Source organism: Peromyscus eremicus, chromosome 5 (assembly GCF_949786415.1).
Source record: "Peromyscus eremicus chromosome 5, PerEre_H2_v1, whole genome shotgun sequence".
NCBI lineage: Eukaryota > Metazoa > Chordata > Mammalia > Rodentia > Cricetidae > Peromyscus > Peromyscus eremicus.
Window position 1 is genome coordinate 55,374,493 of NC_081420.1, and position 144,179 is coordinate 55,518,671.

General features: G+C 44.2%; 6 protein-coding genes across 8 annotated transcripts in view; 3 read left to right on the forward strand and 3 right to left on the reverse strand.

Annotated features, from left to right (window-relative positions):
* Ucn3 (urocortin 3) overlaps window positions 1-489 on the forward strand; it is a 492-nt gene extending 3 nt beyond the window's left edge. The window contains exon 1 of the mRNA XM_059262418.1: window positions 1-489. This exon is cut by the window's left edge and continues 3 nt beyond it. Within this exon, the coding sequence (XP_059118401.1) occupies window positions 1-489 (489 nt within the window).
* Window positions 490-9,497: 9,008 nt separating this feature from the next.
* Window positions 9,498-14,118, reverse strand: Tubal3 (tubulin alpha like 3). Its single transcript, XM_059262419.1, has 3 exons — window positions 14,016-14,118; window positions 11,998-12,098; window positions 9,498-10,442 (listed from the first exon to the last, which is right to left on the reverse strand). The coding sequence occupies exons 1-3, from the start codon at window positions 14,116-14,118 to the stop codon at window positions 9,498-9,500; spliced, it is 1,149 nt and encodes a 382-aa protein (XP_059118402.1).
* A 10,113-nt stretch (window positions 14,119-24,231) lies between these two features.
* Window positions 24,232-55,739, forward strand: Net1 (neuroepithelial cell transforming 1). Of its 2 annotated transcripts, XM_059263468.1 has the most exons (12): window positions 24,232-24,482; window positions 30,903-30,969; window positions 34,736-34,795; window positions 50,744-50,851; window positions 51,243-51,410; window positions 51,773-51,835; window positions 52,128-52,224; window positions 52,358-52,434; window positions 52,965-53,222; window positions 53,525-53,695; window positions 54,580-54,766; window positions 55,118-55,739. In XM_059263468.1, exons 1-12 carry the CDS (start codon window positions 24,355-24,357, stop codon window positions 55,519-55,521), a joined length of 1,788 nt encoding a protein of 595 aa, XP_059119451.1. In that variant the 5' UTR covers window positions 24,232-24,354; the 3' UTR covers window positions 55,522-55,739. The 2 variants fall into 2 exon arrangements, with proteins under 2 accessions (XP_059119451.1, XP_059119452.1); XM_059263469.1 differs by lacking the exons at window positions 24,232-24,482; window positions 30,903-30,969; window positions 34,736-34,795 and adding an exon at window positions 46,134-46,405.
* LOC131911435 (COMM domain-containing protein 6-like) lies at window positions 37,183-37,564 on the reverse strand. The gene has a single exon (XM_059263470.1). The coding sequence runs from the start codon at window positions 37,554-37,556 to the stop codon at window positions 37,302-37,304; it is 255 nt and encodes an 84-aa protein (XP_059119453.1). The 5' UTR covers window positions 37,557-37,564; the 3' UTR covers window positions 37,183-37,301.
* Window positions 55,740-85,790: 30,051 nt separating the features above from the next.
* Calml5 (calmodulin like 5) lies at window positions 85,791-86,237 on the reverse strand. 2 transcript variants are annotated; one of them, XM_059262422.1, is made up of 2 exons: window positions 86,211-86,237; window positions 85,791-86,171 (listed from the first exon to the last, which is right to left on the reverse strand). In XM_059262422.1, exons 1-2 carry the CDS (start codon window positions 86,235-86,237, stop codon window positions 85,791-85,793), a joined length of 408 nt encoding a protein of 135 aa, XP_059118405.1. The 2 variants fall into 2 exon arrangements, with proteins under 2 accessions (XP_059118405.1, XP_059118404.1); XM_059262421.1 differs by having other exon boundaries at window positions 85,791-86,237.
* Window positions 86,238-114,936: 28,699 nt separating this feature from the next.
* On the forward strand, window positions 114,937-116,469 carry LOC131910504 (calmodulin-like protein 3). The gene has a single exon (XM_059262423.1). It carries the CDS (start codon window positions 115,099-115,101, stop codon window positions 115,546-115,548), a length of 450 nt encoding a protein of 149 aa, XP_059118406.1. The 5' UTR covers window positions 114,937-115,098; the 3' UTR covers window positions 115,549-116,469.
* Window positions 116,470-144,179: the final 27,710 nt, after the last annotated feature.

Sequence of the window (144,179 nt, forward strand, 5' to 3'; positions counted from 1 at the left end):
CTGATGCCCACTTACTTCCCGCTGCTGCTCCTGCTGCTTCTGGGGGCCCCGGGGACCAGCCTCTCCCACAAGTTCTACAACGCTGGACCAGTCTTCAGCTGCCTCAACACAGCCCTGTCTGAGGTCAAGAAGAACAAGCTGGAGGATGTGCCCTTGCTGAGCAAGAAGAGCTTTGACCACCTGCCCCCACAAGACCCTTTGAGAGAAGAAGAGGAAGGAGGAAAGCCTGGCAAGAACAAAAGAACTTTCTCAGGTGCTGCAGGTGGGAGTGGAGCTGGAAGCAGCCGGTACAGATACCAGTCTCAAGCACAGCACAAGGGGAAGCTGTACCAGGACAAGGCCAAAAGCGACCGGGGCACCAAGTTCACTCTGTCCCTTGATGTTCCCACTAACATCATGAACATCCTCTTCAACATCGACAAGGCCAAGCACTTGCGAGCCAAGGCAGCTGCCAATGCGCAGCTGATGGCACAGATTGGGAAGAAGTAAAGCAGAGACCTGGTGGGAGGGCAGCCCATTGAGACAAGAGCCCCAGAATAGAGAGTGGGGGAAACTGAGGGCGTGCCCTTGATCTCAAAGGACTGCTGTGCCCCTCTGATCCTCTCTCGCTTCCATCCTGGTTTTCCCTTCTCCTCTGTACATACACACTTAAGTGCAGTATTGTCCAGCCTGTGCAGATGATGGAGGTTAGCGTCTCTCCTGTATCCTGTGTCTGCTTTCTGGTTCCCTGCAGCAACAGGCTAATTTCACACAGTGCCTCTCCTCTCCAAGCTCCTCCCTGTTGTCCACATGTCTAAGGAGAGACTGTTGAGGCTCCCTCCCTGTTCCACCCGTACCTCGGCAGAGACAAGGAGAGGCACAGCTCACCCTCTTGCCACCAAGTACCTCCCCTTCTATCCCCATCTGGATTAAAACCAGTGGCTTCTTGAACTTCTGTTGTCTCTGCTTTTCTTCTTTCAAACGGATCATAGAACAGGAACTGCTAATGAGGGATGTTGCTGAGGGGATCAGTTCCCCATCCCTCCCAGGGGCGGCGCTGCTAAAGAGTAAAGGAAAGCTTAAGGATCGGTCAGCTGTTGTGGTTCCGTCTCAAGTCATCTTCGTAAACTGGTTCCAAAAAAGCAGCATAATTTGGGATTTGTTTTAGAGTGGTCATCAGGCTGTGGACGAGCGGGGGCGTGTACCATTCCAAATTCCTCCGTAGCTCACTAGAGCATAGAGCCACTAATTTCTTAATTTCTTGTTGGGTTTTATGTGCATGTGTGTGGGTATGCATGCATATGTGTAAGCATGTTAGCATTGCGGGGGCACCTGTGTATTGGTGGAAGTACCTGCATGTGTGTGTGCACGGTGAGGGCAAAGGCTGATGTAGCTGTCTTCCTGGATAACTCCCCACCTTATATACTGAGGCAGAATCTCTCACTTGAACCCAGAGCTCACTGACTCAGATAGTGTAGTTATCCAGCTTGCTCTGGGGATCCTGTCTCTCTCTTGCAGAATTTGGGATTATAAGGAGGCCACCATGCCTACCCAGCATTTTTATAGAGATACTGGGGATCTAAACTCCTGTCTTTAAGCTTGCATGGTATCTTAGTTACTTCCTATTGCTTCCTAGTACTGTAAGACACTATGGCCATGGCAATTTATAAAAGAATGTGTTTACTTAGTGCTTACAGTTTCAGAGGGTTAGAGGTCATAGTGGGGAGCAGGCCAGCAGGCAGGCAGGCATGGGACTAGAGCAGTAGCAGAGAGCACCCATTTTGAGACAGGACAAGGACGCAGAGAAAGAGAGATTGGAAAAATATGTTTTGAAACCTGAAAGCTTGCCCCCAGTGACATACTTTTCCCAATAAGGCCACACCTCCTAATCCTTCCCAATCAGTTCCACTAACTGGGGACCAAGGATTCAAACATATGAGCATATGAGCCATTCTAATTCCAACCACCACACATGGCAAGTACTTTACCCATCTCTCTGACCCCTTCATTGAACTCTCACTGAACCCACATACCTGCCCAGTACTGTGCAGGGCACTGTGGCAGATCCTGGTATTTCTGTGATGCAAGGCAAGGCTCCTGTTGTCTGAAAACCAATAGGCTAATGAAGCAAATTTGGAAAGAGGTCAATGTTACCACAATGCTACAAATGGTGAACTTGAGAGTGAAAGCAGTTGTGTAAAATTACATACATGTTCATAGATTTATATGACAAATTCAAAGATGAGAATATTTAATATCAACAAAAATCTCCTAAAACTGGACAACATTAAAAAACTCTGTGGCCACCTCACAGCAAGACTCAATGGCCAGATTCTCAGAAAAGAGACCATTGTCCTATTGACTTCCACACAGTGACAAGTCATTAATAAATAAAATGAACTTCTGAGTGACAAAACAACACAACACAACACACACACACACACACACACACACACACACACAATGAACATCAGCACACTACCAGAGGTAAAATCAAAATCAAAATGAAGCTGGGGTTGTAGTTCAATGGTAGATGTTTGCCTAGGTATGTACAAGGCCCTTGATTAAATGTCCAATACATGCACAGAGAGAAAGACAAAGACAGAGGCAGGTCAGTCCAGTGGACCCAGGGCTGCAGGATCTCCACCACACAGGGCAGCAATGGAATGTACAGGAGGAGTCCCAGTGAGGGTCCAGCGTCGATGGTGCAGCAGAGACCAGGGGCCTCGAACCAGACCAATGATTCCTTTCGATAAACGTTTACAGGTAAAAATATACAGATAAAGGGGTTTACTGTGTGACTCACTGTGTCACACTGCAGCTTCCATGATGAGATTTTCCCCTTCTTTCTTTTTTTCTTTTTCTTTTTCTCTTTTTCTCTTAAATTTTATTTTGTTTTATTTTGGGTTGGGACAGGAGATGAGTGGGATTGGGAGGCATAATGTGAAAGACACAAAGAATAAATAAAAAAGTAAAAATAAATAAAATAAAAGCTTAGAAATGTGGCTGAACAGTTTAGGCATGGCCCACTGGGCAGTTTCTTGGAGGCCTCAGCACTTAAATGACTTTTATCAAATTTTTAGGCTCTCAAGGTTTCTCGTTCTAATTGTTGAACTGAACTATGATTCCTATTTCCTCTATTGGCATTTTGAATCCTCGATCCCTAGCTCCTCAGTCAGTACAAATGTAATTACTTAAGTTGAGGTCATACTGGAGTAACATAAGCCCTAATTCAATATGACCAGTGTCCTATGAGAGGGAGAGGAGGAATTTTGGCCATAGAGACACACAAGTAGAAAATACTATTTGAAGATTGTAGTTATGTCACAAGCCAAGACATCACCACAAACTAGGAGGGTGGTCTGGAGGAGAGCCCTCCCAAGAACATAGAGAGGGAGTTTGGGCTGCTGGCTCTTTGACTCTGATGTTTAGCTTTCAGAGCTATGATACAACGAATCTCTCTTTCATAAGTCACCCAGTTCATTGCCCTTTGTTACTGTAACACTAGAAAAATTATGTTATTTTAACTGTGGTGGTCAAGGTGGAATTGTATAACCTTGTAATTATGTTTTAACTCTTACGAGAATCTTTCAGTGTAGATAATGATGCCTTATCTGTACAAATTAGTAAACTGAATCTCAGAATAATCAAATGACAAAAAAAAAGACAGGGACAGGAAGACAGAGAGAGACAGAGAGATATGCAGATAGAGTAATAAAAAATTGGAAAATGTTTGCCACTCACGTAAAAGGCACACAGCTTTCTGATCAAATATATAAAGAGCTACTTAAAAAAATAAACTCATTAGGAACTAATCCAAAAGAAAAACAAACAAGGGCATGACAGATCACATAAACACATATACACATGCAAATACAAATGAGCTTAAACTCTATGAAAAGGTGTTCGGCTTCATAACAGCTATACTACTATAATTACCACATATAATTTCTCATCTGTCATATTAGCAAGTGTCTGTAAGTTTCTCAATACACTGCATTGGTGGTGCTAGCATTCACTCTCTTCTGTTACTCACCCTGTCCCTGCAAGTCAGAGAGAGACAATTCGGCAATACTTGGGGAAATTACAAAGTTTTACACTCTTTGATTTAACAATCATCCTCTTGCAAGCATTACTGGAAATTTTTGGTTTTTTGGTTTTGGTTTTGGGTTTGGTTTTTTCAAGACAGGGTTTCTCTGTGTAGTTTTGGTGCCTGTCCTGGAGCACACTCTGTAGACCAGGCTGGCCTTGAACTCACAGAGATCCTCCTGGCTCTGCCTCCTGAGTGCTGGGATTAAAGGTGTGTGCCACCGCCGCCTGGCATTGCTGGAAATTTTTAACTTTAGGTATTTTCAAATTTTAATTATCCTATCTCTTAGATAAATACTCCAAGCACAGGGAAATGAATACTTTTCTGAATACTACATGTTTATGAATAAATCTTATAAGTTCCTTGGTCACTAGTGTTCCTGAAACTGTGATAATATCTCACTTAATTCTTACAAGTATTTTCCAAGGTATATGTATATATACAGTTTTGAAGACAGAGATTACAGATCAGAGAAGTTAGAAAGATAGCCAAGGTCTCCCCTCCGTGAAGTGGCAGCGTCACATCCATTTGTTCATGAACTTTCTCTTCATCGGTATTGTAAGCATTAGAAACACCAGCTATCACTCACAGAGCTATCATGAGACTCAAATAACCTGCAAATGTGGAGGCATCAAAAGAGCCCCATGGAGGTACTGGGGGTCAGCAGTATGTCCCCAACATGTGAGTTTACAGATGATGAAAATGTGCAGATAATTCATGAACGTGGAAGATTGTCCAAATCTGAAACTCATCAGTGAGAGTAGATAAAACACAAGATTCTCTTTTGGCAAGCTCCCATTCCAGAGTTCTGTCTGTGTGCACACTCAAACCCTGAGTTGAAATGAAATAGCACCTCTAAGCAAGCTAGTTGTGATGCCTTCAATGTATGGGAGGTAGAGTTGGCCATATCCACAGACCACCATTACTTTTATCTTGCCAAATTTCACTTTTGTGCTGGGTAAGTGTGGAGGACAGGCATGAATCATTGTTTTAATATGCATAAATCCTCTGGTCCTCCTGCTTTCTCCCGAGTCAGAAGAACAGATGCACAGGTGAGGACGAGCTTCGCCGGCTGCAAGAACATAGCAATCCAGTTCAATGATAAGTTGCTGTGACTAAGGAGCTTTTAACTACTCTAGCAGCCCTGGTAATCAGTAAGTGGCAAAGGGAGCTGTGAGTGCACAAGAAGCAAACACTGATCTTGGAACTTCCATGAGCTCTTGGCAGATAATAATTTGCCATTTTCCTAAGACACAATTTTTGAATTATTCTCCAAGACGGATGTGCATGAAGAATTCAATTATCTGGTGATAACTGAACAAATTCCCCAGTGTCTGTGTCCTCTCAGAGACTGTGTCATCTCTAGTGATGGCCATGTACCCTCTTAAGATGAATGGTTTGAAGGGGGTCACTTAAGTTTTCTTTGATCAAGCAGAAGGAAATTACTAATCAATGTAGAAATCCACAGATTTTCAGGCATCCCCTCTATGAGCAGGTTTTTGGTTGATCATCTTTTAGGGAAATATTAGAGGACCATGTCTGGTTCAAAATCCTGCAGCTGTGACATGGACATGTGAGACAGGGTTAAGAGGAAGCACCCAGTTGGATGCAATTCATTCATGATGCGGTATAACACACTTTTAATTACATTTTATTTATTGCGTGCATACACACACACACACACACACACACACACACACACACACACAGCATGCTATCCACAGCACATATGTGGACATCAGAGAGTAACTTCCAAGAGTCACTCTGTTCTTCCACTATGTAATTCTCATGGAACAAACTCCGGTCATTGGGCTTGGCAGTGAGTACCTTAACCAGCTGAGCCATCTCTCTGGCGTGCTAACAGACTTAAATTCCATGTATTACTTTCACTAGGTCTACTCTCCATGGGAACAAGGGTTACAATGTTGATTCTCAGTGTTGTATCCCCATAAGTGACTGTGTCTCAAAGTTCTTGTGATAAAGAAGTTGTACATACTTTAAAATAAAGTGTTTACAACATTTCAGAGCAGCTGGCTTAGAAGAAGCACATTAAGCCCTTTAATTGCTACTTTAATTATGAACATTTCATAAGTAACTTAAAGCTTATAAGGTTAAGTAATGATTTTTCTAGTTTAAGAACATCTTGAAGCCGGGCGGTGGTGGCGCACGCCTTTAATCCCAGCACTCGGGAGGCAGAGCCAGGCGGATCTCTGTGAGTTCAAGGCCAGCCTGGGCTACCAAGTGAGTCCCAGGAAAGCGCAAAGCTACACAGAGAAACCCTGTCTCGAAAAACCAAAAAAAAAAAAAAAAAAAAAAAAAAAAAAAAAAAAAAAAGAACATCTTGGGACAATAAAGGGTACCCACCATATTTACAGTTTAAATCTTTAAATTTAAAAGGAATTACTAAGGGTTTGTGGAAAAGTTTGTCATACTACAGTCCTTAAAAGGAAATGGCATATATTAAATTTATAGCCAATCTCAATTATTTAACACCATTTATTGAAGTATAAAAATGGTACCAAAAATGTATGTGGATCCTGTTTAAAAGCAGGTGTGTGAGCTTGCCTCACTTAAATGCTGGACATGTGTAGCAGCTGCCTGTACTCAGAAAATAAATCCCAGCAACTGGAAAATAAAGGTGGGATCGCAGAGCAGGCTGAATACTACACTAGCTGAATCAGCAAACTGCGTTCATCTAAGAGACTTGACTCAGAAAATAATGGAGAGGGTGATTAAAGAAGGCATACACAACATCTGTCCTCTGTACGCTTGTGCACACATGGGAACATCACTTGAACACACGCATGCTTTCCCACATATGAATGCACATATGAATATAAGCACACACACCACACACATACACATGAGAAAAGGCAAACCAGACTTAGAAATAGTGGGAGCCACAAAGTTTATTTAAAATCTTAAGAAACAATGTTCATTTGAATATTATTATGTTGTTAAATTCTCAAACAAAATAAAATCTACAAATGTGCTTTCTTGAGGGGAGGAAAGGAGAGAAGGATGGGGAGTGAGAGAGAGAGAGACAGAGAGAGAGAGACAGAGAGAGAGAGACAGAGAGAGAGAGAGAGAGAGAGAGAGAGAGAGAGAGAGAGAGAGAGAGAGAGAGAGAGACAGAGAGAGAGAGAGAGAGAGAGAGAGAGAGAGAGAGAGAGAGAGAGAGAGAGAGAGAAATATGCACTTCACTAGTGCCCTCTAGTGGCTAAAGAAAAAAGCTAACAGGTACATTTGTAACAAAACTGTAAAGCACTGTATAGTATATGCAAAGAGAAGAATCATCACCTATTACTTAATACCATATTTTAATATGGAGAGAAATTCCATAGCATAGCTCAGCTATTCCTAAATCCTGGACGGGAGTGAATGGAGGCTCTAGATTGCTCTGGTTACTCAAAGAGGACACAAGACCGTAAAATTCCAAGGTTTCAGGGGACAAGTAACCTTTGAATTGTATTCTAAAGTAAGAGCTACATCACTGGCCGTAGAACAAGTATATACTAGAAAATGGGGAGAGGCTATGCTGGTTGGAATTTATGAGACCACTGTGACAGATAGGAGTGGAAATGTAGTTGGTACGAGTTGGGAAAGACTACCCACCATGTACAGAAGTTTATACCTTATGTCTAAGAAATGGTGAGTCATTAAATCCTGGGGCAAGGGAGCAAGATCATACAAGCTGTGCTCAGTCATGGAGCAGTGGGAGGAGGGGGTTAGGAAGACAGGACAAAAGTCAGGAAAGCTGTTGCAGGGGGCAATTTAATAACTCAAAAAGGAAGAGGTAGACTCTGAAAATCATTACAGAAGCAGAATCAACAGTAGCTGGTTCTATACCGAATATAAAAAATCAGGGGAGGCAGTAAAAATTAACAGTGTCATTTAGATCTGCACAAACAGACATAGAGACCACTAAAGGAACAACACACTTCAGGAAAATGGTATATTTTTAGGAAGAAAGTGTTTAAGTGTACACAAAGCATCTTGGAGAATGTGTCTAGAAAGTAGAAAGTTCAGTATAAGACTTAACAGAGAAATAAAACTTAGAGATAAGAGAGTGAACAGTCCCATTTCAGATCATGTGTCTGTGGGATAAATAACAAGAGAGAGAGCCGGAAGTGTCTCCACTGGGGAAAGACAGTGTGGAAGAGGAGTCTGATGAAACACTCATTCTAAACAAGACATTTAAACCATCCCCTTTAAGGCACAGGGAGCATCTCAGATGAGTGGGCAGGAAACTAGGGAGAAGAGCTGCCGAATGCCATCTTCTAGTGTGACGCATGAATTGCAATTGCTTTCTCTACTGTGATAGACTTTATCCCTTAAACCAGGGGGCAAAATACACCCCCTCTAAGTTGCTTTTGTCATGTATGTCCTCATAGCAATGAGAAAATGAACTAATAAAGCCTTCTGGGTTTGGAGAGAAGGTTCCATGGATAAAAGGGCTTTCTGAACAAGTGTGAGGAACAGAGTTCAGATCTCCAATATCCACATAAATGCAAAGTGGGCATAGCTGCCCACCTGTAATCCCAGTGCCTGAGAGCAAAGACAGGGCTAGACTAGCTGAATCAGTGAGCTCCCAGTTCATGGAGAGACCCTGCATTAGCAAATAAAGTGGAGAGAAATTGAGAAAGACATGACATCGGCTTCTGGCTGCCACATGAACATGCTCACATACCCATACTCCTTGCAGACATACAAACATGCACACACACATGCACACACCGCACACACATATATGCATGCAAAACAAACACAACCACAATCCTGGACAAGGTAACTGAAGAAAGGATACGTAGTTTTTTGCCTGCAGAATACTCATAACCAAATTCTAAAAATGCCCAACAATATTCTTGTGGTTTGTTTGCTTGCTTGTTTGTTTGCTTGAATACCAAACTAAGGAGTTAAAGCCCATACTTGGAGAAAGGAAAAGAAAAATTCTAAAAGAATTTGTGATTTAATTGATGTATAATACATAGATAACAGAGAAATAACATTCATAATCTTTGTGTTTTCCACCTTAGATATAGGACAGGGAAAGCAGAAACATTAAGGTTCCATACTATATTAGTGTTTTGTTTTGATTTGGTTTGGTTTGTTTTTTAAGGTAGAAGGGCAAAGAATAAAGTCAGGCTTTTACTGTGACATAAGAACTAATACAAAATAACTCTACCTAGAAGAGACCTAGTAGTTCAAATGACTATAATCCTCAGAAGGTTCTCCATTAGCAGAGCTGAATTCTACTGTACACAAGAAAATATGACTGTGTTGTTGATATTGATATATTTAATTCAATGCAGAATTTTGGATCTTGCTGATTTGATTTTTGCTTTCCTTTTATTTATCAGGTATATAAGAGCTTGGAAACAAAGCATAACATTTTAACTCAGCATTCGTTTGCATAGTCATCTTTACATCAGAAACTCAGCCCCACTTCCTCATAATCTTTTTCCAGAGCAGCCAGATCTTCCCTAGCATCTATAAACTCCCCTTGTTCCATGCCTTCTGTGATATACCAGTGCAGAAATGCCTTTTTGGCATACATGAGGTCAAATTTGTGGTCCAGACAGGCCCAGGCTTCCACAATTGCCGTGGTATTGCTCAACATACACACAGCCCGCTGAACCCTGGCTAGATCCCCTCCTGGAATCACTGTAGGTGGCTGATGATTGATGCCCACCTTGAAACCAGTTGGACACCAATCAACAAACTGAACAGAGGTCCTTGATTTCATGGCTGTAATTGCTGCATTCACATCCTTAGGGACCACATCTCCTCTGTACAGTAGGCAGCAAGCCATGTACTTCCCAAGCCGAGGATCACACTTGACCAACTGGTTGGAGAACTCAAAGCAAGCAGCAGTGATGTCAGGCACAGAGAGCTGCTCTTGGTAGGCTTTGTCAGCAGAGACGATGGGGGCAAGCGTTGTGATGGGAAAATGTATCCTGGGATAAGGTACTAGGTTGGTCTGGAATTCGATTAAGTCCACGTTCAAAGGCCCCTCAAAGCGGAGTGAAGCAGTAATGGAAGATAACACCTGGGCCATCAACCTATTGATACTAGCATAGGAAGGACGTTCAACACCAAGTTTGTGACGGCAGATGTCATAGACAGCCTCATTGTCCACCATGAAGGTGCAGTCTGAGTGTTCTATGGTGGAATGAGTGGTGAGGACGGCGTTGTAAGGCTCCACTATAGCAGTGGAGACTCTAGGAGATGGATAGACAGAGAACTCCAATTTTGTCTTCTTGCAATACTCTAGTGAGAGTCGCTCCATCAAGAGAGATGTAAACCCCGACCCTGTGCCTCCTCCAAAGCTTCGGTAAATCAAAAAGCCCTGAAGTCCACTGCATTGTTCTGCCTGTGGAAAGAACATGCAATGTGAAAATTCCACCAGCTATATTCAGAGCTAGTGAACTAGATGGTAATGGCAGCATATGAATTCTCAAGGACAAAAGACTCAGAAAGGAGGCCTGGGAGATGGCCCCATCAGCAAAGTGCTTGCCTTATAAGCATGCAGGTCTGAGTTTGATCCTCAGAAGCTACACTGTAAAAAAGAAGAAAAAAAAAAAAGCTGGTCATGGTGCCATGTAGTTATCACCTCAGCACTAGGGAGGTGGAGGCAGACACATCACCAGGACTTGATGACTATCCATCTTATCCTGGTTGGCCAGGACCAGGTCATATGAGACCCTGTCTCAAACAAACAACAAAGTAGATGGAATCTGCAGAATGACAGACAAGGGGTCCTCTGGTCCCCATATGCACCTGTGTACACAAATACACACAGGAAAACACACTTTAAAATGATTCAGAATGGCCCCTTTTGCCATTGTCAGCTACACAACAAACATAGCTACTTTGAAATGTTCCTGAATGTTCCTTCTGGAGTTGGGAAAGGCTTTAGAATTTCACTACTACTTGAGCAGTTCTAATCCCAAACTTCAAAATCCTCCAAAATCCTCCTTTTTTTTTTTTTTTTTTTTTTTTGAGTACTTACATAATGGCACTAATGGAAAGTCCGTATCTGAGCTCATAACAAAGGGTGGCAGTCAACACACCGGCACACTAAAAGTACTGCACAAAATCGCCTGAAGCCTATGACTAAAAGGGTTATTTGAAATGTAAATGAATTTTACATTTGACTTGTTGGCTCCCCTAAAATTCATGTGTATATTTGCATGTGCATGCAAATATACCAAAACCCGGAGAAAATACCCATCCAAGTACTTCTGGTCCCAGTCATTCAGATAAGGGAAGCTCGGCCTACAGGAGCAATTGACCATCTTTCATTGTTTTCCATGAATTTATCTACATATGAACTGAAGGTTTTGTCAATAATAAATAAAAGAAAATTATCAACATACAGAAGCCAAATAAAGTCCCCTCCACAGGAGACAACGTACCTCTTAAGCTACACACCACATCCAGGATGATATGAAAGGCACTATGTTGCCAGTGGTTACGCCAAACCAAACTTAACAAAGGATCTGCAGATTCAAACCCTTAAAGAACTATGAGAAAGACCAGCAAGTATCCTTCACAAAAGGCCTGCCCCTTTTCATCTTCACAAGTAGTAGTGACTATTGGAAAACAGTACATTTTAGAAAGCTTTGAAGTCTCTGCTAACATCCACATATACCCTGCAATAGTAGAAACAAGGGTAAAGGGAAGCCGCCTGCCAATTGTTAAAGGCTTCCCATGTAGCAGTGTAACCAAAGCCAACATCAGGACACCTAAGTATCTCCAGGAGGCCCAGAGTGAGAGGGCTGGGGAAGGAAGAGGTCAGCAAGTAAGGCTGGTGACTGCTACCACAAGATCATGAGCATCCAGCATGACCCATTCATAGCTGAAGAGGAACCACTTGCCAGCTTTCGGATCCTTTCTAGCACAAGCTCGATGACCTCTGAGCCCACGGAGTAGCGACCTCGTGCATAGTTGTTTGCAGCATCCTCCTTTCCATTCACAAGCTGTTCTGGGTGGAAGAGTGAGTGGTACTTCCCCACACGGATCCCATCTGCAGAGAGGGAGGTGTGGTCAGTGCTTGCATTCACTCTAACAGCTGGCCCCTTTCTAACCCTGACAGGTACTTTTCCCATGTTAGGGTTATGGCAAAGGAATGGAATTTACTCTGCAGAAATGGCTTTTCTTAGTCTAGAAAAACAAAGAAGTCTTCTTGTTGGTGTTGTTAGGCAAAGTACTATGTATTCCAAAAGACCTTGAACTTCTCATCCTCTTGCCTCCACTTTCCCAGGGCTGGAATTACAAGTGCACACCACCATATCTGCTTTAATGTTGAGCTTAGTTACGAACTGATTATGGGATTCCTACCTGTTAGGCAAGCACTGTACCAACTGAGCTACATCCCCAATAGTTTCTTAGTTTTTATTTGTTCATAACACCTAGCAGAGCAATACTGAGCCTGTATATGCACATCTTTGGCCTTACTCTTTTTTACCCAACCCATTTAAATAAAACTTTTAATATTTCCACTATATTAACATTCATTGGCATCAATCCACTTTGTCTCATCAATTTGTTATGTATTCTAACTCTATTCTAATAAGGAAAGCAACTCTACTCTAGTATAGACAGATTGCATTTTTCTAATAAGACAGACTATTTTCCAAAGACGGTCACAAAAACACTTCCTATTATACATTTGCTCTTAGAAACCCGTTATGCTTGCATTAAAAGGTGGAGTGGGATTCATATACCTTTCCTGTGTCTTCATAACTATCTTGACTCATTGAGACTAGGTGAAATGGCACTATGTGACTTACAGGGCTGGATGACAAATGCCATGAACATCTGCCTTGTACCCATGAGATACTTGGTCTTGGCACCTGATCACCATGCTACAATGAGGTCTAAGCATCACATAGACAGTCCATGTGAAGAGGGCTCAAAGCCCCGGCAGCATCCGTAGCTCAGGACTCAGAACACCAACTTGAAAGCTAGGTGAGTGAACCACTATCCGAGTGAGTTCCCTGGCTCCCACCTGAATCTCCAAATCATGTGGAACAGTGAGAATTTGTATCTTCTGAGCCTCACGCAGATTACAAATTCATCAACAAAATAATGGTTGCTACTGCCTTCCACCACTGCATTTGAAGGCAGTTTGTTGTGTAGGACTAGATAACTCATATTCATCAGATCCAAACCTACCCTCCTCTCTAGCTGTTCTCGTAAGACAATGCCTCCTTTCTATCTCCAATATTTCTCTAGCTGCATTTTATAAGCTTTAGGACAGGATATTTCAAAGTCTGCCATTGCTGATTATAAAATAGCATTTGGACTACCAAGATGGCAAAGCGGGTAAAAACTTGTTACCAAGCCTGATAGCCTGAGCTTGATCCCTGGAATCTGTATGGTGGAAGGAGAGAGACTCTTTCAAGCTGCCCTCTGACCTCCACACAAGCACCACCATGGTCCAAGGGGGAGAGAGAGACAGAGACAGAGAGAGAGGAGAGGAGAGTTGCTAGAGGGAGAAAATGAAGGGGAGGGAGAGGGAGGAGAAAGAGAAAATAAATAAGTGTAAATTTAAAAAAAATTAGCTTCCCCCATAATTTTAAGATTTATATGGTACCTTGTTTCTGTGGAATAATTTTCAAATACTCTACTCTTTTGTAAAAGATAATGACAAATTTTCAGGTTGTTTGCCAATAGATTCTAGCTTTGCTCTCAGACCCAGGAAAAAAGCTTCAGTGTTCTGCTGAAGTTTGTGGATGGATAAATTTGGAGCTTTACCTAGTTAGTCCCACAGGAAAGGAGGCTACCGTCCATTTGGGTATGTTTGTAATGGTACAGACTGCGGTTGGGAAAGATCTACATGATCCTGTTCATATAGATTAGCACAATCTCATAATCTCACCTGCCTGGTTTGTTTGAGTTGGGACTTGGTTAAAGCACTAGCAAGTCAAATTTAGATTACCTATAACAGTTGGTTCTAGGTCCATGAAAAGCGCTCTGGGCACATGATTTCCGGTTCTTGTCTCATGAAAGAAAGTGTTTAAAGATGCATTCCTATGTTCCATTTTAGTATTTCCCAAATGATCGTGTTGACTGTCCAGAATGAAGCCATCTGGCTGGATTCCATGTTCCAGGCAATACAGTTCCCAGCAAGCATCCCCGATCTGCACACCAGCTTGACCAATGTGAATGGAGAGACACTCCCTCTGCAATAAGCCACAGTGGATTAGAATAGAGTAGGAGCTTGGACAACATGAGCACTACTGATTATAAATGACAAAGACCAAACTCGCTTAGAAATCACAGGAGACATTCATTGTAATCTAAAGCAGTGGTTCTCAAACCTCCCAAAGCTGTGACCCTTTAATACAATTCGTCATGTTGTAGTGACCCTCCCAACCATAAAATTATTTTTGTTGTTACTTCATAACTGTGATTTTGCTGCTATTATGAATCATAAATATCTGTGTTTTCTGATGGTCTTAGGCAACCCCTGAGAAAGGGTCATTCCCCCCCCCCCGGGGTCATGACCCACAGGTTGAGAACCACTGAGCTAAAGTGTTCTCCAAAGGAGGCCAGCTAGGTAGCTCAGCAGGTAAAAGCAATTGCCAGCCACATAAGCCTGGCACTCTGAATATAATCCCTAGAACACATATACAAGGGGAAGAAGATAACCACCTTCATAAAAGTGTTCCATGGGAGCTGGAGAGGTGGTTCGGTGGTTAAGAGCACTGGCTATTCTTCCAGAGGTCCTGAGTTCAATTCCCAGCAACATGGTGGCTCCCAACCATCTATAATGAGATCCAGTGCCCTATTCTGACATGCAAGTATACATGTAGGCAGAACTCTGCTTGCATAATAGATAGATAGATAGATAGATAGATAGATAGATAGATAGATAGATAAACAGAAGTGTTCCATGAAAAACAAATTCCAAGGAACAGTCACATTTCATGGAAAACTGAACCAAGGACTAAAATAGTGTTTGAATTCTCTCACGCTGGTGAGGCAGTTCAGTGACTAAAATCATTTGCCTTGAAAGCCAGATGACCTGAGTTGGATCCCTTGGACCCAGGTAAAGACAGAAGGAGAGTACAAACTCCACAAAACCATACTTTGACCTCCACACATGGCTGGTGACATGCGCATCCTTGTGTAGTCACATCATACCCACGTGTGCGTGCATACACGCCATCATAATAAACAAGATAAAAAACTGTCTTTAAACTTCTTCTATCCTATAAGTAAAGCATCTACTACTGTGTGCTGGATGAAGAATTGAGTTAGACTCTACATGTATAATCATATATAACCTACACATAACTATAATTAAGGGTAAATTGTGGATGTGGTAAATGGGTGTTTACATCAGGCTAATTTATGCAGAAAAAAGTTACTGGAGAAGAATAGATTTTAAATTGACCGGCTTTGTCAAATAGTAGAACTCATTGCAGACAAATTAAAAATGTTATCTCTTCAAGCCTTGAGGTTTTGTTATTCATATGTGCTCTTAGAAAAATATTCTAAGGTTTAAATTATTAGAAATTTTCACTTATTTTCCAAAACAAACAAGTCATTGTGCATAAAAATTGGAGGCTAAAGAGGTAGCTGAGTGGGTAAAGGTGAGTGTCACCAAGCCTGAAGAGTAGGGTTTGATCCCCAGATCCACACGGTGAAAAGAGAGAATCAGAACTGCTGTGGGGGTTTCTTTCTGTATGCTGTGAATATGTGTGGCTCCCATTGGATAATAAATAAAGCTGTTTGGGCCTATGGCAAGAAAGCTTACAGCCAGGTGGGAAATCCAAGGAGAGCTACAGAGAGAAGAAAGGTGGAGTTGGGAGAGACGCCAGCCGCTGCCAATGGAGCAACAAGATGCCAGCAGACGGGTAACACCATAGCCACATGGCAACATATAGGTTATAGTAATGGGTTAATTTAAAATGAAAGAGTTAGCTAGCAAGAAGCTGAAGCCATAGGCCATACAGTTTGTAATCAATAATGAGTTAATAATAATTAATAATTATTATTAATAATTATTATTTTATAAACAGCTGTGGAACTGTGGGTCCAGGTGGGACCAACAAACTTCCAGCTACACAGAACCAAGTCCTTCAAGTTGCCCTCTGACCCCACACCAATGCTCTGACTGCTCTGCACCCAATAAACAAAATAAATGTAATAATTTAAAGAAAACCCTACCATATGCATAATTATATAAAGGATATTTTTCCAAGTACTTTTTTTAAAGTACTTAGTTTTTTATTATTTTGTGTGTCAATATGTGTGGGAGTAGGCAACTCTCCTATAATTCTAGCCTGGGAAGGCAGAGATAGAAGATCCATAAAACAAGCCATGGAGCAAGAGTAGCCATATCTCTGAACTCTGGGTTTGATTGAGAGAACCTGACTCAGTGAATAAAATAGAAGCACAATTGAAGATGATTCCTAATATCAACCTTGGGCCTCCATCTGCACGTACTACCCCATACACGTGTGTGCGTGCACACACCCACACCCAGAGAGAGAGAGAGAGAGAGAGAGAGAGAGAGAGAGAGAGAGAGAGAGAGAAGATATTCATGATTAAACAAACTCTAGTTATTTCTGAATAATAGAGGGGGTTTTTTTCTTATGTAAAGGTTACTCTTTTCATCTGCTCTAATCAGCATTCATTATTTTTCTTAAAGTAAAACAACTTTTTAAGTAGTTGAGACAGACCATACATCTTAGTTAGGGTTTCTATTGCAGCGACAAAAAAACAAGACCAAAAAGCAAGGTGGGCAGGAAAGGGTTTATTAGCCTTACACTTCAGCATGGCTATTCATCGCTGAAGGAAGTCAGGACAGGATCCCTGAGGCAAGAGCTGATGCAGGGGCCATGGAGGAGAGCTTCTCACTGGCTTGCTTCTCATGGCTTGCTCAGCCTGCTTTCTTGTAAAACCCAGGACCACCAGCCCAGGGATGGCACCATCTACCATGAGCTGGGCCCTCCCCCATGGTCACTAAATGAGAAAATGCCTTACAGCTGGATCTCAAAGAACTATTTCCTCAGACTCCTTCCTGAGGTCCTTCCTCTGATGACTCTAGCTTGTGTCAAGTTGACACACAAAATCATCAGTACACCATATTAACTACTTTTTAACATAGAGAAAGAAAAGTTAAATCCTAGAAATCTAGAGCAATATCTGACGCTAAGCTGCTGCATTTTGATTGCCAGTGGTCCTGGACCAAGTGTGTGCTGGCCTGCACTGCCTTCTACATCCTCAAGTCCTTCAAGCTGCTTGGCCTTATAAGCTGAGGGGCAACCACAAATGCACTGTCTCAAAGTCTAAACTCAACTGCAGACCTCAGACCTCCCACAAATCGCCAGCCAGGCCTATGTGAGCAAGAAGCCAGAGGTCAAGAGCTCTGATCTGCCACACCCCAGCAATCTGATCTGGGCTCTGCCGTGCTCAGCAGCATCAAAAACATGTACTTTGTCTCCATTGACATGGCATAGCATAGGCTTCTTTGTTGCATGAGAATTTCAGGTTCAATACTCAGAACTTCATCTTATCTCTTTGTGTGACTCTCAGTTTCTGGTGACAATGGCTGTGAACTAACTTCAACATCACTTAGAACAAACAAATAGCATGTGAAAATCAAAACAGAACATTCCATTATGAACAAGCTTCGTAAATCCTTATCTGCCAAAGAACAATTTCATTCCTCTCCCCTCCTCTTGGACTTTAAAAGCTGTAAACACATTAACCAAACCAGACCTTTGTCCTCTAAGCTTAAGATCGAGTTCAAAAGGAGGGTTGTTCATCATCTCTGTACCCGAAAGAAACTCTTAAGCTACAAAATTCGCATGCTGACAGCTCCCAGTAACTCCCTTCTCCAGCAGTCAGTAGACACATGAGGAACTCTACTGAGAGGCGTATTCGCTGACAGTAAGTCACAGTAAAAACAATCACCAAGAGGTATCACAAAATAAATTGCTGCCCTTCGTGTACTCAAACAACACAGTAAGTGGTACTACTCTTTCTCAACACAGCGGGCCTCTCAACACAACATAGCTTGGCCTGACAAGCCCTGTTCTTGGCTGCAGAAATGTCTGACTTTACAATATAGCCACATCTGAGGGTATAGAGAACTAGACTGACCTTATTCTTCTCTTAGCCTCTGCCATCTTTCAAAGCTCTCTCTTCGAACATTAGTTGTGGTATTAAATCATCTAAGATTGTAAACTATCCACTAAATGTCAACATTAATAAGCTCCAGCACACTAATAAATGCCATTCCAAAACTGATTTGAGTTATTGAGAAAGGATAATTTTCAGTTAAGCTTTTAATATGAAGATAGCTGTAGATTCATATGCAATTCTAAGAAATAAGCAAAAGACCTCCCATACCCTTTACTCACTTGCTCTCAGGGAAATATCTTGCAAGACAACATCACACCCAGAATGCTGACTGACATTGATCAAGTCAAGACACAGAATGTTCTATTACAAGTATCGTTCATGTTGGAAGCCTTGACTCTTAAGGTAAAAATGACTTAATGCTGAAGAGAAAGTCCACTGGGGCAAGGCAAAGAAGAAAAAGCAGTTTGAAAGGTTGCTTCCATTGAAGAATTCAAAATTCTAAGATACTGAAAACTACTGTGATTTCCACATTGGGGGAAAAATTAAAGGGGAAGTGGTTCTCTAAAGGTAGCCCTAAACAGAACTGCTAGAAGTAACTATATTCCTTCTCACACAGAGCTAAAGAGAGAGCAGAGAAAATGCTGTGTCTTTATCCTACCACACAATTGTGATTTATTAAGGATTTAGGGTGGAGGAAAGTGCCTAAATACAACATACAAAATCTGCCACCATCTCAAATCAACACTATTGATTGTATACTGTGCCCACTTACCATGCTGGTCTGAAGGTGCCCCTATAGCCCTGTGGTGACGATTGAGGATAAGTCATTTCTAACACAGCCTTATCAACTGGGCCCGGAAATGACTCCACCTGAGGGCTGAAAACATTCTTCACTTAAAGCAACACACCTAATTTTTAATTTTTCAGTTCTCTGATGGCAACGTAGCTGTATTGGGCCTGAACAAGCTGTGCTAAAGTTTGTGCCAACTATAGCTTAGTCTACTAAGCTAGTGACAGCTTCCCCACAACTGTTTCTAAACCATATGCATGTTGACTATAATAAATCACTGTGTGTGTGCACACAGATGTCTGTGTGGGTGTACATTCAGGTGTATGTGCACGTGTGTGGAGGCCAGAAGACAGCCTCAGGTATTGGTCTTCAGGAGACATTCACCTTGGTTTTGTTAGAGGGATTCTCACTGGCCTGGCATTTGCTGATTAAGCTAGACTGGTTGGGTTGTCTAGTGAGCCCTAAAGATCCACTTGCCTCTACATTTACATCACTGGTTGTCTTAATCACTGTTCTATTGCCATGAAGAGACACCATGGCCAAGGCAAGTCTTATAAAAGAAAGCATTTAACTGGGGCTTGCTTACAGTTTCAGAGGTTCAGTCCATTATCACAGTGGGAAGAATGGTGGTACACAGGCAGACATGGTGCTAGAGAAGTAACCAAGAATTCTACATCCAAATCCACAGGCAGCAGGAAGAGAGAAACTCTGGGCTTGGAATGGACTTTTTAAAACCTCAAAGCCCATCCCCAGTGACATACTTCCTCCAACAAGGCCATACCTCCTAATCCTTTCAAATAGTGCCACTCCCTGGTGACCAAGTATTCAAATCTACAAGCCTATGAGGGCCATTCTTATTCAAACTACCACAGTGGTGTAACAAGTTCCAGATGGCTGCGACTCAGGCTCTCAGGCTTGTGCAGCTAGCACTTTCCTTATCATCTTCCCAGCCCTCACAAATGTCTTCCAGAATCTTTCCTCTGATATTAAGAATTGAGTCAACCGGCTGTGGAATCTGCATGGGACTGGACTAGGCCCTCTGCATAAACAAGACAGTTGTGTGGCTTGATCTGTTTGAGGGGACCCTGGCAGTGGGATCAGGATCCATCCCTGGTGCCTGAGCTGGCTTTCTGTATGGTCAGATGCCTTCCTCAGCCATGATGTGTGTGTGTGTGTGTGTGTGTGTGTGTGTGTGTGTGTGTGTGTGTGTGTGTCGCGAGCGCGGGGAGGGGTGGGGGGGAGTTGGTCCTGCCTCAACTGAATGTACCAGGCTTTGCTGACTCCCCATGGGAGCCCTTACCCTTTTGGAGGAGGAGATGGGAGTGGGGGGGTTAGGGGAGGAGGGAGCAGGAGGAGGAATGAGAGGGGTATCTGTGGTTGGTATGTAAAATGAATAAAAAAAGTTTTTTAAATAAAATAAAATGCAAAAAAAGAAGTGAGTCAGCATTAATGGGGAAAATGAAAGCATATGAGTTAACATTTGCTGCAATAGCAAATCAGCCTAAAAGGTGTTGGGAACCAAACTTTGGTCCTCTGCAAGAAAAGCAAAAGCTCTTAACCACTGAGCCATCTATGCGGCCCCAAATCAGCCCTTTCTGGTTCATACACATTTCACAAGTATCTTCTCCTTGAATAAGGTTCAAATCATTTTAAATGCAGACAATACCAGACACATTCAATGTGGTATGGATACAGATCAGTCTCTAATACTTGAGGAAACAAAGAAAATACCATTTTGCTTTGTTCTCTCTCTCTCTCTCTCTCTCTCTCTCTCTCTCTCTCTCTCTCTCTCTCTCTCTCTCTCCAGGATCTTACTATGTAGATCATGTGAAACTCAAATTCACAGTCATCCTACCTTAGCCTCTTAAGTGCTGAGATCAAAGCCATGCATCACCGTGCTTGGCCAGATGCACTTTCTTTTACCACCACCTCCCACACATACACCTCATCCAACACTACTCCCAAACATGAGGAAATTTTCTAGACTTTTGCAAATAATTTTGTTAATATAGTATTGTATTTTTTTATATTTGTTTTCTTTGGGAAGCCAGTTCAAACTCATAAGGCTTCAGGGGAGCATTTCTCATACAAACTACTGCAATCCTCCAAGTGTGCTCTCCTTACACAATTAGTTGCAAGGCCACAAGAGCAAAATTGAGGCTTTCTGGGAGAGGGGGGGACATTTCTGCTGTAGGTGACAACATCAGCATCTGTACCAGCTCCTAGTCTAGAGTTCCAGCCTGCAGGTCACCTAGTCACGGCAGATCTCACAGCCCCAACAATTATGGAAAACAAGACCTTGAAAGAAATCATACCGCCATACAGTACTGGTTTGGACACACTTGGTAGCTATGCTTAGGTCTTGAAAGAATGAAAAAAAATTAAACTGATAAAAGCGTGGTGCTTGCTATTTGAATTCCCTTCCTTTTCCATTCCTTTCTTAAGTAGTTTTCAATAAGTGGGATTTCAGTGGCCAGTTCACTACATACAACAAACCAAAAAAGTGTCATTGAATTTCTGTTGGCTTTGGGTTTTGTTTTTGTTTTTAAGATTTACTCTTATTTTATCTGTGTGGGTGGTTGTGGGCATGTACCTTATGTGTGTGGGGGTACCCATATAGGTAAGAATAAGGCATTGGATTAAGCTGGAGCTGGAGTTACAGGCAGCTGTGAGCTGTGGTCCAATGTGAGTACTGAGATCCAAACTTGTGTCTTCTACAAGATCAACACATACTCTTAACTGGTGAGCCATCTCTCCAGCCCTGGTTTTGTTTTTTTTTTTTTTCAACATAATATTTTTATTATTTGGGAGTTTCACAGTGCACCGTGACCATACTCACTTCCCTGTCTTCCCAGGTCCACACTCACCCCACCTTTGGGGCTTCCCTCAAAGAAAAGAAAGAAAGAAAGAAAGAAAGAAAGAAAGAAAGAAAGAAAGAAAGAAAAATACTATTTTCTCTAAGGGGCTGGTTTTGATTTTTTGAGACAACGTTGATGAGTCACAATTCATCACCAAAGGAAGTCAGGACAGGAACTCAAGCAAGACAGGAACCTGGAGGCAGGAGCTGAACAGAGGCCATGGAGGAGTGCTGCCGCTTACTAGCTTGCTCCTTATGTCTTTCTCAGCCTTCTTTTTTATAAAACCCAGGACTACCAGCCTAGGGATGGCACTACCCAGCATGGGCTGGGCCCTCCCCGATCAATCACTAATTAAGAAAATGCCCTATGGGCTTGCCTACAGCCTGATCAAATAGAGGCATTTTCTCAGTTGAGGTTCCCTTCTCTCTGATCACTCTGGTTGTATCAAGTTGACTTAAAAATATCCAGGACCAGCCTTTTCCTAGGTTTGTATGACCAAATCTCAGTATATAGTTATGAATGTCTGAGTGATAAATGTATCTCATAGGCTCAAGTCTTCAAGCACCTGGTCCCCAGTTGGTGGTACCCCTTGGAGATGTTTATATGGTGGAGCCTTAGGCAGAGAGGAGGTATGCCACTGGGGACTGACTTTGGGAGTTCGTAGTCTCACTCCACTTCCAGTTTGCTTTCTCTGCCTCATATTTGCAGTCAAAGATGTGATCTTTCAATTTTCTGCTCCTGACACCATGGCTGCAGCTCACTGCCATGTCTCACCACCATGATGAACTCTTCTCCCTCTGGAACCATAAGCCCAAATAAACTCTTCCTTCTGTAAGTTGCTTTGGTCATGGTATTGTGTTTTGTTCTATTTTGTTTATCGAAAATAAGGGTTTATTTCATGCTTATAAACAAAACAAAGCAAAAAGAGGTGTGGTAAGCCTAGCACTCAGAAGACAGAGGCAGATATCTGAGTTTGAGGCCAGCTGGGTCTACAGAGCAAGTTGCAGGCCAGCCAGAGCTACACACACACAAAAAAAGCATACCTTTATTTAAATAAAGATTCTTAAATAACACTTTAATAGATCTCTATAGTAATTATTTTTTATGTTTCAAATATGGTGATGGCTATTCTTGGTTGACAATTTGACTACATTGGGAATTAACTAAAACACAAAGGCCTCAGTACAACTGTGAGGAATTTTTTCTTTTTGTTTCTTTTCTTTTCTTTCTTCTTCTCTTTTTGTTTTGTTTTGTTTTCTTTTGTTTTGTTTTTCAAGATGGAGATTCTCTGTGTAGCTTTGGAGCCTGTCCTGGAACTCACTGTGTAGCCCAGGCTGGCCTCGAACTCACAAAGATCTGCCTGCCTCTGTCTCCTGAGTGCTAGGATTAAAGGCGCATGATACCACCACCCAGCATATCTTTTATTTTTAATTATTTCTTTTATTTTTTGAGATGATAATATAATCACATCATTTCCCCCCTTTCCTTCCCTCTCTCCTAATGCTCCCTTATACACTTTCTTGCCCTCTTTCAAATTCGTGGCTTTTTTTTTTTTTTTGCAAATTGTTGTTACATAAATACATAAATACAGCCTGCTCAGTCTGTATGATGTTACTTGTATATATTTTCAGGGCTGACTGATTGGTATTAGATAACCTGTTGGTGTGTTCTTCCTTGGGGAAGACTATTTCATTATAGGCTGAAGACAGCCTTTCCAGTCAGTGAGTTGTATTTAGACATTTCCCAATCATTCATTTGGATTGCCTTCAGTTGTTCTATTATGCACAAAGTCATTAACATCTGCCTGGTGTTATTTTAGAATAACCTTCCACAAAAAGAAGAGACTACATTTAAGGCTGTTAGCAACGTTTAAAATCAAAGAACGTTTCGTTTACCTATCTTCATAAAAAAAACACAAGAAGTCCTTTTGTTTCACAATGCGCATTTATAGTCTTGCAATCAGAGAAAGTACTGGAAGACAAGAGGACATGACTAGATTTCCCTGGTTATCCAGAGACATCCCTGAGAACACAGGTATTGTTTTTGGCAATTGGCCATATATCCCACACGAATAATTTAGTGTTTATATGAGCAACTGAGCCTTTTTTTGGAGTCATTACTTTGAACCTGTCTAATGCTAAGCAACATCAAATGGTAACCGGCTTCCTATCCATTTGCCTGGTCTGCAGCAAAGGTTCTAGTGAATAGAGACTGCCTTTGGGAGATTCAGGAACAGAGTTAGAATAAACCTCCAAACCCTTAACTTTCACTCCGCTACTTTCTCTCCGACTTCCAGAAGTGTGCTGAGAGGTCCTCTAGACTAGGGCGGGACCCCACATATCCTAGCAACCGCTACCCGCTCTCTGATTGGCTGACCGCTGGGCCGCCGCCATTTTCAAATCCCCGGATGATGGCGGTAGCAGCTCCCTGCTAGAAGGCAGCTTACTGCCTCGCAGAAGCTGGCGGGCACCGTGCCCGCCACGGTCGGTCTCCCGGGCACTGGGCCACCGCCCCACCCCCTACCCCCGGACATGGAGCCAGAGCCAGCGGCTCAGAAGCAGCCCCGACCGCGGAGGAGAAGCCGCAGGGCCTCAGTGCTCAGCGAGGACCGAGCCGCAGGGCCTCTGGCCGACACCCCCGGGCCGTCGGCGGACGGGAGGTGAGTGTGGCAGGAGATGGGTAGGGAGAGCCAGGGATGGATGCTGGAGACCCGGGAAGTGGGTGGGTGGGGAGCATCAGGGATGGAGTCCAGAGACTCAGGAAGGGGGTGGACGAGAGAGCCGGGAGGTGACCGCGTACTGGGAATGGAGCAGGGGAGGGAAGGGAAGGCCGGACAGAAATGGGGGAACCCACGGGAGGTGAGTGTGCTCGCCAGGCCGGAGGCACCGAGGGCCTGCCTTCAGCTGAGGCCCCAGACAGCCACTGCTCGGCCCCGCTTAAAAGGGGCGGACTCATTGGACTTGTTGACAATCTCCTTTAACCCCTTCCGGGGAACCATACTTTTCTGCACCAGAGCTGTTTCTTACAGGAATCTAGTTGTGGACTGCAGGTGCTCGGACCAAAACTGTCATGGAAAACCTGTAGTGACGGGAGTAATTGTCACCTGAGCAGGCACCAGCCCTTTAAACCTAAAAGCGGTTGTTGGAATGAAATGTTTTTTTTGCAGACCAGAATAGGCCAAGCTCCCGGAACGAAGAGATCAGAGAAAGACACTCGCTAGCTTTTCGATTATTAGCACATTTCCTAGTCTGTGTTGTGTCTTTATTTCTGTGTGTCTGGAAAAGGTGGACTCTGGATTGATTTCAGAAATGTGTGCCTGGAAGAGAGGTCGTGGAAATCACAATGTTATCAAATAGGGAATTGGAATGGCATTTTCTGTACTGCTGTTAGTCTTTTGACCTGTGAAATATGAAAATTTCGTTATAAAATACTGAATATAGTGGTTCCCATCATAATATCGGACTCTGTTGAAGTTACAGATCGTATAACTTTGAGTTCTGCGTCTGTGCAATGAGTATATGGTAGTGTCTACTTCGTATAAGGCGTTGTGAACTTCGGTGCTTAGCATGGGCTTGTGCAAAGAAGTCTCTGCATAAGCCTTGTCTGTCAGTTTTTAATCTGTAAAAGTAACAATCCTGTATCTGCTCCATCTTTTCAGAAGTCTAGTTTTTTTGTTGTTGTTGGTGGTGGTGGTTTTGTTTCTGAGACAAGTTCTCACTATGTAACTTGGTCATCCTAGAACTCAACTACGTAGAGAGACTGGCCAGAAACTCATACCATACTCTGCACAGAGCTGTTCTCTATTGAAACTAGCAGACTGCAGGTGCTCAGACCAAAACTCATGGAACCAGTGGAGAGGAGAGGAATTGTCACCTGAGCAGGCACCAGACCTTTCTGCCTATAAACTGGTCTTTCTTCTTTGGGCTTCCCAGTGCTAGGATTACAATGTGTACCACCACACCCAGATTACTTGATATGATTTTAAACTAATCTTTTATATAACTTATAGTCCAGTTGTGCTATATGGTTTTGAGGAATAAGCAAGCACCTTACTTTCATTAACAAGGCATGCGTAAACCCAATGTATTAAGTAACTCTGTAAAGAGCTAGATTCTCTCACTTGGTGCTGATTTTTATTAGTTTGAAGTTTAAGGAAATATTTACCCTTCTGAAACTTCCTCTCATCCTGTGTTTACTAAGAAGTCTTACGTGCAAAAGGAAGTCATCTTTGAGACTGAGAATTAGAATCAGGAAAGACTAGTTAAGAGAAAAGAAAAGGAAGGATTCCAAAAGATGGATGGAGGCAGTTCTACACTCATTCAGTAATAAATACTATTGCACCCACCCTAACATCAGACACTGTTATAGATAATGGGGATTCTAGTGAATAAAAATAGCTAGAGCTCTTGCTCTTAGGAAGCTGAAATTCTTTTGGGAAGGATTGGTAACATCAGGAAGTAAATGAAAGCCTGGTGAGGGGCATAGAGATCATTACTATTTTTAAGAGATCATAGGGAAAGTCTCTTGATGATAATGCAATTGGAGGGAAGGGAGGGGTGGAGATGAGGGAATTTGGAAGAAATGTTTCTAAGCATAGAGGAGCAGCAAGTGCGCCTCTGGGAAGAAGAATCCTACTGGGTATGTCCAGGGGGCTTTGAAACAGGTGAGGGGTGAAGTAAAGGCAGTGGGGGATGTGGGAAATGAAGTGACAGAGGTGCTCTTGTAGTAGTTAGCACTTGGTGGACATTCATTGTGAGAACTTCAAATCCAGGCCAGTGAGACAGCTCAGCAGGTAAAGGCATGTGCTGACAAGGCTGACCTGAGTTTGATCTTCAGGACCCACATAATGGAAAGAGAGAGCCCACCTCCAAGTTGGTCTCCCACCTGCACACACATACATACACATATGTACACATACATACATGCATACATCCGTAAATGTAAAAATATTTTTGAAAGAATTTCAAATTTGATTGAGTTAATTAGGAAGTTAGAGGAAATGGTATAGACACACACGCTCGTGTATATGGTATCTGTTGCTAGTGGCTTTGCATATGGGTATTCCATACTCAACACTATGTTAGAGGATTTTTATCCAATTGTATTTCTAAGAGTGTTAAATTAGTTGAGTGTATTAAATTCGTTTACACATTTTTCAGCCTTTTGGGTTTGGTTGTTTGTTCATTCACTTGTTGTGAGACCACATCTCACCAGACTGGCCTGGGACTCAATATGTAGCCGAGGATAACCTTGAACTCCTGATCCTCATGCCTCTACCTCAGGAGTGCTGGGGTTACAATTGTGTACCACCATGACTAGCTACTTTCAGCCCTTTCAAATAAGAACTTATCAGGCTTTAACCCCATCTTACTTTGAATATCGAGCAAAGAATTGTTTTCAGTGGGTTGAAGAAAAATGTGGTGTGATTTATTCAAAAAATAAATGAATGCCAGGTACAAAGAATATAGAGATAGAAAGTAATCTAGTAGGAACGAATAAGCAAGTTGAATAGTGTTTGGTAAGAGCTTCTAGTGATAGACAGAGTAGCATAGATGTAAATAAAAGGAGTACTTCATCCTGGCTAGAGAAGACAGGAGATATCTCCATATTGTAATCCCTGAGTCCAGGAGGATTGTTGGTTTGGGGTGCATAATGAATAGATGACTATAAGGCTGGATATGTAGCCCAGTAAGTAGAGTGCAGTAAGCATACATAGGCCCTGGGTTTGATCTCCAGCACCTCATAGTACTGGGCATGCTGGCACTGCCTGTAATCACAGCACCCTGGAAGTAGAGGCAGGAAGATCAGAGAGGTTCAGGGTCATCTAAGATGAAACCTTGCCACACTAAACAGATTAGTAAGTAAGCAGGTAGACAGATGAATAACTTCTCATGTAAAAAGGCCCTGAAATAAATAGGCATGGTGAATTCTGGGTGTATGTACTCATTCACTGTAGCTGCAGAACCTGAAATAGGGCTATGGAAGAGGAAGTAATGAGAAATTACACTGAGGCAAAAGCTTCATTGTGAAGAAGTCCAGGCCGAGGAGAAAAAGGAGTCAAGGATCCCAAGGCCAAGAAGGGATAAAATACAATGCACCAGTGGGGATGAGGAGCTCTGAAGAGGTGAATCAGCTGTTAAAAGAGTACTTGTTGCTCTTGCAGAGGACCAGGCTTTGATTCCTGATCACATGACAGCTCACAACCATCTGTAACTCCTGTTCCAGGGATCTGATGCCCTCTTCTGACCTCCACAGGCACTGTATGCATGTGATTTACTTACATGCAGACAGGCAAAACACTTTATTTCTGCTAAAACTAATGTAGTATAATGGTACTTTACAGTGCTCCGGAGCACATCATAGGAAAAGAAAGAATATTAGAGGCCCAGTGAAAGTCACCCTGGAGTTAAAGAAAACTCAGCTTAATGAACCAAACTGGCTCCTTAATGTGTTAGTTTATCTTACGCCTTAAATGATTTAATTACTTTGGTATATAAAAGAATAGTATGTCTATATGGATAGAGAGACTGATGCTCTATGGCACTACATTTCAGTCTTTGTCCCTTTGGAAGTGAGTTGTCCAGTGTTCTTCTAGAAAAACCACTTATGATGTTAATGTTTTATGAAAATGATTTTTTTCCACAAGACTTTAAGATAGTGGTTATATTTTGAGTCTAACTCTCATTAAAAATGGAAAAATAAAAGAATATTTTCCAAAATTTTTCAAAGTTGACACTGTTACATGTGTTTTCTATGCACAGTTCTTTATTTTTTTCAATTTAGTTTTTCCATGATGTTTAAAATAAATAGAAACTTGTTATTGAAATGGGGGAGGGGGTTACTACTGTAAACTGATTGTTGATAGTGCATAAAAGAATCTTGCCATCAGACTGGGTGTATTTCCCAGTTAGGTTTTGTTTTTGTTTTAAGATTCTCAAGAGCTAGTTTTTGTTTCCAACTGTCAGACATCAAATTCTAAGGTTAGTATTATCACTATGTAATTAATTTATAGCTTTGGTGTTATAATTCTCCATCATACTTTTCCTAGTTTACTTTGTATTGCTGTGATAAACAGCATGACCAAAAGCAACTTGGAGAGGAAAGGGTTTTTTCATCTTACAGCTTGTTGTCCATCATCCAGGGCTATCAGGGCAGGAACTCAAAGCAGGAACCTGGAGGCAGGAACTGATGCAGAGACCATGGAGGAATATGGCTTATGACTTGTTCTCCAGACTTATTTTCAGCTACCATTTTTATACCACCTAGGACCACCTGGCTAGCTACGTCACCACCCACAGTGAACTGGGCCCTCCCACATCAACTGTTAATCAAGCAAATGTTCCCACAGACTTGCTATGGGCCAGTCTGATGGAGGTATTTTCTCACTTGGGGTTCCTTTTTCCAGATAAGCCAGTCGGTATCAAGTTGGCAGTGGAGGCACTTTGGAGCACTCAGTCCTGAATGAGATGTTGTCACGCCCCTCCCCTTTGGGATTCTATGCAGAAGAGACAGAAAGACTATAGGAGCCAGAGTTGGTGGATGACCCCAAGGAAACAGTATATTCCAGATAGAACAGGACTGATGCACATCTGAACTCACAGAGACTGAAAGCATGCACAAGACCTGCAACAGGTTCAAACCAGACAAAATCCAGCACTGAAAATGGGAAGTGTCACCCAGAACCAAGAAGCTATTTGCAATTGATACCTACTGGGAAAGGGAAAATTGGTTTGTTTGTTTTTTCAATGGAGTGTTACTGATATATCACCCACACTCCAGAGCAAGCCCCATGCCCAAGTGTCTTAGTTACTGACCTTTTGCTGTGGAGAGACACCTTGATGAAGGGAACTCATAAAAGAAAGCATTTAATTGTGTGCTTACTTACAGTTTCAGATGTTAATCCATTATCATCATGATGGGGAGCATGGTGGTATGCAGGCAGACACAGTGCTGGAGAAGTATCTGAGAGTTTTACACCCAGATCTGTAGGCAGAAAGACAGTGTGACTAGGCCTGGCATGGGCTTTTGAAATCCCAAAGCCCATCCCTTTGAGTGACACTGTTTCTCCATCAAGTCTACACCTCTTAATCCTAATACTTTCAAAGAGTTCCACTGGTTGGCTAGCATTCAAATATATAAGCCTAGAGGGGCCATTCTTATCCAAACCACACACCAGGTGTACTTGGCCCACTTAAAACAGATGCCATGGTGGGGTGTGTGTGTGTGTGTGTGTGTTACACATGCACGAGTTTTGTTTCGGTATTTTTATCTTACTGTCTTTTTTTAAGTTTGTTTCGATTTTGTTTTTGTTGTTTTTCCTATTGTTTGTTGTGAGAGAGAATTATGAAGTTGGATTGGTAGGGAGATGGGAGGAATCTGGGAGGAGTTGAGGGAGGGGAAAGAATATGATCAAAGTGTATGCTATGAAAAAAAATTCTGTTTCGTTTTTATTGGTTTGTTTTTGTTGGGGGGGGGCAGTATAGGCACATGTGTGTCTTTCACCGTGTGGGTCCTGGAGATCAAACATAGAGTGGTGTTTTAGAAGGGTAAAGTTAGGTTCTGTAACGGGATTCTCTTGCTTTAATTCAAATTTTTAAAAATCAAAAGAGATTTGCATTAATGTAAATAACATGATTTTGATTTTATTGTGTTAATTTTTTATTTATTTAAAAATATTGGGCATAAGTTTTGAATTGTACCAAATATAGTTATGAGTTCTCTTGCTGTCTTTTATTATTATTAATAAAAATAATTGTTAAAGCTGTTGTTGTATATTAATAGATTTTATATTGTTGAGTTGTGTATAGACTCCCAAGATGAACTCTGTTTGGTTTGGAGGATTGTTTTTGACTAGTAATCTCTCCACTAATTTTATATAGTCTCTTCATCGTAAAGATTCTGGGAATGGCATATGCCCTCCTATATTTCGTGTCTGTTCGGAGGGACGTTGCTCTGTCCAGCTGCTGACATTTGGATCACTATTTTAACTAGTTTTGAGACTGCAAACGTGATAGCTTTTTATCTGTCAAGCACCTTACTGTATTGAAATTACTATATTATCTGATGCTTCTGTCCATAGATGCTCCCTTCGGAGAGGCAGCTCCTTCACATTTTTAACACCCGGTCCTTCGTGGGACTTTACTTTGGTGAGTAGATGCCTGGGTTTTCATTTCAGAACTTGGGATCCATTCCTCGGTTGTCTTTCATTCTGCTGTACAGCTCAGTTGTGCTACTGAATCACTCAGGAAGCAGAACTTCTAACGCCATATTTGGCAACCTGATTTACTCCTTTATTGCCAAAAGCTAAAAGAAAGTTTTATTTCAAGTAAATAAAACATTTTTCAAAGCACTCATATGAATTCATCTTTAATACTGAACCTTTCTATTCCTTTGAGTATACATTCTTTGACAACTTTTTATACTATGTTTAAAATTTATAAATGCTTGACTATGAATTATATGTATTTATAAATGCTTGCTATGAATTATATGTATTTACATGTATATAAGTGAATGATTATCTGCTCTTGGTTACTTCAAGACAGGAACTGCCTCACCATCTTAGGGCAAGGATTATTTTTAAGATTTATTTATTTTTATTGTACGTGTATGGGTGTTTTGCCTGCGTGTACATATGTCTGTGTGCCATGTGCATGCATTGCCTATTGAAGCCGGTATCCCCTGGAACTGGAGTTACATGTGGTTGTTAGTTGCCATGTAGGTGCTGGGAATTGAACTTGTGTTCTTTGGAAGAGCAACCAGTGCTCCTAACCACTGAACCATCTCTCCAGACCTAGGACAAGATTTTACACAAGCATTTAATTTTCTGTGATATGATGAAGAAAATTGATTCTTTTTATACTTAAAACTTAGTACATCATAATACATATATAATAAATAAATCATGATTTTTATGCTTATTTAAGGAAAATGGCAAAAAAAAATGATTCATTTTCTAGTTTGCCAAGTGTTGCTCGTATGTTTGGATGTTCCGATGGATTCAACAAGACATGCTTAATCCGTATTCTGTTCTTCTGTATTTTATTCTTATTTCTGTTGGGCATTCCTATACTTTTTTTTACTAATTACATGTACCATTTATCCATTGTTCATAGAAAGTTCCATGATTGGCACAATCTGCACACTCATTTGAAATATTTTTATTGTAGAAGTAGGATGGAATTTAATAGAAATAAGCCCATGAAAAGATGTGTATAACATTTGTGGGGAAATCTGGAAAGCATTGAAGAACATGGAAGACCTGATTGAGAAGAGAAATACTCTACCTTCATGCAGGAAAAGACTGTTTAAAAAAAAAAGTCAGTTCTCATGGAATGACTCCATATTTTGTATAGTTTTGAAAGAGATCTGATTAGAGTTTACTAGCCCCCAATTCCCATGGAAGGAGATTCAGAACACAAGTGTACAGATTAGGGTGCCTGTAACTGCTGTTAGTTAAGGCACAGCGTGATATGGACACATGTTTGATAAGTAGACCAAGAAACAAAACCAAGAATCCAGAAAATGATCCACTCTGTTCGTCACTTTTTCTTCACTGTGGTAAATACCTGAAAGGAGGGAAACATTCTTTTGGCAGATTCCACGGTTTCAGCCAGTGGTCGGCAACTGTGGTTTCTGGGCCACATTGAGCAAAGAGGCCTGCAGGAGCAAATCTCCTCATCTGTGGATCTGTGGCAGGCAGGAAACAGAGAAAGACAGACAGGAAGGGACCAGACATGGTCTGTCTTTCCAGGCCACACTCCCAGTGGCCCACTTTCTCCAGCTAGGCTCCTCCTCCTGTAGCTCTATGCTCCCAGTTGTCTTGGGTTTTCTCTATCATGGATTAATCACTGATGAAGGTAGGAGCCTCCTGATGCAGTCATTTCCCCAGAAATCCCCTCTAAACGCTGCCTGTTTCAGGACCAAGCCTTCAATTCATGAGTAGTTTGCAGAGAACATTTCGTATCCAAACCACGACACCCATGCATGCTTGAGAACTTACTCCATCCACTGGTATAATAAGTGTGTTAGGGTAGGAGGAGGCATGTATAACCACATGCTGCGTATTAACAAAAGTAACTTCTAGGTAGTTCATAGTCGTCGTCCGTCCCCCCCCCCCCCCCCCCCCCCGCATGTAGGCCTGTCCATCTGCAGCCTCTCCTGACCCATGTCAGCAACTCCACATGTATTGCTCTAGATTCTGTTTGTGTTGTTTGCCTGTTAATATATAGGTTCTCCAGACAGGTAGAAATATTTAGAATTTGGGGTTAGCTGGCTTTGCAAAGTTATGATCACATTGTTCATACTTTCCTATATTTTTTTAACATGACCTTTGAATCAATAAAGATTTCTTAAAAGCTGTCACTTTAGTTTTGAAGTTTTTTCCCCAGTTCTAATTTATAATGTTCCTTCATTTCTTGTATTTTCTCAGTGCCTTTTAAGCTCGGTTGGGAATGGAGTTGCAGTTTTGTTGGCTTGAACATTTCTTTCTGGTGTGCCTTCATTCCCTAGTAGTGTGGCATTCTGCTCCTTTTTCCCCCTGGAGTAATTTTGTATTTGGGGGTTGTTTTAATTTTTTAATTAGATTTATTCATTGTGTTTTCCTCGCATGTATGTATATGTACAACATTCCTGCTTGGTGCCTGTGGAAGTCAGAAGAGGGTATTGGATCCCCTAGAACTGGAGTTATGGATGGTTGTAAAGCATCATGTGGGTGCTGGGAATCAAACCTGGGTCCCCTGCAAAAGCAACAAGTTCTCTTATCAGCTGAGCCATCTCTCCAGCAAGGGGACTTAGATAGCTTTTCTCACTTCGCAGACTTCCTCTTATTTTCATGGTAGCTTGTTTTCTCTGCTTTCTGGCTCTATTATTCCCCCTGCATCTCTCCAGATGTTTTCTTTTCTTTTAACTACTCTGCTCGATTCTAATTGGACTCCAAGCCTTTTCGTCTCATGAGGCCAAGAACTGAAGAGAGCCATGATGGTTAGTTTTAGGTATTTGCAAGAGGTAGTCTGGATGCCAAGGAATGTGTTGTTATTTTGAGATGTGGAATGATAAAAATGCTGCTCAATTGTGTTTGTTCATAATTGATTAAGAACTATAAATGATAGATATATATACAGTTTTGCTACCACTGGCACTAAGCAGAGCTGAATAATTACTCAGATCATTCCAGGATATAATTGTTCCTCTTCCATTTGATAAATCCTGCGTCAGGCAATAAATCTGAGTTTGGACTATAAGAAAAGGATCCCCCCCAAAAAAAGACTTCCCTCACCCCTTGATAAACAATAAGTTCCTTAAAAAACCAAGCAACATAAAACCACTGTGTTTCTATAGTTTTCTTTTCCTGTAGCAGTACAAGTGACTCAGAACTTACATGAGTTCTAGTCTGAAAACACCACATAAGTAAGATTTTTAGTGCTGAAGAATCACTTTAGCAAGGGAGCACTTAGTCAGAGGGTACTGTTTAAACAATGCATATTCCAGAGACAATTTGTGAATCTCCCTAATCAAAATAATGTTCTCCTTTTTGAAGTGATTTTTTTTAAATATTTATTTGTGTGTGTGTGTGTGTGTGTGTGTGTGTGTGTGTGTGTGTGTGTGTGTGTATGAACGCAGATGCCCGCAGAGGTCAGAAGAGGGCATGGGATCTGTGTGTGTGTATGCCTGCCTGCCTGCCTGCCTGTCTGTCTGTCAGTCCATCTGTCCAGTGTGGAGCTGGAGTTAGAGGTGATTGTGAGCTGCTGACGTAGGTGCTGAGGCCAGAACTCCTGTCCAGTGAAAGAGCGGCCAGCATTCTTAACTGCTCCAGCTCCTTGGAGTGATTTTTTTCTAGTTGCATGGAATCTTTGTTTAATGCAGTAACATTTAGTTCTATGTATGAATCAAATCTCTTCTTTTCCCTTATAGAAAAGAAAGCGAAGAGAGAAAGAGGATGATGTTGTAAGCCTTAGCAGCCTCGATCTGAAGGTAAGCCCTGCTGCCATGTTAAAGAGAAGGTGTACAAATAGCACTTTATTCCTATACTTGGAAGAGTGTTGGGTTTGGGAGGGGAATAGGCATTCATTGCATTTTTTTTAATTACAGATACTCTCTGTGGTGGTTTGAATGAGAATGCCCCCATAGGCTCGTGTATATCATTCCTAGTCCTCAGTTGATGAACAGTTTGAAAGGCCTAAATTGAGGTGTGGCCTTGTTAGAGGAGGTGTGTCACCGGGAGTGGGCTTTGAGGTTTCAAAAGCCCACACCAGGCCCAGTAGCTCTCTCTCCCTCCCTGCCTGCTGCCCGCTGATGAGTATGTAAAGCTGTTAGCTAGTTCCCAGTGCCATGCCTGGCTGCATACCACCATGTTGTTTGCCATGATGGCCTAAACCCTCTCAGACTGTAAGCAAGCACCAGTTAAATGCTTTTTATGAGAGTTGCCTTGGTCACTGTGTCTTTTTGCAGCAATAGAACCCTAAGACACCCTCTTTTTGTGGTTCTGCTTCTTGGTTAAGAATGAGAGAAATACCATTCTCAAACAGTAGTCAGCTGTGAGTGAGTAGTAAAGAGCCAGGGCCATGATCTGTGCTTAGAAAGGAGGTAGCAGCGGGCTAGTCATAAGAAGAGCACCATGCCCTTCCCAAAAGAACAAGCAAGCGCTCTGCACACCAGCCCATTGGTATGTGCGAGACTCAGCAGAGCCGAAACTTCCCTGGAACACTTCCCAAATGTTAGATATCGGTAGGTTTTTTTTTTTCTTTAAAACAAAAGCTAAGCAAATCTACAAGTCAGAGGTGCCCCACGGGTTTCAAATATGCAGCCTATAGTAAACTGAAACTCAATATCGTATAAAATACTTGGGTACTCTTTTAATGTAAAACTGTTCTTAGATCCAAAGCCTAGTGTCCTTGGAATAAACCAGCTTTTGTCGGCCAGTGAATGGTAGGATGTGGATAGAGAGTGAGGATGGGTGATGTGGACCTGCTTTTGGAGAGTGAGGTTTGCTTTTTTTTTTTGGTTTTTTTTTTTTGGTTTTTTGAGACAGGGTTTCTCTGTGTAGCTTTGGAGCCTGTCCTGGGACTCACTTGGTAGCCCAGGCTGGCCTCGAACTCACAGAGATCCGCCTGGCTCTGCCTCCCGAGTGCTGGGATGAAAGGCGTGCGCCGCCGCCACCACCCGGCAAGGTTTGCTTTTTTTTGTCTGTCCAAATGATTTTTTCATAAGTGGCCAGAATAGAAAACCACTGGATTAGAATATGGCATTCTCACTAGAAAAAAAAAAAAAATTAAAAATGGTATTCTGCCAGCAGCTCCCTCTTTTTGTTTTTGTTAAATGTAATTAATGTGTATTATTTGATACCTGTCCTGTTGCTGGGGTCTGTTTTACTTTATTTACCTTTATGTTCAGTAACCGAGCCACATAGCCTGATGTGTAGTCAGTGATCAGAAAACACCTGACAGATGAATGTATGAAGTAATGAAGGTCAGATGATCTTAAGTAGGTAGTATGATCATTGGGTTATGTGTTTTGATTTTGGACATCTTGTATTAAGAATTTAATATTGATGGTAGTTGAATTTTCATGTTGGACATTATTATCTATTTTATTCTATAACTGTGATTGTTCATTATGTTTCTTCAGATAAAATTATACCACATATATGTGTGTGTGTGTTACGAAAGAGCCCTACTCATCTATGTTATTTCTAAAGGAGTACATGCTTTGTTGTTGTTTTTGTTTGTTTGTTTTTTTGTTTTGTTTTTATTATATATACAGGGTTCTGCCTGCATGTATGCCTGCAGGCCAGAAGAGGGCACCAGATCTCATCATAGATTGTTGTGAGCCACCATGTGGTTGCTGGGAATTGAACTGAGGACCTCTGGAAGAGCAGCCAGTGCCCTCTACCTCTGAGCCATCTCCCCAGCCCCATGCTTTGTTTATTTATTTTTTTTTTTTAAGTTCCAGACAAGATTTTATTCATAAAGTTAGATCTGTATCAATAAGATTTGAAAATTTTCTCCTGATATACAAAGCTGTGCTGCGTTTAAGAGTATTATTTACTCATCCATTAAGATATAATTATATATACGCACATTAGTATTCAACACAGACACTTTTAGCTCATTGAAAAGGCAAAGCTTTGGTCACCACTAAAATAATTTGAGTTTATCAGATTTTTTAATAATTGGGAAAAAATTAGGGAGTGAAATTCTTTAACTTTTTATTTTATACCATTGGTATAAAAATTATACCTGCATAGATGTCTGTGGGAGGGTGTTGGATCCCCTGGAACTGGAGTTACAGATAGTTGTGAGCTGCCATGTGGGTACGGGAATTAACCCTGGATCCTCTGGAAGAACAACCATTTCTCTTAACCTCTGAGCCATCTCTCCAGCCCCAGAAGTGCAATTTTCGTTGTATAAATATTCTTTGATCCATATGCAGTTCTTTTTTGGAAAGTAGAGTCCATTACTTTAGAATCATAAGTCAGTTCTCACACAGTTTCCATTACAGCAGCAATTTCCTTGAACTGTCTGTAGAAATTCTGAAACTGTGGGATTGTCATTTCGATGGACTTGCTGTTCACTTGGCCAGAATGATCGGCTACTTTCAGCATCACTGCCACGTACGGATACTTGCAGCTGTCAGAGCTCACAGCCATGCCCAGTTTCCACTGAAAATCTATAAGCTGGCAGGTGACCTCTGATTTGGCGTCCAGCACCCGTTCCCTTATCGGAGACTCCTCCATAGCCAGAGCGGAACTCCTGCTTTGTTTTTTTAAAGGCATTTCTCACCTCTATATTGCTACCAGCTGTAAACTCACCTTTTTCTTTTGACTTTATGTCAAAAGTGGCCATTGACTTTGTTACTGAGGAAGGCTCTAGGGTGAGCAATGCTGAACTGCATTTTTATGGAAGTGTTCTTTAAGTAGAAGAGAACATCTTAAGTAGAACATCTTTTTATGATGTTCATATGTAGGGAGCCTGCATCTTTTAAAAGTTTAAAGGTATATCAGGGATTACATCCTGGGTTTAGTATATCTGCCATTTTGGGATTAATCATAATGAATTATATGCTTTAGTCATAATAAAATAATACATAAATGAGAATTATTTTTAAAACATCATGATCATTTTAAATGAAAATAATGTTTTGGCAGCTTTCAACTTAACATCCAAACACCTCTTTTGAAAAATGACTTCTTGGAACCATAGTAAGTAATCTGACGATATTCCTAGTCATACATATGAAGAGTTTGAAGGGAGCTGGCATGTGATGTAATCACTCTCAATTGGTAAATGGCCTGTGCCATCTGCCTTTTGATATAACTCCTCTATCTCTGCCGTCTTGTAAAACAGAGAGTATGACTTCTCTGTGACAAAGTCCATAAAATAAAGCCAGCTGCCGGTGCCAGCGATGAAAGTAAAGAAAAGCTGGGGATAGATACGAGAAAGGGATGGTTCTCAGCAAACAGGAGTTAAATAAAAGACTGATGCTGTTCTGAGAAACGTTGCTGTGCCAGTATTACTAGCAGTTGTATTAAAGCAAAAGCATTGTTACAGCAGCACTATGAGAAGCTAGACAGATAACAGGTGCTTAGAGACATACCAACCCAAACAGCAGTGAGAAGAGCGGGATATGCCTATGACCAGTAAGAAGACTGAGCCGAAACCCCTGAACAAGACAGTTTCACTGATAAATTATGCTCAGTGTTTCAAGAATTATCACAGGTCTGTAGACGAATTTCTAAATGGTCTTAATAAATAAAAAACATGGAGCCACATTATAGGGGTGAAAGCCTTAGAGATCAGGGAAATAGTGATAGCCACCAACCTTACCTCTCCAGCTCTGCAGCTACCCTTAAAAGTGAGTTACTTCCTGTCTGCCCACACCTTTATATGGCTTGCTTTTCTGCCTTCTCATTGGCTCTTAGCCCAGCTACATCACTTCCTTGTCACTGCCTGTCTATACAGACCTCCAGGTCTCTATGGTTGGTACTGGGATTAAAGGCATGTGTCACCACACTTGGCTCTGTTCCCTAGTATGGCCTTGAACACACAGAGACCCTGCCTGCTAAATGATCAGATTAAGGGCATGTGCTGCCTGACACTGTTTACTTAAAATGGCTGGCCTTTTCCCCTGATCTCCAGGCAAGCTTTATTTATCAAAGTACAAATAAAATATCACCACACAAGTCCTTCTCAAACTCCCCAGAAAGAAAGATTGAAAGAGAAAGGCAAGGAATATTCCCTAATTCATTCTGAAGCCATAATCACCCTGATACCAAAGCTAAAGATGGTACAAGAAAAAAATGATAAACCAGTATCTTATGAATATGATCTGTAGCATCTCAGCAACAAGATACTAACAAAGTAGGTTCAGTCACATATTAAAAGGATCACATAGAATAACTATGTGGGTCTCACTCCTAGAGTACAAAGTAGGTTCAATAAATGAAAACCAGTCAGTGAACACACCAAGTTAACAGAATTAAGGGGAGAGGATATATAATCCAGTACCTTCCAATTGCTACACTGTAATGAGGAGTAAAAAGGATAAATAAATGATATATACACACAATAGAACATGATTCGAACTTAAAAATGAGTGGGCCAGCTCTACTATTTTTGCCCAGGTGAGATGCAGGGCCCACTTTCCTGAGCGCTGCAGTTGGTGAGGGCAGGACCAGCTCTCTCATTCTCATGCCCCTGAGGCCAGCTGTCCCACCTGCCTCTGGGGGGGGGGGGGGGGAGCATCTTTCCCTCACCCATGATACCACATGACGTATGAGGGAGGGGTGGGATCAGCTTTCCTGCTGTCCCCTCGGGGCCAGCTCACCTACACCCCCACCAACAGGGTCAGCTCTAGTGTGCTGCCCAGGAGAGGTGTAGGGTTCACTCTGGTGTGCTACAGCTGGTGAGGGGCAGGGCTGGCTCTCCCACCGGCCACAGGTGGCTACTGAGCCTTTTTAATATTGATGCCGTTGGCACAGTAGACTAACAAAATGTGTGGACCGTCAAGGTCATTGCAAAGTCTGTGACAAACAACAGAAGTTAACAACCTAAGAGCATGAAAGAAAATATGGACTGCTGTCCTTCCCTCATAAAAACGAACTGCTTGTGGTTATCCGTACAAGTGGAGGTTACAGGAACACAGACCACACTAACAGTCATAGACCAGATGCCAAAGGATCTGTCTCAGTAAGACTGAGCATTTTGCACAATGGATGAAGTAAGAAATAACACCTAAGTTTACCATGATCTACTGTCATTCACCATAGTCCCACCAGAAGCACTCATAAGCTGAGTGTTTATAGAGGAGACCACCATGCCCAGTTAGTTCCTTAGCTAATGGCTATTCTCTGTCCATTCCTAGTGTGCAGTACTGCTTCAGATCTTAGCCTAAATGGAGAGATTGAAGTGTAAGGTCTCGGGAGTTGGCTATTGCCACCATGATTCTGAAAACATTAGGAAGGATCTGCCACATATTTATTCAGGGCTCTTAAAAATTAATAAAAGCCAGTTCTGCAACTCTTAAAACTATCCCTCTAATCATTTGTCACCACTTTTCATAAGCCGTGGTCTTACCTCTGCATCAGCAGTACCTCGTCTCAATCCAGCCCTATAGTCCTTACCACCACTGTATCCCTCGGTGTCCTGGCCTGAGATCCCCCCATGAAGTGAGCCCTCACTGACAGGTGTCTGTCTTGAGATGTGTTCACCACAGGCAATAGGATGGGGTAATGAGACAGGAGACTGCACATGCAATGTGTGTAATTAAGCTAATGACCACTCTAGGCAGAGTTGTTCTTGCCGGGACACATTGAAGAGCCATGTAAAGTACACCACAGAATTGTTTTCTCAAGGAACTGGAGGGGGCGCTTACTGTCCCCCAGCTCCTGTTGTGCCATGAGTTTGTGCCCTCCGCGTCGTCTGTTCCTTGGAGCCCATGCACACATTGCACACAGCAGCATTTAGGAAGCACAGTGGATGGCAAGCAATACCTAGTGCAGGTGGGACATGATGCTGCGAGGAAGCTGGGGCTGAAACAGGAGCGAGCAGAGTCAAGAGTCTAGGCTGAAGACACAGCAGCCTGGGCCCGCTTGGGGCCCTGGAGCAAGGCCCAGAGAAAATGGGAGGAATCCAGCATCCTGGTGCGTAAGAAGAGATCCTGGGCCAGCAAGAAGACTCAGGAAGTAAAGGCACTTGCCATTCAAGCCAAATAACCAGAGTTTGATCCCCAGAACCCGTGGTGGAAGGGGAGGACTAATCCCTAAAGCTGTCCTCTGACTTCTGCACCCATACTTGGGAGCACACAAGTATCATACATACAAAATTATAAAAGATTTCAAAACGAGTAAGAGAGGACACCCGTTTTACTGGAAATTGTCATTATCCTGTGTATTTGAGACAAAGTCACCACTAATAGCATATGTACCCATTTCATTTGCTGTTTGTGTTGTCACTGCAAAGAGCAGGATACAAACTCTTTATCTTGTGGACTATTTGGTTTAATAGCACTTAGTTGATTTCAACTGAGCTTTTTCCTGAACCAAAGTTCCTACTAAAGCTTGGATATACTCTTTTTTTTGTTTGTTTGTTTTATTTTTTGTTTTTTGGGGGTTTTTATTTTTGTTTTTTGTTTTTTGAGACAGGGTTTCTCTGTGTAGCTTTGAAGCCTTTCCTGGAACTCACTCTGTAGCCCACGCTGGCCTTGAACTCACAGAAATCCACCTGCCTCTGCCTCCCAAGTGCTGGGATTAAAGTTGTCTGCCACCACCACCAGGTTTACACTCAATTTTTGAATCCAGTGATTTTTGAAAACAAATCCACAAATAACTTCATTACTCATTCATAATACATCTGCCCGTTTTTGTTTGTAGCTTATTCATACTTTGGAACGCTGGTTTCTCAAAAGTTCCCATTTTTTAATCGGTGCTTCCTTTTTAAGTAAGGTTTCAAATATTTTTAACTTATCTATATTTAACTTAGTTAGGTTAAATAATAGATGTTCGTGATTTTAACTCTGGAGTTTTAAAATGAAATAGTTCCTTACATTTAAAAAAGGTCCTAAAGTATTTCTTGTGACCTGTGGAATGTGTTTCATATACTATATGATATTTAAATATGTTTAGTAATATAGACACATAAGTCACATGGAGGTAAAAGGTATAAATTTAATTGTCATCCATATTTTTCTTCAGATGAAAAACTTGTTAATGTAATCGTCTGTGTAACAACCCATACATCATTACCAGGTTCAGAAAAGCAGGTTGCCCCTGCATTTCACAATACTTCCTGTAGAGGGAAGCAGAGAACTTAGTTGGTCTTTGGCTGGCCTGTGAGTGTTCACCAACTTGCCAATTGCTTCCTTGAGATAAAAGAAAATGGCAACAGTCTCTACAGCAAAAAGTAGTGGTTACTTTCAAGGTTGAGTTTACTTCTTGACTCTGTTTTTAACATTAAATGTGGGAGGGATGTAAGCACAGCCTAACAGTCCCTTTTCTGTAGAGAGAGGACACAGCATGGCCTTTCTCTTTGCCCTCTCTATCCAGGCAGAACAAAGACTACAACTAAACCAGGGTCTTGGAAACCAGTAATTTTATCAGAAACTTGATCCTGTTTACCAGAATGCGTTATTTTTAGATAACTCACTGTTAAGTTTTAATTTACAAGTCTTATTTCCCATACAAGGAAAGTTCAACTAGCTTGTACCTCTGTGGTGCCGTCAGTAAAGAGCTGTGAAATACTTGCCATCCACAGCCTGATAAGGCGCTAACTAGCATTGGTTGAAATAACACCTCTCCTAAAGTTCAACAACTAGAATTTTCTGTGCCTACCCTGTTATTGTAAGTCACCTAATGTGCTGGCCCTTGCCTATGGTCTCCTTCTCTGTAAGATATTGGCAATTATTAAATGAACCTCAGTATGGAACTGAATTGTAGATGATGCTTTCTGGACACTTTATAGGTACCAGAACATATGCTGAGGGATTTATGTCTGTTCCCTTATCTGAAAGGTACACCATAACAAAGTTAAACCAGTTCAACTCTCCCCAGGCACTAAGTCACCAGACCCCTTTGGACAAATTGCTTAAATTTGAATGCCCGTCTTCCCAGTCTTTAAGATGATGGCAGTGATTGGTGTTTTGTAGCATTGTGGAATACAGTTGCATGCATAGAGCTATAGCACAGGGTAGGACCATAAAGGGCCTCCTGTTCTTCGTCACCCTTTTCAGTTTCCCCTGAGTAAACGGAAGAGTGTGGGTTAGTAGTCTGTGCCAGTTGAACGTGTACATGTGTACATTGTGCCTTTGGGGGTGTTTCCTAGTTGTCTTGCCCACAGACCTGCACATTGAAAATGAGACTAGAGTGAGCCAAGGGGTTTGGTTTGGTTTGGTTTGGTTTTTAAACTGGTCTGTTACTGCTAGGTCCTATTTGCTTTATATAAACGTTCTGTTTGAGGCTTGTGCCTTTACCTCTTGGGTGTCCAGCTGAAAGAGGGAAATGAAAGCTGTCCTCTCCCCTCCTTATCTTGGCCATACTTCAGACAACTAACTAGAAAAACAGTTTCGAGAAGACATTGGGTAAGAGACCCCTGAGAACTCCCTGGCAGTCTCTTTCCTAACTCTTACTGCACTGCACCCTCTAGTCCCTCGGGAGACTGTGTGCCCATAGTATTGGCCTCACTTGCATTGTATTTTAACTGATGAAGCTAACAGGACCAGACTGCTCAGTGGGTCCTGGCCTACACTATTTGTATTAGCTCGAAGAACTTCAGCAGACCTTTGACCTTACGTGAAAGTCCACCATCTCCAGGCACCTCGAGGGGTGCTGTATAAAAAGAAGTATCTTATACAAAAAGCCATCCAGCTTTAAAGCCAAGCACATGACACATGTCACCCAGATGTAACCAAATAACAAAGAGTGCATGACAGAATATAACAGTGTCCACCACTCAAAAGTTTAAAAGTTCAAAACAGCCAGATGCATCATCTTGTGAGAACCTCGTGTTTGCCTGGATATGGTAGCCCAGGTCTGTGATCCAGCACTCAGGAGGCAGAGACAAGCCTGATCTACACACTGTGTTCCAGGCCAGCCATGGCTGCAGGGTGAGACCCAGTCATAAAAACCACATTGGTAGCCTCAGGGCTAGCAGGGGCCCTTCCTGGATGAGGTGGCCCGGGGCTGTCAGTTGGTGAGTCCATTAGAGATTGTCACTGGCAGTCTCTGCTCACAGTTTTCTCCTCACTCTTCATCTCCCAGGGTTTACTTGTCCTACTGACGGATCACTTGAGATCCTCATTAAAGAGCCGTGGGTCTTCTCCTTCCTTCTTTAACGTCTGCTTATGGTTAACACCATGCATTCCCCTGCTTTCTCTCTCTCCTGTGTGCAGATTCTCTTTCCCTTGGTATTCATTCCTCTAAGTCCCAAATACTAAATAGCTTCACTGTGTGTTCTTCTGTTCTAGTGAACACACTGTTCTTGTCAACAGCTTTACTCCTGTGTTCTGTTTTTGTGAACACTTGTGTGTTCTTCAGCTTTTGTGAACATTTGTGTGTTCCCTGTTCTTCAGATGCAGTGTATCAAAATGAACTTTAGGATTTTCATGGGAAATGGCTTTACTTGTGAAACAGTTATTCATGTGTTTAAAATCTTGGACATCTTGCATGTATCCTTTTCTTTCCCGCTGCCCCAACCTTAGGCAAAGTTCTTGGTACTGCCTTGTAAGTCTTGCCTTGTTTTCCCAGTCAACTTTTAGCCACCTTCAACTCCAGACACACAGACGTTAGCAGCCTGGCTCACAGCAAAGGCATCTATCTGTCCTTAGCCTGTGGCCTTGTAAGAGTCTGTCCCTCATCCTTGTACTCTTACTCAAACCTGTGTGATGCAATATGGCATTCAAGGCCCCACAGAAACACTACCCTCAGACTCCCCCCCCCCCGGGAGCTTTCCCACCCATGGTGAGGTCAGAGGGTTGCCCCAAGTGGTACTTGCTAGCAGCACAGCTTTCTTGGAGCCTGCAAAAACTTCCTTTTATCCTCCTCACGTGGCCCGCCTTTACACCATGGGATCTCAGCTACAAAACCTACATTTTATCACCCAAGTATCTAGAATAGTGCCTTTTCCATACAAGACTGACTTTATGCTTGTAAATACTAAGAAAAGGAACTTTGCAAATTACTAGGATTAAGATGAGCCTGCTCAGCAAAACAAATACAGAAGAAAGTCCACTTCATCTTAGGTCCAACCTTGAGAAATAGTGCCCTTCCATAAAGGAAAGTCTTGGCAAAGTCAGAGGCTTGCCTCTCCTGTGTGACTTCACCTCCCTCAGGAGGGGCCCATTTCTTCCCTTGTAAAATGCAAGGCTTTGGCAGCCAGTCTTTTGATGATATTAGTGCCACATCAAGATAAGTTTAGGAAGCCGGGCGGCAGTGGCACACGCCTTTAATCCCAGCACTGGGAGGCAGAGCCAGGCGGATCTCTGTGAGTTCGAGGCCAGCCTGGTCTACAGAGTGAGATCCAGGACAGGCTCCAAAGCTACACAGAGAAACCCTGTCTCAAAAAAACAAAAATAAATAAGTAAGTTTAAGAAAGGTTCCTGTTGTGCGTTTTCATGGCATAAAATGTCTCACACCAAGTTCTTAAATTTTTTAAAACAGAAATGTCTGATGACAGACATTCTGAGCCTGAAAATCTTAACTAGGACCGGGACGTTTCAGCAGGAATAGAGCGAGCTGTGTATATTCCCTTGTCAGTCGGGGGGGGGGGGGGGGGGGGGGCGGGGGGGGGGCGGGGGCAGGAACTACTTTAGTTTTTCACTTGATTTTCATTAGCTCCTCTTCACTGCACAAAGTGACAGATTCACTGTGGCTTTTTCCTACATGCTTCTCCCATTACCCTGTTATCTATCCCCCATGCTCCTTCCCTCTGACCCTCATGGGAACCACGTTCTAAGAGGCGCGTAATTTACAGTCGTGCATGCGCTTGCCCTGCTAGGTAACTAGGCTCTTTACTACGTAGTTTTTAAACCCAGAACTCTTTATTACGTACTTTTTTAACCTGTACTCAGGTCTTTCCAAGGCATTAGTTTTAGAGAAAAGGGTCCCTGTCTGTAACTAAGCGCTAGAGAAGTAACTGAGGTAGGTTGCTCTGGCGTTCCTGCGGCCTCCTGTGGGCTTCAGCGCTTCCTGTACACGTTGCAGGCCTTTTTTGATTCAGAGCAACCTGCCCAGCTCTGGCCGCAGCCTAGGTGCGCCCCTGCCGCTGTTATCTGGAGTCACGTGAGGCCTGGCCCCGCCCCGGAGTCCTGAGGTCTGCGTGCGTGCTTGCTGCCTTTGCAGAAGCACGGAGCTCCAGCGCGGGTAGGAGGCATGGGCGCATGGCTGCCGGGCCAGGCTGAGCACTGGGAAGAAAAGCCGGGGCGCCTCGGCGGCGGTGCTGCCTTGCGGGGCTGACTCGCGGGTGGACTAACCCAAAAGGTTTGAAGGGACACTTGTAAAGCATGGTGGCTCATGATGAGATCGGAGGTCTCCTGCCCATTAAAAGGACGATCCGAGTCTTAGATGTTAATAACCAGCCCTTCAGGGAGCAGGAGGTAAGAGAAACAGACCAAAGGAATGTTTTCCAACTCCGCAGAACTTCTAAGACTTTAAAATTTCACTTTGAAACTTTTAATCGTATTAAATCTTAAAATGCGTAACTTTTTAAGCAAGCCTGAAATGTGTTTAGGAGCTGGTCTAAGCTTAAGCAGTTTTTTTTTTGTATATAACATAGCTAGATTGTGTACAGCTTACATACAAAGAAGATTTTAAATGTATATGCGTCTCTGGGTTAACATATTTCTCATGTTTGATATGGTTGTGCTTTTGTGGGTTGCCTTTAAAAAAAAATTCATTATTAAGTTTTAGGGACTGTTTTAAGGGAGGAAGTAAAAATAAGAATATTTTCCTCTCGATGCCAGTGAGTGAGTGAGTAAAGCCTGACCCACATGTAGTTAAGTTTGCCCGTGCCCTTTTTTCTCCTGAAAGGATTTAAGCCCATGGAACACTGATGCTCAGCCTGCCTTGCTTTGAAATCATTTTGGCTTTTGAAAGTCTTTATGAACATTTATGAAAAAAATATTTTATGTCATTTTATGTAATCTTAACAGTTGATTGGCACTGCATTGTATCCCTCAGTGCCCTGCTGCCTGATCGCTTACGTGGTAGAAATGGTTAAGGGTTCAGCTAACCAAATCTCTTGATGATAGTGATGGTTTTTGCCAAAATATATGTAATTGTGCATTTTAAACATGAGCAGTTTGTTGTGTCTCAAGGAAGCTGTTTCTTATACTTACGTTTGGGCTATTAAACTGCCATCTTCAGAAAGTATGCCTTTATCTTAGGGTTGATAATGAGTTTTGTTATTTGTTTGGTTTAGTTTTTCTTATGTACTTACGTTTTATAAAATGAATAAGCATTTTCTTCAAAGAGAATGCTTCATACAGTGCTATGACTAAAAATACTCAAAGTAGCTATCTTTTGGGCAATCAAGGCTGACCCTTTTTGGTTAGTGTGAAAAATGGGCTGTTTTCCTGGCCCTTTCATTGGAGCACTAAAATCACCAGGAATGGGGTCCAGGCTTTAGAACTGTCAACACAGCCTTAATGACTTCAGTGTAAAAGAGAGAATACTGTGTGATCAAAACTTGTCTTTATCTTTCTCAAAAAAATTTTTTTTATTCTTGTTTTTCTGGTTTTAACGTTCTTGCCAAATGAGAAATTATGTATAAGCAATCCAAAAGGAATAAACTTAAGACACATACTTTTTAAAGTATTATTTGATTGACTCTAAAATATGCCCTGAAATGACATTATTAGGAAAAAAAAAAAAAACTTTATAAGAAGTTCACCAAAGAGTTTCATCCAGGCTGCTGTTTATAAGTAAGATACATCCCAGTTAAGCTTAATTTTCTGTTTATAGATCTTCGGAAAGTATCTTAGGACATAAAGTGAGTGGAGGTGAATTGTGAAAACTCAGTAACTTAAAAGCCCAGGGTTAGGCAGATTTCCTAAGGTGATAGATGCATTGGCTGTCTAAACTAGATAGTCGATTAAAGATTAACCTGAGTAAACAGCATAGACTTCTGAGAGCAGATGTTTTTCCCTTCCAAGTGAACTTAGCCCTCCCAAAAGGTTGCCTACAGAAGTTCCTTGAGCTTGTAGCTCAAGCCTCGTAGCTACTTTGATTCCCAGATTGGCTGCCTGTCATTAGGGGAGAGTGGATGGTGTTAGTGTCCATGGCTGGTTATAAGCTGTTTATGTTTACTATAATAAGCTTCCAGCACTCTAAGAAGTCGCCACCACCACCATTATATATAATTAAGCCTTACCTTTGGAGATGGGGGTTGGGGAGGTATGTCTGTGTGTCTGTGTGTGGGTGCCTGTGGGTGTGTACTTTCATCACCTCCAAATATCCCTGCTGAGTCCTGTCTGGGGAGAGGTGAATGTGGTTGTAACAACAGTCTTATGATACAGATGTGCATATCCTTAAGAAATCTACATAACTAAAGTACTTCTCTTGGACCTGTAGAAGAAAAACTATTGCTTATAATTTACACAGCCCAAATTAATAACCCATGTTTCTAAAGATACAGGTTTCTGCCCGTACCTCTTTAGTGACTCTTGAGTACCTAATCCATTTCACTTCTCCACAAAAACTTGTATGTATGATCTTTTCTTCAGATAGTATCTATATCCTGAAGTTGACAGTAGGCCATTTCCAGTGTTCCATTTTTACCCTTCATTACGATTTTTTATTATTTGAATATGAGTTCCCAAGTGGTTGTTCTAACATGTTTGACATTTTTGTTTGTATGTTTTATTTTATTTTGTTTTGTTTTTTCTCAGGTCGCCCAAGCTAGGCAAGGCTGTCCCAGAATTCTTGGTGGCCCTCTGTCCAAACCCACCAAGTATAATGTACTTTCTTACCAAGCATTTTAGACTTGGCAGACTGAATAGTGACATCCTTAAAGAAGGGAGATTGTAGTTAGTTTTAAAGAACTGTGAATGTGTTTAGCCACCAAGTGCAGCCGAAAGAAATACATAAGCAAAATCTGTAATAGTGGTATAAAAGTGTTTTAGATAAATGATGTTTAGTTACCTAAGTCTAAATGCTCTAAGTCTAGTGAGAGGATGCCTGCCTGACTCTCACAGGGGCCTGGGCTAGTCTTCAGCACAGTAATAATCATAATGATAATAATTCTGCTTTTATTTTAAACATGACATAACTTTTAATTACCAAGAAATTAGTAGTTTTACAATAATCTTATAAAGACAAGACTCTATCAATAATTTTATTTAATACAATAATATCAAAATCTCTTTCTTCTTCACTGAACTGACTTTTACTTTCTCACTCCCTGGGAGGTGCACCTTTCCAAAGACCCTCAAATGGAAATTAAATATTTGGTGATTTACTGGGCAGTGAAATGTTGATGCTTTGACCAGGGAAGAGGTGCTAACCTCTAGAAGACAGGAGTCACAGCAGCTGCTCCGTGTCTAGTTCATGTTGGCAGATCTTGTTGGTGAGGTCATCCTATCTCCATTCACACAGGAGAGAGACTCTTTGTGCTGTCTTTACTAAATGGAAAGGAATGCCTCAAGCTGCCTCTGCACACGCTTATGTCACTCAGTCTGCACAGATGTGTGGTGAAGGCATTCACATATGTCCTCGTCGTACGGCGTGTGCCATTTTACTACACGTCTCAAAGGCTTCTTTTTCAGCTCATAGTGCTTTTATAGTTTAAGTTTTGCTTCGCAGTTAGTTATTTGGAGGAGGGAGGGAGTAGTTTACAACTCTGCCTCTTAAAGCCTCCAAAGTTGAATTCTCTTTGAAGTCTCTTCAGTCACTGGTGTTCCTTTTTGGTGCGTGCGTGCGTGCCCATCAGGAGTTTAGAAGCCAACATGCTGCTTGGGCTGTTTGACTCATTGAAGTTTCTACCTACTTTCAAAGTTTTCTCCCTGTTTGTTCTTAATTATAAGGGTTATTTTTATTTGATTTCCTTTCTCCTTTCTTTTAAAGTAATTTGGTCTTGTCATAGAACTTTTTAGGGGGGAAAATGGTCTTCAATTACTTCTTAATTTAATGATGATCATTTTTTGAGACAGAGTCTCTGTAGCCCTGGCTGGCCTAGAACTCCCTTTGTAGACCAAATTTGCCTTGAACTCAAAGAGATCTGCCTGAGTCTGCCTCCCAGGTGTTGGAATTAAAGGTGTACACCACCATGCCTGGCCTTGGTGATCTTAATATAATTTACATTATATATCCTTCTGAATTCACATCAGAATTATTTTATCATGTGTGACACCTGTCAAAGGCACCACATGCCAATAGTTTATGCTCCCTCTGCAGATCCATTTTTATTTCAGTAACTGTGTGACGTCCTCTGAAGATGTGTCCCATGTATCTCACACTAGCTTTGTGAAGTTCTGAAATGCATGAATGCTAACACATGTTTGCTGTGCTCTTGCTATTTTCAAAGCTCTGCCGGTTCTTAGCCCAGACAAGCGAGGCTCTGGCTGTGCCATTACAAGAGCTGGAGCCAGGATTCTAGGCCTGTCGAAGCCTAGGCATCCTTTGAACCTCCCCTGCCTGGGCTTGAGCATTTGTTGACCCATTTCAGTGTCAGACATGTTTGAAGGTTGTTCTCCAACTGAAGTAGTTAAGAATGGAATCACATAATCCTGGGACAGGAATGAAATGTTGATTTCCTTAAGCTCTTGTTATTTGGTATTGTTCTAGTTTAACGTGAAGAACAGCAGTCGTTTTTTTAGTTCCCTGTCTCCTTGTCTTATACAAACACTGTTTTGTAAGAGGGTTTAATTTTGTCTGGGCTTGTATGAAATCATTACACCTCAACACATATTTATTGTAATCTGCTTTTGTTTTCCCAGGAGCCAAGCAATAAAAGAGTTCGCCCTCTAGCTCGGGTCACATCCTTGGCAAACTTAATCTCTCCCGTCAGAAATGGAGCAGTCAGGCGCTTTGGTCAAACCATACAGGTAAAAAGGAGGGTGGGTAGGAGGAGTGTACTTAGGATGCTTTTATAGACGCCTAAAATTTGTTTGCCTTTGAGCTGTACAAACATGTTTGCGTTGTTATACCACAGTGTTTGGTTTTGATCTGCTGGCGGGAATATCTTACCAGACTAGTGTTTGTATAAGCTGTGTTCACTTGGATCCTTTGTCAAAGGCTCCTCTTAGACCATTTCATTTCCCCAAAACTAAATGGAGTTGATAAGTAGTTTTACTTGTTAGATTAAAACTTAAATGATTGTTTTACATACTGAGAAATTCTCAAAAATGTGTTACAATTTTTTTTATAATTTTTTTAATACAAGATAATTGTTGTAGCCTCCAAATCTCATTTTCTCTTTCATTTGCCTCTTTTAAGTCATTTACCCTTCGTGGTGACCACAGATCTCCAGCTTCTGCCCAGAAGTCATTCAGCAGGTCTACAGTCCCAACACCCACAAAGAGAAGAAGTAGTGTGCTATGGTCGGAGATGCTAGACATCAGTATGAAGGAGTCCTTGACCACTCGAGAGATCAAACGTCAGGAGGTATGCTGGCTCTCAGTATTCAGACCATATTTATTGAGTTATGCCAGGAAAGAAAAAGTTTCTAAATACAGGTCTTGCCAGAAGAAATAGAAACTAACTAATGCCTAGTTTTTTTATTTGTTTGTTTTAATTTAAGCAATTATTCATAGCCACCCAGTCCATAACAGTTTATAGTGGGTGGTGCTCATCAGATTCAACAGTTAGTAGATAAGTGATAGGAAAAAAAGCAAACGTACTTGAGAGTCCATCCTGAATTAGAATTTTCAGACCAAGTCTCTTAAAAAGAGGCATAACATCAAGCAGTATAAATGTCAATTACATCGTTTTCATTTCTGACTTCTGCTATTTCTGGATGTTTTTAGGCAATATATGAATTGTCCCGAGGCGAACAGGACTTAATCGAGGATCTCAAGCTTGCTAGAAAGGTCAGTAGTCACTTTACACACACCAGTCCTTACAGATGACATATCACAGCTTCTAGAGGGTGGTTTCTTAACCTTTGAAGTGGAAAGTAAAAGTGTTTTACATCTCTGACTCGAGAATAAAACACAGCTTTTCAAAGGTGACCACTAGTAAACCTTTAGGGGTGAACGTAACTGTAGTGTCTCTCCAGAATCTGTGTCCTTGTATGTAGTTACTGGGGTGCACTCAACAACAGGTTGGTCAAGTGGTTTCTTCGCTCAGTCTTTGTGTGATGTATTTCTTCCCCTCCAATAGGCCTACCATGACCCCATGTTAAAGTTGTCCATCATGTCAGAAGAGGAACTCACACACATATTTGGCGATTTGGATGCTTACATACCTCTGCATGAAGGTCAGCTTGGCTCTTAATTTCCATTCATCTCTGAATAGAACTAACACAAGAATTTTAAGTTAATAAGAATGTGGAACTCACCGGTTCTTTTTCAATAAGTGTATCATTGCTCTTTTTGCTCTTGTACACTCAGATTTGTTGGCAAGAATAGGAGAAGCAACCAAGCCTGACGGGACAGTGGAACAGATCGGTCACATTCTCGTGAACTGGGTAAGCAAGTCATCGTATATAACAAGCAGTGCTGCAGCCTGTGACATCACTCAGAGCAGTTTGGTCGTACCACTAGAGTCTAAAAACAAGACATTAAACTCCAACAAAGTTGTGGTGATAAGAGTTTATAATCTTGTAAAAAAATACAGAGCTTGATTGTGTTACTGCTTACAAATAACATCCCTGATTGAGCAAAATTCCCATAGTGCTATGCTGCTTATCATCTGTTGCAATCTTTCATGGGCATGCTTGAGTGCCTATTGTATGCCGGGCCTTGTTCAAGGAGGATTCCTGGGGACTCAGTGATAAAGGTTGTTTCTACGTGTATGACTTCACAGGAGAAGGAGCAGGCCCATAGAGTGTCAAGATTGTGAGGAGTGTGATAGAAACAACTCGGATGACTGGGAACACAAATAGCCAACATCTTAGTGAGACTTGGAAGTAGTAGCTGAGTCTTTTGTGGTTTGTGCCACCGCCTGTTAAGCACCTGGTCCTAACGGCACTGTGTCACCTTTGTCTTTGCTCTCCAGTTACCAGGCCTGAATGCCTACAAAGGCTACTGTAGTAACCAGCTAGCGGCCAAGGCTCTTCTGGATCAGAAGAAACAAGACCCAAGAGTCCAAGACTTCCTCCAGCGCTGTCTGGAGTCTCCCTTCAGTCGGAAACTAGATCTTTGGAGTTTCCTAGATATCCCTCGAAGTCGCCTTGTCAAATACCCTTTACTGTTAAAAGAAATCCTTAGACACACTCCAAAAGACCATCCTGATGTTCAGCTTCTGGAGGAAGCAGTAAGTAATAAATGAGTATTTCAAGTTTAGCATAGCATGGTACTCTCAAATCTCATGTCATCAAAAGACTTGAGTTTTATTCTGGTTCCTTCCACTGTCTGATGGCCTTGAACTAGTCACCTACCTAGTGTGGCTGGGACCAATTCCTCATATGAATAATGAAGAGACCAACTGATTGATTTCTCGAGTCCCTTCCCACTTTAGACCCTGTCCTTCTGTGTGAATGTTTGCTCTGGACGGAGGGAGGGAGGTTGATATACAGCAGTTGCTTCATCTGGTTTCATTTTCTTCATCATTTTTAGGTATTGATAATACAAGGGGTTCTTTCTGATATCAACTTGAAGAAAGGTGAATCCGAGTGTCAGTATTACATCGACAAGCTGGAGTACCTGGATGAGAAGCAGAAGGACCCCAGGATCGAAGCTAGCAAAGTGCTGCTGTGCCATGGGGAGCTGAAGAATAAAAGTGGCCATGTGAGTGGATTCGAATATGAACCAGGAGGAAGCCGTTACTTTCCTCTTCCCAGCCTGCTTAATTTTCACACATAAATTATGAGAGGCAGGTTTGTAAAAATAAACCTGCTGCTTGCAGGAAGGTTCCTGATTGTTTATGTGACCAGTTTTGGTAAAGCAAGCATTTGGTTCTGTAGTTGCAGAATAAGTAAGACTGAAATGCCTCGGCCAGGAATCCTTCGTGTCCAGTTGTGAACTGTAAGCCAATGTGTGTGGCTGGGGTCTCCTGTCCACGCTTCATAAGGTTTCATAAACACACACCTCAGGAAATGAGTGTTTTATAGTGATGCTAGTAGTTTTAGCACCACTCAAACTCTTCAGCAGATTAAATAAAAGCAATTTTATTTTTTAAGTATTAATTACAAAAGAACCTTCTGGATAAGGAGTCAGGAATGGTATTTTTGTTTTATATGTGCTTTCCAAAAGTTGCATTTATAAGTTAGGGGTTCTTTAAGAAAAAGTTGAAATCCAGCCTATCTGATATCTATCACAGGCCAAATTGTTCTGTAAAGGCTTAGCTTGTGTAGACAGAGCGGAACCATGAACACTGTAGCAGCATTCATACAGTACTGGAGTTTCAAACCTGTTTCTGCTGATTCCAGGTCTTTGAGATTCATCGTGTTTACTCAGCTGTTGCCCAACCTGCTAGTGCAGCCCAATGAAAGAAAAGAGCTTTAGGGAGACTGAGCTTGAGTGCTCCAAGTAAAGTCTGCATGGCCTTGAGACCACTGTTTTATGACGCCATTTTTAAAGGAGAAATCGGAACACTCTAAATGTCAAGTCCAGTTCTTTAACAATCAGGTTCCTTATTTAGGAAGTTTTGGGTTTTTTCTTCCTTTCTGCAGAAACTGTACATTTTCCTGTTTCAAGACATTTTGGTTTTGACTCGGCCTGTCACACGAAATGAGCGTCACTCCTACCAGGTTTACCGGCAGCCAATCCCAGTGCAGGAGCTGGTGCTGGAAGACCTGCAGGATGGGGATGTGCGCATGGGTGGTTCCTTCCGAGGGGCCTTTGGCAACTCAGACAAAGGTAAGCAAGAGGTTCTAGAACAGTTACACAAAGGATCCGGATTAGATGGGGAGAGGAGGGTTGAAGCAGAACAGCCACACATTTGAAGCCAACCTAGGCTACAGAGTGAGACCCATCTCGAAAAACACCACCAAAGAGAAAAACAAATGTACCTAAATGAAATTAGACTTCACCCTTAAGAATTTTAAGAATAAAACCATTCCCCAGTCCTGTACTGGCACAAAATTGAGTTGGTCAGGGACCTCTGGCTAGAGGCTGTCTTTAAGAGTGTGTGTGTCACATAAACACTAGAACTTTCCTTAAGACTGCATGACCACTTTCTTAGTCTTGATTCCCTTTTTCTCCCTTCAGCTAAAAACATCTTTAGAGTCCGCTTCCGGGACCCCTCTCCAGGCCAGTCCCACACACTACAAGCCAATGACGTGTTCCATAAGCAGCAATGGGTCAACTGCATCCGTACTGCCATCACCCCTTTCCAGCGGGCTGCCAGCCCCCTGGAGCTTCAGGGCCTACCGGAGCTCCACGAGGAGTACGAGGAGAACAACCCATCAGTTGGGAATCTCCAGGCCCAGCGAAGGTCATCCGTGGTGCCCGGGTTTACTCAGGTCGACGATGAAAGCGTGCTGGAATGTGGCTCCAGTGTCCAGACGGCCGAAGACACCAAGAGCGTGAAGGCACCTCGAGGCCAGCCTGGCTTACGAAGAGCAAGGGACAGAGCCCAGTCAGGCGGAGGCAGAAAAGAGACTCTGGTGTAAATGTGTGCTCTCTGGTGGGAGGCTGTTTATTTATAAATTTGTACAGTTTTCTCCTTGTAATGGGAGCATCCTAGGGTACTCTGTGCCAGCTCTGGTGTGTTCTTGGTTTGGGTTCTCTCTCTCACTCTCCCCCTCCCTCCCCTCCTGTTATTGTTCTTGTCTTCGTTGTTAATGGCAGCTAAAGATACACAGATTACTGTTAAATTGCAGACTTCAAAGGGCTATTTTCATGGATTATTTGGAACATACCAACCTGGTATTTGGTATCAGAAGAAATATGTATGAAATTAGTGTTGGCCTGACTAGAGGCTCACCATGACTTTCCAATTCCAACCAAATGTGATATTTACAGTATTTGCCAAACTTAAGTTTTGTAAATGCTGAAATTCTATCAGTGTTCCTTGTTAAATCTCAAATGATGAATGAAATTTTAATAATGACACCTACAATCTACATGGAAGATTTTTGAGTTTGAAGTATTTGAGTATTTACAGTGAAGCACTGCTTCCTTGGAAAACCATCCTACAGCTTGGTGTGTTTTCCGTTTTTTATCAACTGGAATGCCTTCTATCAGTTTTTCACTGCACATTCCTCATTTTTCATTCATTTATTCTGCCAACTATTTAATTTTTTATTGTAAAGTAGTTTTTAGTATTTTCTTTTATTTTTTTACATTGATGCCTTTTTTAAATTGGCATGTCCTTAAAGTTTTTCCTCCTGATTAAAGTGTGTGTGTGTGTGTGTGTGTGTGTGTGTGTGTTAATCGTATTAATTTTACTAAGTGAAACCAAGCCATACTGTTGAGCCAGTTAAGAAAACTGCATTTTTACAGTGTATCATGTTGGGGTAGTAAAGACCCATGAAATGACTTAGTATGTTCTAGACTACTGAAAGAAACCACAAGAAGGACTTCGGGGAAAGTTTTGGTGTTGTTTGGAAAGCAAGAGAGAAGGCAGGAGACTGGAATAGTGAAGAGAAGGACAGGGGAAAGGAGTTAGCCTAGAATGAAAATGTCTGACTGAACTAGAGGAGCGGAGACAGGAAAAGCCTGGCTTGAGGGTGTGTAGGAAGTTGTAGAAGGCCAGAGGGGGTGTGAACTGTATTTGCTTTGGTTTCTCATACCTGCAAATACTGAATTGGAAAAGAAACTGTAAAATGTGTTGGAAATTTGACCATATTAGGTTAAAACCAGATTGGTTTTCTTCACTTAAAAAAAAAAAAAAGCTGGTGATTCTTCATTGCAAAGTATTTGTGTTTAAATGGGGTCGTGCTCTTTAAAGGAGGGAGGAGGACCGAGGTTCCGTGTTAGCCCAGATTTATACTGGCAATCAGTTCAAGTCATTGTTAACCATCATGTGAAATATATCTCCAGTGGAAATGAAAATTGGAAAAGGCTGTACATAGATCAATCAAATGATTTCTTTGTATAAATGAATTATACAATTAAAAAAAAAAGCACACACATAATAACCCCAAACATTTCTTGCCTGGTTGATATCTTGTGGGGGCGGTCAGTCCACTGGAACATGAGGATTTAGCTAAGGGGGTAGATTGTGCAAAACTTACAATGGTTAAGGAAATACCAAATCCTTTCGAAATTTGTTGATGGGTAAGAAAGGACAGTAGTTTATCTTGTGAGTCATGTGATCCTAAAGGACACAGTGGAATCAGAAGTCACCATTGTATTTCAGACAGTTGACCATATGCCCATCTTCTGAATACAGTAGTAAAGCAAATAGCAAATGTCTTCATTAATTTGGTTAATCCTGGATTCTGATGTAGGTGTCTCAACGTCCTCACTTTGGAAATCCAGATTCAGAAGTGTCTCTTATACCTGTGGTGTGATCTGTAACAACCGCAATCACGAAGGCACTGGTCCCATCCAGGGTATCATGGAGTTTAGTTCCTGTCAGAGTGGTCTTGTTCAGCTTCCCGAGTTAGAGAAGCAAGTGCTTCAGATGGTGTAATGGAATTATGTTTTATCTAAAGATGTCTTGCTTTGGTTCCCTCAAGGGAACAGTAATGACATGAGCTGAGGATTCTCAGGAGCGGCCTCTGTTGGGCAGTATTCAGTGACTCAGTCCTCAGACTTGTCAGGGCATCACCAGCAGTCAGGGATGCTTTCAGAAATAAAAGTGACTAGGCCTCACTCTAGCCCACACACCATTTCACTAGATCCAGATATCAGAAGAGAGAGCTGACCATGGGTTTTTATGGTTACATAAGGCCGTTTTCATTCAAGTATATGTAATGATTTTCTGAGACAGTCTTTCTGGGTATCCCTGACTGGCCAAGAACTCGCCATGTAGCCCATGCTGCTTCTAAGCTTGATCCTTTTGCCTCTCCTCCTCGAGTGCTGGGATTCATGTCACCACACCCAGCTCTGATCATGTGTTTTCAAATGTTCCTTCCTAGTAATGCTGATGCTCTGATGACCTAGCCAATCCCTATACATGAATGATAAATAATACCTTAATGTATCTGTCTCCTCGCATCGCCTTAACTTGTTTAGAATTGAAGCTGAGGGGTCTGATTTCTTCCCTAGCTACTTCCAGTGAGTTCACTTACTGTAAGGCTAATCCCTTCCTAGGTGCTCGGTGCTCCGCCAGGGTGTGCACACACAAAAGCTGTCGAGCAGTAGTTTTGATCATGGCATCACCAGGACACCCAAGAATCAATTAAGACACTTCTGACCTGATGGGTGTTGGGTAACTTTTGTGCTAGCTAAGTCTATTTTGTGTTCAATGTTTTGAGTATGCAAATCCAACACAGTACTTATTTTCAGATATATAAGCAAGGTGATAGCTCCGCCTACAAATCTAATGTCCCTTTGTCCAGAGAACCTAGTTCCCCTGAGAGGAATGTACTAGAACATGAATCTGAAGGATTCTAGATCTGAAGGAAGGCTAGAACTTCTGAATGCAGAGATTTAATTTCTACATATCTCAGCCACCTCCAGCCAACCACAGGACACAGACCTCACATCCATGCCATGTTCTAGTTTTCTTCTCTGTCCCTATGATTAGCACCACAAGCAAAAGCAACTTGGGGCTCCTTACAAGTCACAGTCCACCATCATGGAAAGCCAGGCCAGGAGCCCACACCTGGAGGCAGGTACTGAAGCAGAAGACATGGAGGAATACTGCTTGCTCACTGGCGGACAGGCTAATCTGATGGAGGCAGTCCTTCAATTGAGGTTCCCTCTTCCCAGGTGACTCTAGTTTGTGTCAAGTTGAGAGAAGCTAACCAGCACATGGTTACTCATATGCAGTGATAACTTAAAATCACTTAGGACCTGTTTATCTTGACCCTTTCTCCAGGAAAACGTGTAGCCATACGCACACACCCACACAACTTAAGAACCTTGGGTATGCCCCAAACTCCCTCTGAACTCATGTTCAGATCTGCCCAGGTCTGTCCTGGTAGGACTCTGGGAACCTTTAGAGTTAAGGACTTGTCTTGCCCATAGTTTATCAAAGCATTGCCCTATCCTCACTTTGTAAATAATTGTTTGAAATCTATCACCTTCCACAGTCAAACCTCTTCTAAGTCACTTGTAACACATTTGACTGTTCTAGATAAAAATTTCTCCAAGATAACATGAAAATACATTTTTCTTATTTTGTAAAACTGAATTCGATGCCAATGTCCTCCCTCTGCTGGGCTGCTCAGGGGTTGATAAATGTGGATCCGAAGAAAGCTTTATTCTCTCCCTGGCCACGAGACACAGTCTGGCAACTACAAGAGCAGGAACTGTCATGGAGCAGGAACTGATTTAAAAGATCTGAGTAAAGCTGAGCATCAGTTAGGATGAAATTACCGTTGATGAGAACATGTCGATGTCCAGTGTCATAATTCTTTCAAAAATGAATTTTAAGCCAAGGAAATGGCCCAGTGAGTAAAGACACCTGCCACTAAATGTGACAATCCGAGTTGTTTGTTTGTTTTTATTATATGCTTTTTTAAAATTTTTTATTCATTTTACATACCAACCACAGTCCCCCCTCCCATCCCTCCTCTTGTGCCCCCCCACCCCCACTCCTCCAAAAGGATAAGTCCTCCCATGGTGAGTCAACAAAGCCTGGAACATTCAGTTGAGTGAGGCAGAACCAAGGCCCTGCATCAAGGCTGAGCAAGGCATCCCGCCATAGGAATGGACTCCAGAAAGCCAGCTCATGCACCAGGGATGGATCCTGAAATGAAACATTGAGGGGTTTCGGTAAGCCCTGTTGTTAGCGTTCACGCTCACTTCTTGGAGTCCTGGCCAATAAGCAGGTAATACCTTGGCCCACCCAGCGTCCTGACAACATCATCCTATGTAAACTCCCCTCTAAGAAAAGCCCCCCTCCCCCTCCTCCTCCTCCTCCTCCTCCTCCTCCTCCTCTCTCTCTCTCTCTCTCTCTCTCTCTCTCTCTCTCTCTCTCTCTCTCTTCTCCTCTCCTCTCCTCTCTCCCCTTCTTTCCTCTCTTCCCTTCTCCCTATCCCCTTTAATAATAAAACTGTTCACGTGAGTGCCGCCTGCATAGTGAGTCTTTCCCCCGGGTCCCACCCTCTGTGACCAAAGCATGGTGTGTCTATTTCTCACTGGCCTAGGACCCCTCAGCTCCAACCCACAAGGTCTCTCTCCCACCCATTTTAAAATACAACACCTGTACTCTCCAGTTGACTGGTTCCTAGAGTCTTTGACTGTCAGAGTCAACAAGCCTGTCAAGGTGGTTTCCTGGTGCCCACATTGGCCACTGGTGGAGAACAAACTGTCTCAAGATTGGGGCCCCGCAGTTCTTTGCCTGTCATCCCTCCAGACCCTGCACTCTCCCCAGCCTGTCCCGCTGTGTAGAGTCCCTGGCAACTTTCCATTGTGAGGTCCTCCTCCCAACCCTACTTCATTGGGTCCAAATAGATAACCAGCAAATGGCCTGTTAGGTGAGCCCCATCCTGGAACTGCTCTAGAGACAAGCAAACGTCCCACCCTGTGTCTCCTCTGCTGCCACCACTCAGGACTTGAGGACTAGCCTCCTAAATCTGTGCGTCTTCCTCTTCCATCTCCCTGAGCCCCCCCATCTTGAGCTCTCACATCTACACTTCCATCCCGCTTGTGTCCGAGTGCCCCAACTCCTCCTGCATCCCAACTCTCCAGCCGCTCCTACACTCAGTGGAAACTCACCGTGCCTCCCACTCCAGAAGCCTACAACCTTCCAAAGACAGTTCCTCAGCTCCGGTCTCCCAGCAGCATATGCCTGGCTCCCTTGTGGGAAGATTTCCTCTTGTCTTTTGTGCCTGCATATTCTCGGAGTCCTCCTTCCTCCCCAGCACCTTTGCTTGGCCCCTTTTGTGAACTTATCTCTTGGTATTCATGTGCTGAAGCTTAATGGCCAGTTTGATAGCCTTAAGAAAAAAGGCCTTTACAGGGTGATTCAGGTCATTCCTTAAAAGCTTGTGAGCCAATGAGCTGGCTCAGTGGGCAAAGACTCCTGCTGCCAATCTTGAGCTGAATTTAATCCCTGAGACCATCATAGTAGAAGAAGAGAACCCACTCCCACAAGTAGTAAGCGCACACGCATGCGCGCTTGAAGACCTGAGTTCATATCCCCAGTGCCCATGTAAAAAGGCCAGGTGTGATGGTGAACACTGATGAGCACAGGAAAGGAGGAGACAGGAGGATCCATGATCCAGCCTAGCCTACCTGGTGATTCCCAGGTCCCAATGAAAGACTCTATCTTGTAAAAAGGTGAACTGTTCCTGAGAGACAACACCTGAAGTTGACTTCTGGCCTATACACACACACACACACACACACACACACACACACACACACACACACCTTGAAGGAGTTAGTGTGTTCACCTCTGTCACTCCTCCATATACTTATTCCCGTATGGAAGCATCTGGAAAGCAAACAGCAGCCCTCCACAGCATCAGGTCTGTTTGCACTTCGTCGACTGCCTCCAGAGTGATAAGAAACAAATCTGTGTTCTTTATAAATTATCCAGTCTCCAGAATTTTGTAACAGCAATACAAATGAATTAAGTAAATGTATAAACTATAGGGCACCTAGACAATATTATTCAGCACTAAAAAGAACTGAGCTAGCAAGATAAGAAAGCACACGAAGAAACAGAAATTGTATGATCTATCAGGGGTCCGAAGCCAACTGGAAAAGGTCACTGACAGATTTCAATTGTATCCCACAGCAGACGAGGAGATCTATGGAGACAGTAGATTAGCGGTTGTTTGGAAAGTGAAGGGGACTGGGCAGAGAATGGGAGGTTTATGGGATAGAGGAGTGTTCTACATGATTCATTTGCAATGGTCAATATAGAACTTCTCTAATTGGTCATATGGAATACTCTTCACCAAGTAGACCCTCATGTAAACCATGGACTCTAGGTAATGATAATGAAATAAGATAAATCTGTGTGTGGAAGCAAATACTTCCATAGTGCCAAGGAGGCTGTGCATATATGTGGGCAGGAGCATATAGAGATTCCCTATACTTGGTACACAATTCAGCTGTGATTATAAACCTGTTCTTGAAACATAATCATGTGTGTGTGTGTGTGTGTGTGTGTGTGTGTGTATGTATGTGTGTGTGTGTGTGTCCATGTACAAAGATCGATGCTGAGTGCCTTCCTCCATCCCTCCACCTTATTTTCTGAGAAATGGTCTTTCATTGAACCAGAAGCACACTGACTTGTTGGTCTGGGTGGTTAGCAAGTCCCATGTATTTCCTATCTGTGCCCCTCTAGCACTGGGATTACAGACATGTGCCATCACTGCTTTACATGGGTGTTGGAGACTGAACTCATGTCTTCGTACTTGTACAACCAGCATTTACCCATTGGGCCACCACCTCAGCCTCCAAAAGATAGTCTATTTTTAACAAAAGAAATGATCCAGACTCAAAAACCATGTGTTTTTCCCTCAACTAATACCCACAAACTAGAATAACGCGATATAAACTCTATAGGCAGAAACTGAATGTCAGTGCTCAGCAAGGTGGTTTGAGCCTGTCCTGGATGTCTGGGTCCCAGCCTTCACTCTCTCATGGCTCCCAAGCGAACACTGTCCAGAGGATCAGAGCCCCAGGGCCTAACCCAGGCAAAGAATCTGATAGAACAGCCAGCAGGCACTGGCCATCCTTCCATGTGCAGAAATCTGACTGGACTTGTTCTTCAAGGCAGAGGACAGAACAACGCGGGGGGGGGGGGGGGGGGGGGGCCCGGACGACAGGTTTCCTGAGAGTCTCAGAACAGCACTCCCTCTGGGTGAGGAGACCCAAGACTCCCTTCATCCTCCACCAGCCAAGGCTGACAGGAGTTGGGCTGTTTCTGGCTGACCTGTTCTGACAGCTTTTATGTCTGCTTTGGTGTTTCCCTCCTCTCCCTTGCCTGTGAGGGAGAGGGAGGCAGCCATCTCACTGAGGTCAAGGGCACCTTTTGGGACTGGACTACATCAACAGCACAGCCCTGTCCCCCAGTAGAAGGCCCGCATGGTGAAGTCATGAGCCAGCAGGCTGCCTGTCTGTGGTGGGATGCATCTCTCTTCTTGCCGGGCCTCTGTCTCAGCCCTTCAAACCTCACCTGTCAGTTGAATGTGACTTGGGAGGTTGGCATCAGGATCAGGCCTCTCGGGACACCTGGAAAGTGCTGCAGGGCTGGAAAAAAAAAAAAAAAAAAAAAGAGGCTGTCTGTTATCTGACATTGTTTACCTCTGCCAACCTGTGGAGTACAGGCCTGCTGGTCCCCACATCTCCCCACCCAGGGCTCAGGCCTGAACAAGTCTCTCTCCTGGGGTACCGCCAGGTGTGAGCTCAGCTCTCAACTCTTCAGCTCCCCACCCTGGGGGCCATGGATATTCTGTGAGGAATTAGGAGGAGGAGAGCATTGTAAATAAGCCATGAGGGAGAGGGAAGCAGGTGAGGTTGGGCTGACTCCAGACAATAGGGAAGGAGGTGTAGGGCAGCAGACCACGGCCTCCATTTGCTTCCCCTTTTCTGTCTCATCTCAGATGTGTGTTAAGTGCCCTCTGTACACAGGACAGAGGGGAGAGGTTTAGTGGAGTCACTCCCCTGAAGGAATATATAAGCTAAGACAGCAGCAACAAAGCAGGCCACGGGGCAAGCTAGGCAGGCTCACAGACTGAATATTAGAACGAGAGCACAATGTATCACTTTTCCAGCCAATCAAAGGCATGTAGAATTGCATTTCGGAGGTGGCGGAAACCCAAAACAGCTTTTAAACTTTCTGGTCCCAGCAGGCCTGTGAGCCCTCACGTGCTCTTTTCAGACCTCCTCTGGTCCCAGCAGGTAGGGGCCTCTTCCAAAACAAAGGGAAATCATTCCTGGGCCTATAAATACACATATATGCACTCCCTGTCTGAGAGCAAGCAGGGAGGGGTCCAAATTTACGGAATTGCATTTGCCTCCAGCCAAGGAGCACGAGACCATCATTTCCACGATGGAAACTGTTTTGGGCATTCTCTTTTGTTCTGACATGACAGGCAGGTCCACCATGGTGGAATCACTCCAGAACTTTCTGATGAGTTTCTGGGTGGCAATAACAGACAAGAGCAGCTGCTGGCTTCACGGGATGACGAATGTATTGTCTGAGATGATTCTAGAGTCCGAGACTGGTAACTCCAGCCAGGCGCAGGGCGTTGACGGTCCTACAGTTTTTCTTATTCTGTTCCTCCAGGCTGGAAATCCATCCATGCCACTTCTCTGCTTCCCACTGCCCAGTGAGCTACCCAGCCCTCAGCACCCAGCTTCCCCGAGTGGGCTGCAGAGCTCGTCACTGCCTATGCTCGCCCCTTCTCACCCTGCCAAGGTCTCCATGGCTACTCCTTCGATCCTACTTTTCAGGCAAGGTATTTCTTCTACTAGTCTACACGTTTGTAGGTCTTTCTGGATTTCCTCCTTACTATTTTTCCTGACTTAGAGAATACGTTTAGAACTGTTCCTTGAGTGAACCGCAAAGGCTACATGGTGTTAGTTAGCTGTGCTTTAACAGGAGTTTATATTGTAAAGAGCAAGCTGATCAAAGACTCAGCCTTTCATACCTAAGACGACCCTATGTAGCCAGGCAATGGTTCCCAAGGACCCCAGCTCCAGAGACTTGTGCACCCCCACAAAGCATTGGGGCTAACACATTAGAATAAGACCAACAGCCGGGCAGTGGTGGCGCACGCCTTTAATTCCAGCACTCGGGAGGCAGAGGCAGGCGAATCTCTGTGAATTTGAGGCCAGCCTGGTCTCCAAAGCGAGTTTCAGGAAAGGCGCAAAGCTACACAAAGAAACCCTGTCTCGAAAAACAAAAAAACAAAAAAAAAAAAAAAAAAAGAATAAGACCAACAGCACGTGGTAAAGTGACAGTGTAGTTCCTGAGGCCAAGTCATAAAAAATGTTGCCACTCTTGCTTTAATTCTCTACTCTGGAGGAAGCCACCATGTCATGAAGACACTCAAGCTGCCCTATGGACAGGTCTTTGCCAGGAGAAACCAAGGCCTACAGCAGACAGCCAGTACACACCTCTGTGAGGAAACCCAGTCAAGCCTTCAGCCAATGTTGTCCCACCCACTGGTGCCTCAGCTGATGCTCATGGAAGCTGTTAAAATGGAAATCACCTTGAGGTGGTGGTGCATGTCTTTAATCCCAGCACTCAGGAGGCAGAGGCAGGCAGATCTCTGTGAGTTTGAGGCCAGCCTGGTCTACAGGCTCCAAAACTACACAGTGGAACCTCTCTCTGTTGCATTAGAGAAACAGTGTGTTTATTTTTGCTTTAGGCCGTGAAGCTTTTGTAATGTTGGTTATAATATATGTGTGTGTGCTAACAATTCATGACCTAAAGACCATACCAGGCTGTACATGTGGTGGCAGAACAGTAGACAGCCAGATCATCTGTCCCCTAATATACAGGTCAAACCCGAGGAAATGAACAAGAAGTAATTTTCAGGACAAGACACAGAGGCCTTATCTCCTAAGACCCAAAACAGAGGAACAGGCCGCATACACATCTATTGGGTGTTGCTCATGGCCTAAAGCCTGATTAATCTGACCTAAAATTCCCCAATTGTACTCAGTCTGTCTTCAGTTTATAACAGGGAGCAGACCTTGAAGGGAGTCACTTTGTCCCTGCACATATGGCTCCTGAGGGGCAGTGGAGCTGCGTCTGGCTCCTGCTGAGTGGATGTCCTAGTCTATTTCCTGTTACTGTGTTACACACCATGATCAAGGCAGCTTGGGGAGTCAGTCCATCATGAAAGGAAGTCGGGACAGGAACTTAAGACAGGAAGGAACCTGGAGGCAGGAACTGAAGCAGAGGACATGGAGGAACATTGCTTACTGACTTGCTCCCGATGGCTTGTTCAGCTACTTTTCTTGTGTACTCTAGGCCCACCTGGCCAGGGTTGGTACCATCCATAGTGTGCTGGGTCCTCCCACATCAATCCTCAGTTGAGAAAATGCCCCACAGACACAGGAGCAGGGCAATCTGACGGAGGTAACGCCTCAGTTGTGTGTCAAGTCGACGACCTATTACAGTGAGCCTCTTTGTCCCCCACCTTCTTTCTCCCTTGCCTCCCTAGACCTCTGTCTCCCTCCCTGCTTCTTTGCTGTCTACCTCTCTCCCAAAGCAGAGCAGTCTGGTCATCCTAGCCCTCAACGCACAGCAACAATACAAAGTTTTCCTCATCATGCCAGTGGCAGCCACATGGCCATGTGGGAAGACTGAAGAGGCTCTTCTCAGAGATATCCTTGACGTTCATCTTCAGGTCCTAATATCCCCAGTCATCAACCCCTACTCTCACCCGACTAAGCCGTGTGCTCTAGTTTCATTTCTGTGATAAAATACTCTAACAAAAAGCGACTTGGAGGAGAAAGGTTGATTTGACTTATGATGCCAGGTTATACGCTGTAATTGTGGGGAACTCAAGGAATCAAGCCACGTGACATCCAGATACAGAGATAAATGAATATATGCATTCTTAGTACTCAAAAAACTGGGACTGGCACTTTCTATTTGTAGGGTAGAGTCTTCCTATATCAATTAAAGTCATCATGACAATCCCCTACAGGCACACTCACAGGCCATCCTGATCTGGACTGTTAAGTGAATCCACCAGAGTCTGTTAAAGGGTATCAATGGATTTTTAAGATATAACATGGGGAGAAATACACTCAAGAATACAGAACAAAGTAAACAGCCATCGTTGTCCTTCGTTCTGCCCAGGGGTGAATGGAACCAGTCGTCCAGTTTCCGACCACCTCAAGAGAGACCAAGCGTGTGCCCCCTCCTCAGTTTTAAGCAGTCATGTACCCAGAGAAAACCACACCTCTGTCGGGTCAGATATCCCAAAGTCATTAACAGAGCAAATTCCCACAACACTAGACTTTGTCTCTGGAGGCTCTCTTCCTGGGTGATTCTAGGCTGTATCAAGTTGATAATTGAAAGTAACCACCCCACTCTATGTTTACTCTAGAAGTTAGAAATAAGCTTCCCTAAATGTGATCCAACAGTGTCATCTCAGATGCTTCAAGGTCCTGCTTGGTGCTAGTCTTGGCCTGAGATGGTCAGTGGCTACTGTGGCAAAGCCTCAACAATTCACATGACTAAGTCTCCAACTCTTCAGGGAGTCCATGATGTGGTGACTGCTTGCCAGGATACCCTCCCCCACAATTTGTAGTAGTGAAGGAGCATAGGGGGTCAAGTTGGGGGCATGACGACAGGTAGGAGCCTGTGATCCTTTTCATTATTTCTCATTTTAGTTGTATGCATTGCCCAAATGCCTACTTGTATCCGTAAGTATAATTGTCCTTATTGCTACATCACAAGAGAGTTGTTATTTTCTCTGAACTTTGAAATCAGTGTTGGAATAATGTGACCTAAACTCACAGATGAGATATTCTCGCCATGTACTTTGGGAAACCAGGAGGGTACCTACAGGACCTGTCAAAGGCAGTGACTCCCCATACCCCACCCTCCTCAAGGATCTGTGATGGAGACACATGTGACTTACATGTCAAGATGTCATAGGCAGAGATAGCAAAGTGGGGCTTCAAATATAAGCTTGAATCTGAAGTTCCAGTGCTGTGAGCTCTACTCAGGGTGGCCAAGGGGACTCTGAGTTCCTACTGGCACCTCAGGTTGAAAAGCTGTGGGGAAAACTCCTTTAGCCTCATTGATGACTCGTCTGCAGAAGGCCAGCGAAGCCAGCTCATTCCAAGTTCATGTTCATTTTAGGAATAAATTTAGGCCAGTCCCTAACCATTTCTTCCCGGATCCTTCTACACATGATTTGATTTTTTTTTTTTTTAACATTTTTTACTTATTGTGGGGAGGCAGGGTGCAGATGTACAACAATTAGTGGTCAACCTTCAGGAATTGGTTCTCCTTCCACCGTGTAGGTCCCGGGAATTGAACTGAGGTCATCAGGCTTGGGGATGGGTGTCTTTACTCAGAGCCATCTCACCAGACCTTAATTGATTTTTTTTTAAAGGTGAACCACTGCTAAAACGTTTAATATCTGAAGGAGGGAGTTGTATATACAAAACCAAGGGAATTCACAAAAGCTTAAGCAAAATTCTCTGGCTGCTCAGGTCACATATGAGAGATGATAGGACTGCAAGAATTTCAGTCAAGGTCGTTTTTTCCTGTACACTGGCCCCTCCAGATCACCTGAGGTGTGTTCAGTTTCTTCTATTCACTGGGCTCACTGATTCCCCCCTACCTCACACACCCTTCCTGCTCCCACCTCCCTGACCGAGAGACCTCTTTGCCGAGAGATATTAATCTATGCAACTAAATATGGGCCTGAAACACTGGCTTGGTTGTAGACTCCTGTCATCTGAAGATCCTAGGCCTCCAGGGAAGGTCATGGCCCCTGTGTTTGCCTGTCCTTCAGGATCCCTCTGGGAAAGCTTGCAGTTCACTAGGCCCTAGGTCAAGGTGGAGGTCCCGACCCCTTTCACATTGGTCACATATCAGATATCCTGCATATTTACATTGTGATTCATAACAGTAGCAAAATTACAGCTATGAAGTGCAATGAAGTAATTTTATAGTTGGAGGTTACCACATGAGGTTTTATGATTGAGGGCCACCACAACATGAGGGACGATATGAAAGGATCTCAGCATTAGGAAGGTTGAGAACCACTGTCCTAGGCTCAAGGTTTCAGAGGGTGTGGGCCTCACACCTTAAAGTGGCTATTAGTCCTCCACAAATGTTATCTTTTTTTTTTTTTTTTTTTTTTTTTTTTTTTGGTTTTTGAGACAGGGTTTCTCTGTGTAGCTTTACGCCTTTCCTGGAACTCACTTGGTAGCCCAGGCTGGCCTGGAACTCACAGAGATCCGCCTGGCTCTGCCTCCCGAGTGCTGGGATTAAAGGCATGCGCCACCACCGCCCGGCCACAAATGTTATCTTAAGGCACCTGGGGAACCCTATTCTAGGCCTCATACCTTGAGTGACTATTAGTCCTCCCCCTGAAGAAAATAAGATGTAGAGAGAAGGACTGACCTTGGGGAAAATCACATTCTTCCACAGGAGGTGTGTGTGTGTGTGTGTGTGTGTGTGTGTGTGTGTGTGTGTGTGCTTAGTATAACCATCCACTTTGTTTTTTTGAGAGTGTCTTTCCTTGGGACCTGGAGCCCCAAGCATCAACTGTCTACCTTTCCTACACGGGTTACATGTGTATATTATCACACCTAGCCTTTTACTAAACTACACGGTGGCTGGAGACTGAACTCAGGTCCTTATGCCGACATGGCCAGCACTTTACTAATGTATCTCCCCAGCCACCTCTGTCAGAAACTTCTCTCTTGAGAGACTTTTAGGGTATAATAAATTTGTAGGAGGCATTTAGTCTAATCACCTGGCTTCAGGACCCACACACATTACTAGATGACTCAATTGCTGTTGAGATTTATTGAACATGGACCCCAGGTTCTTCTTTTAGTTAAACTGAACTTCAAGTCAAATTTCCCTGGATCTCAAATGTTTCTCCTTTTTAAATTTAGGTCACATAGTGTCAAGCCCCAAAAGTCTCCTTTTGTCCCTTGGGTATGCTAAAAATCTGTACGTCACAGATAAAAAGTGGCTCCCTGTACTTTTCTTGATGAGCAAAGAAAGCAATTTTAAGGCCTCAAGAAATTCTGGGAAAGCTTTGGTGAAATGAATCAGGAAATTTGCTATAGAAGCTTCAGGAAGTCCCTTCTGTGGCTGGGGCCAAGCTTCCACCTCTGATACACATCATGACCTCTTGTCTGGATTTGAGCAACCAATGGGAAACACGTGGTGTTGTGTTCCATTTCAGGGACCTCCTCACTGGAGGAGAGGCAGGAGCCAAGCCTGCGTACAGTGTGCAGGACCAAGAACAGAAATGGCGAACTTGTGACCTTTGCTGTTCCAGTTCACTTACATCCTGTCTTTACTATGAATCTCCAGGAGACCCTGGCCACTCACCACTGTGACCATGGCCTTGATCTTTCTCAGTAGCATGAGCGATTAGGGTTATTTTCAAAAGCTCATTTATTGGAGTGGCACAATCACACTTTCACATTTACAATACATTATCTCCTTGACATTTTTAATCTACACTTCCCGTTTTTAAGAAGTGGATTTGAAATGAGCACGTGATGTCATTGTTATAAGTGGAAAGCCAGCTTCCTTCACTGAAAATAGAAGGAAAGAGCAACAATAAGCTACTGCAAGCAAAATCATGTTAATGAGATCTGGCTACTTTTGTTGACGTCATAGGGAAGGTCTGCGCTCCTCTTTCTGTTTGCCCACGAGAGCTCTAAAATCATCTCAGATGCCACAGGAGAACATGTCCCCCATTTTGGAAAACACGGCATTTGAACAACTCTGCTGTCTTTTCCAGAGCTGCCATCTTGATTCCACCCCTCAGGTCTCCTTCCCAGCTGCTCCTGACACTTTCCTGCAATAATTATAACACATGCAAAAACACAATTCCCTGGTCTGCAAGTGCACGCTTTAAATAACCTTTATTTTTTTTCCACAGCCAGCCCACAGCACAAGAGACCAGCATTGTGTTTTGAGAGAGATAAAGGACCCTGTTTCCAAAATCCCCTCCTGCTGGCTGAGACAGATACCATGGTGGTTCCTGATAGGAAATCCCCTTCTGCCTCATGGAAAACCAGAGAAAGAAGCAGAACAGACCCAATGGAGGTGACCGGCCTCCACCCAGGCTCCCATAAGTGAAAATTTTCCATCAGCACAGACTAGAATCCTATTTGGATGCAGGAAGTTGCTGCTGTGCTTTCTACTATGGTTTGGATGTAGTTTATGCCCCAGAGCTCATGTAGGAGAAGCACGGCCCCAGAGTAATGGTGTGGAGAGGTGATGGGCCCTTTAAAATGTGGGGTGGAGGATCAGTAAATAGAGTTCCTGCAGTGCAAGTGTGAGGACCAGAATTTGGATCCCCAGAATCTGAACAAAGCTGGGCAGGCTTGAAGACATCCTGTCATCCCAGCACTTGGAAAACAGAGAGAGAAAGTTCCCAGGGAAGCTGGCTAACAGTGAGGTCCAGGGTTAGTGAGAGGCCTACTTCAATAAATACAGTAGAGAGTGATGGTGAAGACATCTGACATCAACTTCTGGCCTCCGCACACATGTGGGCTCACAGACATGCCAACATGAATATACACAAGTACATATACCATGTACACATACTCATACAAAAAAGAAAGCCCTAAGGCCTGATTTGGTCATGGGTTACCATGCTCAGTAGGAATTAATGTACATCCTAAGGGAGTGGGTTATGTCTCTTGGATTGGATTAGTTGCTGAGAATGGGTTGTTACAAAACAAGGCTACCTCACAAAATGTTCAGCATCTTCCTTAGGCATCACCAACTGCTTTCCCACACGCCCCCACAACGTGATGCCATCTACCACACTATGATGCAGCACAAGGCCCTCATCAGAAGTCACTGCCTGACTTTGGCCTTTTCAACCATCAAATCCATGAATGCCAGAAACCTCTCTTCCTTATAAAGAACCCACTCGTGTATTTTGTGATAGCAACATCAAATGGACTAAGAGGCTTTCTAAAATGTAGCAGATGATTACTTCTCTGGGAGTCTCACTACCAGAAAGATGAGAATCACAAAGTTGTTATTAAAGGGACTCGTATAAACATCTATCCCGGCATCCATGACCTCACCAAAAAGAACATAGGAATGATATATCATAGAGGATGAGACCATCATCATCCACCTCATCTGGACCAGAGGGCTCAGGCAACAAGAGCCTGACCACATGACAAGACCAGTTTGTTCATGCTAGTAATGGCGGTGATCCAGCTGTCTTCAAGCTAGTGCTGGTGAAAGAACACACACCTTTGCCTTTTGTTTATTTCTCCCCAAACTTCACCCTGAATTGCATGTGGTACATAAGCACCACATATATGTTTTTTCCTTCCATTTTTCTGGGCATGTTTGCAGTTGGACACCTTTGCATTAGAAATGTTTATTGGAGCGCATCAAGCCCCGAGCACACTGGGCAGCTGGCTCCTGTACTGAAGTCTGCTGGTGATACCTCATCCCACTCTATCCCCATCCAACATTTCTCTTTCTCGTCACTTCCTTCTATCACCTCCCTGCCCACACCAGATTGGACCTGTAGAACAACAGACAGACTGTATGATTGTTCTTGAGCATCAGCAAGGGGTGCAAGGTGGAGTCTAGCTCAGTTCTCAGTTAGACAGAGGAAGAGTAGATGTTATGAAAGAAAAAGCCAACCATAACAGCATGAAAAATAACTAACATCATCTCGTACAAACATGTGACTTTTATAAAGATTCCCTGCAAATTTAAAATTCTTCATGATTTTTTTGTTTTGTTCTGGTATGAGAATTCCCTTAAGTGGTGTTTACAGGCATCTTGAAATTTCTCAAAGTTGATGTGGACTTTTCAGTCCCAATGGAAAGAGTACATAGTGTATCTGTTGAGTAATCTAAAATATTTCATCTATAAACTAAGAATTCCAGTTGGGGATACAGCTCAGTTGGTAGAGTGCTTGCCTAGCATGCCCAAAGCCCCAGCTGGGTTCAGTCCCCACCATCACATGAACCAGGCATGGTAACTTGTACCTGTACTCCTAGGAAGGTAAAGGTGGGAAGCTCATCATTCCAGGTCATCTTCAGGTACACAGAACATCTAAGGACAGCCTGACTTACATGATACTGAGTTGGTGTGGGGAGGAGGAGAAAGAGAAAACTGCTTTGGAAATAAGCTCCATGTTTTCCTTACCTGCTACAGGTAATAAATTACCCTCTACTTTTCTTGACTGTGCATAATTTTGATTTTGCATCCATTAAGAGGTGTGAATCCATTGATTCAGTTACAAAAACCCCATTCTAACATCCATTAATCATGAAGAGGACCATGTCTGAGAAACTATAATGGTTGCAAATACCCAGGTGCCCAAAGTTGAGAATTAGAGCAAAATCTTTATTTCCAATGAAACAACGCTCTTGAAATAATCTATGAATCTCAGAAGGAGGAAAGATGTCTGAGTCATGGGCCCCCCCTCCTCTCCTTTGTGTGCTCCCTCCCTCCCACCTATCCATCTCCTAAGGAGACCACACCCCCCTTGTCCTGCTGAGTTAAAATGCAGCGTCCTGAGGCTTCCACACAAAGCCCTTATTTTAGCCTTCAGGCTACTGGGAGCAGGTAGGAATCACTTTCAAGGGCAGCTAGGTGCTCTTCAATCTGTTCCATTACTGTTATGCAGGTCTTCTCGAAGCTGGCTGAATGACTTCTCAGTATCTCCCTGCTGCTCACGTGGTAGGTCTTCTTGTCATTCTTGTCTGGGCAGACTCGGGAGACTCACTTGTGCCTAGAACCGAGAACTATCATACAGAGCAGAATTTTGGTGTTGGGATAAGCTGAGTGGGCAAGACAAACTGTCCCATTGCTGTGACTGCTCCCACACTAGTGGGAGTGACAAAGTCAATGAGGAACGGGAAGAAAAGCAGAGTGGGAGAGAGTTAAGTAAGGCCTTGTGGTAAAGAGTGACACGATGACTAACGGGTCTTTTTAGAGGGGCTGACACTTATGCTGAGATCTGGGAGGTAAGAAGGAGCCTGGTGGTGAGGCCGGTTAAAACAGAGAACCGGAGGCATCAGGGAACACCCCACCCTCTCCCCTCCTGATGACTTAGCTCACCCTCTGAGCCACCCTGGCTGAGAGTTCTCCAGATTGTCAGCCCACCCGGCCTCTCCCCTACAAGATCAACCCAGAAGGGTGGGGCTGAAGGCTAGGCACAAACCGGCCCTGATAATCACCCTGGAAGGGAGGTTCATCTTTAAAAGCCCTCTGGATACTATTAATGATAGTAATTTCAGACTAGAATTTCAAGGAGCTTGAAGAAAGGATTAAGTAGCTTAAAGGCAGTGTAACTCCGTTCCCATCCACATACCACCAGAGATTCTTCTCAAAGTCACCGGCATTCTGCCTGGTCATCTTCTCTGAGAGACTGGATAGAAATAAAGTACAAGGCAGCCCCAAATATCCAAGAAACTCCCAACTCCCCTAAGCCAACAATGCCCAATTGGTCTATAAAGCTATTAGATGCTTTAAGAACTAGCCGAGAGGCTGGAGGCGTATAGTTCAGTTGCTAGAGAACTCACCTAGCGTAGGTGAGGCTCCGGGTTCAGTCCCCAGTACTGTATCAACTTGGCATGGTGGCACCTTAATCCCAGCACTTAAGAGGTGGCGATGGGGAGCTCAAAGTCATCCTGGGCTACGTGACAAGTTTGAGGCCAGCCTGGAACCGCCTGGAGTCTCCAACACCCCGATGGCAGTGTCAATTTGAAACTTTCGTCTCAGTAACTTTCCCCAGCTCCAGCCATTGGGACTGTGTCCAGCTCCCCCGTAGAGAGCTCTTCCTGATCCCCAGGGCCTAGCACTCTGCTTAGAAGACCAGGTGGCTGTCTTTCATGGTAGTGGTGAGCCTTTGCTGAGGGAAGAAAAGCAAAGAAGTAGAGTAAAGGGACTGAGGGAGGAGGAGGAGGAAGAGGAGAAGGAAGAGAAGGAGGAGGAGGAGGAAGAGGAGGAGGGGGAGGGCCCCCCCCCCCCCCCCCGAGCTCATTGCCCCTCCCACACCAGCTCACCTCTCTGGACTGGGCAGCCCTTTCTGTCCTCATGTTTGGGAAAGCCCCTCACTCTTAGCTCTCCATGGTCAGCCTGCCACAGAACAGTTGCCTGTAATATCTCAGAAACTCCCCTTTCCTTCTAAGGCTGTTTGGTCGGGGGAAGGAGGAGAGTGTGGGATTCAGAACTCATCTTGGGTGGGATGCGATGGGGAGGTGGAGAGCCCTGGGCTTGCAGGGAGAGATGAGACAGGCTGGCCTGATAGCCAGATTCCCTGGACTGAGTACGAGGAGCATGTGCCTCCCACGCTCTCAGCTCTTGGCCAACATTGTCCAGGCACCAGGGAAATCCTGGGCTTGACTCAAAGGCTTAGAAACAGCACGTTCTGCCCTGTTTCTAGCAAAAAGCTGAACAAGAGACCCACTGGCTTCTCAGTAGCCACAGGATTCTGAGAACTCTGACAAGCTTTCACCATCGGATGAGGCAAGAGGCCCACATGGCCTCGTGTTAGCCAGGGCAGCAAACAGCGGCACTAACACCTGACCTGGGCTCTGAGTGCAGGGCTGAGGCTCAGCCTGGTCCCTCAATGCCCAGTCCACACTCACCTCCTCCCAAACTCCAGAGGCTTCCTTCGGCTCAGATGATTACTAAGTCAGCCCATTCCTAGAAGCCCTTCCTCTGACTCAGCCCTCAGCTCTCAGAGCCACAGATTGCTAAAGCAGGCCCTCTCCAGGCTAGCTTCACGCTATATTTCACTTCCTCTGGCCTACAGAAGGTGTTTATCTGTTCACACTAAGTGATCACATTCACCTCCTGGGGGCCCTCGCTTACCTTCACTACTTACTCCAATCTACACCTCAATCCAGAATCATCCCCTGAAAGAACAAATGTGACCAGACATCCCTGATTAAAAACCTTATTTGAGGGACAGCAAAGTGGATAAAGCTGCTTCCTGCCAATCCTAACAACCCGAGGAAGATCGCTACACAGGAGAGAACCGACTCCTCCAAGTTGTTCTCAGACCTCCACATGAGCACTGTGTTACACATGTTCTCTCTTTCTCTCTCTCTCTCTCTCTCTCTCTCTCTCTCTCTCTCTCTCTCTCTCTCTCACACACACACACACACACACACACACACACACATACATACACATGAAATGAATACTTCTAATACAAAAGTATTCTTAAGCCTCTCCTGAGCCCTGCTGATACAGTTCAATGACAGAGTATGTACCCAGCATGCAGAAGGTTCTGAGTTTTACCATGGCGTGAATCTAGACTCCCCACCAAAGCTAACGTTCTGAACCCCAGTCTTCAATTTCTAGCATTAGTTTGAAGGTTGTGGAGCCTTTAGGAGGTAAGACTGTAAGGTCAGGCCTTTGGAGGTTCACACATCCCTGCTTCCCACCTGCGTTCTCTGCTTCCACATTCTGCCTTAGGCTCACACCACAGGACAGAGTCTTCTCTTGTCTTCCCCTCCATAATGGACTGCAGCCCTCTAAAAGTGTGAGCCCAAAGCCATCCTTGATCACTGACGTTGTTTCTTCTGTGCATTTTGTCAGAAGGACGAGAAATGTGATTGATATGCTTCTTATTTACTCCGTCTATAAATTTTTATTACATGTTTATTTATTTATTTTGGGTGCACAGTGTGTGTGTGGGGGATGCACCATAGTGCAGGTGTCGAGGTCCCAGGACAATCTGCAGAAGTCAGTTCTTTCCTTCCACTGTATGAGCCCTAAGGCTTGAACTCAGGTCTTCAGGCTTGGCAGCAAGCGTCACTCGCTGAACTGTCTCATTTCACAGAACGCGGAAATGGCGGAGTATGCACTGCTGCTGTTCCACACACCACCCTCAGTCCTCTTTGCTTATTTCCTCTTCATAAAGTCAAGGCAGTTAGGACTCCTATCCCTTACTTTACATTTGAGTAAACTGAGGCATGTGAATATCATTGACCTGCACAAGGCTACACAGCTAGTGAATGGCTCTATCCAGATTTAAGAATTCCCTATGTCTGACCGCTGAGACTCTCTGTAGTAGTTTCCACCCTGGGCCTCGTCTCTTCGGTCCGGTCCTGTAAACCCCCTCAAAAGGGTGTTTGCTTTTATTCACACAGGACCCTGGAAGAATGCCCCTTGCCTGCTCAGTGCTGTCCCAGGACTGGTGTCACCTTCTCCAAGTCTCTGCTGTCCACTGAGCAGTCTTCCAGCCCCAGACTCTATAACCAGGTGCCTGCCCACCCCCACCCCCACCCCCACCCCGTATGTGGTTGTTCATAGCTACAAATCATCCCACCTCCCTTCAAGGGCACAGGCTTGTGTTGTACCTTCCTCCAAGTCCCACAAGAATGTAGAGCACCCAAGAAATCACCTGTGGGGTGACTGAATAGGTGAATGAAGGTCACCAACACCTCCGCCACACTGTCATGATCTAAGGCTCCAATAATAAAGGAAGAGTCAATGCCCATTTAGGTAGAAAGTCTGCTGGGGTGTGAAGACAGAGCTCTGGGATTAGTAAAAAGCGCCAGGCACAAACCTGTCTCCAGGTGGTGAGTGGGCATCGGCTACGGGCCACCCATACAACGCCCCCTGCTCCCAAACTTGTATTTGGCCAACCCACAGGCCTCCCACTAGTGGAGATCTACGCAGCTGAATGCTTGCTCCATAGATTCTTTCCACCCCCTTGGAGGCAACCTGCCCAGGGGACTGAAAGCAAGGCTGGGTGTGGGGGAGTGCCTAGTACAGTCAGAGTTTCCAGGGGCAAGTTAGAGCAGAGGTTCTCAGTCTTGGCTGAGCAAGCACCCGGGAGGTTAAAAAAGACAACCGCACCCAGGCCTCTCCCATACCCACTGTTTGGGGGGGTCAGCACAGGGGTGGGCACACGGGTGGCAATTTCCAAAAGCTTCTGGGTGTTTCCGTGTACGCAGTACTGACAGGTCTTAAAATACTTCTGCTGTCCTCACAACATTAAGGCCCATGACATTTATCCCGTTTTACAGGTGAGTAAACTGAGGCACACAAGTCTCACAGACTTACTCAAAGTTGCCAGCTAGGGAATAGCTTCACCAGGATTTGAGAATTTCAGATTTCTTCCCCTGACCACCAAGACCGTCGTGATCCTGTTAAGTCAATGTAGCACAGTGGTGGGAGTCACTGGGAAAGCAGAGCTGAAGTGGGAAGCAGATGCTGATCCCCAGTGTAGAAGTCGGTGTGGGGCAGCAGCTGTAGATCCCGGAGATAGGAAACACCTATAGATAAGCAAGAACTTGCTTGCAGAAGTGGCCTTTGGACCTTTTCCCAGATCATTGTCAAGACAGAGAGAAACCTAGGGAGGGGCAAGGTGAGGTCATCTGTGGGCTGAGCAGGGTGGAGACTTCGGAAAAGACTCCATCTTCGCCCCCTACAGGACAACTGAGTCTGCTCTTAGCGAATGAAGGGTTATGACAGCCACATCTAATGGCCTTACAATTTCAGAGGAAATGAAAAAAATATTTTGTTTAGGTTGTTTCTGAGAGTCTGGAACGTCTACTGGGGGCGAGGGGCTGGAGCGATTGTGTTAGACTGTGTGATGCTCTTCCAGAGGAGCGCACGTGAATTCCCAGCACCCACAGAGGCCACTCACAATGGCCTGTAACTCCAACTTCAGGGGATCCATCATTCTCTTCTGGCCCCCACAGGCACCTGCACATAGCATAAACACATGCACACACACACACACACACACACACACACACACACACACACACTAAATAATAAATAAATAGATAGATAGATAGATAGATAGATAGATAGATAGATAGATAGATAAATAAATAAATAAAATATTTAAAAATAGTAATTCAGAGGCTGGAGAGATGTCTCAGCAGTTAACAATGTTTGCTGCCCAAGTGTGAAGACCAGAGGTCAGGCTCCAGGGTCAACACAAAACTTGCACATCATCCCCCTCCTGCCTGTAACCTTAGCATTGAGGGCAGTGGAGACAAGATCACTAGGGCTCGATGGCTGCCAGCTTAGCTAAAGAAAGAAAGCTCCACATTCAGGGAGGGACTCTGCCTCAGAGGGACAAGATGGAAAATGATAGAAGGGGATTTCTGATCCCCTCCTCTGGCCTCTGCAGGAGCTCACAGGTACTCACACACACATTCACACAAATGCACATATATGACAAACACAAATATCATGTGTATGCCCATACACACACAAAGCATCGCCGGGGTGGTGGGGTGAACACCTCAGCCTGAAATTCTATAAACCGGTCCAAGTAGTCCAATCTGTATGATTTATTATGTGTGTTTGTAGTTCACGTGTATTTATCAGGAGAGTGTCCCCGTGTCACAGCATGTGAGTGGAGGACAGAGGACGACAGAGGAACCTGTTCTCCCGCCTCTCTGTAGATGCCATGGCTCTAACTCAGCTTGTCAGCCTCGCCGGCAAGCATCTCCACCGCTGAGCCATCTGGCGGGCCCTCCCTCTCTTTTATATTTTCTTAGATACTCCCTGTGTATAGTCTTAGGCTGATCTCAGATTCTCAGTCCTCCTGCCTCAACTACCAGTGTGCTGGAATTCAGGCTTGCACAACCACATCCTGCCTGTTTGACGTCTGAATCTTATCTGTCCCACATAGTGGAGAATCTCCATGTTTCTAAACCGCGGAGTGACCTGCTGGAAATGGAGGTTTACACAAGGATGAGAGCCATGGTTCCCAGAGAGCAGAGTGTAAGAAAGAAGCCCCTTTCTCCGGTCTCACCTCAAATTCTCCTCCTTGTTGAGTATGGCTGTGTCACCATCCCTTTTAACCTTGACAAGATTCTGAAAACCATCCCTATCAGACTAGAGAGCATGCCAATGGGTACTGGAGCCCAGGGGGACCTGCGGTAACAGTACGTGTACTGAGAAGGCTACGCTTTACGGCAAGCATGCTGGAGAGCTCATGATCTAGGTTAGGCTTGAGGAGCTTTCTTACTTGGAGGAACCAGAAATTATGATACAGGTACACTTGGCTAAGAAGTGTGCAAAGAACCAGAGAGTCCATTCAGAAAGGCCTCACTCAGGACCGAATGTGTGCCAGACGCAGCTTGGAAAGGCTGCCAGGAGGAGATGTGAGACAGGGACTTTGAATGGGGACTGAGTCACCAGACCTGTCAAGAACGGATGTAGACACTAGGGGTATAGCCCAGTTAGTTGTAGAGTGCTTGCCTAGCATGCACAAAACCCTGGGTTCATCTCAACACTGCATAAACTTGGTGTGGTGTAGCACACCTATAGCCCTAGCCTTTGGGAGGCAGAGGCAAGAGGATTATCTTAAACTACATTAGAAACCATCTTGGACTATATAACACCCTGAATGTGGGGAGGGGAATGAACATAAAAATGAGAACTAAATAATTATGGGGTAATCCAATGAAAACAGCACACATAGAGTTCAAAACATGCAGAATCATTCACCTCAAATCAGTTTACTAATTAGTGACTTAGAAGATTTGGGGAAATTTTTTCAGTTTAATTAGTTTCGTTTTCATCACAGCTGTTTCACCAGAGACAATTCCAGTAGAATGTTCAGGTCAGTTCTGCTCAGCTAAATGTCAGTGGTGCATGTGTGATTCATATCTCAGACACTGAGAACCTACCAAATAATTAAAATGCATGAAAAATGCCTACTGACCAAGGAGGTTAAAAAAAAACCCTGCACTAAGAGAAGCACTAAGAACTGGGTAGGCTGGTACATGCCTGCAATTCCAGCATTCAGAAGTCAAAGACAGGAAGACTGCAAATCAATTGAAATGAGCCAGCAGCTCTCCTTTGCCCAAATCATAGATCCAAAGTATAAAAACAAATAAAAACCCAGAGAACTTTAATTTCAGTTGGGTCGTGCTACAATAGTTATGTGAGTTGACTACAATTAAAATAATTTACTAAGCTCAACCCAAAAATCTAACCTGGATAAATAAAACTCCAAAGAAATTTACAAACACTGTCAGAATTACTCATCTAAGATGAATTTTTATCATTCCTTTATATCTTTTTTTCCCCCTAAGACATGGTTTCCCTGTGTAGCCCTTGCTGTCCTGGAACTCTCTGTAGACCAGGCTGGCCTCAAACTCGAAGGTCCACCTGCCTCTGCCTCCCAAGTGGTGGGATTAAAGGAGTGTGCCACCACTGCCTCGTTTAGGATGTTGTTTTTATGGCCTTGAAGTCACTGTGTAGCTAAGGTTACCTCAAACTTCCGATTCTTCTCCCTCCGCCTTCTGAGTGCTGGAATAACCAGTGTGAACTGGGCCTTACCCTCCACTGCTCCAGCTGCAAGGACACAGCCTTGATGTGGCCACCAGGCCTCTCTAGTACCAGACAGAGGACTGGAGGAGACTGGGGCTCTGGGCACTCAAATTAACTCCTAGGAAATGATCCATGTGAGCTGGATGGTGATGATACACACCTTTGATCCCAACACTCAGGAGCCAGAGGCAGGAGGATCTCTGTGAGTTGAACGCAAGCCTGATCAACAGAGAGAGTTCCAAGACAGCCAGTGCCACACAAAGAAACCCTGTCTCGGAAAAAAAATGAAAAAGAAAGAGGGAGGGAGGAAGGGAAGGAGGGAGGGAGGGAGGAAGGGAAGGAGGGAGGGAGGAAGGGAGGGAGGGAGGGAGGGAGGAAGGGAGGGAGGGAGGGAGGAAGGGAGGAAAAAGAAACAATCCACTCTGGTAGGGACAGAGAGATCAGGGATTTATGCACACCTCCCTTCCATTCTTATGGTTTAGAATTTAAATGTCTTCCCCAAACATCCATGCACTAAAGGGACTGCCTGAAGGTTGTTCCCTCTTTAAAGGTGGGGCTTAGAGGAAGGAAGTTAGATCACTGGGAATGTGCCCCTGGAGGGGGTATCTCAACCCTCACCTCTTCCTCTAGTTCATTATTTGCTCCGAGGCTGTAATAAGGGAAGTGGCCGTGATGTGCAACTCCAGGCCCACAGAGAGGTGGCCCAGAGAGCATGGACTGAAAACTCTGAAACTATAAACAAAACAAACCGTTCCTCTTTTAATTCGATTGTCTCCATTAAACTGGTTGTCACAGGTCTTTTGTTACAATCACAACACTAACCACACCCAAGGCACTATTGCAGTTGAGGGGCTTAGATAAACACTCACTGCTAGTCCTTCGCACTTACTCACCACAAGGCAGAGATGGTGAAAGATCACTTGTGTGTCACTCCAGGCTTGTGAAGGAACACTCACCATTGCTCATCTAAGACCCAGGCTAATCCAACTCTAGGTCAGAATGCCGAAGAGTGGGCTTTGAATGGCATAACGTACCTCAGCTGACTCTCCCATATACACACCTTCCCACTATCTACTGTCCCCAGAAGCCCAAACTTTGTATCCTTTGTCTTATCATTTTTACCACAATATACAGCCCTTTGTTAAGATGGTATATAGGCTCTCAAGCCTAGGCATTTCTTTGGATTTTTACTTCTTTTATGTGACTCTTCTGTATAGATGCAAAATAAACTTCCTTTCCAATTAATCTGTCTTCTGTTGATTTAATTTGTAAACTCCAGTCGCTGAAGCTGAGAAGGGAAATGTTTTCTCCTCTATAACACAGATTACATGTTAAAGTGTAGAAAGGCAGGGGGCATAACTCAGTTGGCAGAGTGTTTAGCTTGCATGCACAGGGCTCAGGGTTTGATCCACAGCATTGTATAAATGGTGTGTGGTGGTGCACATGTACAATTCCAGCATGGGTTAGGCTCTCCCTTCCAAGACACAAGAATTTCAGTTCCAATGTGTTTTCATGGTAAAATGCTGGGACCTTGGGTTACTATTGGAAAGAAAAACTAGATTTAACCTGGGAAACATGTGCCCTGTGGTTGGTAAATGCTGTAGAAAATGCCTTGATATTTTGTCTCCAGCTCTTCAATGATAAAGTTGGCAAAGATTAGATGCCTAGTTGGTTAAATCCATCTCTTTTATCCCCAGTCATCCAACAGGTCATAAATTCAGAGTCGGAGCTTTCCCACTGTGAGGGCCAGAGAGAGCTTGAATAGTTAGCAAAATAAAATAAAAGAAGATATGCCATCTAATTCTTTCTGGGTGTGGTTCAGGCTGGAGAATGATTTCCTTCTAAGCGCCCCTCTGTAATTTCTAATCTTCTATAATCTGCAGGTATTTTTGTAGTCTAAAATAAACTAACATCTAGAGAATAAAACAGCTGACATCCATGTAGCCTACAGCTAGACCTGGAAAAGAGAGCACATTAAGGAAACCCTTGAGGTTTCTCTCATTCCTTCTCCGAGGCACTCCCTCCCACTAGAAGGAGCTACCAAATTTTGTGTTTATTGTTCCCACTAGACAAAAATATTCACACTTGAGAGATAAAGGGGAACTTTTTTTTTCTTTTTAGAAAATCGATTTTTTTTGTCCTCCTTAGATTCAAGCAGTTGTTATCAGATGTTTAGATTTCATGGATCAATAACATTCAAAATAGATTTGGAGACACGAGAAACCCAATCCAAACCCCAGATGACCCTCGGCTATCGTGATAGCTTCCTGACAGAAAGACATTCAACACTGCAAGCACAGGAGTAGCAGATTAACAAAAAGGAATGTAAAGTCTTTCCCCAGCTTCTTGTTTTGTTTATTTTGAAACAGAGTCTCATATAGCCCAAGCTGGCCTCAAACTCACTATGGAGCCAGGGATGACTCTGATTCCCCCCCCCCCCCCCCAGACAGAGTTTCTCTGTGTTTTTTGTTTTGGTGCCTGTCCTGGATCTCAGTCTGTAGACCAGGCTGGCCTCAAACTCACAAAGATCCGCCTGGCTCTGCCTCCTGAGTGCTGGGGGGATTAAAGGTGTGGGCCACCACCGCCCCCACTGACTCTGAATTTCTAATCCTCCTGCATCTGCCTCCCAAGCCTATACCACCACACAGGATTTTATTGAATGCTGGGAATCAAAACCAATGCTTCCTACATATTACACAGATGTACTTTCCTGAAAAGTACATCTGCAGCCTATTTTGTCTACATATATTTTTATCTTGCCACAGAAACCTTGCAATCTTTGACCCCGGAGTAATCCGTACTTTACACACTCGAACCTATGGCTCTCTCTCTGCCCTATCTCCCCCGCCCCTCATCTCCTCATCCTTCCCCTAGAGCTTCTGCCTGCCCTTCGGTCCATGCTGCTTCCCTCCCGTGCTCAGTTGGGGGAGCCTGGAGTCAGTTTCCAGACCTCTCCTGCCCACTCCACCCACAGGGCACCACTGCACTCCAGCCCCAGACCTTTCCCTCCCCGCAAACCAGGCCTCCACCCAGCAGGCTAGAAGGTATCCAAAGGGGCCAGATATCTGATGACAGAGTGGTGAGGGACAAAGTAGCAATGTATAAGGACCAAAGAGACTGGAGTAACCCCAGAGTAAGCCCACCGGGAAGACATAAATGTATCTCACAGATACGGCAGACTTCCCTTAGTGAACTCGACCAGTTCCTCACTCCACTGAGCTCTGTGCCCAAGTAGGGCTACAGAAGAACAGGCTCGGCCACTCACCACCACAGGTGCATACTCTCCACAGGTGCACATCCACCACAGGTGTGCCAGAGTGAGGGGGTGGAGGGGCGGGCTGGGCGGAAGTATTTTGCAACAGCTCTTCAGAGAAGCTAGCTCTGTCTCTCTCCCCACCCTGGATGAGAGCCACTGACTTGGCACAGCTGGGACAAGATAAGAGCAATATCATAGGTGACGTGAGCTTAAATTTCACTAGACAAAGGAGGAGAGAGAGAGAGACAGAGACAGAGACAGACAGACAGACAGACAGACACACACACACACACACACACAGAGACAGAGAGACAGAGAGATAGAGAGAGACAGAGAGAGAGAAATCCCATTTCATGGAGGAGGAAGCAGGCGCCCAGCTTATTAAACAGCAAGCAGGACTCTTAGTGTAGTGTTCCAAACTAGGCAGCAGTATCCCCACCCAAGTTCACATAGTGACCTTCTTTGTCTCAGGTGTGGATGAGGGAGCCCTTGCAGCCCTTAGTCTTTCTTCCTGAGGAAACACAAATGTCCTGCTGTCGGCTTTGGAAAGCCCTCTGTGCTATTTCTGCCTTCAGCATGGAACTGCCATCACCTCCCCGTCCCGTACCACTTCCCACACTTTCCATCGTGTATGTGCCCTGACCACTTCTCATCCGGCTACATGCTTGTAGATTTTGTAAAGTGGATCCCATTACTAAGGCCACCTCTTTTAAAAATAACTATAGGATGATGTATTTCAGAATACATGCACACACAAAATCACATGCAGATACAGATACACACAGGGACACATGCATGCATGCATCTACGTGTACACTTATACACACACCAAGGCCCATGTCGACATACATGGATAATACAGACAAACACATACATACACACTACACATAGACAGGCTTATGCAGACAGACATAGACACGAACAGAGGCACAAATATAGAGACAATTCTCACCACGTTTTTATGCAAGGTTAATGCACAGCAGGCTGTGTGAGAAGAGGAATGTCTTTCCTTGGTGGGAGTGCAGTTGGTCTGCCCATCCTAGGCCAGGCACTGGTACCCAGGGGCTCAGGCACACCTTAAAGCTCAAAACACCTGCTTCCTCCATCTGACCCCCCCCCCCCCCACGTGCCACTGCTCACCTTTCCTCCTCCTTGGGAACTAGGCAAGGCAAGAGGTAGACCAAAAAGCTTCTCGGATCAGCTCTCCCACCAGTGCTATGAAAGGAATTGTAGCTCCAAAGAATGTATTTTTGGAAGCCCTTGGGAATTCCCTGGTTAATCAAACACCAAGCACGCAGAATTTGCATTCCTTTTATTTAAACCATTATGAGAGCCCTGAGAGATAGAAAGCACCCAATCCACAGCAGGAGGAAGAGGAGGGACCAGCCCAAGGAGACTATCCTTTGCCCAGAGTCTCAGCAGGCAGAGAGGAGGACTAGTTTGAAGCCCCGGATGGCACAGCATCCAGGACCAGTAAAGTCTTCCTCATTCATGAGGTAGTTTCCCATACACCAACACAGACTTTTCCTTTATAACCCCAACACAGAAGCGGAGCCCTGAAAGAAGGCACAGTGCCTGTCCGGCCTGAGTCAGGCAGATAGAGACCAGGCTAGGCTTGCAGCCTGGCAGTCTCACTTCTCAAGGAAGATGCGCACAAACTCATCATAGTTCACCCTCCCATCCTGGTCCGCATCAGCCTCACGGATCATGGCATCCAGCTCCTCCTGTGAAAGCTTCTCTCCCAGCTGATCCATGGCCTGCTTGAGCTCATCCACAGTGATGTGGCCATCACCATTCTTGTCAAAGACACTGAACACAGCCCGCAGCTCCTGCTCGGTGCTCCCTCTCTTATACTTGGCCATTGCTGCCAAGAATTCGTCAAAGCTGATGGTGCCATCTTGGTCTGTGTCCACCTTGGAGATGAGCGCCTTCAGTTCTTCCTCTGAGAGGTTCTTACCCAGCTGCTTCATCACATCACCCAGTTCCTGGACACTGATGTGGCCGTCCTTATTCTTGTCAAATCTATCAAAGGCTGCATGGAACTCGTCCACCTGCTCCTTAGCAAACCTGTGAGACATGGCTGTGTCCTCTGTACCTCACAGAGCTTCTGAGCTTGCTGTCAACCAGATGTCAGTCTGCTGCTCCTGGGGTTTGTGGTCCAGCGTTCAGGGCTGCTGCTGGGATCTGAGGCCGTGTCTGTTGGAGAGCTGAGCTATAGGTAGCCTTGCCCTGGCATGGGAATTCCCTCCTTTTCTGCAATTGGAGCAAAGGGAGGAGGCTCCCCACCCTCTACCTGCCCTCAGGCAAGATGCTCCTCCCAGGGAGGGACAGATCAGCTGCAGACAAGGAATGAAGTAATTGGGATGGACGGGAAGACCCATGGGTAAATTGATGGGAAGTGGCATGGGGGCAACGGGTCAGAGACTACCAGCCTCTCCTTGCCCTAAGGGCAGACCACCCCACTGCATGGACATCTGCCTAGGACACACTTCCCCTAGAGGCTTTGACCAAGTTGGTGGTTTCAAGAATGCTTCCCCAGCTTCACAGAGACTTACTGGAAAGAGGCACAGGTGTTGAAGAAGCTGCCTTCAGAGGCTCAGCAGTCCTTAGTGGGGATTCAGCTTAGGACTTCTCCTCTCAAGCTTGTCCTAAGGGTGAGGTTAATGGAAACAGGGAGGTAGAAGCACCAAGGCTCCCTAGATTTAGCCATGGCCTTCTTTCCACAGCAGTCCAGGGCAAGGAGAGAGGATGGGACTCTCCGTCATTAGCGTCTAGAAGGGAAGTATCTGATCGGGTTGCATTCTACTGCAGAGGCATTGTTTATTTAAAAAAAAAAATGTGAAATGTGATTTTAGAGGTGAAAGAAAAGGCTTTTTATCTCCCCTAGTGAGTCCTACAACTCCACAGCCAAATCCAGTGTTCTCCGGGCCATCTCTATTGGAGATGAGAGACAGTTATTCCATGCACAGGGTGGGAAATAACTGAGACCGGAGCATCTTGCCGGGATGCTGCTTGGGCTCTGGAAGGCAATGTGTGGCCAGCAAAGTCCAGCCAGGGGATTTCCTGTGTCAGCCCTAAGCTTACTAATCCACTTGGGACACCCCTATCCATGGCCTTCTGTGTATGGTCTGCCTTCTGGAAGGAAACTCATCCACGTGCAACCTGGAGCAGTAGGATTCAGAGCAAGATCTCAACACTGTGGGGTAGTCCCTAAGACTCTTCAATGGTGGGTGGACAGGTGAGTGGAAACTTGCCATGGAATGCCCAAGATGAATTTCAAGTGAGCGCCTTTTTTGATCTCTAAAGGTTCCCCTCCTCTCCTCCACCTTTGCCTGAACCATAGGAACAAACTTAATCATTTCCTTCCTGAGAAACTTAACAAATTCCACTTGTCTCTGGTTCAACCAGTTAAATGGACCAAGCATTCCCTTCATCTCTGAAGTGAAGCCAGACAAATACTCAGATCCTTTGGCACCCCGTCCCAACTCCCACCCTATGTCCAGGGAGCCTCAGATGGAGAGAGAGCAGGAAAAAGAAAGGCTTCAGATAGATAGTTTATTTCCCCAAAACCTCTTGAAGGATTGCTATCTCATCTTTGTACTGGAAAAATACAGAGACCTCAATAAATATTAAGCAACCAGTTTCTCAATGAAGCTGACAACTAGTTCTGGGTGGAGAATGTCATTCCAACCTGGACAGCAGAGTAAGGAGGCATCCTGCTTGGTGAGAGATACAGGAAAGGTGGGGCTTTTAATAACATGCTTCAATCCAGTTCCATTGTTTATTTTTTTAAAGAATATTTGAAGATATCCATCTATATTTGAAATGTCTTTTTCTTCTCATCTTCTTAGTAGAGCCTGTGATTAAAATCCAAATACTTAATAATTATTGTATTATTATGTTCCTTTGGTTAAGTAATACTTTGCATTCAGTGTTAGATTTTCTGTCCTGGTTCTGGGTTCATTGCTGATCTGGTCAAATATCTCCCAACGTTCTCATCTATAAACAAAGAGGATGCATCTACCCGTATATATGGGGATTAATTAAGACCAAAGTAAAAAGTTCAGACCAACAGAAGATGCTTCTGACTCTATGATAAACCTCACGTTCAAGGACAAGCTGGTTTATCTTTGGTGGAAGCCTCCAATAATAGCTACTCGAATGGAGAGCTCACTCTATTTCATCATCAGACCTTTCTTGTTTGAACCATAACAAAAACGCCAAAACTTACATCTACTTTGAGGTTGTAGATAAATCAAACAGGCCAAGTCTCTGAATGTTAGCAGATTTTGAGCATCAACCAATGCCATTTCTTCTGTTTGTTTTGGGGTGTTTTTTTTGTTGTTTGTTTGTTTGTTTTTCAAGACTGGATCTCTCTGTGTAGCCCTGGCTATCCTGGAACTTGCTTTGTATACCAGGCTGGCCTCCAACTCAGAGATCTGCTTCCTGAGTGCTGGGATTAAAGGCGTGTGCCACCACCACTCAGCTAACCAATACCATTTCATGTAAAATGGAAACTCTATTTAGAAAGGAATCCACGAAGCTGGGAAGATGGCTCCATTGTTAAAGTGCTTGCCATGAAAGCACAGGACCCTTGTAAAAAAAAAGCCAGGTACATGTTTCTAGTCCCACTGTCGAGAGGAAGGGATAAGAGCATCACTAGGGCTCATTGAACAGTGAGTATAGCCAAATCCATGAGCACCAGGTCCATCGAGAGACCCTGCCTTGAACAACAAGACAACAGAGGAAGCAATAGAGAATAGAGGAAGACACTTGGCATCAACCCCTGCACTTCACATGAATAACTACACACACACACACACACACACACAAAAAAACATACACAGAAAGAAGAGGTTGGGGGCAGGAGGAAGGAAGGAATCTAGCTGGGCTGGGGATAAAGTTCAGTGGTAGATAAATCTGGGGATAAACCTAGTTTGCATAAGGCCCTGACTCCCATCCCCATTACCACACACACACACAAAGAAAAAATCCAGTGAGTGATGCCTTAGCACAGAAAAGGCAATCATTTCGTGAAGCCCACATTCCATATTCCAGATGAAGTAATGGAATCTTTAGAAGAAGGACCTATGACTCCTTGGGAGGCTTCTCCCTCCTCCTTCTGCCATGAGGGCTCTGCTTCCTCTCATAGGCCATGCTTCAATGTGCATAAACACTGAAATGGTTTCTTTACCCCTTCCCACCCAGTCTCCTGACGCAGTGAGTTGTCAACTGCATGGCTTAACTTCCAAGGGTGGAAGTCATCAGTGACAGCCATGCCACAGGAACCTCATAGAGTCAAACTAGAGATTGAGATCGGGGACAATGTGTCATTTGCTGCCCAAACCCACTTTAATCAAGGCCACTCTTCATTGTCTGGTTTAATACGCCAACCTGGCTCTGTGGTGGGATTTTTGTAGGAAGGAGCAGTGGAGGCTAGAAATGCCATGGTTCAGAGATTGCCAAGACACCTGCACCTCACATGAGACACCTGTGTAATAAAGAAACAATGAGAATTGTTCACTCATGAGTACCTGAAGGCTACAAGGCTTACTCTTTGTCCCACAGCTGGGAGACATGTGAGAAGGAGACTCACCATCAAGAGAAGGGAAGCTAGCCCCCGGTATTCCAGGTATGGTGGCTGAGTGAGTGATGTGGGTGGCTGGCCCTAGTGAGTGACACAGGACATGCATTAAGGGGGAGAGAACTGAACCTGAGCAAGTGGGATTTGCTGATAAGAAACATCTGGAATCAAGTGAGGAAGGAGAAAGGCTGTGGTCAGCAGAGGGAGAGACTGGAGCAGGTGTGCAGACAGGCTTGGGTATGAGAGGTGAGCTCTGGCCTGAAGTGTGTCCTCTCTCGTGTCCCCTCAGCTTATAGCCTCAAGAACATAGGGACTCTTCCAAGTGAGAATGACCATGGCCCTGGATAAGCAGTGAGCCCTTCATTGAGGCTGACAGAAGACCTCTGCAAGTGGCAGAGGTAAGATGAAAACCTCCCCAAAGCTGCTGGACCAGGCCCTGAGGGCGGGAAGAGAGAATAAGTAGCCATGGGACAATCCTGTGCAAGAAGACTGTGTGTGCACGTAAGTGTACCTGTGCACAGGCATGTGTTCCTGTGCTCGTATGTATAGATGCAGATGTATATATGTGCACTGACTGCCAGTATGTACATGTGTTCGTTTATATGTGCATCTGCATCTGTATGTACATATGTGTAGGTATGCATCCGGGTTAGTTTTCATTTGGGGGTTTGTTTTGTTTTGTTGTCAACTTGACACTAGAATTTTTTGGGAAGAGGAAACTCGGTTGAGAAAAGCCTCCACTGGATTAACCTGCAGGCAAATCTGTGTGTGTTTGCGGGGGAGGCTTTTCTTGATGAATGGTTGATGTTGGAGGTCCCAGCACACTGGGGGAAGTGCCATCCCTGGGCAGGTGGTCCTGCGAGGTATAAGGATGTAAACCGAGCAAGCCACTGGGAGCAAGCCAGTAAGCAGCTGTCATCCACGGCCTCTGCTTCAGTTTCTGCCCTGAGTTCCACCCTGACTTCCCTCCAAGGTGGTCTAGAAACTATAAGCTAAAATAAATCTTTTCCTCCCCAAGTTGTTTTTGGTCACAGTCTTTATCATAGCAAGAGAAAGCAAACCAGAACAGTATGTACGCAATGTATTCATATATGTGCCTTGCATACATACATGTGTGCTTACTTACACATGCACATATGAGTTTGTATTTTATGTGTGGTGTGTGTACAGGTATTGGGAGGAGGTGTGTGAATAGCTTTATTCCTGCTCAGGTGTTCAGGACAAATGGTTAAAGTTGACTCTTGCATCCACAGGGCTTTATCCTGGGAGCAGATACACAAAATACCCAATCCTTCCATGATTATTTGGCTTCTGTGTGTGAAACACTCCACAGAAACCAGTCTAACAGGTTGGGAAACACAGACCACAGTAGAGACTCCTCTGTGTCCTGGGACTTTCAGGAACCTGATTTCACCCTCCTCACACCTCAGCCTCCATGGAGTGGGCACAACAGGCTCTCTTCCAGGGAACTAAGGAGTCTGGGTGGAGTCACCTCATCTCTCTGGGATGTGATCTATGGGAGAGAACTGGGCACAGCTTCCATAGCTCAATCACCGTCAGTTCTCTTAAGCACCGATTTCACGGATAATAAGGATGGTGGTGGGATCAGGACCCATCCCTGGTGCATGAGCTGGCTTTTTGGAGCCCATTCCCTATGGTAGGACACCTTGCACAGCCTTGATGCAGGGGAGGGGCTTGGATCTGCCTCTACTGAATGTACCAGGTTCTGCTAACTCCCCATGGGAGGCCTTACCTTTTTGGAGGAGGGGATGAGGGAGTGGGTTGGTGAGGGAAGGCTGGGGGTGAGTGGGAGGAAGGATGAGAAGGGGGTCTGTGGTTGGTATGTAAAAATGAATTTAAAAAATCTTAATTAAAAAAAAAGGGGGGGTTGGGGATTTAGCTCAGTGGTAGAGCGCTTGCCTAGCAAGCACAAGGCCCTGGGTTTGATCCTCAGCTCTGGAAAAAAAAAAAAAAAAAAAGGATAGTGCTTTCTGCCTCATTCCCAGAGTCTGCCACAGTCCTGCTATGTATGTGTTGAATGGATTGGGCACATGACAGGAAATGATGTCAAGGTGAAGACTCAGAAGCTAGATTCCTTGCTGCATTGTCGGTGACTGTCCAACCAACATTGAACTCTTGAGCTACAACAGTATGTCACCTAGAGTCCCCTGGGAAGAGTGCTGAGGCCCTGCTCTCACGGAGCTTAAGCCTGGGGTTCTGAGGTGAGGAGGAGAAGCCTTGGGCTGGTAAGGGCTGCTATTTATTCAGTCCTTGAGGTTTGCCTGGACTTGTTGGGTTAGTTGGCAAGAGCAGTCCTTCCCGCTCTTAACCATCATTGACATACCTGGGAACTTGGCAGGACACACACTGCTTTGTGTCCCAAACCCAGGGCCCATGTATCGGCTCCCCTCCCACAAGCACAGTCCCTGATCACCCAGGAGTTTCTGTGAGAAGATTCTGGAGAGATCTATAAAATATATATTTATTTGTTAGTATATTTTACATAGTTTTACTTATTCATTTTGACACAGGATCCTGCGTACTCAGGTTGGCCTCAAACTCACTAGAATGACATTGAATGTCTCATCCCCCTGCCTCTGCTTTCCGAATATTAGTCTCAGGTCTCCACCACCAGATCTGGTCTGTTCATTGCTGAGGACTGAATTCAGAGCTTCATGACTGCTAGGCAAATGCTCTGTCAGCTGAGCCTCGCTCCCAACCCCAAGTGCAGGGTTTTCCCTAAGAACTGAAGTGTTTTATCTAATCATCTAGAGTAACTCTCTGAGGTGGATCCTGTGCTCCATTCCTTGTCATTTCAAGTGAATCAGGTGGATCAGCACCCCAGGAGCTAAGCCGTGCTCAGTCCTGTCCCACCGCAGCGTTGTGCACAGACTTTGGGCGGCGTCCTTCCGCCACACCCGGGACAGTCCTAGTCTGCTGTCCTATTTCCGAGTGATTGTTGTCACCTGCTGTCACGAGGGTAGCTGCCCCTCTTCCCCTTCTCTCTGTGAGCCTTGTGTTTTCGGTTCCCAGTTTCCCGTGATGGAGCTCGAAGCAAAGTTCCAGGTAAACAGTTTGAACATCAGCTACTTCCATCTAGGAACACATGAGCCAGCACACTGGAGAAAAATGGGGATGCCCACAGCATCCTGGTTACTGCGACATAGACACAAAAGTCCTTTGGGGGAGTTGGAATCTGAATAACTAAATGCAAGTAGACAGACATCTAAAGTCAAGTGTAAGCAGGGAATAGACTTAAGTAACCGGGAACTTAGAAGTTATAAAAGAAAAGTTTACAACATCTGCCCTACTTAACTGGCTCATCTCACCTGTGGCTCCTAGGATCAAGAAGTCAACCAACTACAGGGAGGAAATGTTTCTTAATTATAATTTTTCCTTATTCTTAAGAATTTCCTATATATATTCACAATAAAATATGACCATATCCACTACCCCCATTTCCCACCTCAAAGTTCCCCAATATCTCTTCAACATGTTTCCTTCCTAAATTTATGTGTGTGTGTGTGTGTGTGTGTGTGTGTGTGTGTGTGTGTGTATGAAAAAATATATAACCTACTAAGTCTAGATAGTGCTGTCCCTGTATGCATGGTGTGGGGCCACAGACTGGAGCCCAGGACCTGCCGGTGGGAACACAATTAAAAAAGAGTGACTTTTCCTCCCCCAGCAGCTCTCAAATGCCACTGGCTCCCTGTAAGAAGCTATGGACAATAGTCAGTGCAGACACAGAACTGGCCAAAGTACATAAAGACTTAGGGCTCAGCCCTGAATGAGGCATCCTTTATCACCCACCTCCACCCCTGGCCAAGAAACATTTCTTTAAAAAGCACATCTGTACTGACCAGATGTTTTTTCCTCTTGTCCTTGTTCCACAAACAATGAGGGATAACAACTATTAACACATTTAACTCTACACAGCTGGCCCCCATAGCAAGTTGACATTGTCTTATGTATGATAAGTAAATCTGAAATGATTGGAAGTGCATAGGAGTGTCATATCAGACAGACACTTTGGAGGCAGAATCAGGAGGACCTACAAGTTTGAAGCCAGCTTGATCTACATAGTGAGTTTTGAGCCAGCTCTAGCTACATAGTAAGTCCCTCTCTTCAAAAACCTAAACAAAAATACAGGAGACACACCTAAATTATATATGCATCCAATATCGTTTTACATATAGCACATAATCATTGTTGTATTTTGGTATCTTGTGATAGGCAGTCCCAGAACCAATCTTCTATGTATACCAAGGCAATTTTAGCAATTTTTATTACATATTTTAAAAAAAACAAAGCATGTCCTGAAAGTGTTCCAAAAGTTAAGTCAGACAGTAGACTCACTTTGGGAAAATTCTTGGTCTGTTAAAGGGGCAAAGTATAGACTATGTGTAGCCTACACTGGCATGTGGCAAGTTGTCTGGCTTTCCAGGCCTGTAATGACATGGTGACCCCACAATTTTGTCACATTCCCAAGGATTCAGAATCCATGAGCCCAGCTTAGAAAAAAACACAAATTTCCATAAAATGGCACCATGCTGCCTTGGCTGTGTATCAGCTAGGATGGAGTCAAGGCTTAGCTGAGATGAGACTGTGTGGTTGAGGTATGGAGCAGCTGTGGGAAGAAGAGGGGGCCTCAGAGATGAGGCATTTTTTAAAGCTCCATATTAAGAATAACTCAGTTAAGTTGGGGGGTGGCAGCTAATTTTTTTTACCCTTAGTGTTGATGTGACAGGACTCTGAGAAGCCTTTCCATGGCCTTCCCTTTTGCTATACTCCTAGGCCAACTGGGGTGGAGACTTCTGAACCTTTACTTGTTCAAACAAGAAGAACAGGAAACAGGCCCTGTCCCCCAGAAAAGAGGACAGGACAATGTCTATTCTAGTGTCAAATTCCCTGAGCAAAGTGCATCTGAAGCGGGGAAGGGTTCATTGAGCTTACTGTCCCAGGTCACAGTACATCACTGGGGGAATTCAAGGCAGGCACTTGAAGGCAGGTCTGCTTGCTATTACACGTAGCGTTACCTCTGACCAAGAAACTCGCTCACAGCCAAAGAAGTACAGCAGGAACCGTCGAAGAAGGTACCTACTGGCTTTCCCCAAAGAGAATAAAGTTTGGGAAAGGAGAGTAGGGGGTGACCAAGAAGCTAAACTGCCTGAACTTTGGGTCCCAGAGAAAGATGTTTGTTATTTTGTGTATGTTTATATGTGTATTTAAGTACATATATGTGTTGGGGAGGTACACGTGCACATATGTGTGCATGCAGAGGCCAGAGGAAAATCTTAGGTATCATTCCTCAGGAGCTATCACACCTTGTTGTCTGAGACAGGCTGGGGTAGCCTCATTGCAAATTCAGCTAGGCTGGCTAGCCAGCCTGCCCAAGGATCAGTATGCCTTCCTCTCCCTAGTGCTGGGATTACAAGCACGTGCCACCAGCTCTGGAAGTTTTTTTAAACTCAGGTCTTCATGCCTGTGTGGCAAGCAGTTTACTGAGCCATTTCCCGAGCCTCCAAGAAAGACAGACCCTAACCAAGAGGCAGAGTAATTCCATGATGATTTAGCCTCAGGCCTAAGCAGAGTTAGGCCTTTTGAAAAATGATAGTTCTTGGAACCTTAGTTATGGCAACTGAAAAAGAGGCCAATAAGCTCCAGCCTTTATCAATTATGGGGCCACTGTGAAAAGTGAATTGGAAGGGTGACTATGGCAACTCTTTGTAGCTGTAATTCATGGTACAAAAATGAAAGGGTGACTTGCCATCTTCATCTGCAGACCAAACCTCTGTAGACCTTCCTGCCTCTCAACAGTTGCTAAGGAGAGCTGCAAGTTGACCAGGAGTGAATGAGTGATGTATCGGAGGCTGTAGTGATCTCTGCCTGGTCCTGGGTTCTATCATGGACAGTGCAAAGCAAAGAGAGACTGATCCTGAGGTTTGGTACTGGCAGGAAAATGAGAAAGAGCATGGTCATGTGATCTGAGAGGGATGGGAGCGGGGTGGTTATAACCAGGGCACCCACAATGGAGGAAGTGACTGGTATAGAAAATGTTCCTATGCAAACCTTCTGAGCCCATTCAGAAGAAACCACATGCTCCTAACTTGGGTGTCTGTTCCCTAGGGGACTCAGAGAAGGGCAGGTCCTGTGACTGCTAGCTAGCCCAGTCTTCCCTAGATAGGGAAGATGAGCCACCCCAGAGGAGAGGGAGAAAAGGGATGTACATCGGCCTTAAAGATTCCTCTCTGAGATCAGCCTAGAACCAAGAAACAGAGATAGTTAACAGGTGTGGCCACAAGTTTGTAGGTTCACGAAGTAGAGTAAAAATGGGCTCCAACAGGAGGCCAGCTAGCTTAGGCCAAGCCTATGATGACCTCCTGTAAGGATACAAAGACTAGACCCATCCTAAAGAAAGAAACCCTGCTGCCTCTACAAGCCAGTTCTCCATCACCTTCCCCGCCTCTGTTCCATCTCCTCCCTGTATCCCCTCCCTGCCAATGGAACTGAAACCCTATTTCTGCTTCCAAGCCTTTCCCAAGACATTTCTGCCCCATTTCCTGTCTAAGCATCCATGTACAGACCAGGTTTGAGTTGAGCAGACGTGTTCATTGCAAGGTGTGAAGTACACAGGAAGATACCCGTGACAGATGGGCACCACCTTCGCAATCCTGTTAATGTAGTTGGGGCTGGCCTTGTCATGGATGATGCTCAGAGAATCAAGTCAATTGACCAAGTAACCTAACCTGATTCAAGGCAGAGCCATCCCTTTGCCAACATGCCTAAGCCTCACAGGGGCAGCTGCACCTCAACTTGGTGGAACTGAGCCTTCAGTTCTAGGGCTAGCAGCAAGAAAAACCCATCAGAAAACGGGCCTCTTCTTTACAGCTAAGGATTCCCAATCCATGGTGTGTCGAGATCCCCATCCTTTCTTCACTCTTTGCAACGGCTGTGTTAGAGGGGAGGAATCTGTTTTTTGGTCTCTAACTTCATAAGGTCATGCCTAATGTCCCTTTGTGAATGAGCCTTTCCTCCAGATCCAGGGTGGTAGTTATGATTAGCCCCATTTCAAAAATTGAGAAACTGGGGGAAAAAAAGTCACTCCTCAACGAGGAAGTCATAATTTAAATATGTATGATGTAAACTTACATTTGTTAGATGCCAAAGTCCCTATTGGGTATAACTTTCTCATGTGCTCATGGCTCCTGTCCCTACCCAGATATTAGATGGTTCTCTGGACTCCCATCTCCCCCCACTTATTATTCCCAACATTAATGACCATTGCTGTGGGCTTCTGTAATGTACTATTTCAGAAGACTATAATCTTTTGTACATTTCTGCCCCCAGGTCTTTTACATTTTCCACAGTGTTGGAGAGATGTTTAATAATAACTGTGCTGGTTAGTTTTTGTCAAATTGACACCAACTAGAGTCACCAGGGGAGAGGGAACCTTAACCGAGGAGGAAGTGCCTCCATCAGAGTGTTCTGTAACCATGTCTATAGGGAAGTTTCTGGATTAGTGATCGATGTGGGAGGGCCCAGCCCACTGCAGGACCACCCTGGGCTGGTGGTCATGGGTTGTAGAAGAAAGCAGGATGAGCACACCTTGGAGAAGCAAGCCAGTAAGAAACACCTCTCTGTCGTCTCTGCTCTAGTTCTGGCCCTGGTTTTCCTTGACAATAGACTGTAACCTGTAAGCCAAATAAAACCTCCCCTCCCCAAGGTAGTCCATGTTTTATCACAGCAACAGAAACCAAACTAGAACAATCATAAACAATATGCCACACGTTTGCCAATTTTTACCCACAACTCAAATTTTCCAAAGAGCCCTGTATCACTTTCTTACAAATCCAAATGTCAGTTATTGGAAAGATGGCTCCAAAGATAAGAATGCTTGTTGCTCTCCATGATGTCAGGCAACTCACAGCCCCCTGTGACTCCAGCTCCAGGTGATGCAATGCTTTCTTCTGGCTCCATGGACGCCTGAACACACACACACACACACACACACACACACACACTACCACACTACAAATAATAATTTAAAAAAATCTTTTAAAAAATCCAAATGTCCATTGTCACCATCCATCCGTTTTGTCCTTGCTTGCCACCCACACACCCCCACACCCCCACACTTTGCTTGCTTCTCTTCTTTTTTTTTTTTTGTTTTTGTTTTTTTTTTTGTTTTTCCAGACAAGGTTTCTCTGTGTAGCTTTGCACCTTTCCTAGAACTCACTTGGTAGCCCAGGCTGGCCTCGAACTCATAGAGATCTGCCTGGCTCTGCCTCCCGAGTGCTGGGATTAAAGGCGTGTGCCGCTGCTGCTGCTGCTGCTGCTGCTGCTGCTGCTGCTGCTGCTGCTGCTGCCGCCACCACCACCTGGCTCCTGTTTCTCTTCTTAACCAGTTTACACTTTCAAGACTGTTCTCATGTCTTCTGCCCAGAGGATCTGAACTTTATTGGCGAAGTTGATCAGATTGCCTTTTTCCTTTTCCCACATGATAAAACTCAAAGCTCTTGCTGTGACTCCTTGGCTCGCCTCCCTGTCACCCCACAGTTTTGCCGAGCCAGCCCCAATCAGTTGTTCTCCTTCCCGGCTTCCTTCTTGGGGGAAGTGACTCTTGCCTGCTCTGGAGCTTCGTGTCAACTTTAACTAGCTTGTGATAAATAAGTGACATTGATGTTTTCATACCAGCTGCAGAACAATTCTGTGCCTCATGTAAACATGGTCCCTAATATTCTCAGTACCCTTTGTAGGGGGTTTCTGGAAATCTTTTGAGCCTGAGTTCCAGAATATGAACTGCCACCAGCTTTATCCTTTACCCAAACATCCATTCCAGCCTGGCAACACCTCATTGACTGAGCTGGGCAGGGCCACACTGATGTCACTGCTGTCCCATTTACCTGAGAGAGGGGTGAAATGAATGCACCCTCTCTGTGCCAGCTGCCATGCTAAGCACTTTATGTATGACCCCACTGTGTCCTCCTCATTTATTCTTGTTTTACAGGCTAAGCTATTGAGGCTTACTGATGTCACAAAACTAGTTTGTGGTAACCTGGGGAACTGAATCCAATCTCTTGTGTGGGGCAGCATAACCTGTTCATCTTATAACTTCAGCTTCCTTCCTAGCCCACTGAAGACAGGCAAGACACACCTGGAGACTTGATAAGACTTGGCAACAGAGCTTCCTGACCTGACACACAGTGGATACTGTCCCTTAGTCAATACACCTCCATAGTTCTAATCAGGGTCCTGGCACTGGTCAGAAACTTGCAGAAGATGGTTGTTGATTGATGGTAAGATGTTAAGATGTGGAGATGGCCATGTGGTCTCAGCTTTGACTCCTGACCACTACATACATGGCTTTGGCAACGTAATTAATGCTTAGAGCCAGTTTCATAGTTTAAATTCAATGAGCTGGCAAATATAGTCCTTAGATAGAAGGTTCTCAAAACATCTCTATACAGTCTTTGGAGGCATTATCATCAAGATCTTTATCATTGTCTGGATGCCATGGCACATGCCTTTAGTCCCAGCACTAGGAGGTGGAGGCAGGCAAATCCCTGTGTGCCTGAGGCCAGCTCGGTCTATATAATGAATTCCAGGCCTGCCAGTATTACATAGGGAGAGCTTGTCTCCTAAAATAGTTTTTTTGAGAAATAAAAAGTTTATGATATCACTTTGTCAACTGTCATCTCTGAATGTATACAATCTAGAACATTCTGTGAGAAACTACCTCGGATTCTTATTGGATCTTCTCTTCTTGACAACTTAGCCCATGCTAGGTTACAAATCACTCTGATTTATTATTTTTCACTTTAATTTTGTTCCAGATTCTTCACTTTTGTTTCTCAGTGTCTGTGCTGTGAAACATGTGGAAATAGTAATTGATTCCTGGAGATCTTTGGAACTTCTTTTTTCTTGTTCGGTTGAAATTTTTTAGATTTATTTACTTTGTTTTATGTGTACCCGTGTTTTGCCTGCATGTATATAAGTGTACCACTCAAGCGCCTGGTGCCTTGGGAGTTCAGAAGAAGGCATCAGATCTCCTGGAACTGCAGTGAGGGATGGTTGTGAGCCGACATGTGGGTGCTGAGAACCAAACCTGGGTCCTCTGCAAGAGCAACACCTGATCTTAACCACTGAGCCATCTCTCCAGCCCAGAACTTATTCTTTAAGACAGATTTTCCTGTATCTTAAAAGATGGCAACTTTTCTCTTTCTCCTCTTCTTTGAGACAAGGTACCATAGCCCAAGGTTGCCTTGAATTTACTCTGTGGCTTCAGATGAACTTGATGCTCCTGCCTCTGCTTCTCATGGGTCAGGATCATGGGTATATACCACCTTGGTCATGCCCAGCTCTCCTTCAGGAAGAATTGGTTCTCTGTTTTAATAACTTCCTAATATGATGGGAATTTTCACATCTTCCTCAACCCCATCCCACCCCACCACACCCTAGCCCCAACTCTAAACATCAGCTCCATTCTATGTCTGTCCCCTGATCAGACAGATGTCCTGCTTTTACTCTTGATATATTCTTTTTTCTTCCCAATAAACCCCATGATTCATTCCAGTACAATTCCCCTTTGCCAATGCATTCCAAGCTGTTGTCATTTATAGGGAAATAAGCTTTTACAACGTGAGTCTTCCAAATCAATTTGAAATATGTGGATTCACGGTCATGAGGTTTCCCCCCTAGGAAGCATGTGAAATGCCTTCCTCGAAGTGTTCTTTATAGAGATAGGATCCCCAGGCTTGCAGGTTCCTACTTGCTTAATGAAAGGCATTTGGAGGGAAGGGCAGTATAATGAGCTCAAACCCAGCTTTGACCTGTCCTACATTTTCCATGTCATCTCCTGACGATAGCATCAGGATCATCTCTGTGAGTCCTTCCTCTGGAAGAGACAGTAACTGCTTCTCCCTGTCTCGTGGAGGAGTCAGGAGCTGAGCACAGGCCAGCTTCATAGGCTGCTCTGCAGAGCGTGTGGGGAAGACACACCAGCTTCCAGCAGACGCATTCCATCTTGTTACACAGAGACCTCATGAATGGGGATCTGTTAGTACTCCATAGAGCTCAAATGTGAGTTCCTTTTCCTTGCTCCTCCGCAGTGTCAGCCCCCTTCCTGTGCACCCACAGTTTTTGTGGGCACTGTGGGCACTGCTAGCTAGCCTCAGCTTCTTGATAGTGGGAGCTTTGCTGAAACCACCTGGATATCCTGAGAACAGAAATGAAGGTGGCCAAAGTCTCACAGTATAAAGTGAGCTGATAAATGGCCATGAATATGGATAGACAGGTGAATGAATGAATTAATGAATGAATGAGTAAATGAATGAATTAATACGAAGTTCTGATGTATTGAGTCCTTTTTCACCCAACCTAATTCCTTTGTGCATAGCAAGTTCTCTGTCTTTTCCAAGAATGTGATGTGAGTCTAGGCCTGGATCCATCTCAGTGAAATTCATGGTAGAGTCTCCGTGGACATGTCACTAGTTCCTTATTCTTAGTAAAGCAGTGTGTGGTTTCTCTTTATTCCTCATTTGCCCCCATGAGGAAGACATTACAGGAGACAGTGTGAACAGCTCCTTCAGACAAACTTGCTTCCCTTCCTCCCTTTCTCTTTCCTCCTTTCCTTCTCATTCGATCTTACCTCTCCTCCCCAACCTCTCCTGCTGCTGAGACACACCATGGCATGCTCTTGACCAATCTAAGGATACATCTCAGGTGTCTGCATCCCAGATACCCTCATTCCCCCAAGCTCTATCACCTTGTATTACTTCACTGTGTTCCTTTGGACTACCAAGAAGTGAGATTGAACCCTTACTCTCTTCCCTCCCTCTATACTCTCTCCTCTTAGGGTCCACTCCCTACTCCTGCCTCCAAGCCTTTCTCAGGCCATTTTCCCCTCCTTCCCGGCCTCTGCCCTTTCCACCACTTGAGTAACTGCACCCCCAGGGGCATCCCTTCTCTGAATCACCAAATTCGGCCTCTTGTCAGCATATAATGTTCAGTCTTGGGTGGGGCCCTTTCCATAACCTCCATATTGCTTCAGAGATGAAGTCAGAAATTGTCTGCTGTCTCTACTTTACAAACACATACAGAAATTCCTAAGAGTTTTCTATGGATACTAGGGGCTAGATTGTACCTCCCATAAAACCATACGGCAAAACTCTAATACTTAAGGTAAGGGTATTCACAAATGAGTCCTTTGAGAAATCATATTAGGATGAGATAAGATCAGGAAAGTGTGGCTCTTTGAAAATAGTTCTTTATGTTAAAATGGACCAATAGCACTTGAAAACAATAATTCATATTCCTTGAGCTCTTGCTGTGCTAGTAACTCAGATGCTCTTCTGAGCTCCCTGCCTCAGTACACATTACCCTGTGGCCTGTATGCTACCTTTGTGACTGTGTTACTTATGTGAGGATTCTGAGGCACATATGAAGATCAGAGCTTCCCTGGGGTGCTTGTGAGGAGAGGAAAGAAGTGGAGTGAACCTTTGGCTCCTGTCCTTATTAAAGGATCTCTATTGAGGTCCATGGTGTCAAAGAACATGGTTGAAAATTGCTGGATAAATGACTAGAGTGAGTGCTGGTAAAATGGGGCACCTTGTTGAATCACTTCGCTTCCTTTATACCCCTTACCAAGGCAATGAGTTTGTGCCCTACATGCTCCTGGTTTATGCCTACATCAACATGTTTACCTCTGGGAAACATGTTTGCAAATGAATAGTTGAGCCACACAGGATTGCATACACGTGCACATATGCATACATGTGCACATCCAGAGGCTCATGTACACACACAGATTCTTGAACTAAATGCTAAAGCATTTATCACAACCATAAACTTCAAAGACTTGGAGCCTAGACCAAGAGCTCTTAACGAGCTCTCTGCCTCAGGGAAGATCAACTTGTTTTCTTGGTGCAATTATCTTTGGCTATAGAGGCTTACATCAATGGGCAATGCTACTTATCCCAATTATCAAATGCATCAGGAGCTGGGCGTGCAGCTCAGTTGGTAGAGTGCTTGCCTAGCATGCAGAAAGTCCTGGGGTTAATCCCTAACACCTGGATGTAGTATTACCTATAATCTTAGAAATCAGAAGATTAAAGGAAGGAGGATTAGGAGTTCAAGATCATCTTCAGTTTATTGAGAGTTCAAAGCTTGACTAGGCTACATGAGACCCTATAACAAATGAAAGAACACACTTCGGTAAAAAGAGATTTGTAGTAGCCCCAAAGCTCAATAATATCATTCTATTTGATATTTCTTTTCTTGCTTTTCTTTTTTTCAAAATCTCCAACATCAGTTTTAAAAGGCTAGTAGTTAGTACATGTGCAATACTGCCAAGGCCTGCCATGTCTCTGCTTCCTCTGACTTCACCTTCATCTGTCCACACATCAGCTTTTATTCATCATCTCGGCCCAGAAGAAGACAGCAAGTAAGCTCATATCAATTTACCTAAAAAAGTTCCAACTCTCACAAATATCGTAAAAGAAACAGCCTTTTCCAGGGAAAGTAAGAGGTCTGAGATTAGATTTGTTGCTTATTTGGCTGTTTTTACATGATACTTACTACTAATTTGCTTGTGTTTGGAGTGATCTGTAGCTGAAAGTTTTCCTGTGTCCTGCTCGGTCCACAGCCGCTCAGACCCAAGTAAACACACAGAGGCTTATATTAATTAAAACTGCTCAGCCATTAGCTCAGGCTTACTACTGACTAGCTCTTACACTTAAACTTTCTGTTAATCTATATGTTGCCATGTGTTCCATGGCTTTACCTGTGTGCCATTACATGCTGCTTCCTGGATGGTGGGCTGGCGTTCCTTCTGTTCTGCCTTTCTCCTTCCTCCTCTCTAATTAGAATGTCCTGCCTAACTCTCTTCTGCCTCACCATTGGCCAAACAGCTTTATTTATCAACCAATCAGAGCAATACATATTCACAGCATACAGAACAATATCACCCATCCATGATCATTTCTGATTTATTCAAACCTGTTCTTATAAATTAGCCATATTCCACTTTGGTGTCCCTTATAACTCCCTGTAACATGCACCTCAGGTGCTCTGGGAGATAACCTCAGCAATCCAGTAGCCTAATGAACTTGATTGCTGAGAAGGTAGCCTTAGTACTAGGCAGAGCAGCCTGGTGCTGACATAAACCAGCCTCCTGGAGAAAACAGTAGGACTTGACATGTGGGCCTCCATCTAAGAAGACCTGGATTCTCTTAACACAACCAAGTTGTTTATTTCTTCTGCACTCAGTGAACTTTACCTTATGACCAGCAGAAGCCTTCAAGCTATGGGGAAGCCATTCTCCTTTGAATCCTAAAAGATGCTCTACCTGGCTACTTATACAATTTCAGTCACACCCATTACAACTTGATTCCATACATCGATCTCATTGGGTCTCCATCTTAGCCCATCCTGCAGCCCTATAGGAGTCTTGATAATTTGGACTAGACCGATAAAAAGCCACCCAAAGATCACCCAAATCAACATAAAAAAATCATGCATCCCCTACAAATTCAATCTTGCCTGAATTCAATCTTGCCTGATTACTTAAGGAATACTTATAGGTATGTTCTGATGGACAGTTACTGATAAAAATTTGGAGGACTGAAGACAAAAAGCCTCAAGCTCTCCACATGCCATGTACCAAGTAAGAAGGCAGTCCCATTCAAGAAGTAACCAAAGAACTTACTCTATGACATATGGCTGAGAATCAGAGAGGCTCAGAAAAGTCCCTTCTTAACTGTACTCACTGGTTCCCCATTATCACTCAAGAGTGTCCAACTCACTATGGGTAAAGCTTGGAGTCCAGTGCTCTGTAGACCTCACAAGGCCCTCTCCTCCCTCAATTCTTTGTTGTTCTTTTTGTTCTGTTTGAGACGGAGTTTTATGTATCCCTGGTTGGCCTCAAATTTACAATGTTACTGAGGACAATCTTGAGTTTTTGATCCCTCTGCCTCCACATTCCAAATGCTGGTGTTAGAGGCATGCACTACTGTGCCCAGTTTTATTGTCTGGGAATTAAAGTCAGGGATTCAAGCATGGTAGGAAAAAACTCTACCAATATATACCAGGCAAGATCCTCAGTTCTTTTACCAACAATTCTGGATCCCCCTCACCACCTCTCCACCAAGGCACTCTACATCCACTCCGCTTGGCCCATCATCCTACCTTTCAAATTCTGCTTTGTGCCTGGAGTCTCTATCGTCTCTATGGATTTTTTTTTTTTTATTAAGGAGGAAACTCCTACCTCAAACATAAATCTGTCAGCACTTATCACTTCAATTGTCCCTGATCTGTCCTTAGAGACTCAATGCCAGATTACTTGGGCAGGAACCAGAATAAAAAGCTAGGCCAACAAAAGAACCACATGACCAGAGTGCTTATAAGAAGCTGGGAGAATAAATCTAAGTCTTGAGTTTAGGCTGCAGGTAGGATGTGTTCTATGGGGGAAGGGTTTTCTTTCGTCATTGCAGAAATTTGCAACAGGAAAAGCCTTGGGGCAGATGTGTACAGGTGTGCGGCATCATCAGCTGCTCCCAAGGATTGACACAGAGGTCACTCATTACCATGGAGCCATACACAAACTTACAAACAAAAGAGGACAAGCTCCAGGTGGAGCTCTAGGAGTCCAATCGGTGAGAGAGAGGAGGGATTATATGAGCAAGAGATAGTGAGACCATAATTGGAAAAAGCACAGGGACAAATAGCCAAACTAGAGGAAACACACGAGCTGTGAACCAATAGCTGAGGAGCCCCCATGGAACTGGACCAGGCCCTCTGGATAAGTGAGACAGTTGATTAGCTTGAACTGTTTAGGAGGCCCCCAGGCAGTGGAACCAGGACCTGTCCTTGGTGCATGAGCTGGCTTTTTGGAACCTAAGGCCTATGCTGAGACACTTTGCTCAGCCTTGGTGTAGGGAGGAGGGACTGGACTTGCCTCAACTGAATCTACCAGGCTGGACTGACTCCCCAGGGGAGATCTTGCCCTGGAGGAGATGGGAATGGGGAGTGCATTGGGAGGGGAAGGCTGGGGGTGGGAGGAGGGAAGACAGGGGAATCTGTGGCTGATATGTAAAATTAAATTAATTATAAAATAATTTTTTTTTTTTTAAAAAAAAGGACAAACTATCAGACTTTGTAAGATGAATACAATTGACATTTTGGAAAGACAATTTGAGGCATACCACAGAGATTTTTTGAACCACAACTTGAATGGAAGATAAGGCTGAAGCAACCCTTCTCATGTAGCTGGAAGCAAAGTTGCTGTTTATGATGTAGCCTTCTTGTGTCAGTCAGCAAACATTGACTGACTCATTGCTAGGCAGAGGGCCTGTCTTACCTCACAGAGTAGCATGAGAAAAGAAATCAGCAACAGCCTTATCTATTGGAAGAAACAAAATAAGCAAGAAAACAAACGACCAGCATAAAGTAAGAAATGATAAATCTGAAGAAAACAAGTGAATGGGGGAAGTGATGAGTCAGGGTCAGTTTAAAGCAGGTTCTGAGGAGCCCTCACCTGGAAGTGGCATCCGATTTTCTACTGAGAAGAGAAGGAGCCATCTGCCTGAGGGCTGGGGACAGATGGAACACATTGTACAAAGATGTCAAAGTAGGAATCAGGGTAGAAGTATTGAAGGAACAGGAAGTAGATCAGCGTCTAGAATACAGTGATGGAGGTCAGTGATATAGAGACAACCAAGAAGACAGGAAATGGTCATGGAAGACAGAGGTGGCTGCCCACTGTTGGGAGTTTGGATTTTACAGGAAAGCCAAAGATAAGTTTTTATAAGGATATGAAAAAGATACGATAGTCACCAAATGGCCAAACAGAAGGGAGATTTGCTTTAAGAATATTGATCTGTGTTGTTTCAAGATGGTGAGGCTGGTGAGCTGGATGCATTGGGACACATCTTGGAGGTAGAGCTGAAAGACTGGATGTGGTATAAGAGGAAGGGAAGAATTAAATGTGGCTCTTGGGTTTTGCTCTGAATATCTAACTGAACTGTTTTCAAGAGAGATTGGGAGATTGGAGAAGAAACAGATGTGGTGAGGAATGAGGAGGCATTCCTCCCTCGGTCATGTTAACAGTTAGGTGCTAATTAAACACAGTAATGGACCTATGAAGGTGGTGACTGCTGCTTGGTGGATAAATAGGCTAAAGGCATACTGAACTAACAAAAATGACTTGCCATTTACCTGCACCAAAGACAGCTATGCTTATCAGTGTCTTTTGTAGCCGCTGGGCAAAATATCTGCAGCCGGAAGTTGGTAATAAATACAAAGAAAATGAGAAAGGATGCTGACTAAGGGGGTTAGGAATGACAAGGTCTCGATTCCAGTCCAAGCCTTCAACGAGCCAGTTGTCTAACTCTAATTCATACTTCTTACCTGTCATATTGAGACATAGCAATATGCAGATACAAGTGACTGCTCAATGGATGGGAAAGTAAATCCATAAGTATTTCGTGATAGAGGTTTTGATGTTTCTGTTACAGGAAAAGAAGACCATGAGAAATGGTAACCCGGTGGGGAGTTTTATTGAGAAGAAAAGGGAGGTTGCAGTCTGGCCATCCCTTCCCTCACATCTAGGCCCTCTGGATACGGAAGACAGTTGTTTGGCTCAAACTGTTTGGGGGGCACCCAGGCAGGGGGATCGGGATCTGTCCCTGGACTATGGGCAGGCTTCTGGGAATCCTGTGCCTGTGGTGCGACACCTTGCATAGCCTTGGTGCAGTGGGAAGGGGCTTGGACCTGCCTAGGCTCAGTGTGCTGGGCTCTGCTGACTCCCCATGGGAGACCTTGATTTGGGGGATGTGGGGATGTGGGGTGGCTTGGGAAAGAGGGCTGGGGGATGGGAGGAAGGAGGAGGGGGGATCTTTGGATGGTATGTGGAGTGAGTAGAAAATTTCTTAATAAAGAAAAATGAAAAAAAATTTTAAGAAATAGGTTGAGTATACCAGAATTAAATTGCTGAAGGCATTTTATATTTGTTACAGTAGTATAAATTCAGGAATAGAACACATACTCCATTAAAATAAAAAAGTATTCTCTTTCTCATAATTGTATAGTTTATATTAAATGAGATATATAGTCAGAAAAACCTGAAAATATGTCATTTTCTTATGCTATTCTTAAAATCCTTATTCAAACAAGATAAAAACTATAAGCTGGGGTAAATTTATCTCACCACACTAATGTAGATGATGATGATGAATCTATCTTTTTAATTCAGGTATAAGAGCTAAATTTTAAATAAATATGTATGTATGAACCCACCAAAAAAGAAGAAAAAGAAGGAGGAGGAGGAGAAGAAGGAGGAGGAGGAGAAGGAGGAGGAGGAGGAGGAGAAAAGAAGAAGAAGAAGAAGATGAAGAAGAAGAAGAAGAAGAAGAAGAAGAAGAAGAAGAAGAAGAAGAAGAAGAAGAAGAAGAAGAAGAAGAAAAGGGAGGAAGAGTCCCATGGTCACTTATGCACCCTTTCTAGTTCCATGTCAGGAATGGAATACTGAAAATTGCGAATTCCTGATCCAAATCTCCTTCTGTAGCTCCCTAAGGGAGAGCTACATTGACAAAGGCACTTAACACATTCTTTTTAACAAAAGTCATTTCTAATCCTAATTCAGGCTGCCAAGGCACCCTTGAGTCTCTTAACTTTCCAATTCCTACTCTCCAAAGGAAGTAATTACAGCAGGTGAATACCTTTGATTGCTTACCCAGACAGTCTTCATCAATACCATACTCTACATGGCCAAAATTATCCCATGGTGAGTGCAGGATCCTTAGTATCTGACCCTGCAGCCCAGGGGATTTGACATACTGTTTCGACCTCTGCTCCTCAACACTCCATGGCAACGGCTCTTCAGGTTGGTTTCATGGACCTTTACAAGGCATGGGGGATGACCTCAAAGCCCTTTGAGAAGACCTGTGTGTGCCTGGGGTGGAATGGGGGAGCTATTTTTCTAACAATTCCAGTGTCTTTCTGTTTACAATGTCTTGACATTTACACTGAGGTCAAAAGCAATTATGGGGGAAATAGCCTCTTTCCATGAATCAAATGACTGTATTTTGGATTATTAAATGTTTCATTAAGAAAGAAAAGTCAGTCTTATTTGAAGAGCTGATAACTATACATTTGCTTTATATTCTTGTATACACTTTTTGTTGTTGTTGTTGTTTTTGGTGTTTTGAGACAGGGTCTCTCTATGTAGCTCTGGCTATCTTGGAACACACAGATATCCTCCTGCCTCTGCCTCCAGAGTACCAGGATTGAAAGGCATGCGCCAACACTGCCCAGCTTTGTACACACATCTTTAGTGTCTGCTGAACATGAGTGACAGTTGCCATGACGAAAACATTTGTGTGGTTGACTGCAAGAGTCCAAGGTGATGTTTCTATTCTCCTCATAGAATCATTTTTATTGGAAGAGCAGCAGGCAAGCCAAGGTTACCAGATTTGACATTTGCCAGACATTTTCTCAAAAGCGATAAAAGTAAGCCTGCCACTTCAAAGAAAACAATAGGTGGTATTTACTGGCAATAAAATTTGAGCTTCCAAATGAAAATTGAAAGTTTGGATTGTTGATATTTGCCATTGTGAATTTGAGATTCTTCAATGCTTTAAATTTTTTCCATTGGGTTGGTGGTAACATTTATTATTCTGAGTTTTTTGTGTTATATACTTAGTGGTTTCATATTTAAAAGTCCCACAGAACTAGTGAGCCCAAATTTTCCAAGCAACCAATGCATGGCATTATAAAATCACATATGGGTACCATTTTAGAGTGTGAGCAAGACCAACAGACTTTTACGTGAGACCATGAACATTTCATGGATGCGTTCTCAGATTCCACACTGCAAATGATGTTTAAGCAACAGCCAGTTGTCAGATTTTGATATGACATCAAAGAAAAATAACTCAACTTTCTGAAAAGAAAACCAAAAGCCATTGAAATGTTCCACCCCTCCCCATCTGCCTGTCTGTGTGAAGCTCGGTCATCACTTGCTTCAGAATAACATTTGCCACAGACTGATCCAGATGGGCATCTACTGTGGAAAGTCGGGCATTGATGAGCCCCATAGAACTCCTCTTCAGAATGCCACTCCTTTCCCTAGTTTCATTCTTGGAGAAAGAAGTTTTTTGGTTTTTTTTTTTTTAATAAAAAGATATTACTTATGTGAACAAGTCATGGGATTTTTCTTTGTATTTTAATTTTCTGTGTCGTATATATATAAATATTTCACAGTTTTACCTTCAAATATAGTATGTGTGTAGATAGATAGATAGATAGATAGATAGATAGATAGATAGATAGATAGACATATCTCCACACATAGCCACAAGCTCCTTGGTGTTCTTGATGACTTTTTAGATATACTTTATAAAAGAAATCTTTGTTGGAGCTGGAGAGGTGTCTCAGCAGTTAAAAGCACTGGCTGTTCTTCCAGAGGACCTGGGTTCAATTCCCAGCATCTACATGGTGACTCACAACCATCTCTAACTCCAGTTCCAGGGGACTTGACGTCCTCTTCTGGCCCCTGTGGGCACTGCACAAATGTGGTACACAGACACACATGCAGGCAAAACACCCACAGACAGAATTTTTTTAAAAGTGTGTGTGTGTGTGTGTGTGTGTGTGTGTATTCATGTTGTGAGTGAGACACACACATGCCGACCATACATGAGGAAATCAGAGGGCAACATCAGGTGTTGGTCCTTGTGATCCACTTTGCTTGAGACAAGGTCTTTCTTGTTGTTTGTGGTAGCATATACCTGGCTAGCTGGCCCTCGAGCTTCTGGAGTCTCCACTCTGCCTTCCGACTTGCCGTAGGACTGCGGGGATTATAGGCTTGCAGTGCTGCATCTAGCTTTCCATGGGTTCTGGAGATCCAAACTCAGATCCTTATACTTAAGTGCCAAGTACTTTACACACTAATTGGTCTCCCAACTCCCTTTTTAATATTTTATTTATATGTTAATTATACACAACAATGGGGTCCAAAATAATATCTTCATGCATGTAGATAATACATTTCTCAGTCACTTTTAAGTGTCTATAGCAGTGGTTCTCAACCTTTGGGTTGCAACCCCTTTGGGATCAACCAACCCTTTCATGGGAGTGGCCTAAGACCATCAGAAAACACAGACATTATGATTCACAACAGTAGCAAAATTACAGCTATGAAGTAGCAACAAAAATAATTTTATGGTTGGGGGTCACCACAAGATGAGGAACCGTATTAAAGGGTCGCATCATTAGGAAGGTTGAGAACTACTGGTCTAGAGCATCACAAATAATTCTTTTTCTGGAGAGAAAGGAGCCAGTGTATGGGGTGAGAGACTGCAAGGAGAGAATTAAGCCATGAAATGGGAAACGTTCCCTCTGCCATAGTTTCCCAATTTGTGAATTGCAGCAGGGTGGCCATCACAAGGCAGCCCTTTGTGAGTCATAGTACCAAGTAGTTCTGTTTAATGTGTTTCCTGGGTTCTCTTTCAATGGGCCTTTTTGTAAAACAAGGAGGCAGACTGGATGTTTGACCCACAAAAACATGCCCCAGAAACCAGAACCCCGCAGCTACCTGTGTCTTCCTCTTGAAGTGAGCAGGATTGCCCTGCCCAACCATGACTCCCATCTTCCCTGGGACTGTTTGCTACGGGTTAATTGTCTGCCAGTGATGTCAGCCCTGGTTCTCCAGGAGGCAGTTGGCCACATGTCCAGGTACAGTCTGGTCCCTCTGCAGCAGCCAGGTAGTGATGGGGGAGGGGAGATACTCAGCAGCCTGTCTTCAAGCAGATCCTTGCCGTGGCCATCAACTGAACAGGGAGGTTACTGATTATCATTTTTTCCTGCTTTTTCAACTTCATAACATCGGCTCACCATGTTCTCATAACCTCCAAAATGGAAAGTTGCTCAAATTACCTAGTTCTCTGAATTCCTAACTAACCTCAGAAAAAGAAGAGAATATGCAGTTCAACAAAGGGTGGGACTGGCGAGATGAGTCAGTGGATAAAGGCGATTGCATTGCAAGCCTAGCGACTGGAACTTGATCCCTGGGGCACGTATAAAGGGGAAAGGAGAGAGCCAATGCTATAAAGTTGTCCTCTGATCTCTACACACGTGATGGGGCACGTGCACCCCCCACCACACACAAATAATAATAATAAAAATAAATAAATAAATAAATAAATAAATAAATAAATAAATAAATAAATAAAATAGGTCTGGAGTAATGGCTTAACAGTTAAGAACACTTGAGTTCAGCTCCCAGAACCCACGTGATGGCTCAGCATCTGTGACTCCAGATCCTGAGTTCCAGGGGAATTGACACTTTCTTCTGACTTCTTCAGGCACACACCCCGTGTGCATACAAATGTGCATGCAATGAATTCGAATAGATAAAATTAAATAAATCTTGAACAAATGAAAAATAAAATATAAATTTTATTAGCAATGGCTTTTCAATCTTTATTCATTCATTTCCCTTGACAATAGAAACACATGGTTTAATGAAAAGTTTAAATGTACAAATATATACATATATACTAATTTTATTACATTTTCCTAGTGTGCAGAGATTTTTTGTTTTGGTTTTTTGTTGGGGATTTTTTTGTTTTGTGTGTGTGTGTGTGTGTGTGTGTGTGTGTGTGTGTGTACCACTGTAGTGCACATGTAGAGATCAGAGAACATCTATGGGACTATTTTCTCTTTCCATCATGTGTAGCTTGAGTTTTCCCGCCTGGCCCACAGTCAGGGCAAATCTCTGTCACCTGCCAGTCCCACAGCCACTCAGACCCGACCAAGTAAACACAGAGACTTACATTGCTTACAAACTGTATGGCCGTGGCAGGCTTCTTGCTAATTGTTCTTACAGCTTAAATTAATCCATTTCCATTAATCTATACCTTGCCACATGGCTCGTGGCTTACTGACATCTTCACATGCTGTTTCTCATCGTGGCGGCTGGCAGTGTCTCTCTGACTCAGCCTTCCACTTCCTAGCTTTATTCTCCTCCTTGTCCCGCCTACACTTCCTGCCTAGCCAATGGCCAATCAGTGTTTTATTTATTAACTAATTAGCAACACATTTGCCATACAGAACATCCCACAGCAATCATGTGGGTCCTGGTGATCTGAAATCAGGTCCTTAGGCTGACCAAGAAGTGCCTTTACTCACTGCGCCATCTCCTCCAAATTACCTTTGTCAACTGTTTTGCTATAGCAACAAGATGAGTAACTAATGCAGAAAATGGGTATCAATAAGGGAGGCTGTCAGGAGAGAATATGAATTTCAGCCTAGGAACAAATGGTATCTTCTCATCGTCTCTAAGCCAACTAATTTTATTCTATTCTGTTTCATGTTCAGCCCTTCTCTGTCAATACAGAAAGAAAAAATGTACCCTGGGGGTTCCTAGCTAGCACCTCATTCCCATACCACCAATCCCTTAGGAATGTGGAGGAGAGGACAGTGGGTTCTTGAACACTGATGGAGTGGTTGTCTACACCTTGGCCTCTAAGATGCCCACCATCTTATTTCTTCCATTCCACCCCTGGGTCTCTGTAGCCACCCCATGTCTAGATCCTGCTGGCCTGGTGTTCACTTTATGGCATGTGGAAAAAGTATGTTACCTCCTCACTTCTCCCACGGTGAACACCTTCCTTCTTTCTTCTTCTCACTCATTTAAAGCCTAGGCTTAGTGGGACCCTTTGAGGAGGAAGTAAATTATCTGGCAAATAGGCAACTCCTATTCTCTCCTGAAGACAAACTCCCTCTAGACAACAAAAGCAAAGCCGTCATCTACTTGAACAAAGAAAACGTTTGCATTGGTATTATAAATACCAGCGTGGAAGAGGGAGAGAAATTACAAGAGGGAGCGATTAACAGCCAAGCGGTGGTCTGCCATGTTCTCTCCTCAATAACTGTGGGTCCTCATAAGTGTAATATCTTCTCTATGCCCAGTCCTGGCCCTGTGCCTGGCCATCCAGGAACAGAACAAAGGGCCAACTCTGTACTTCTCTCCCAAAGGGGATCTGGTTGGATCCCTCTTACTTAGGAAGGTCATTTCCCTAACCTCCTCTCCCACCCCAGAAGGTAAGGAGCTGGGGTCCTTCTTGACTGTGTTGCCTCCTGGAGATTCTCCCACCTTCTACTCTGGCTCCATTCCATCCAGTGCCCAGGCAAGTGCTTGCTGATAGCTCCCAAGGAGGAATTCCTTGCTGAGTCCTGAAAAGTTCTCATCTGTTTTTCCTGCCTGCCTCCCTTCATTCACTAGACCGCAGTCAGACTGACTGCCTTTTCTTCTCTTAGTCCCACCGTGCGCTCCCCTTCCCTAGGTCACTTCCAAGAGTCTTTCTGCAGAAGACTTGTCCTTGACCACAAACCACCACTCCCTCCCATCCTCTCTATCACTGCCTTTCATTTCCTTTGTAGCAAGTGTCAAAACCATGCAGTGACCTTGTTTGGGCTTATCTGTTAGTTCTCTTGACAACCCAGTCACAGTTTGAACATGAACTTGAGGGAGACCAGGACCCCATGCTGTGTTCATCCCATATTCTTACCCTCCAACAGCATCTGCACACACAAGGGACTCAGTAAATAGCTGCGAGTGAGAAAATAAACACTTCGGAGGAAATTCTTCTCCATCCATGGCATTCATTCCCAAAGACAAGAGAACCCTGCTTTTACCTGAAGAAAAACAAAAAATCATTCCTGTCTGAAAACCCAAGGAAATCACCAGGTTTGGAAATCAAAGACAAGGAACGTACAGGCAATTTCTACTTTTCGTGTACAGAAAACTTCAGCTCCATGGAAGAAATAGTTATTTTATTGAGAGGCTAGTAGAAGACTGAGTGGGGGTGAAGGGCATGCAAAATTGAGAAAACAAAAGGAAATGGGAAGCACGAGGCAGAAGACCACGTCTGTTTTTCAAAAAGGTTTTCCCTACACCTGGATGGAGGTGTTGCCGTGGCTGCCGCCGGCCCCAATGATGTTTGACAAGGAAAGCTGCCTTTCACACACAAGGGCTGGCATCAGCTCAATTAGCAGGCCAGCCTGGTTGCTGCTCTTGGACTCTTGTCTAAACAGGACCTGGCCTTCAGGCAACCGCAGGGGCGGGGGTGTCTGTGGCTGGCAGCCCAATCCTGCCAGACCAATGACGGGGGGAGGACCCTGCTCCTTCTTAAGCTCCAGCCAGTCAAGCCAGGGCTAGAAAGCCAGACAGACAGCCGCCCCTTGAAGTCTCCACCTGTCCTTACAAATCTGGGGAGAGGAGCCCAGCCCACAGTGAGTGCTTGGGGGAGCAGAGACCAGCCTGGCCACCTCTGCCACATCACCCAAGACCTGCCAGCATGGCCAACCAGCTGACCGAGGAGCAAATCGCTGAGTTCAAGGAGGCCTTCTCTCTGTTTGACAAGGATGGGGATGGCTGCATCACCACCCAGGAACTGGGCACAGTCATGCGGTCCCTGGGTCAGAACCCCACGGAGGCTGAGCTCCAGGGCATGGTGAATGAAATCGACAAGGACGGAAATGGCACCGTGGACTTCCCCGAGTTCCTGAGCATGATGTCCAGGAAGATGAAAGACACCGACAGCGAGGAGGAGATCCGGGAGGCCTTCCGAGTGTTCGACAAGGATGGCAACGGCTATGTCAGCGCTGCTGAGCTGAGGCACGTGATGACCAGGCTCGGGGAGAAGCTGAGTGATGAGGAGGTGGAGGAAATGATACGGGCAGCAGACATAGACGGTGATGGGCAAGTGAACTATGAGGAGTTTGTCCACATGCTGGTGTCCAAGTGAGGCTGCACCAGAAGCTGCTCTAGCCAGGTGCCCATGAGGCTCCTGGGCTGCAAGCTTTGCTGGACAATGGCTACCCTCACGGTGGTGAGAATCCTACCCAGGCCTTGGGTGTCTTTCTCTGTTTCCCAGCTTCCTCTGGGCCCTGTTGTGTCTCAGGCAAAGTGGACTGTAGCCACTTTCACTTTCTGCCTCTCTTTTCCTGCCAGCTTCCCACCTGCTCCCACCCCCTTGACAGAGAACGCCTCAGGCTGAGACCGGCATCAACTCCTCCCAAGCCTCAAGAGCTGAAGCAGAATGTCCCATCTCTGCACGGACAATGAGCCAAGGACCCATGCTCCTATTTGTTCGTTTCTTCCTTTTTTTGTTTTTGTTTTCTGTTTCCAACAGAAATGATCATTAACTCCATGGTTTAAACCAGGCTGGAATCTCTATTTGTGTGTGTGTGTGTGTGTGTGTGTGTGTGTGTGTGTGTGTGTGTCAAAAATGAAGAGGTCTTCTTAAGCTAGTAATACCTCAGAACCTCTTGGGTAGGGTCCTACCAGGCACCCAATGCTTGGCATCAAGGTGGCCTGTAGCCATCAGTCCACACCATAGCTCCTGGAGCACCTTAGAGCAAAGAAAAGACTTCATCTGCTGTTGGACTGGGAAGATGTCATCTGGACATTGAAGGGCAGTGATAGAGACTTCAATGACTGAGGTCAGGCCATCTGGAAAACATCAGTTCCCTTCCGTGAAGCTCTGGCTTGTTCCTCTTTCTCTGGGATTCCTTTTTTGGGGGGGCGGGGGAGCTGGGTGTAAAGCTGGGGGTCAGTTGTAACATGTTTGTATCCATCTAGAAGGAGAACGGGAGAAATTTGAATGAAAGAGAGAGGGAATGAATAAGTCACCCATGTTCCTATTTTGTTGCCTTTTCTGCTTCTAACAAAACACTATTTTCTACAACTGTCATTTTTTTGTTTGTTTTGTGTAAACGCAATAAATTCTTGCATTGGTGCATATAGAACAAGTTTGGATACATGTCTTCCAGTGTAATGACCAAGTTGGTAGCAAAGAACAATGAGACATCTCAGTAAAGGGCTGGACATAGAGAGATGGCTGATAGAATGCTTGCCTAACATGCATGAGGCCCTGGGTTCTCAAGAAATACCATGTTAACTGGGCCTAGTGGCATGATGCCAGCATTCAGGCGGTAGAGGCAGCAGGATCAGCAGTTCAAGGTTGTCCTTAGGAGTCAGAGGCCAACCTGTGCTGGAAACCCTAGTTTTAGAAAAAGGAAGAAATATATGTAAAGCTGCTAAAAGGCCTGCGTCAATCACAGCAGAGAAGGATCTCCAGTTATTGACTCCTAGTCCCCTACGGCCACTCTGTTGTCAAGTATCCGGTAATTAGAAGGTTTGGAAGGGTTAGAGATTCTAACTGCAAGATGGCTCCAGCCAAGGTTCGATAGCAATTCAGACTGTTAGTCCTGTCCACACCGGCCATGCCTAGATCTTGGATCAGGTTGTCCAGAGACTGAGGAGCCTCTTCAGTCCACACTTGAGTGTCAAGGGAAGTAGAAGTTTTAATGTTTTGTGAGGTGGATCCTGGACTGGGGCTCATCAAAGAGGTTGCTCTTCCTTGGCCCCCCACTCCCCCCATTGTTTCCTCATTTGTAAAACAGTGAGGGTGTGCTCTGCAGTGTGACAGCCTAGGGCTGCAACCCTGCCCTTCTATTATCTCCATGGCTGTGCCCTTCATGACATCGGGACCCACACACTGTCTTTGCTAAGTGACGGTGCTGAGTCTGTATAGGAACTCGCTACCATCCTGTGGGGCACCCACTGTTCTTGGCTTCTCATCTTACAACTGAGTGCACATCTTAGGCTTGATCTCCTTCTTGGCTGGGCACGACCCCATTGCCTCCACTTGACAACAATAGTGGCCTTTCTCCACATTGGCAAGGATTATAAGAATGGGATTCTCTTCCTTCCTTCCTTTCTTTTCTTTCTGTCTTTCTTTCTTTCTTTCTTTCTTTCTTTCTTTCTTTCTTTCTTTCTTTCTATACTGGTGATTGAACCAGCCTTATACATGCTAAGCAAGCACTCTACCACTGAGCTATGTTCTCAGCACACAAATACTATTTTTAAATTTTGTTGTTCTTCTGTGTGCATGATGTTTATAGTACATGTGTCACAGTGCGCATGTGGAGGTCAGAGGACAGCTCTATGGAGTCATTTCTCTCATTCTCTAGGGATGGAACTCAGGTCGTCAGGACCACAGGGTAAGCCCTTTACTTGCTGAGCCATCTCATTGGCCAATAACAATATTCTCAACACACCTGTCATGGAGTAGGTCCCTAAGTACGAGTGGAGGCCCCTTGATAAACTTAGGTACTGTTGCTACCACAATTAAGGGTCTCTTCTAGCAATAGTCAACAAGGCTTGCCTCCCTCAAAGTGCCCCAAGGGACAAAGGCTGAGAAAAGGCAAGAAAAGACTTTCTGGGCCATCTTGCTGAATCTCAGGTAAGAATTGGTGGTGGTACCGGGATCACTGTCAATCCACCCATCGGTAGAGCAGGAGAAAGTTTCGGACTGGGCTGACTAACCTCTAACTTTGCTAAGAGTCAGGTGTGGCTGCACATTTCCATGTAGGGATTTGGGGATGAGTCTCAGAAGCACCAGGGACCCAGCATCCAGAGGTGGCTGGATAGCAGCTCCCTGGAGTCACCCAAACAGGAGAGCTGAGACTGAATGTGTGGATATGGATCCCAGAGCCATCTGCCAAAGAAAGCAACATCCCCTGCAGAGGCGAACATAACGCAGATCTCCAAGTATTCTGTCAGGTATCTCCTACGTTCTGCAGGAGGCACGGGAGAAATAGAGGTCTCCAGGGGTCCTCTTTCTGTGCCCTGTAGATAACCTGGCTGGGGCACTGACATAGAATCCTAACACCCTGCGTTGTAAGTAATGTGAGGTACTTAAAACACGCCGCTAAGAATTCAGCTAGGAGGGGCTCTTTTTGTATTTCTGTGCCGGTTCCTGGCAAGGCAGCTAAAGCAACCCTTCTATTTGTGATCCACGCACCGCCCTGAAACTACTCATGCTTACGTTTTTCGGGCCTCGGAGCCTTTCATGTAGAACTCTTTTGCTAGGGCAGGAGCTGGCAGGTAAAATAGAAAGGCCCCTGCTTGCTCTCAGCCAAGAACTGACAGGCCCAGAGCTTCCCAGCAGGCGGATCCCTTAGAAGCAGAGTGGTAATTAAAATTGTGGGGGGAGAGTGGCGGGGGGGGGGGTGTTGCTTCCTCCTGTCCTGGAAGCTCTGAGGCATCAAGGTCAAAGCCAGCTAGCCCTATGACAAGCTAGCTGTGCCTGGTCCTGCCCGATTCATATTTACTTTCCCAAATACAATGTACTAAAACTGTTTTTGCAGCCTCCTGTCTTGGAGACTCAGGGTTATTTAGCAGTGAGCACCTGCTCCTTGAGCATATGGCTGGCCTCGCTTTCTAACCTGTTGAGTTTAGAGTGAGAAATAGTGTTGCATCTACATTTCCTGGGAAGAGGTGACCAAAGTCTACTCACTCCAGATAGGGCACCAATGACAGACCAATTAACAATTTCACCCAAGTCTGGCTTGGTGAACCAATGAGGTTATTGGGCTGATAGGAGCATGGGTGAGGGATTACTTAAAGGAGCATGCGGGACCCCAAACCTTTCAGGCACGTCTCTGAAAAGTTGCGACCCAGCATAAATAACATTTCCCCTTAGCTACATACACAGAGGTCCTCCTTCTATATACTCCAGCACCTCCTAGGACTATGTGCAGTGAGACAGAATTACATACAGCTAGGAGATGGATGCAAGAAGGAGTTGCTGAGATTTCAGAAGAGGGTTTATTGACACTCCTGCACCCCTACACACACACACACACACACACACACACACACACACACACACACACACTTCAATGAGAAACACCACCGGATCCAGTCTTGAAGGTTTCTTGCAGACACCAACATCATCTCGATGGCTGTTATACTCAGAGGACAGAATTCCACAACAGATAGACAAAGCCCAGGCTGCTGCTCTGGTCTGCCCCTCACTGAAAGAGCCCTGATAGCTTGTGACTCCCCTGAACTGGCTGGTGGATCCCAAGCCTCTTACCAGGCCTGGTAATGCTAATCTCTACAGCTAGGCATCAGCTACTCTGACTCAGTTTATCCAGAATAATGTACCCATAACACGGTAACCTTAGCATCTAAGGCACCCAAGGCCCATCATCATCCTTCTCCTCACTTCCACAACTTCATCTTCTATTCCCCCTCTTCCTCCTCACCATGGCTAGGACCCCCAAAGAATCCTGTCTAATTACACATAGCAATGAGGGGAATGCTGTTTGTTGTTTGTTTAAGGAAACAAGACAACACAGTTCTTTTTACTTATTTTACTGCAGTGTGATCAGTAAATTGAGAGTAGGATTTTGCCCACTGAGTAAAGGCAAAGAGAGGTCAGTGTCTGGAGCAGCAGGAAGGAGCCACCAAATGTTGCTAGCGTGCAAGGAGCAAGGGAGGGCTCGGTCCTGTTTCTTCTTTACAGACTCTGAAGCAGGTGCCATGCCTCTGACATGCCCCTTTCCTTTCAGACATTGAATAATCAGACTTAAACAACCTCCCTTCACCCCCCCCCCAAAAAGGTGCTCTATAACTCCAGCTTGGCAGAACATTCCATCTATCTTTGGAGGAAAGAATTTATAAATATTACCTCGACTTTCATGTGCTTTCACTGAGCTCCCTCATAAATCAGGACTCCAGGCTCCCACACTCCCAGATATATAAAGCTCGCCTCTGACTGCCGGGTTTCCAATTTTAAATCAAACACAGGCCAGCCTCACTGGCTCCTGTTTATCCTTACAGATTCCAGAGGCCAGTTCAAAGACTCTAAGAACCAGCCAGCTAAAAATGGCCCATTGTTCCTGCTAGAGAAATAAAACATGAAAACTCACATACTGGATGAAAGAGTTCTATGTAGAATGAAGCAATGGATGAAAATGATGTCTTGTTTGTTTGTTTTTGTTTGTTTGTTTGTTTTAAGGAAGGGAGAGGCAGAGGGGGAGGGAGGGAGGTAGAAAAGAGAGAAGAAAGGCAAAATAAAACAATACAAAATTTAAAACTGTTTCTGAGAAAGGTTTGGGACCCAACCCACATGTCAACCTCTCCATCATTCTGCTTTTCTGATAACTGTTTCCGGAGCAAGTCCTCAGCTAGGAATCTGAACTGGACAAGGGAAGGCAGGGGGTTGATCATGGAGCCTGGAAAACTCCTCTAATCCACTCTGTAATGAAGTACAAGTCTGGTTGACAGGTTCTGAGTGTGGGATAGGCTAGCTCAGCTCCTGCATGGAAGAGAAGGGCCTTGAAGTGGGCCTAGGAATGATGACAGAGCTTCCATATCAGAAGAAATAATATGGAAACAATCAATGGTTCCTACACACCCTCACCAGATCCTTCACTTCTTCCTAGACCACTTAGTACTGCCCACTTAGGCGAAGGAGGTGAGTGTTATACAGTAAGTTAAGGAGGTAAGTGTCTGAAAACTAAATATGAGGTAGGCCCGGCATGTTTTACAGCCCAGGCTGCACACCAGAGGGGCTGGTTATCTGGAGATGGGCTATGGAAATCCGACCATGTGTAGCTGTACCAGTCCACAGGAGACACTCACCTCCCATAGTCACTAATGTCATTTATAGCCCACAAAAAGCCCCAAAGACTCTGGCCTACAGTCTCCCATGATAGAAGTTGAGCTTTTACTGGGGCACACTGACACAAACCACTCACCACCAAATCCTCAAATAACTTGATATGGCAGCTACTTTCAGTCACTCATTTTATAGAAGATTGAGACTTCAAGACTTTAAATAAGTTTCATAAAAGTCGAGCAGCTTCAGCTAGCGATTGACCCTACATCAGACTGGTTCCCATGTTCATATCCTACCCATTGTGACAAAAAGAAGTTCTGAGAACAAGCAGCCCGAGAGCAAGTGTATCAGATCTAACAGAGGCTGTGAGCTCAAATAAGAGTACCACAGAGGAGACCTCCACAGAAAGGTCTGTGATCAGAGAGCAGAGAAGAGCTAGAGAAAAATATAAGCCATTGTCGTTGTTGCCAAGCAACTGGGAGGCTTCTTAGCTTCTCAGCATCCACAGCAGAAAGAAGAATCTGACTCCCACAAAATATACATCATGGGGGTCCAGATAATGGGCCTGTTCCCATTTCAATGGAGCTGCTCTCCAAACATTGTATGTTGGAGTTCTATTGACAACACTGTAGAGTGTGAGTGCCTTTGGTGGTAGGGTCTGTGCAGAAGTAATGAAATGAAGTCATTAGAATTAGTCCTAATCCGATATTAATGGAGTCCGTATAAACAAGAGAAATTTAGACAAATGCATGCATTCCGAGAAGACATTACAAAGATGCAAGAAGTTGACTATCTAAAGGCAAAGAGAAAAGCTTATAGTAGATTCTCCCTTACAGCCCCCAGGAGGAAGCCCCTCCCCAAGGAATCTCAGACATCTAGACTCTAGAACTGTAAAAGGACATTTTTCCTTTCTTTTTTTAAGAAGCCCAACCTACAGCACTTTGATACAGCAGCCTCAGAAAAAAAACATTCACTCCAAGAGGAGTTGAGAGATATTCATAGTCTATTTTTCTTTACTCCCAGGCCCACAGGGGTGACTGGAGACTCTTTGGAAGCTGTCCTTCTTTGTCCAGCTCTGGTTTCATATGAATAATGCAGAGATTCATAGCTTCGAGGCTCCAGAGACTATCCAAAGGGAAGGGAAGAAAGACTTACCTTGCTGTGCAGGAAGAAACTTGGGATAACCTCTATGAAATTCTCCAGGCTCTCGATTTCAGAGAGTATCCAAAGACTGCACTGAGGACTCATTTAGCAACCGTGAGAGAACCTGAGCTCTCCCTTCATCATTGCTTCTGAGGGAGCGCCAGCGTAGTCAAGTCTGCTGAGCATACAGAGTGCAGCAGTTGGGGACACACTCTTCTTCCTCACACAAACAGGCACCTTGGCCTTATGATCACAGAACCTGAGCTTGGATGAAAATCGGGTTGAGATTTAAAATTCAGGCTTATAGAGTCTTAGAACTGTACATTATAAAGGTCATTTGGTTCAATTTCCCACCGTAGATAAAAAAAAAAGCTTAAGAGCAACAATATCCTTGAGAGAGAATTCATCTAACCATTATAGAGTTCAGTGATATCAAGTGTCCATCCCAGTGGTGGATAATTCTTATCCTTAGAAAGCTTTTCCCTTGATTAGTCTGAAATATGCCTTCATGTGACTTCACCTAGCCAACTTTTCCTTCTTTCCACTTTCTAGATAGAATGTAGAGCATCCAAAAAGAGAAGAACTCCTTAGCCATACGACAGCATCTCTAGTATTGTGGATGATGCTGTGCCTCCCACTCCATTTTCTCCAGGCTGAAGAGCATTCAGTCCCTCAAGACTGTCTTATACAACCCATCCTCAGGCCCTCTCACTATGCTAATTGCTCAGCTCTGTACACTGTCAGCTTTCCAAAATCTTCCATGATGATAGATGCCAGATACCCAGCAAAATCCAATCAATATCCATAGTGAAAGAACATCTCCTCTGTGTCCTGAACATAGTACTTTAAAGAATAAGACTACTGGTTCAACACAGACTTGTGCTCAAATGATATGGCATTTACTCAGCAAATATTGTCAAGCACTGTATGCATACACATGCTAGGTTTTTAGAAGACATGAAGATAAGATCCTATCATCAGTCTTCTCACTGCTGTCATGGAAGAGCCAACAAAGGAATTCAATGGATGAAAAGTCTATTTTGCCTCGTGGTTTCAGGGGATTTCAGTCCATCATGGTGGGGAAGGCATGGCAGAAAGGCTCTGTGGCAGAGACTTGTTCATCTTTTAATTGAGGCCTCGATACAGAGAACAGGATCAGAAGTAGAATCCAGCTATTACCCTTAAAGACTTTCCCCCAATGACTCACCTCTGCCAGCCAGCCCCATTTACCAAAGGTTCCACAGCCTTCCCCAAACAGTGCCACGATATAGGGACCAACTGTTTAAGCACATCGACCTGTGATGGGACATTTCATATTCAAACAATAAAAAATATACAAGATACAATGGAAAGCGCAATAGGAAAGTAGCTGTAAGAAGCAAGAAGGAAGGAGGAATGCATTGGAAGCAGAGAGGAAGATGTGCCAGCTCACAAAATGAGAAGGTCTCTCAAGAGGTGATTCTAAACCTCTGTCTTGAAGGCAGCCAAGCAGATAAGGTAGTCAGGGATGGTCTAAGCAAAACAAATAAGACATGAAAATTCAGAGGTACAGAGCTGTCTTTTTGGTGGTCACTTTCTCCGAATCCTTATGCATCTAATTCTGATGTTGGAAGTACTGAAAACTTCAGTTGACTTTCCAATGGCCCCAGCTTCAGCCCCAGGGTAGATAAGAGACCCTCCCTACATTTTCATACTTTTCATAAACTCCACACTCTATTCCATTTCTATGATCTGTATGTTTAACATCTTCCTTTCCTCTAAATCATTTACTTCTCTGCTTAGTCTTCTTCACAGCCAAATAAGCAGCAAAGAACCCAGCTTAGAGTTGTTATTAAAAAATAAGTAAGTTGATTGGGGCAAATGGAACACCCAAGTATGATCTATTTAGAGATGTCAGTGGTGATGATGGCAAGATGGGCATGTGAAAGCTCAGGAAGAGCTTGCCCTGCCATTTGCAGGACTCAGAGGTCCATACTGCAGGCAATGGGGAGTCTTGGATTGATCTAGGAGGAAGAAAAAATACAACGATAGCTATTGGAAGATAAATAGTAGAGGTTGGGGGAGACAAGGAGACTAGATAGAACTAACCCAAGTAAAAGGCAAATCTCAGTGGATTTGGAGCAAGGACGAAGCAATAGGTGATTAATGCCAGAAAGAGAGACATTATCCAAATACATTAAAAGCTAGAATGTCACAGAGAATTCAAGGAGAGAAGAGGCAAGAAAGACTCAGGCAAATGTCTTGATAGTTTTTGTTAATCTCTGAAAGTGAAAGTTGAGAAAGGGACGAGTGTTTTGGTGATTGAAGACCTGGAAGGAAGGACAAGATGATAAATTGGTTTTCAGTCTTGTTGATTTTAGGTGCTAGCACTTACAGATGAAGTGCAAGGTCCTGACTGGGGATCTGGGGAAACATCAGTGTATACAAAGCTTCAAGAACCAACAAGGTATGCCAGGGAGGGTGTAGAGGAAGCAAAGCAAAACTATAACCTGAGTTCTTCTGCCTTGTATACCTGCAGACATAGAGCCATTTGCAGAAAAGTCCGTGCTTCTTTTAAGACTCTGCTGTTATTGTCTCAAACAATGGACACTGCAGTTGCTTTTTGCACTGGACTCAATGAGATATGCAGCTGTTCCTGCTCACTCTTGTAGCTTTAGCTCTAGAAAGATCCTACCATGAGGACATTCCACACCAGTGAATGTCTGTCTCCACCAGAGTTCTCCATTCTCCACCAGACCTTTGCCGATGAGCCAGTCTTTATTTCTACCCAGAATGTGGACGCAGCTTCAACCTTTTCTTTTGTCCAGAAAGCACAGACACATCACGCTCTGAATGGGAAGAGCAGATGACTATTCACGTCATCTGGGAACTTGAGAGAATCCAAGTACCATGCCACACTTTCCAATACCTACAGGACTGGTTGGTCAGACTAGACACAGTCATGCCTGGTCCTCAGGGTGTCCCTGATCATAGCAGGCTTGGAACCACATACTTCTCCCTAGACTACTACAGACAAGAATACAGATATGGTTGGGAACAAAGTCCTAACAACCCAGACTATGAAATCCACCTGGCCAGAGACTGTAATCCCTCTCCTAGCATACTGCATCTTCCATTTTCAACACCACCAAGAAAGGGAGCAAGCAGGAGCTCAGGTTAAAGTTGGTTAAATTACTCAGGGAAGAAAATGTTACTAAAGCTGTTAGTGTCAGCACCTGAGTCCTAATAGCATTGTCTGGACCACCTGTACTCTGTATGCCAATTAAAGAGACAAGTTATAGTGAAATGTAAAAAAGGGGTTTCAATGCAGCCAGATTTGAAAGAGGAACAAAGAAGTCCATTGACCTTACTCCAATCCCAAGTGCTTTTGGGTACTGACATAAAATTTATATTTAAATAGACAGCATTACTGGGGGGGGAGAGGTGACTCAAAGGTTACACTCATAACATCCACATCAAGTGGCAACCACCCACAACCCCAGTTCTAGGGGACACAGTGTTCTCTTCTGGCCTCCTTTGACATCTGTACTTACATGTGTATATGCATACACAAGCACACACACATGCACACGCACGCAGAGAGGTGTTAAAAATAAAAATAAGCCGGGCGGTGGTGGCGCACGCCTTTAATCCCAGCACTCGGGAGGCAGAGCCAGGCGGATCTCTGTGAGTTCGAGGCCAGCCTGGGCTACCAAGTGAGTTTCAGGAAAGGCGCAAAGCTACACAGAGAAACCTAGTCTCGAAAAACCAAAAAAAAAAAAAAAAAAAAAAAAAAAAAAAAAAAAACGCCTAGCACATGCCTTTAAACCCAGCCCTCAGGAGGCAGAGGCAGGTAGATCCTCTGTTTGATGCCAGTCTGGTCTACACAGCAAGTTTCAGGCCATCCAGAGCTACATAGTAAGACCCATCCAATAAACAAACTAATAAATAACTCTTCAAGTAGAGAGCAAGAGGTATACTTAACTAAACAGTCCTGGGCAAAATGTGATCTTGCCTGTCATTGACCCATTGTTGTCTGAATCTAGTCTGCCTGCCAAGCCGTCAATCTCTTCCTGGAAGACAAGGTTCCCTTGTGATGAGCACCAGGCTCCCTCACACCTTTTTCTTTCTCCCAGCATGGAAGAACCATGGGGAAAACTTCAATTTCTTGGAGTCCGTTGTTTCAATGGTCTGGTAGACAACAGGAGAAGGCACAGTGTCTGTGGAAACTATCTTCATCCTTACCACTTCTCCACCTTTTGGCCAAGATCAAGTACAGGATGTCTCCACTTCTTCCAGGACAAGTACAAAAATACTTTATAGTGATTAGACTAGGATCTTTAAATTCAGAAAGAAAGATTAGGTGGAAGGTGAGGAATACTTCTTTCCCAGAAAGAACTAAATGGTCTTAAACAAAAAAAGTTGTCTGAAACAGGCGAGATTTAGATTAGACATGCAGAAGAATTTCACAAAAGATTGAATTTGGAGACAGCTATTGGGAAAACCAAACCAGAGCAAATTACCCCGCATGGGGGCCTTGCCTGGATGCAATAAAAGCACCTTTGTGCTTCCTGACATCCCTACCGAAGGACTTTGCATGGAAAGTCCTTTCTAGCAAGGTTTACAGGAGAGTTATACAGGGAAGCTGTTTTGAGTGGGAATGGTCCCAAGAGATACCAGCTGCATTTCCAAGAACTAGGCTATCCAAATAAAAATCCTGGGTCAAACTTCTCTACCTAAATTTAAAAGGAAATTATTCGGCTTTCAGTCTGGAGTCTTGGTAGCCTTGTGCAAGTCCCAATTTGGCACAGTGACAACTTTTAAAAAGTAAAATAAGGCAAGTATTCCCAAAGGAGACTTGAGGGGACAGAGTAAGCCTTTATTTGTAATCTGAAGCCTGTGAGGAAACTTCAGCTCTGCAGACAAATTGAAGTTTCCACTGAAAAGGAACAAAAACATGCAGAGAGGTTTGGCAATGACCAAGCCCCATGTTAAAAAAAAAAAAAAAAAAAAAAAAAAAAAAAGCTTTGGAGATACCAGGAAAGCTGAAAGGATAGCTAAGACACATTTCTCCAACCTAGAACATAGGGATCTACAAGACTCATAGAACATACTGTTCATACCTTACACATCGCCATCCTGCACTGACCTGGGTAAGAGATGGGAAAAAGACATTTCTCAGTCTGTCACGTTTTCCTTTACTATAGTGAAGACAATGCTATGTTGATGGTGTTCAGAAAATGAAAAATCAGATATTCGTTTCAATATGTGTTTCATTCATTCCTTACAGTTACTTGTTGAATGCCTGATACGTGTCAGGCACTAAGGACAGAGAGTCCCCTACTTTCAGACAGCTAATGTCCTAATGTTTAGTCCAGATAAACACACAGAGATGTGCCAAACACATCTCATAACTAAAATATCTCCAGCACTGGATTAGAGTGATAGCTCCATCGGCAAGTGCTTGCCTTAGACTGACTTAGAGCTGCTGAGCCCATGTATGAAAAGCCAGGCATGACACATGCTTACAATCCCAAGAATGGGGAGGTGGAGACAGGTGGATCCTTGTGGCACAGGTAGACATGGCTTATTTAGCAAGCTTCAGACCACTGGAAGAACCTATCTCAAACAAAACCAAAAGCAATCAAACAAAACCCTTGGGCTCGTGAGATAAAGGTGCTTGCCACCAAGTCTGACTATCTGAGCTCCTCCGTCCTCAAACCCACATGGTGGAAGCAGAGAACTGACCCACATAAACTGTCATCTGACCTCCACACATACACTTGAGGCAAGCACCCACACACATAGGCGTACACACACACACACACACACACACACACACACACACACACGTACCTATACATACATGAACACAAACACACATACACAAAAAAGAAAGGAGAGAAGGAAAGGGAGGGAGAAAAGGAGGAAGGGGGGAGGAAATCTCTAATACTGGATGTAAAATTCAAAAGAGGAAGAAAAAGACATATGGCACATTTGTAATTAATTGTCTAAGCCTCATTATCATTCACATTACTGTTAAACAAGAGCTACATTCACCATTGGGCCTCCTTAGGAAGGAAATTCTCCACTCTTATACACCTGATGATTGTGTTTCCTACAGGCCAGCTTCTAGCTCTGTACATTACAAACATCTTCTCTTCTGCTTCTTCATCCTCCTGAAGTCAGAACCATGGGGAACATCCACAAGGTAACAAGACACAAAGCTCTGAACCCTCAAGTCACAATGTCAGATGGCAGTTGCTGTAGCTCAGAAGGAAGCCATGTCTACACTAGGTCAAAGTACCTAAGAAAGGGAAGGGGACAGCAGTCCCTTGTGATGATAGCAGCTAAAATGGATTGGTTTCCCAAACATTGAAAAGTGTGTGAGTGAGCATATGCAAACCCCTCCCATGGCCTTGGGAGGCACCTTCTTCCTCTGCTCCCAGGCTGAGATTTCAGTGCATGTCTGAGAAAGCCTGAATGCTATGACATTCTAACTAGTCTCAGCCCTTTGCATAGCCTTGAATAATTTTTTTCCCCTTGGGGGAACAGAGAAGTCTTCCAGTTGCCTAGATGCCAAGCTCTCGAGGCTGGAGCAGATTTATGTCCGAGACTCATAAACAGGCTTCTTCAGGAGTTCCAGTAAAAGATGCTAAGATGATGATGAGCCCTTTCTTCCATCTTTAGGCCTGCCCTCCTTTCTGCCCTCCTTCGCATGGTCCTCCCCATGTTCCTTATTGTTGGGAGTGTCCTCTGCTGCCTTTTCGTGTTGTCCTTTTCAGAGTCTCATCATCTTCAACTAAGTCCTCCCAGAGCTTTCTATTCATGCTTCATTTTCCCTGTGATTCCCCTCTCCCATCTTCCTCTCCTTCCTCCTCATCCATATCTTTCCTCTCCCTCTTTCTCTCCTTCTCTCTGCCTTTTTATATCAGAATCTCTGCCTCTCTCTCACTCACTCCCTTCTCACTCTCTTGCTCCTCCCCCACCCCTCCCACACCGCCACCATCATCACCACCACCACCACCACCACCACCCCGCTGTGTCTCCTTGTTAACTTCCCTTTCCTCTGATTCTCTGTCTGTTCCCAGTGCCTTCCATAACTTTGAAAAGCTTTTGTGGACCCTTTCCCTTCATGATGCTGACCAGGGCACAAGGCCAGAACAGTGGTAACTTGTCCAAGAGTTCCAGGTCACACACAGGTAGTGCTCTTGAAGGGCAGGTCCTTTGGCATTAATGACTTCTACATAACTTTGATTGACTATAAAGAATAAAGCAAAGAACTTGTCCTCAAACAAACCCTTTCTCTGGGGTTTATGGACGTAAAGCCATCGTTGCAGATAAGAGATCACATGCAAGTAATAAAACAGATGATGTTTACTATGGTGAACGTGCCAGATCAGAGGAGGGAGAGCCTAGGGCCACTGAATTCTTTGCAGAAGAGCAGGCTGGGCTGTCAGTGGAGGGAGAGTGGGCTTACAGAACCAGGAGAGAAAGAGAACATCTTAAAAATAGCGAGCAGAGCAAAGCCAGAACCTGGAACACAGGCCAAAAGGATCTAAGGAGAGTGAGGAGACCATTTGATCCAGATACTGATAGTCAGCCAGGACAGGTAGGTGGCAGGGATGGAGGCCTGTCTCATTATGCACAAGTTGCCATACTAAATACCTTGGAGCAGGAAGCTTAAACAGCAGACGTGCCATTTCTCACAATGGGGAAGGTTGACACGTCCAAGGTTAACGTACCAGCAGGATTTGATTTCTTGTAAAAACCGCCTTCCTGACTTGCAGGCCACTGTTGTTTGACCTTGCTTTCAAGGGGCAGAGAGAAAACAAAGTCTCTTTTGTCTCTTTTTAATAAGGTCATTAATCTTTTTGGATTAGAGCCCCATCCTTATCATTGCCAATGAACCTTAATTACCTCTTTAAAGGCATTAAGTACAGTCACAATGGAGTTAGGGCTAAAATACGTGAAGTTAGGGAAACGTAACGTTCAATTCACAGCAGAGCCCCATCACCTCACAAAGTTAAGAAGTTGAGGTTACGAAGAGAGTTCAGCCTATGAAGTGTTTGCAAAGCAGACCCAAGGCCTGGGTTTGACGTCAGAAGCCCAAAAGAAAAAGGCAGACATGGTGGTGCACATTGTAATTCACGCTCAGGAGAACTGAATACAGCATTCTTTGGGGCTCGCTGGCCATCCAACCTAGCCAAACTGCCAAATTCCAAACCAAGAGAGAGACCCTAACTCAGAAATCAAGGTAGATGACACCTGAGTGCCAATGCCTCATGCTGACCTCTGGTCTCCACACAACTGTATACACACCCGTACATGCACTCACTCCCGTGAATGCACTCCCCTCACACATACACTTTCTGGGGACACTCAGATCTCACCTCTAGCCTATACCCAAGAGGAAGATTTCTCACTACCTGGGATTTCCTTGGGTCTCTTGGGGTTAAAAATGTAGGCAGTCCAGGTCCTGTATGGCTGAAGCACCCTAGTCTAGTTGATGAGAACATCAAGAGCAAAACCCAGCCTGCACTGAGGCCTCTAAAAGCTATCTCACTGGGGTAAGGGCTCAGCTGAGTGTGATTTTCTGCCCCTCCCAGGAGTGGGGCAGATTACTTGTAAACTTTCAGACTCAGACACAGAATATCCAAAGTATAGCCACACAAAACTGTAAATAAAATCACATTGTCCAAAAGAGCCCTTTCTCAAGTTCCGGTGTTTGTTCCAGGAAGGCTTAGAACTGCCTTATTTTCCTGGAGGGATTCCAGCCTACTATGGCTGGTACCAACCTTCTCAAGGATCGCTGTAATAGCAGAGAAAACAGAAAGAATCCATGCACTCACGGAATTTAGCTACAAGTGAGATAATTAGCATAAATAAATTAAAATACATAGGAGGTTGGTGGCGGTAAGACAAAAGAAGAAATAAGCCAGAAGAACATTGGAAATCTAGTGTCTATTTTTCATTTCTGTAGCAAAATAACTAAGACTGGGGAGTTTATAAGCAATATAATTTACTTGGCTCATGGTTCTGATGATCAGGAAGTATAAGAATATGGTGCCGGTGTCTGGTGAGGCCCTTTGTGCTGTGTCATAACAGGGCAACAAAGAAGGCAATACGCACCAAGATAAAGGGAATCAAAACAGAGTCATCCTTTTAATGAGGATTTTATCAGGAGCTTGCCACTTGCACAATAACTAATTCTGTCCCACCATAATGACCTTAGTCCTTTCAGGAGAACAGTGCCCCAAGACCTAACTGCCATCTGATGCCCAGCCTCCTACTCCTGCCATACAGGCAGTTAAATTTCAACATGGACTTTAGAGAGAGCATTGCAACCAAGGCACTGAGAAAACAGTCTTTATGACCTGCCTCAATTGAATGTACCAGGCTCTGCTGACTCCCCATGGGAGACCTTGCCTTGGAGGAGGTGGGAATAAGGGGTGGGTTGGGAGGAAGTGGGGGTGGGGACGGACGACACAGGAGAAGGGAGGACAGGGGAATCTGTGGTTGGTATGTAAAATGAACACAAAATCTCTTAATAAAAAAAAGAAAACAGTCTTTAAACAGCCTTCAAAGGGTCTTCTAAACTGAAGTCTGAGAATAAGCCAGTGGACTTTGACACATGAGGGCTGTTGATGACCTTGACGAGGGAAGATTTGATGGGGGCTAGGAAGCTAAGGTCTATGATAGGCAGCCTCCAGGATGGTGTCCAGTGATCTCAGCCTCCTGGTATTCAAACCCTTTTGTAGCCCTTTTCCACGTGGACCAGAGTTTATGCATGTCACCAACAGAATGTAACAGTACTGTGATATGTCGCTTCCAAGGCTGGGTTATAAAGAGTGTGGCTTCTGTTTTGTGCTCTTCCTCTTTCTCTTGGATCCTTTGCTCTGGGGAAAGCCAAGTGCCATACTGGTGAGAACTTCCAGCAGATTCTGAAGAGGTCATTGGTAAGGAGCAAAGCTCACTGACTAACAGCCATCGGTAGCTCACACCTGCCAGCAATCACGTAAGTGCCCTTCATGTGATGTTAGCTCTTGATGATAACTTGATTGAAAATTCATCAGACCTTGAATTACATGTACCTAATCAAGCCTCTCTCAAGATTCTAAATCATAAATGATTACCTCCAAGTAGATGGAAGATGGCCCCTGCCCATTTGATATTCAGAGACCCGCCCTTACTGTTCTAAGACAGCTAGTATGTGTTTTGCATTGAGAGTTCTGTAGCTCCTCATGTCTCTCTCTCAATGAGCTTTCTGGATCAGACTTTAAGAAGATCCAAGCATAAAGTTCCTTTGCTCTGCTCACCATAATTAAAAACCATGATTGCAAAGAGCTACAAAGACGTGTTACATAAGGACATTCCTCTCAGCCCTACACTAGGTTATGGGCACTCTCAGGAGAAGGAACCCACTGCTTTAGCTTTCACTTCATTCACATGACTATACATATTAGTAGAATAAATTAATTTTATCAGAATTTATGTCATAGATTATATAACTTATAGTCCAGGAAAAAGTGATCTCCTCACAGTGAAAATTATGGTATCTCTTTTTAAAAAATTGAGATATGTTTATACATCTTTATGGGGTACCTTATGATGATTTGATATATGCAAGTCATGTGTGATAATCAAATCAAGATAATAAGCATTTCTATCTGTTTAAACACTGTTTTTAGTTGTGGGGAAATTCATACTTTCTTAGTCATTCTGAAATATATTAAAGAATGTTTTAACTAATTGTTAACCTACCATGGTATATACAAAACATAATTTTTCCTCTTTTCTTCCTCTTAATTGAATTTCTCTTTGTTGTCCCATCAGTCTCACAGTCTTCCAAGGCTCTGATGCCCACTGTTCCATCCCATTCCTCTGCAAGATCAAGATACACAAATAAGTGAGAGTATGTGGTATTTATCTTCCATGCCTGGCTTATCAAATTTAACCAATGACCTCAAGTTCTGACCATGTTCATGAGAAGGACAGAATTTCATTCTTGAGCATTGTTTAACCCAAGAACTTTAAAGTACACCTTAACATCTAGTCTTCTGGTTGTTTTAGCTTTAAAGAATATTTATTCTATGAAAATGTCATCAAAGTTGATAGGAACATGGCCAATACCTTATATACTTCCAAGGGCATCTTAACATTGTGTGCTGCCTAGATTTCTGTAAAGCAACGGTCTTCAAATACAAGAGACGGACGGGACTATGGGTTTAATGTGTAGAGCTTTCCTGTGTAGGGGGACAGAAAAATTCTGGAAATGAATGGTTGACCAGGTGATGGTTACACAAGATGGAGGGTGTATTTAAGCCCCCTAAGATCACAGAAGAAGCAACTAGCTGGTATCAAATGCTAACTTGTTAATTAATGCTGCATATGAAACAAATAGGGAACCCTGAGAGAGATGGTGTTGTTACACTGAGTCCTTAAGTGTGGCCAAGAGTTCATTGACAGATCCTGGGCATCCCTGGTATTACCTTAGAAGACCTTGCACCATGCCTTTTCTGGTCAAGATGGCCCAATCCACAGAGGAGAAGGTGGATTTGGAGGAGAATATCACAGTTGAAAGCGAGGGCATTGCCTGAAACCATGAGTGTGGTTGCTGGTGAAGGAAGAGCAGATGACCCAGAGGGAAACTGCAGACTAACCATGCTGGATGGGGGAGATTGCCCAGATCCTAGAAGCCAGCCAAGCAACAGATAAGAATCACAGACTAGGAAAGAAAATGACTCTGAAGTCACCTCGAAACCCCCTTTTCCTGAAAACACCCTGCAGGCCCAACTCCTTTCCTACAATGGAGAAATTGGGGTTATACAATGGGTGGCCTACTTCTTGGGAACTCATTATAATCAACTGCATTGAGCAGTAATTATAAGCCCAACAGGAAGGGGAGAGTTTCTATGGAGATACCAGGTTCAGAATACAGTTGTTGGTATGGCACTACCTCGCATGTATAAGGCCCTAATTGCCACACAATATAAATCAAGCGTGGTGGTGACACATTTCTGTAACCTCAGTGTCCAGGAAGTGGAGGCAGAAGGATTAGGAGCACAAAGTCACTCTTGGCTACATAAGGAGCTAAAGGCCAGCAAAAAGAAGGTGAAACTCATTCTGCTGTCCCCAGTTAGGTAACCCTAAAGATCAGTATTGTGTTGTTCTGTCTGGAGACTTTTATAATGTAGACACACCCAGACAGAAATAGGTCTTGTCCAAGGAACTCCCCTTTTCAGAAGCACTGCTTTACGGGTTTATCTGTCAGGCATCACTGTTTTGGGGATGAGCTCAGTATATCACCAGTGGTTGATTCGGATTTCATTACAGCAACAGAACTTAAGACCAACAACCTATGTCTTTCTAACACAGATTTTATCGTACTGCATGATTTTGGTGTACTATCAAAATCTCTGTCTGTCTTCCTGTCTGTCTATCTATCTATCTATCTATCTATCTATCTATCTATCTATCTATCTATTTATCTATCTTTCTCTCTTCACTCTCTTCCACCTGTGGCCAAGTAAGGATGAGAGGCAAGAGTAGGCACTGCACATGCGCACTTCAGTAGTGAGGGTTTTGTTCCTGAGGATGGGAGAGGTTCTCCATCTCACTAAAATGGAATGTGCCTCTCTAGATTCAGTTGTCTACCCTGCAGCAGACAGACAGACCCATAACAAGATGTCTTTTCTTTCTCTGTTCTTGTGGGAAGGTGGGAGGACGGGCTCTTGGCAACCTAGTCAAAGCTGGCCAAGAAGTTGTAACCCTCTTGCCTCATCCCCTTAGGAGTTGGGATTACAGGCATGTGCCACCATAGTCCCAGATTCCTATTTGAAACTCTTTTTATAAGAGCAGCACTATCCTTTGAGTCCCAGGGGAGACTGGGTTCTGATTCTCTGCCTGGACAGCTGACTGCCCTCGCACTATGCATGAGGGGAACAGTGTCTGTACCTGGGACAGCACGCCAGTGTCCAGACTTCTGGAAACTTACCCAATGGTTGGTGGGTGGGCCTGAGTGGCTTTAAGGTGGTGTGGACAACAGTCATTGCTGTGATGACAAATTAGCTGGGGCCTGGGAGTGGCAGCATGGGCCTGCTCCATTCTGGTGAGCATCTGGCCGCTGACCTGGAAATGAGACTCAATCAAAGGAGGATGGCTTATGAAACCAGGTCATGGGGCTACTGGACAGATGAGGCTAGACAGATGTTCTCTCTGCCCTAGAGAAGACATGGTATCCATGGGGAAAACCTGGATTCTACTCACCTTCCTTTCACTAGACCCAGAAGGCTCATTTGAAAGATGGTGATATTAAACTAAGTCGAATTAGCCATCCCATGAAGAGACTTCCTATATTTTTGAACTATATATTTATGTTAAATCCTATGGCAATCTTCCAGGTGAACTTTGTAATCAAGTTACAGATAAAGAACTGAGGGAGCTAGAGAGAGAACTCAGTGGTTAAGAGCACTTACTACTAATCAAGAGGGCTGAAGCTTGGTTCACAGTGTTCATATAACAAGCTGGGTGTTGGGTGCATGTCTATGACCCCAGTTATGGAGGCAGAAACAGAATGGTTGCTGGGACTTGCTTGAGATTCAGTAATTCTAAGAAAGTTGCCTGAGCCATAAAACCAAAACCCAAATTCAACACATTATTTATCCATCACTGAATAAATAAAATATGGCATATTCATGCATACATATCAACTGACAATAAAAAAAGAATGACTATTAATAAGATGCTACAACATGAATAATGCTTAAAAAAACTAGGCTAGAGAAAGAAACCTGTCATAAAAGGCCACATACTAGGTGGTTCCATGTGTTTAAAATACACAGACAAGGCAAAGCTGTCAGATCTGGTCAATTCTGAAGGCTACATCCTCTTCATGATGACATCAGTATGTGGCCTGGAATCCTAGACCCAAGACCGTCTAGGCAGTAATGCAAAAAAAGGAAGTGTGCTTCTGGGCCAAGGAAGGACCCTACTCATCTCTACGCCCAAAGCACAGACTCCAACGGTCATCGTAGGAAAGAAGCAAGCTCTGCTTCGTGAGCCAGGGGAAAGTCCCTCCCCCAGACCCAAGTCACTTGGATCATCCTGTGTTTATTCTGGCTCCTCTCCTTCTCAATTTCCCCACACAGGCCTTTGTGTAAGAGGGTTTCCCTTCTAGTTCAACTTCGAGAATGGTGTCACTGATGAGGGCCCATGGGGATCTCTCTGGGCATTTGTTTTTGTTGACAGGAAGAATTAGTTATGAGTCATTATTCCCTCAAAGCAGTGTCTCAGAGAGCAGGGAAGACACGTCAGGAGAGAGCTCTGCAGATCTGGCAGCGTCTGGGGTCATTCCAGAGAACCATGGCAGCTCTGGGGTCACCAGCCAGAACCTTCTTCACAGGAATGTCTGGTCCATCTGGGCCAAATCACCCTTTTTTGTGGTACTAGAAGGTTAGCACCCAGAGAAGGAGGCTCAAGTTGGACCACAAGCTGAACAAAAATGAGGACTACAGGCGGGAACAAGTAATCAGAGTCTCATTCCTTGAAGTCAAATACGGCATAGCCAAAAGACACTGCCTAATGGCCAGAGCCCAGGACAGGTGAAGGATGACCAGAAAAGCTGCTCATGGGCTGAGCCTCAAGACCTTTTTCAAGGCTGGAAAAGTTAAAGCAACTTTAGCTCCGAGTGTCCTTGGAGGGCACACCAAAGTCTGCACAAACTTTAAGAAGACAGAGCTGTGTGTGTCACAGTTGAGCATTCATTGTCCATGGCATACATCCTTTTCAACCTCTCTCTCATGCAAGGCACCATGCTGTGCACCAAGATAGTAGAAGGGACAAAGCAAATCTGCCCTCATGGAGCTTATGTCCTGGTGCCTAACTCCAGCTGCACAACAAAGCTGTTTTGGCAGGCTCCCGCTCCTCTCACGTCTTACCCTAGGACTCTTTTTCTAGTCAGGGACAAGCTGAGGCTCCAGAAACATCCCAGAATGGCTCTGGATGCTGATCCTGCCTCTCATCATTCTCATTCAGAGACCCAGGTCAGCCCCTTGAAAGAATAGGCTAGTCTACAACTTCACTGTACCTGGTTAACAAAAATAGTTTGAGGTGGTCACCTGAGCAGGGACCATGGAACCCACAAAGCTTGAACTCGAACCTTAGCTCTGCCCCAGCTAGCAACTTTCTCTGGCCTGTGCCATCATCCTGTCAGCCTGGACTCTTAGTCCCTAGGCACAAGCTACACCTGCTCACAGGAAGCCCTGAGAGGACCTGTCTTGTGGGTTCTAAAATATACTTTTTACTTTTCATATTAAAAAAAAAAATCTGTGGCCTGGGGCTGGAGAGATACCTCGGCAGTAAAGAGCACTCCCTGCTCTTATAGAAGACCCTGGTTCAGTTCCCAGCACCCACATCATAGCTCACAACTTTCTGGAACTCAAGTTCTAGAGGATACAATGACCTCTTCTGTCCTGTTTGAGCACGCATGTGGTGCACATACATGCATGCAGATGACAGACACTTGTGCACAAAACAAAAATAAATATCTTAAAAAAAAAAAACTGGGGGATGTAGCTCAGTTGGTAGAGTAGCACATGCACAAAGCCCCGGACCCTATAAAACCAAATAAAACCAGGTATGGTGGGGCATGCAATGTTCAGAAATTCAAGGTCATCCTCAAGTTTGAAGCTGACCTGATCTGCATGAGACTCTTTACCAAAAAAATAAACAACAGAAGTAAAAACTCAGACACTGCGATCTAAAGATTGGAACTATCTTTATTTGCTTTTATTTTTATATTGGAGGAGGTTGCTTGTTGCTTGTTGCTGCTGTCTGAAAGAGCATCTTGCTATGTCGCACAAGCCAGCCTCCTATTCACTGGGTGCCATGCCCTCCCTCCCAGGATGCAGCTCAGACTCACCAGGAACTTGTGATCCTCCTGCTTCCAGCTCCCTAGACCTTGAAGAAAATGTCTTTAAAGTAACACTAGCCATGGTGTGACTGGGTCTGGCGGTGGGAGACGACAGAGCAAGGGCTGCAAAGGCAAAGAGGAATCTTCTTGGGGTGATGTCACTCCTTGTCACATGTCCCTGATGGTTCTAGTGTGTTTTCACACACGGAAGTTTATCAAATTATCAGCTTTTAAGAGACTGACTCACTGCCTACTTCGCTGAAGAGGCTCCTAAATTGTCAAATTTAAATTTGAGCCATTTGATGATAAACACTGTCAACTTGACAGGATCTTTAATCACCTAGGTGATAAACCTCTGTGCATGTCTGTGAGGAGTTTCTAGACTGGGCTAACTGGGATAAGAAGTCTTACCCTAAATGTGGGTGGCACCACCATCACAGACTGAGGTCCTAAACTGAACAAAGAAGACAAGGTGAATGGAGCGCCAGTACTCCTCCTTCTCTGGTTCCTAACTACAGACACAAGGCCACCAGCTGCCTCGGACTCCTGTGTGAACCAGAATAGACCCATCCTTCCTTAAGTGGCTCTCATCAGGCATTTTGTCATAGCTGTGAGAAAAGTAACTAATATAGACCATTTATTATATGATAATTCAACAGAGGTGTTTTCCAAAAGAAAGAAAAAGGAAGGAGAGAAGGAAGGAAGGAAGGAAGGAAGGAAGGAAGGAAGGAAGGAAGGAAGGAAGGAAGTGGGGAGGGAGGGAGGGAGAATGGATTCTAACCCAGGGCTTTCTTACTCACAAAGTCATCATCAACAATGTATCTCCAAATGAATGGTATGTGCAGAGCGCCCAGCTTGGTAACAGGCCTCTGGTGGCGGAGGGCAGGGAGAGCCTTTTCCTTCATTTTTTCTCACACCAGCTGCCCTCACAGAGGCGCCTGGCATCATGCCACCCCTTGGTCTTGACATCACACAATGCCCCCAGAGATATTTCACAATCGCTCTGCCCCCTTTTGTTCTATCTGTCCTTATAAGCAGGTACAGGCTGGGCCTGCTCGGCCTGTTTTTTCTTATACAGATAAGGAAACAGAGCCAGAGAGAAAGGCTGGTAAACTTTCATAACGTCACTGCTGAGTCAAGGCAGAAACATGTACCTGACGTTTGTCCCCCTCTAGCTGCCTAAGGTCTAGGGACTGGCCTGGTGAGTTAATGATGCTCTAATGAAGCACCCCAGAAACACTTGTGTGAGGACCCAGTCCCCTGCCTGTGTGCCCACAGCCACCATCCTCATGACAACACACAGGCCTCTGCCTGCAGCTACTGTGTCTAACTTTTTTTTTTTAATAGTTACTGCTTTCTGGACTTGGTTATATCAGATTATTGGCCCCAATTCTGGAGTTGGTTCTCTCCTTCCATCCCCGAGATCAAACTCAGATCCTCGGGTTTGACAGCAAGTGTCTTTATCCTTAGAGCCTTCTCATCCACCTAGGACCACCAAGTTTGGAAGTAGAGACACAATTTCTCCCTAGCGGCACCATTTCATCATTCTTTCTGGAGGAATGAATCAATAACCCTGGGTTAACTCTGGAAACAAGGTTGTCATGTTCCATGTCACAGGGTATGCGCTGCACAGCTTTACAGTCCCACAGATCTCTGCCTGGAGAGTCACTGTGACCTTAATGATTTATAGGATAAACAGGCCTTAGCAGAAATCTCTTCACATTATAGACAAAAGGAGAGAAACATACGGACTTATCCATAGCCAGTGCCAGAGACGACAATGTGTGGCAACCAGTTCAAGCTTGACCTGAGAAGTAAGTGGCCTAGTTCTAGGTCCGGCTCAGCCAGTAACTTGCTGTTTGGCCTTTGGCCAGATCCTTAGTCACACCTTCCCACCATCGTATATCACATAGCTAGAAGTACTTTGGAGATTTAATGCATATAACTAAAGTACTGTGAATCAATATTTGTGTGTGTTCATGTAGATGCACATGCAGGCATGTATGCATATGTTCAGGTAGAAGACAGACTCATGTGTCATACCTCAAATACCATTCACCTTGTTTTTTGAGTCAGGGTCTCTCACTGGCCTGAAACTCACTAACTCACTAGGCTAGGCTGGCTGACCAGGGAGCCCCAACCATCTTCATCTCCCCAGCACAAAGACCACAAGACCATGGACCACATCCAAGTTCTTACCTGAGTGCTGGGGAGCCAAAGCTGGGGCCTGCTGCTTTCATAGCAAGCACTTTATTGACTGAGTCATCTCCCCAACCTCTTGAATCGCTATTTTAAAAGCTTAAAAATTGACTGGAATCGAGGACTGTAGAATTCCCCTCTGGCTGGACATTCATTCCATGAGTCTCTGGTATAAAGGTTAGGACTGGGCCTGGTGGGTCCTCGAGTGATGGGAATGGGAAAGGAAGATACATGTTGAGCGAGCCTCACCCAAACTCTTTAAGAACAGGGAGGCAAATACACACCCTTCTGCTTCTGGGTACTGTTCTGTTTTGTTTTTCTTTTTGTCCACTCTACATCAGAACAAACAGGTTGTTGTGAGTTTAATGGGACCTGACTCAGCCAATTTTTCTATCTCCTTCTTCTGTATGAGAAGAAAGATAAAGGGGTAGGGAGAGATACCTTTCTGTCTAGGGTTGTCAAGTTCCTTTGAAGGGTTCACAGCCTTGGTTTTGGCAAACTGGAACCTGACTAGCACTACTCTGGTAAAGTAGCTTTCTGAAGACCTCCCCTCAACCAGGTCTGCTCTAAGTGCAGGAAGAGGAGAGGCAGGAGGAAGAGGGAAGTGTAGAATGGGAAAGGAAGGAGAGCAGGTGTGACGGGGCCACACCTAGCACTCACGTGGCATTTGCTGTGGCTGACTATACTAGGTGTCAGGGAGGCACCGGTCCTGCTCATCGCCCTTTGCTCCATTAGTTTATTAAGTTTACTCACAGCCTTCTGCCCAAGGAGGAAAAGACCCTGCCCCCTTTTCCGGATGAGGAAATGGAGACGACCTGAGGACTGCGCCTAAGGCCACACAAACAAGGAAAATCCTGCAAAGCCTTTGCCCTTCTGTCTTCTTCTGCCTTCTTCTCCAAGATGTCCCCACCTCCATGTTTCCTTTTCCTGTCCTCCAGAATCAAGATCTGTCAAGTAAGCAGTTGAACAGCCAGGCCTGAGGTCCCAGTTCAATCACCATGGGCAGGCTGACATCTCCAACTGAAGCAGGAATCAGCTCTGTGACCTCAGGTCATACCTCCACTCCATGCTGTAGGACTCATTCCAAGAGGCTAGAAAGAGACCTCAATCCCTTCTTCCCCACCCCTAGTCTACACAGGCATGCACACACACACACACACACACTGCCATACAGACACACTCATGCAGACATACATTCTTGCCTCTTCATGTGAAGGAGATAAAAACCCACATAAGCACCTCCCAGGAGCCAAAGAGTTCTATCTTAGGGTGACATCTGGTCTATACACAACTCCCAGTTCATTCAGGGTGAGTAATGATGGGTGTAAACTCTGAGGGTGAATCGGGGTGTTAAGGTGGAGGCATGAAGTCAGTTTAATGAAATTTCCTATCAATCAGTAGGTTACCTAGAAATAAGGAGGCAGGAAGGACAGTATTTTTTTAGATTTATTGATATTGTTTTATGAGTATAAGTGTATTATTGACATGCATGTATGTGTACCTCATGCTTGTCTGGTGCCGAAAGGTTGAAGACCTGGAATTGGAGTTACAGACAGTTGTAAGCCTCCATATGGGTGCTGGGAAACTGAACCTAGGTCCTCTGCAAGAGAAGCAAGTACTCCTAACCACTGAGCAATCTCTCCATCCCAGGAAGGATGGTCTTTATGCTCATGTTTGATGTAGTGTTTTCTGACTTTTCCTTGGTTGGTAGCTGTCAGCTGTATCAACCTCCATCAGACCCACCAATTTCATAGCCACACTACACCGTAACCGCGCGCACACACACACACACACACACACACACACACACACACACACACACACACACGCTAGCAGCAGCACTGACTTGAGGCTCCTAGTCACCATAATACTGAAGAGACAGACAATAGAGACACTGCTGTCATGACAACCAGCATCTACAGAACACCTAATATCATACTGATGTCTTTCCACAGCAAAATCGAAAATTTCTGCTTAATTTCACAACCCAACAAGGTAGAGCCTGCTAACAATGAAAACCGTAGAATTCAGTTTAAAAGAGCTCAAGTTGAGCAAAGACAGACGGTTGAATCAGACAGCACAGAACCAGAAGAGGCTCTGCTGGCCACGTGGGCAGGAAATGGGAGTGGAGACAAGGCAGAAGCAAGGCGCAGAAGCAGCTTAATTGGTTCTGGCTCCATCTTTGCCTTATTTGAACATAGTTGGATCAGTTGCCTGTTGTGTGTGGCTGAAGCTCAGCTACTGTGATTGGCTAAGACTCGGCTACTTGCTACCAAAGGAAACTCCCACATTAGGCTTTGGTTGACTTCTTATCAAATTTGGTTTCAGCTCCTTATGGAGGGACTCAGAATGTGGAAGCATGGGTCTTTCTGTCCAATTATGTTTAATTTAAAGCACCATCACCCCCATTTTCCAGATGAGAAAATTAAAGCTGAGATCGACATGTTTCCAGAGCAAGCCAAGAGCCAAAACCAAAAGCAGCTCTCTCCCTTGCCACAAAGCCTTTACCACTGTCTACTGTGACACTACAGTTCCCCTCATATTCTGGAGTTAATGCTCTCAATCTGGCCTTGTCTGGGCCCAAACTGGAGCCCATCCCTGCCCCATTCCCTTCTCCTTTTCCTTCTGATCTGGCCTCCACAGGTTACTGTTGGCACTGTGCTGTTGCACTGGGCAGCAGTGGCAGGATGGGAGGCAGAAGAAAACAGACTTCTCTCCTAGCTGGTCTCTCATTTCCCAAGTAGTCCCTGGGAATCTGAAAGGTATACGCACTAGTGAGTGGAGAAGGGTGTGATTGACATCATCCTCCAGATCTGGAAGAATGTGTCCTCCCATGGCTAAAGAAACTGAGTCAAGTAACTGAGGATGGCATTAAGTGAAGGCTCTAGAGACATGCACATGACCCTGAATGATCAGGGATCCTCGTGAAGTACAGGTAGGGATCAGAGTTAGAAGCAGGGATGAGTGCAGAGGGGAGAAATTTGAAGAAAAGCTCATAGCCAAGAAGTGAGTAGCTTCTAGAAGCTAAACAAGAACAGATTCACCTCTGAAGCCTCCAACGAACCTATCTCCAAATACGATCCTGCCCGTACCCTGATATAGGGCTTCTTCTATTAAATTTATTATATGTTATCATCATCATCATCATCATTACTATGTATTCAGGTATGGGTGTGCACATGCCACAGTGCACATGTGGAGGTCAGAGAGCAACGTGGAGTTAGTTCTCTTCTTCCACCTATACATGGGTTCTGGGAATTGAACTCAGATAGCTAGGCTTGCCTGACAAACAGCTTTAACCACTAAGCCATCTTGCCATCCCCCTTGGCTTGGGACTTCTGACCTTCAGACTATAAAAAGATACATTTGGATTGCGTTAAGCCAATAATTGTATGGTTGAGCAAATCAGAAGAGCAGGATCCAGTGACCCAGAGAAGGTGTTGGGGCCGTGTTCATCATCTAGGTCAGCCATAGCAAAATAGCCTAGACTGGGGGCCTTAGACAGCAGAGGTTTCTGTTTTCATGATTGAGGACGTTGGGATCCTAGACCAAGGACTGACAGGATGAGGTTCCTCTACGACTTCCGCCCTTGGTTTGCGGACAGCCAGTCTTGCTTCTCCTCACGTGGTTGTTGCTCCACACAGCTGCCACGGCAGGCTACCCTAATCTCTTCTGAAGGAGACACCGTCAGACTGGACTAGGGCCCATTCATCTGACCTCATTCTGA

Coding starts and splice junctions, on each gene's coding strand:
- Tubal3 (XM_059262419.1), bottom strand. CDS start 14,118: ATGGAACATAGGAATGCATCTTTAAACACTTTCTTTCATGAGACAAGA. Junction 12,099..14,015: donor CCTAGAACCAACTGTTATAG/GTAATCTAAATT, acceptor CCCTCTCTGCAG/ATGGGATCCGTGTGGGGAAG. Junction 10,443..11,997: donor ATGCACGAGGTCGCTACTCC/GTGGGCTCAGAG, acceptor TTCTTTCCACAG/GCAGAACAATGCAGTGGACT.
- Net1 (XM_059263468.1), top strand. CDS start 24,355: ATGGAGCCAGAGCCAGCGGCTCAGAAGCAGCCCCGACCGCGGAGGAGA. Junction 51,411..51,772: donor GAGAGATCAAACGTCAGGAG/GTATGCTGGCTC, acceptor GGATGTTTTTAG/GCAATATATGAATTGTCCCG. Junction 52,435..52,964: donor GTCACATTCTCGTGAACTGG/GTAAGCAAGTCA, acceptor TTTGCTCTCCAG/TTACCAGGCCTGAATGCCTA.
- Calml5 (XM_059262421.1), bottom strand. CDS start 86,237: ATGTCTCACAGGTTTGCTAAGGAGCAGGTGGACGAGTTCCATGCAGCC.
- LOC131910504 (XM_059262423.1), top strand. CDS start 115,099: ATGGCCAACCAGCTGACCGAGGAGCAAATCGCTGAGTTCAAGGAGGCC.
- LOC131911435 (XM_059263470.1), bottom strand. CDS start 37,556: ATGGAGGAGTCTCCGATAAGGGAACGGGTGCTGGACGCCAAATCAGAG.